Source organism: Podarcis cretensis (genome assembly GCF_951804945.1).
Source record: "Podarcis cretensis genome assembly, chromosome: 13".
Taxonomy (NCBI): domain Eukaryota; kingdom Metazoa; phylum Chordata; class Lepidosauria; order Squamata; family Lacertidae; genus Podarcis; species Podarcis cretensis.
The window spans coordinates 5440890-5585068 of record NC_137182.1 but is presented as its reverse complement, the minus strand read 5'-3'; the positions used below and the strand labels follow the sequence as shown (position 1 = coordinate 5585068).

The following is a 144179-nucleotide window of genomic DNA, read 5'->3' as shown; positions in this document are numbered from 1 at the left end:
TGCATTCCTAGCAACCTTTTAAATATTGTATCGCAAACTGTGTCCCTCACATAGCATCTCAAAGATTGGCAGCGCCAGTCGATTCCTTCCGCAGCTGCACTATGTAGGTTTTACAGACTCTTCATGAAACATTTGGGTGTTTTACGGTAGAGCAATGAAACTGAATGGCTGCTAGAGGGGGGAAACCCATGAAAAAAAGAGCCAAGTTACCGAGATGTAAAACCCAGCTGGGTGGCGAGTGAGGGGTCTATAAAAATGGAAATAGCTTTGAAGGGCCCACTGGACTGAATGCAGCTCATGAATCATTGTAGGGACCCTTCCATCAGTGACAGCCATGCTTGCTTTTCCCAGTAAAAAGAGGCCCATCTTCCCAGAAAGTTCTGCAGAAGCCCATTGCTGTAAATTGCAACTTGATGGCCTGTCACCGAATGTGACACCGAGGGCGCAAATACTATTACTTCAATGCAATCGCAGTGTGGCAAAAGTTAATAAAATGTATGTCACCCCCAAAAAGCAATTGCACCTGCAAGGTAACAAAGGGCTAACACATGAATGCACAAAGTGGAGCGCATAGCATAAATTCTCGCCTGAAATCCACTTCAGTCACATATGCGGGCAGGTTGAAAGTAAACAAGGCAGCGCTGAAGAAAAAGGTTGCTGTTTTTTAATTAATAAACTTTGGCTAAGTTCTTGTTCATTCTTATTCTGCTGGCATCGGTTCCAGCAGCCTGGCTGGTTTTTCAGACAGACTGGCTTTTTGCTTTGCTAGGCTGTGAATTAAAAGTGTTCTCTTGTTCTGTTAGTAGCCACATGGCTGTCCTGAGGCGAAATGGGGAGTGATGCCTCAGGGCCTCCCGACACCCGAAGCAGCTTTTTCACCTCACCTCTGGGTGGGCCGGACCTGAGCAGATGTTCATGTGACCACATCACAGGGTTGGAAGAAGTTTTTCTTTAAATATTTGGTTCCATACAATAATGTTTACAGTGGTACCTCGGGTTAAGAACTTAATTCGTTCCGGAGGTCCGTTCTTAACCTGAAACTGTTCTTTTAATATATATATATATATATATTATTGATTTTTCACAAAAATGTAAACAAATACACACATATAAACAAACAAACATAGATCATAGCTTTTATAAACCTTGATCTAATTAACATTGTTTAGTGACTTCCTCAAGTCCCCCTGGTTGGATTTCAATATATATCATTTTCACGGTTTTCCAAATCAGTGTTCTTATAAAATTAACTTTATCTCTTGACATCTTTCTTTCTTCCCAATTCAGTATTAAACATATTAACCCATCACATAATACATATTGTAATCCTAAGCCTGTCCGGTATTTGCAAGGTTTTTCCAACTAATTTAACTTAACATATTTAGCTAAATAGTCATTAAATTTCTTCCATTCTTCCTGGAACTCCTCCTCCTTCTGGTCGCGGACTCTTCCGGTCAGGTCAGCTAGCTCCAAAAATTCCATCATTTTCATCTGCCATTCTTCTACTGTTGGTATTCGAGCAGCAGTTGTGGCATACAAAAATAATTTAACATCTTTCTTGGGCAATTCCAAACCTGTTATTCCAAGAAGAAAGGCCTCTGGTTTCTTTATAAATGTATATTTCAACATTTTTTTCAATTCATTATAAATCTTTTCCCAGAAGTCTTTCACCTTGAGGCAGGTCCACCGCATATGATAGAAGGTACCTTCTCTTTCTTTACATTTCCAGCATTGATTATTATCAGAATTGTGATAACCTGAAACTGTTCTTAACCCATAGGCGCTGACTCCATGGGGCCTGAGGGGGCCCGAGCCCCCTCAAAAATTCGTTTGGGGGGGCTCCGCCCCCCAATAATTTAAGAAAATTATTACCGTAAATTTCGCTCTATAACACGCTGATTTTATCTCCTAAAAAGTAAGGGGAAATGTCTGTGCGTGTTATGGAGCGAATGTGTGGTCCCTGGAGCTGACTCGCCGGAGCGCAGGGGCAAAAATAGGCAAAAATCAGGCAAAAATAAGATCGGGCGGGCGGGCCGGCGGTTGGGCGGAGGGAAGGCGGAAGCTGCTGCTTTCCTGCATTCTGCCTCACCCGCTTCTGTTGCTGCGTTTGCTCAAACTCAACAAAGAGCAGGGAATCCCCTGCCCTCCTGGCAAGCAGAGGCTTAAGGAAAGGATCGAGTCCTTCCTTCTAATTCTTTCCTAGTCACACTGCGCGCAGGCTCCAGCCCACCACCTCCTCCTCTCCGTGCTCTAGGGACTCTTAGGTGGGAGAGAGAGAGAGAGAGAGGGCTGGCTTGGGGGGGGGGACACTTTTGCCTTCCTTTCCTCCCCCCACCCCGTTAAACTCCTCCCCTGCATTCTTAGCCAGCTGCTTCTCCGCACACCCCTCTTGGGCTTCTTGTCCCTTCTGTGTTTTTCCTTCCCTCCCCATTTAAAACGTGGTAACAAAGCACGGATCCACATGGATCCTCAGGATTTTTGCATTGGGTCACCCCAAATTCACCATCAGATCACATTACATGTCCATGGCTACAGTCTGTACCAAAAAAATCACGCACCCACTGTTGCCTGGGGCTGCAATGGTGCAAAAACGTGGTTACAAAGCATGGATCCACAGGATCTTTGCACTGGGTCACCCCAAATTCACCATCAGATCACATAGCATGTCCATGGCTACATCTTGCACCAAAAAAATCACCCACCCACTGTTGCCTAGGGTCACAGTGGTGCAAAAACGTGGTTACAAAGCATGGATCCACATGGATCCTCAGGATTTTTGCATTGGGCTACTCCAAACTCACTGTCAGATATTAAAAATCTTTATAAAATAGAGAATTAAATACATACAGAATGTTAAATTTTCAGTTTCGAAATATTAGTACTAGTTTAGTACTGTATTTCTATATTACTATAGTACTGTATTAGTTATTTTCAAATACTTAAATATTTTTAGGGCGTAAGACCCAATTAAAGCCCGTTATTTACATACAGTATTACAGTATTTACATACAGTATTAGGCATACTGTATTAACTTTATTAACTGTATTAAAGCATTAACTTTGAGATATTATTTTTATTTAATGAACCCTCAGCCTTATTCAAAGTAAGCTTAAATTAGCTATTTCACTTATTAATCAAAGTGCTATTACTGTGCGACAGCAATATTTTATGTTTTATTCTTTTAATGATAGTTTAGGATTTATTTAAATATCATTTCAGTCTTTTCAGAGCTATATATTCACTGCTCTGTAATAGTCTATAAGCATAATTGTTACTGTAAATTAAATTAGCTTTTTACGAAAATACCGTGCGTGTTTATGTTTTGTTTCTTTTTTCAAAGCCAAAAAGTGTTTCAGGCTTGTCGAGTTTCCCGGAGTGTGGAGTTATAGAGAGTCGAGTTTTCGGGGTTCTAATGTTGATCATGTGACTCTAAAATACTTTTAAAAAACTTTAAAACTCACTAATTTTCATCTAAAATTTAGAAAACTTCCCGGGGCAGGACCCCGGTATGGGCCCCCCCAATATTTTTTATAAGTCGGCGCCCCTGTCTTAACCTGAGGTACCACTTTAGCTAATGGGGCCTCCCGCTGCGCCACCGCCGCGTTATTTCTGTTCTCATCCTGAAGCAAAGTTCTTAACCCGAGATACTATTTATGGGTTAGTGGAGTCTGTAACCTGAAGCGTCTGTAACCCAAGGTACCACTGTATTCTCATTTCTGAGAAACTGACTTATAAATTAAGGGTATCTAGGGCCATCTTTAGCATATGCGGCACCAGAGTGCAAAAAATTGCCCAGCGCCCCCAATTGAGGGGCAGGTCTTAGTTGTTGAGCATTTTAGGGGGGCAGCAGCTCAGAGTTGTTGAGCTTTTTTGGGGGGGCACACAACTCTCTCCCACGCCATTGCGGATGGAGGGAGGAGAGCAATCCTTGCAGAGACTTGGGAGGGAAGCTGAGTGCCAATCCCAGGCGCGCAGGAGGCCAGTTGCCTCAGCACCCGCAGCAGAAAAGGCTGCGGCGCTCTGACGGGCTCGGCTCGGCAGCAGCTGTCGGCTGGCCTGGCTCTTCAATCCCCGGGCTCCAAATCTCGGCCCCGGACTCTCGGCCTGGTGCCCCTGAGAGCCTGGCGCCCGGGTGCCCTGCAACCCTAGCGCCTGTGGGTAAGACAGCCCTGAAGGTATCTGCAGTTAAACCTATGGATTTTGCCTCCATTTGGCAACCATTTGTTACTTACCTGATAGGCCAAGCACAGTGAGATATGGCATTATTTGGTATTCATAGTATTTGTTTTGTACTCTTTCTGTATCAGGTCGTATTTTGCTGTAACATCTAATTCATTGTGTAATTTCATGAGCATATACCTTATGGTTTGTTTGTTTGTTTTTGCTTTGGGCTTTCTGGTACCACTGTTCACTTGTTTCAGTTTTTTTGCTTTATTTTATTTCATATTTTCTACTGGATCATTTCAACTTCATAATACAGTCTTGGATTATTTTTTAAGTGTGCTCTTTTACACCTTTCTACCTTTTTAAAAGATGCAAGTAATAGAGAAGAGTAGTTTCCTAATTGTGAAATCTGAGAAGAATTTGACTCCCCATCTCTCCTATTTTAAAAAAACAAACGTTGCTTTAAAAAACAATCTTAATTGTATTTTCAAGAGAGGAATAACAAGCAAAAATTATTTTTCCTCATCCGACAACTTCCTACCTAATGTCTTCCCTGCTGAAGGATTCTGGAGCCCAAATGCTTGCCGTCAAAAATTTGTCAGGAAAAAGATCTCAGAATACTGTGAGATCTCATTTCCAGGTGGGTAAGAAAAGAAGATGAATGCCAGATATATTGCTATCCAGTACTGCTCAGGGAGGGGTATCTTTTCTGAACAACTTAAATGAGAACTGGTGTGCTGTTGTGCAGTGGCTGAACTGTGTGAACAAGGAGGTCTTAGTTCACGTTTTGCCCTTGCCATGAAACTAGGTGGCCCCAGGCTCAGCTTTTCCTCTGCAAGATGGAGATAATAATGTTCAGCAAGAAACTGAATCTGAATCCTCACAAGATGGAGGCACTTGGGGTGAGAGGTTTAGTGGCACAAATTCCTTTGCAGCATGCTGAGGCTCCATGGGACATGCCAAGGTGGAAAGGATTCCCCGAAGGTGGGCAATTTGAAACCAGAGTCATATGCTAAAATAATACAGTACAGCAAAAATCTTCTCTCATTTCATCCCTCTCTCTGTTTTTCTTAGTTTCCTGTTTTCTGAAATATTATATTCTAGATGCACTTGGGTTTTCTTCTTTGTTTTTATTAGTAACCTCTTCTGCTTTTACTGGCCTTTTACTGTTATCGCTGCTGCTAAGGAGAGTCACCTGTTGTAGCAGTTGCTACCAGAATTGTTGCTGCTATTACAATTATTACCTGAGCAATTTTTTGAAGAGAGCAGGAAGAGAGAAGATAAATATGGCAGCATATTTATATGGGAATGATTTTATAGTAATGGGCCTCTCAAAAACTTAAGAGCCCTGGATCACAAACCATTTTAATGTGAATAAAAGGGGGGGATAGAATTTATATATTTCCTAGATAGCATACAGAAGTGAAACCAATAAGGTTTTATAACACTTTTAAAGGCTTCTGCGGAGATTACTCTGAAGTCTTCATTAACAGGTTATTTCCTTTTTTGTAGGTACTCATGAATTGTTCTGCAAAAAATTTAATCAAATAATGCAGTATTTCAAAGTGCCAAAAGATTATCGCTTTACACTTTTACATTCACCCCAGATCCTTCACAGCTGCAGTAATTCATTAAAATGATTCAGGTATTCGTCACAAGGCAATAATTTACTTGCTATCTGTTAGTGAGGCTGGACGTGTGAGAGGAGGAAGAGGAGGAAAATTAATGCCATATATTATTTTCTGAGCTACTCGCTCAAGCTATAATTTCAGTAAGTTGCTAATTTTGGCAAAGTTTGTATTTTTACCTTTAGGGTAGTCATGCATAAAACGTGCAATGCAGATTTATTAGCCCTGATTCGGAAGCAGTGATCCACAGATAGTTTAACTGGAGCAGAGAGACAGCAGGCTGCCGAACAGAGAAAACCTCCATATCCAATAACCTGCCTATCAAATTGGCGTTATTTTCTGGGGGAATAACTCACAGTATCAGTCAGCTGTTTGGCAAGGTAGGAGGGGCACCATTCTCTCCCAGCCTGTCATCATATGTCAGGGAACTGACATCGGAGCGAGAGGTGGAGGCAAGGCTCCCGAGCGATGCAGGAGAGGGGACCAGCGGAGGGGAAGGAATTCAGCGCAACACCAGCAGAGAAGGGAGGGAGATGGAGAATTCGGAGAGGGGTCTCCAAGACTCTTCGCCCGAAACCAGTGGAGAGAGCATGGGCACACCTCTGCCCACCCCTTCCTTGCGCAGAAGAGTTCCGCGCAGGGAGAGTAGGCGGAGACTTGGCATCAAACAGCTTCTATGCTGGAAGAGGTTCAAGAAACGCCCACTGACGGATTCTGCAAGCGACTGAACGGCCACGGAGTGAAGGGCTGTCAGCCGAGGCATGGTTAGCCAGGCAATCTAGCCGAAAGTAACGGCAACTTACGCACAAGTAACCCCTTATAACCATTACATCATACGACATTTGATTTAAAGATTTAATATTGGCAGAATGGCAGATGAAGATGATCGACTATATGGGACTGGCAGAAATGACTGGCAGAATCTGAGACCAGGGAAAAGAGTCGGCGGAAGAAGATTGGAAGAAATTTAAAGACTATTTGCAGAAATATTGTAAAATTAATGAATGTTAGATTGATGTTGGACAGAAATTAAGTGGTTACCAGCTGTAATGTAAAGGTTGAGCAATAAGTTAAAATAAGTTATAACAAGTTACAATAAGGATTTGCTGAGTTAAGAACTTGAACTGGAATACAAAAGGGGGAGGTGAGAGGAGGTCTGGGAAATAAGTTAATGGAAATAAGTAATGAAAATTACATTTGTTCTGTTTTTCTGTATTTTTGTTATTTTTTTGTGCATTTTTTTTGTATTAACTTGGAAAAATCTAATAAATATTTATTTTTTTAAAAAAGATATTGGCGGTATTTAATAGCTGACATGTAATTATATTTGCTATCTGACAGATAATGGTATTTATTTAGTATTTGGTTGTTGACATGCACTGACAGCACTATATAGTGGCTGTGTGTGTGTGTGTGTGTGTGTGTGTATTCCTGAATCCAAAAGGATTCAAGTTTCTTGGTAATAGTCTAAATATGAGTCATTAAGGTAACAAAGGAAGTGGCTCTGTGCCAGATCGCAAATGGATGCCCCCCCCCAGAGGACGAGCTAACTGCTCCAGTACCCGGAGCAGTGCACATGCTATGCACCTGGGGCGGGGCTAGCTGTCCATGGGGGTGGGGCGAGTGTCCAGGGGGGCACCACCCACAGCAAGCGTCCGAGGGGGGCGTTGCAGCAATGACACCCAGGGCAGACTGCACACCCCACACACTCCTTCCTCCACCAGGGCCCCCCCCATCGAGTCTAGCAGTTAGAAAGACAAAGAGCAGAGTTGAGATGTGATTCAGGTAGGTAGCCGTGTTGGTCTGACGCAGTAGAAATATATAAAAAATATACCAGTATATAAAATTGTCCAGTAGCACCTTAGAGACCAACTAAGTTTGCTCTGGGTACGAGCTTTCGTGTGCATGCACACTTCTTCAGAGGCCCAGTGTTTCCCAACCAGGGGCCATATTCCAAGGGGGCCACAGGTGAACATCTCATAAATGGGGGGCCACAACACAAGGCTAGGGCCACAGAGTGAAGTCTGAAGTGAAGGGGGAAAACTTTTTAAAGAAAATCTGATTGGCTGCCTATCTGCTTGGCCCATCACAAGCGGGTAAGGGGGCAGCCCACCAGGGCCTAGCGCTGCTTTTTGCCATATGCATTTTCTTGGAGCAGTCTTGGTTTGTTTCCCGCGAGAGAGGGCAATCGCTGAGGCTCCCAGTTTGACCAGGAGAGCCCGCGATCCAGAACTGCCAGGTCAGGTAAATGGTGGTGGTGGGGTGGCAATGGGTAGGGCTGGGCGAACCAGAGCTGCTTGTTGTTGCTGCCAGTGCTGGTCCTGGGCCTGATTCTGCAAGGTGCAGGGTGCAATTCACCCCAGCGCCTAGTGGATCAGGGCCTTCAGATGTTGCCATCGGCAGCATCAACCTGGCTCTGCAAAGCATGGGGTGAAATCCACCCCAGCGCCTAGCTGAGGGAGGGGGATTGTCTGGTGCTGTTGACTTGCATCTAGTAAATAACTAAGTGTCTACTCAGAAGAAAGCCCATTGAGTTCAGTGGGCCTTACTCCCAGGGAAGGGTGTGGGGGGCTACAGTGTTTTATCAAGGCAGCCAGGGCTCCTTCGGATGACAAGATATTTTTGCACCAGGTCAGTGAAGATCACTTGCTTTTTAAAATTCTCCCACATTACAGAACTCCCTGTGCACCTTTTGGACTGTATCTGTAGGTTTCCCCCTCCATGTGAAATAATTGGGGTCAAATAAGTGTTGTTTGTGGGGACACGGGTGGCACTGTGGTCTAAACCACAGAGCCTAGGGCATGAGTAGGCAAACTAAGGCCTGGGGGCCAGATCCGGCCCAATCGCCTTTTCAATCTGGACTGCGGATGGTCCGGGAATCAGCATGTTTTTACATGAGTAGAATGTGTCCTTTTATTTAAAATGCATCTCTGGCTTATTTGTGGGGCATAGGAATTCATTCATTTCCCCCCATGAAATATAGTCTGGCCTCCCACAAGGTCTGAGTGACAGTGGACCGGCCCCCTGTTGAAAAAGTTTGCTGACCCCTGGCCTAGGGCTTGCTGATCAGAAGGTTGGCGGTTCGAATCCCCACCATGGGGTGAGCTCCCGTTGCTCTGTCCCTGCTCCTGCCAACCTAGCAGTTCAAAAGCACATCAAAGTGCAAGTAGATAAATAGGTACCGCTGCGGCGGGAAGGTAAACGGTGTTTCTGTGCACTGCTCTGGTTTGCCAGAAGCGGCTTAGTCATGCTGGCCACATGACCTGGAAAGACTGTCTGCGGACAAACGTCGGCTCCCTCAGCCAGTAAAGCAAGATGAGCGCTGCAAGAGTTGTCCACGACTGGACCTAACGGTCAGGGGTCCCTTTACTTGTTATAATACATGGAAGATGGATCTCCCTCGGGAGGTTCTGGACTCTCCTTCCTTGGAGGTTTCTCAGCAGAGATCGGACGGCCATCGGTCATGGATGCTTTGGCTGAGATTCCTGCATTGATAGAGGTTGCACTAGAAAGATGACCCTCTGAGTCCCTTCCAGCTCCAGAATTCTATGTTTTTCTGCTTCAACAATATTTCATTATGTTCCTATCATTTTATGGAATTGTATTTTTTACACATTATAAAAATATAAATAAAACATGTTCTATTTACAAAGAAAACATTTAAATAGCTACCTTCCTACCGGTTGGAATGGGGAAATGGGAATAGCCAGGATTTTTGTTCGGGGGCAGGCTTTTGTTGGGGAGCAGAACCTCAGATTTGTATTCATTTTTACTTATTGGGGGGCAGCTGCCCCCCATGGACTATGCCCATAGGGGGCGACAGGAAGGAAACAATTTTTTGGTCCCAGTTGCTGCTGAGGCGCACCTGGCGTGGCAGTCGCTGTCCAGCTGCCACTGAAGGAGCCAGAAAGCGCGTTAATAAGGTGGCAATGAAAACAGTCATTGCTCATGGTGGTTCCGTGATTGCGCACCCCAATATCACCTTCAAGGAGGCCGTCCTTTTCAGGGACGATGGTGTGCATCTTTCCCCATTGGGAAATGACACATGGTTAAATTCTGTTGTGTTGGGTTTGAAGGTGGGGTTGCTTTTGTGAGTGGTTGGCGGCGAGCTTGAGTGCTCGGTGGCGGTTAGGCATTGGTTTATGGTTTGGTTGGTTGAGGGGCATGGATTGGCTGTGCCTGCCCCTCTAATGCTGCTGCTGCAAGGGATTCCGTTAAAGGAATCGGGGGCTAACTATTGCTTGTCCACTCTGTCAAGGGGGCTCGGGCCATAGCAATGAGCTCCTGGTTGCATTTGGGGTGAGGGCAGGTTCCCTGCTCCGCGTAACCCCCAAGTGTATTCCCCCATTCTGACTTTTGCATCGTGCGGAATGTCAGTCTGTCCCCCATGGTGGGGGCAGATAGTCGCAACCAGTGCCTAAGCAACCACTCACAAATTTGTATTTTAATAAAGTTGTGGCCAAAATTATGCCAAAAATCTTAAACAAAAATTTCTGTGTGATGTGTGAGTTATTGGGGTGGCCCTGGGGACCTCGACACGCAATTTGAGTCCCTTCCAGCTCCAGAATTCTATGTTTTTCTGCTTCAACAATATTTCATTATGTTCCTATCATTTTATGGAATTGTATTTTGTACACATTATAAAAATATAAATAAAACATGTTCTATTTACAAAGAAAACATTTAAATAGCTACCTTCCTACCGGTTGGAATGGGGAAATGGGAATAGCTAGGATTTTTGTTAGGGGGCAGGCTTTTGTTGGGGAGCAGAACCTCAGATTTGTATTGATTTTTACTTATTGGGGGGGCAGCTGACCCCCCTTGACTATGCCCATGGGGGGGCCACAGGAAGGAAACAAGGTTGGAAGAGGGCCACAATCACAAAATGGTCGGGAAACACCGAGCTAGAAGCTAGAAGCAGGAAGGAGTAACCTGGGAAGCCAGAGAGATAGAACCATGCCTAATCTCTGTTTGAATCCAAAGCTTGGCTTTGGGAGAAGCAAGACCCCTTTCGGGTGTTAATGCTGTGAGCCTGTCCATCAGGTTGTATATATGTGTAAATAAACCGAATATCACAAAGTCACTACAGTCTTCAAAGTCTCCCATTCCAAAGAAACAAAACCTTGGAACAAACCCCTGGAACCCCTGGACTCTTGCACCACTGAAGAGATTGGGGTGGCGTGCAGCGATATTGGTGACTATGACTGGCACAACAGTTTTCCTATTTGACTGTACGTGTAAGTTGACAAGTATTTAGTGTCTGAGAATGCTCTGCATCAGGTATTTAGCATTTGACAGGAGGTGACGCTGACAGCTTACGAAGGCTCATATTTGATGCCCACCAAGACTATCAAGAGAAGCCAACACATCTAAAATAACTGAATTTAACAGTAAAATTTCATGTTCAGAGTATAAATGTTGAAATTTAAATTTCTGAATATTTATTTCCATTCCAGAAGCGAGCAGGGAGCAGGAGCCCGTGTTGATAACCCTTCTTCCCTAGTATATGGGTTTCTGCACTGGAGCAATTTGCAGCATGGGTGAAGGGCAGTTAGGATTGTACGCAAAGCCCTGTTCCTCCAAAAGCTAAGTTTCTGCCAATCAGCTGTTTGGTGGGAAAAGGGGAGCATGTCCCACCCCCTTTCTGGAATAACTGAAAAGGGGTTCCATGAATCCAGCCCCAGCTGGGGAACAGCTAGGAATGGAAATGCAAAAGCCTGCTTCCATACGTCACTTGTACAGTACTGCATCTGCCAGTACTTTGACATCCCACCAGATGTCAAAGAGAAAAACAACTACCAGACTTTTCGAAGACATCTGTTTAGGGAAGCTTTTAATGTTTGACAGACTATTGTATTTTAATATTTTGTTGGAAGCCACCCAGAGTGACTGGGGAAACCCAGCCAGATGGGCGGGGTAGAAATAAATTATTATTATTATTATTATTATTATTATTATTATTATTATTATTATTATTCCTGTAGCACAGACAGACAACATGTAAACATGTTTGACCTTTAGCACATTCTGACTGGTATAGCTTCACTGGGTTTTTCTTTTAGTGAGGGTTGGGAAATGTGTGCACATGAATAAATGAGGTTTGGTGCAAAGTGAGAAAAGTGACTGGGGAACGCAATCAAATAGAACAGGAAGGAGAAGGGGAAAAACCCTCCATTAAAGGCAGCAGTAAGATTCAATGACCTGTGCATACAGCAGTCAATACGCTGACGGAGGAAGCACTTGGCCTGAAAAGCATGAGAAATAACCTCAGCTACATCGGTACTAAACAAAGACGGTGCGGTGCCATCTGGAGAATCTTCAGAAAACTGCCAGCAATATTTCCCTTCATATTTCAGCCGTTCTGAAAAGTTACACTGTCTGTTTGGGACATTCATCTACAAAAACCTGATAGTTACTTCTTCCAAGGGGGGAATTTTCCAAATGGCTGGTTTGCACTCTGGTTTACATTCTAGGGGAAAAAAAATTAAGTCCAGAGCAGATTGCTATTACTTAACATTTTTCTCACTGAAGTGCTGACCAGCTTGCTAGTACACAACACAAAACTTTTTTTTTTTAACGAGACCAGATGATTATGACCTTCCGCAGTCCTGTGAAATTGGCTTAATGTCCCGCCATATGTGCAAAAAGCCGCTGGCTCTTCCTTTTTTTCCTGTGTATTTGCAATAAACTGTTACTTTATTCAGGACACTCGTCCGTAGCTATGAATATGGAAAGTTTGCTTTAGAAATCCGATCTACAAATATTCATTATATATCTTTAGCTTTGAGTTCTTTCAAGTTTACTCTGCAGATACCTCGTCTGCAGAAGCAAACTGCTTTCAAAAGTTCATAGTTTTTAAAATGGGGGTAGGCAGGAAGATCTCATTCTAAACCTCTAAGAGATGGCTTTAAAAATGTATTATTGTCTTGCAGCTTTCCAGGCAAGTGGATAAGTGGGGGGTAAAGTTTAGCACAGGCTTCCTCAAACTCGGCCCTCCAGATGTTTTTTGGCCTACAATTCCCATGACCCCTAGCTAGCAGGACCAGTGGTCAGGGATGGTGGGAATTGTAGTCTCAAAACATCTGGAGGGCCGAGTTTGAGGAGGTTTGGTTTAGCACAGCGGTTCTCAACCTGTGGGTCCCCAGATGTTGTTGGACTACAACTCCCGTCATCCCTGAGCTCTGGCCTTGCTAGCTAGGGGTGATGGGAGTTGTAGTTCAACAGTATCTGGGGACCCACAGGTTAAGAAAGGCTAGTTTAGCATATCCTTTTGGCCTCTCTGGGGGTAGTCTAAGTCCACTGAAATGTCTGGGCTTTTTGTTGAGGGTGCTGCATGGTGGAAGAAAGAAGGAAAGTTTTCTCTTTAATATTTTAGCTTATGATCTTCTGCCTCAGGAGAATTTGTGTGTCTGGTGCTCTTTGGGGAGGGGGAGTTATTGATTAGTTATTGATTAGCCTAGTTTTTGTTTTTGTATTTTTATGTTGTTAACCGCCCTGTGATCTTTGGCTGAAGGGTGGTATGCAAATTTATTATTTATTATTTGTGTATTATTAAAAGACATTAAAAATGGAGTTGTCCAGTGCAGCCCAGAGCTGAGAGTCAGAACCCAGGAACAAAATCAGGATTAGAGGGGAAACCTAGAGGGGAGACAAGAGAGGAGTCAGGATGGAAGAGTAAAGCTGGGAAATGTAAGCCCCCTTTTGAAGAGGTCAGAAAGGGGGGGGGGATTCCTCAACAAAGTCAGTTACATAATTGGAAAGTGTGAAATTATGTAGGTGATTCCCAACAGCCACAGCTTGTTTCATCCATGTAACTTACAATATAATGATTGGTCCTTGGGGTTGGGGGTACTGCTCCTACACGTGAACAATAAGATGAGGGAGATGTAGATTTGTTGTTGTTGTTGTTTAGTCATTTAGTCATGTCCGACTCTTCGTGACCCCCTGGACCAGAGCACGCCAGGCCCTCCTGTCTTCCACTGCCTCCCGCAGTTTGGTCAAACTCATGCTGGTAGCTTCGAGAACACTGTCCAACCATCTCGTCCTCTGTCGTCCCCTTCTCCTTGTGCCCTCCATCTTTCCCAACATCAGGGTCTTTTCCAGGGAGTCTTCTCTTCTCATGCGGTGGCCAAAGTCTTGGAGCCTCAGCTTCAGGATCTGTCCTTCCAGTGAGCACTTAGGGCTGATTTCCTTCAGAATGGAGAGGTTTGATCTTCTTGCAGTCCATGGGACTCTCAAGAGTCTCCTCCAGCACCAGAATTCAAAAGCATCAATTCTTCGGCGATCAGCCTTCTTTATGGTCCAGCTTTCATTTCCATACATCACTACTGGGAAAACCATAGCTTTTACTATACGGACCTTTGTTGGCAAGGTGATGTAGATATATAGATATATAAATATATGGAGGGGCTTGGAGAGCTGCAAGAAATCTTGTGGCATTACTGTGTCATAACAGGAAACCCATCGGAGCAGTAGGTTAGCAAAAATTGCTACGGATCCTGTGTAGGAGCTCTGTGTGATCACTACACTTGCGCAGCACCGTTCCCCAATACAAGGGCAGCTGGCTTTGCATTGGAACTTCTCTGTAGGCAACTGGACACAACATTCGGTTCTTGCAGGAAAAGGTTGTGCTGTCTGGTGCTGGACTAAAAGCGTCGCCCTGCTCCACTTGCAACATAACTGCTGTGCATGGACAGGGCTACAGTCTGCCTCACTTCTGGTTCCTTTGAATGCCTTCCTCCCTCTCTGTGGATTCAGCTGCTATCAGCATTGTGGAAGCCCATAGTTTTCTGTCAGGCAGTTTGGGAGTTTTCTAAAAAATGTCATTTTCTTTCCATTTGTGAACCATTGTGCTTATTGTACCCAGGGGCACCCTCTCAATTATGGATAAGCCACTATCTTGTTTTTGGTTGGCCTTGTGTCCTTTCCCAGTGGAGGACGTCCTGGCCACTAGAAAATAATGGTGGTGGGGTTGTCTTTATTTTGGGGGCTGCTCCCTGCTTCTCCTACTTCTCCTTTTTCCTTCCAGCTTGTTGTTGTTTAGTCGTTTAGTCGTGTCCGACTCTTCGTGACCCCATGAACCAGAGCACGCCAGGCACTCCTGTCTTCCACTGCCTCCCGCAGTTTGGTCAAACTCATGCTGGTAGCTCCGAGAACACTGTCCAACCATCTGGTCCTCTGACGTCCCCTTCTCCTTGTGCCCTCCATCTTTCCCAACATCAGGGTCTTTTCCAGGGAGTCTTTTCTTCTCACGAGGTGGCCAAAGTATTGGAGCCTCAGCTTCAGGATCTGTCCTTCCAGTGAGCACTCAGGGCTGATTTCCTTAAGAATGGATAGGTTTGATCTTCTTGCAGTCCATGGGACTCTCAGGACTCTCCTCCAGCACCATAATTCAAAAGCATCAATTCTTCGGCGATCAGCCTTCTTTATGGTCCAGCTCTCACTTCCATACATCACTACTGGGCAAACCATGGCTTTAACTATACAGACCTTTGTTGGCAGGGTGATGTCTCTGCTTTTTAAGATGCTGTCTAGGTTTGCCATCGCCTTTCTCCCAAGGAGCAGGCGTCTTTTAATTTCCTTCCCGCTACCTCCATATATTTTACTCAGTGTTTTCTACAAACTGTTTTTAATCCTTTGTGCCGCTGAGTGTTCTCTCTCTTTGCCTGCCTTTCTCAAGCAACTCCCCAAATCCCACAACAGTTGAGTTCATGTTGCTCATTCGAGGCCGCTGTGTTTGTCTCTTTCCTCTGAACATATTCCGTCCTCTGCTGTGCCCAGATTTCCAATAGCTATTTGCCTAATGAGGAGATCGGCTGGAAGCTCTCTTCCTTTTGGGACTGCTGTAAAAGCATGCCTGGTTGTGTAGAGTCCCTGAGACAGGAATTACTCTGATACAGTCCCCAAGTTTCTCCGGCCAGATACAGTTAAGCCCAGGGAACAAAAGCCGATCTATACAAGCCTCTCAGTGTCAGCACTGGCAGGTTTAAGACAATTAGACCAAATTCTCGGTTAAATCAAATGTTGTTACTAATCCCTCTTCCCAAGTAGGTAATATAATTTTATTTATTTATTTATTTATTTATTTATTTATTTATACCCCGCCCATCTGGCTGAGTTTCGCCAGCCACTCTGGGCGGCTTCCAATCGAATATTAAAAACAATACAGCATTAAATATTAAAAACTTCCCTAAACAGGGCTGCCTTCAGATGTCTTTTAAAGATAAGATAGCTACTTATTTCCTTCACATCCGAAGGGAGGGCTTTCCACAGGGTAGGCGCCACTACCAAGAAGGCCCTCATAAAAACTAAGGTGTAAAATATGTAGAGGGGGTGGTGCTGTTGAACAATGAGGAAGTGGGAGAGAAAGGTAGGGGAGATTTGCTCGGGACAATGCCATTATTACAAGAGGCTGCATTCTCAAACCTCTCTCTATAAATATTGAATAAAAAGCAGATGGTAAGAGCATGCCATTGGAGTCCCCAGTAAAGATTGTCCCCAGTAAATCTCCACACCCCCTTGTCTCCCACTTCTTCATTCATCAATAGCACCACCCCCTCTATGGTTGCCGCTTAGGGCCCTCTGTCTCTGAGCTCTTTGCTCTCCTACTTTTAAGGCTTGCCGGGTTCTGGGAGATGGTGGGTCTGGAATGCTCTCTAGTGATGACGTGTCAGCCAGGTGTTGTTCTGGCTCTCCTTTGATTTCCCAGCTTTCCCCCTCATCTGCCTCTGAGCAGATGACCTCCTTTAAACCCCTGTTGAAATTCTGAACTGACGTCTTCTTCTCTGGAAGGTCGGGCTGGGGAGGCGGTTTCCACCGTTCCTCCTCTGCCCGGTCCTTGACACTCCTCCTTTTTTCTTTTTGGCAGAGTTTAAACTTTCATTCGTTTTAAAATAAACCACCACATTATTAGCATACTCTACTGAGTCAGCAAACCTTATGCAAAGATTCCGACCTCTCCTCTGTTGAAGCGGGAAATAGTCTGTCAAGTTACGAGTCCCTTTGCTACCCAGTGTTAGTGTACTTTTGGCAGTTTGAGGGAGACAATATGTGAAATTAGAAATTAAAAGCAGGCAAGGTAAGCCTGCCTGGAGGAGAGGTCTGTGAAGCATGAAAGTTGGTGCTCCAGCCAGCATTGTTTTCTCATTTTCTCCTATGTTGTGCATCCCGTTCAAAATCTGATCATTCCAATTCTCCTCCACGCTCCTGCTTTGCAAAAAGCAAACCAATTTCCTTACTTTATCCACACATGTGGCTTAGCCCTTTTCAATTTCAGTCTTCTCAAATGTCTTTAAAAAAAACAAAACCAGGCATAAAGCATTTTGAGAGGAAGTGATTTTCCCCTTCCTCTCGAATTATTGTATGGTGTGTTAGGAATGGAGATGGATGGAACTACCCAGTTTTGCTCCGCAGAATTTTGGTAGAAGGAGTGGAATGAAATCTGTACAGTGGTGCCCCGCAAGACGAATGCCTCGCAAGACGAAAAACTCGCTAGACGAAAGAGTTTTCCGTCTTTTGAGGTGCTTCGCAAGACAAATTTCCCTATGGGCTTGCTTTGCAAGACGAAACGTCTTGCGAGTTCTTGCGAGTTTTTTTCCCTCCCCCCCCCCAGCTGAGGAGTGAGCCAAGTAGAAGAGGAGAGACGGAGAGACCGGCCTTCAGCCATTGAGGAGCAGTGATCTTCGGCAAGTGCACATCAACATGTTGAAGGCAACATGACCATGGGCACCTGCAAGGCTGGCTTTCCTGATGTTGTGGCAGAGTACATGCTTACGTAACTAGCATCAGAAAACAGGTCTGCTTAACCTGGTAAGAGTTGGTCTACTCAGTTCAGTTAGACTTGGCCCTCGAGAAATTTGCAAACCTTTTGCAAAAGTTTAAAAGGTGCAAGGAGATAGGATAATAATATATTAAGGATGGAATAACAAATAAAGTGAATAACACAACAATAACAAAAATAATAGGTAAAGAAGATTGAACACGGGTGGAGGCTGTACTGGGCCATGGGGGGGGGAGGTGAAGGGATTAATTGAAATTGTTAAAGATTGGTACAGTATAGGATTTAAGATTTTTATAAATTTTTAAATTTATAAAATTTTTATAAAGATTCTATAAGGAAAGCAGAAAGCAGCAAGAAATATCAAGTAAGGGTATCGGAGAGGAGATCAGTGTAAATAATAATAATAATAATAATAATAATAATAATAATAATTTATTTATATCCCGCCCTCCCTCGCCGAAGCCAGGCTCAGAGCAGCTAACAACAGTAAAATGATACAACATTCTAAAATCATTTCATTCTAAAATCAGTTCAAATCAGATTAATAGCAACCATTGGGCTAGAGTTCTGTGAGGATTACCAAAGGAGGGGGTCAGGCTGTGCCTTGGCCAAAGGCCTGGTGGAACAGCTCTGTCTTGCAGGCCCTGCGGAAAGATGTCAAGTCCCACAGGGCCCTAGTCTCTTGTGACAGAGTGTTCCACCAGATCAGAGCCACAGCCGAAAAAGCCCTGGCTCTGGCTGAGGCCAGCCTAAACTTTCTGTGGCCCGGGACCTCCAAGATGTTTTTGTTTGAAAACCGTAAGGTCCTCCGTGGGACATACCAGGAGAGGCGGCCCCATAGGTATGAGGGTCCTAAGCCGTATAGGGCTTTGAAGGTTAAAACCAGCACCTTAAACCTGATCCTGTACTCCATCGGGAGCCAGTGAAAGCATGAGACTTATGGTTTTGTTACGTATTATTTTATTTTGGAGTTGTCTGTTTATTTTGGAGTTGTTTGTTGTAAAAAATGTATATTATGTGAATAAAATAATAAAGGATTTGCAAACTTAGAAAAAAATAATTTAAAAAACCCCATTTTGTTACAACCAAACGGCCTATAATTTTTTGTAAACTAAAATAAAAACTCTCCATTTGCTATACAGAATACAAAAAAAGAAAAAGAAATTTGCAAACCAGGTGTACCATTTCCTTTTCTCTCTCAATGTCACACACAGAGAGAGCTGCATGTCCCTGCTATTCAGATGACGCTAAAGGTGTGTTCAGGCAAATCCTTTTCTGGGGAGATGAACCAGCACTTGTCCAGTCCCTTTTGATGCTGTGGAGTTGTGTTTTGAGGTGACGCTCCCACACTTCTCCCTGGTATTGCTGGATCCTCTAGTCCTAACAGCATTTCTGTCCCACGTCACTGTCCTGTTCAGTCTTTACCGCAGTCACTGCAAGAACCTGAGCACCAGTCTCCCTTTTACTCCTCTTTGAACGCTACTCCCTTCCTTCTTTCCCCAGCTGCCTTAGCTGCCCTTTACTGTTGCTGGAAACCATGGGAGATGACCTTGGAATAGCTGTCAGTAGAGCATGAGACTCTTAATCTCAGGGTTGGGGGTCGAACCCGCACCTTGAGCAAAAGATTCCTGCAATGCAGGGGGTTGGGTTAGAGGACTCTGGTGGTCTCTTCCCTCTCAACGATTCTATAATTCCATGAGTCAGTGCTCTTGGGTTCATGTTCTGCTCCCTGGTTTCCCACAGGCTGGCCACAGTGAGGACAGGATTCTACACTAGATGGGCCATTGGCCTGGTCCAGGAGATGACATACTTATGACTCTCCCAGTGTTCCAGTTCTCTTGGCAACAGTCACCAAGGCTGGCTGAGAATTCTCACCCTCCCTTGTTATGATTCAGCTTATGTTCTGTTTTTCCCAGGCAACTGACCTTATGAAATGACAACAGCAAGGGCATACAACGATGTAACACAACCACATGAGGACAGGGAGGGCGGAGACCCTTGGCTGCTCCACTGCCCTTGGAAGTTCAGGCGATGATGGCTTGGAAGAGGACCTTCTTAGTGGCAGCCCCTAAGTTTGGGAACTCATTCCTCACAGAGGTGTGCATGGCATCTTCATTATACTGTTTTCTGTGAATGCAGAAGACACACCTCTTTGCCCCGACTTTTGACTCCATGAGGTGTATATTTTTAGAACCCACCGTAATTTGTGAGCGTAAGTTGATTTAAATATTTTTAACATTGTGCTTTAAGTGCTGTGATCCACCTTGGGACCTTAGGGTAATGAATTAAATCCTTGGCATCATCTGGCACAGCTGTATCCATATAGGGCAGGTAGGGGGTACAAACACAAGACCTGTCCCAGTGCCTCCATGTGCATTGCCCCATGGTCTCAGGGCAGCCCTACATAGAGCACAGGGTAGCACTCTATCCTGGAGATTACCAGCACATGGAAGACAGAGGACAGACAGTCCTGGTCCAGAAACAGCCGCTGCAACCAGCCCAAACTGATAAAAGGCACTCCAAGTCATAAATATGGATTCATGAATCTGCCCAGACTATGAACCTGCTTCCAGGAGGAGGCAGGTAATGGAGGAATGATCTGGACTCAGGCTTGTTTGTGATGGTTAACAAGGAAAGGAACTAAGCGCAGCATATTTTGACTGTGGTATCTTTGGGATATGTGGAGGGGCTCACACCATTGGCATCCCAACAGATCTTGCTTCCCCATTACGTTTCCAGAGAAGCCACCAAGTCTCAGCTTTGGATTCAGCAACGAGCAGACATGCCTCTCTCTGTCTCCAGCTTTAGCCCCCCCCCCTCACCCCCCCCCGGGCTATATATAGGTCATCTACCTTGGATGCATCAAGACAGCTGAGGGGTGTGAGGAAAATTCCTGTCCATTATTCCTGGAGAACACCATCACTTAGTAGTAGCTATTGCAACCTAGCTCATTCTGGTGTGAGCACTTAACTGGTTAGCCAAAGCCATTACCTTAACAAATGAACTGATTTGGGAGGTTTCCCTTTCTAGATTCTGCCCAACATATACGAGATCACAGGTTTGGAAGGGGGGCACACAGGTATCATCTAGACTGATCCCCTGGCCAAAAGAGAAAAAAACCCTCTCATAACATTACTTAATCAGAGAGCAATTCCCATGGAATTTGGTGTGGTTTCCTTCCAAGTAATATAAGTCATTGTTGCATGAACCCACTATAGATGTTGTGACAGCAAGGGCCCCTTCTGAACCACAGCAAGACACTTAAGTGCTAAGTATTAATAAAACTCCAATCTTTAAGTGTCTACTATTTGTTTGTTTTTTGCAAAGGAGGAGAATGGAGAGACACTCAGAATAGATGGAAGCTACACAACTTTTCTCCAAGCAGTGAAGAAACTGACAATAGGGACTCCTGAACCAAGGTAAGACACATTTCAGTTTAGTTAGCTGTTAGCTTAGTACAACTTCAGTGCTTAATGTCTCTCGCTTATTGTTGCAAGAGAACGCCAGAAAAACTTGGCCACACCTCCCTGACCCCCTTGGCCACTAAGCAGCCCCACCAAGTCCAGTGTCCGTGAGGCACCACTGAGCAGACCTAAATGTTCGGTTTCCTGAATCCATTGTGAAGCACCCGCATCCGGAAATTATTTGCATCAAGCCCTGCTTTGTAATTTCTAGTGAAGCAACAGGGATGTGATTGTCACTGGAGGGCCTGGGAGCTGTTAGAAAAATGTCTTCACCCATTGTATTTCTCCATGCATTTTCATTATGCAGCAAGTAGTGAGGGATGTTTCACAGGCTGTGACTAATGTGCTGAATCAAAGAGGTACCTGGACAGGTAAAGAGGCAAAGTTCAGTCTTATGAGTGACACTAATTGCGCAACACACATTTCAGCAATGAGCTTCAGATCAGATCAGTAACTGTAAAAACTGCAGAGGCAAAAGAGGCATGAATCATAGAGGCATTGTGTCTCCACTGGGAGCCCAGTCAGCGCAGCCAGGATACATATATATAGAATACATAAATGCATACATTCATACATAATTTTATTTGTATGCTGCCTTTCCATACTTCAAACCATTCTCAAGGTGGCTTACAAGATGAAAAAATTACTGTTACAAACATAACTAAAGTAGCTGTAAACAATAAATAAAACATAAATAGTACAAAACCAAATTGAACAATTTCCACATAAATTATAAGTTCTAAGAATAAAAAGACAAAAAATAATAATATCAGTAACAGCAACAATGCCCCCTCAACAGAAACCCCTAAACCAGTGTTTCCCAACCTTGGGCCTCCAGCTGTTTTTGAACTACAATTCCCATCATCCCTGACCACTGGTCTTGCTAGCTAGGGATGATGGGAGTTGTAGTCCAAAAACAGCTGGAGGCCCAAGGTTGGGAAACACTGCCCTAAACAGTACCCCACCCCAAGTGTCTGTTCAGCAGCATCAGCTTTTGTAGCTGGAGTCCGTCCAGGTCCCGCCCTCCCAAACCAGTTGGGAAAAGGCCTGAAAGTCAGCAAAGGCGTAGCAGTCTCAGTCTCAGTCAGTTTTATTGCACATAGCCAAAGGCTGCCGCAATGTACACAGAATTATTTGACAATTAAAAGAAAATATACTGAATTGGTTAAAAAAAAAAAGACTTAAAACAAAGGCGTAGCTAGCCACTGAAGTGCCTGGGCAGCGCATGCGCCCTGCACCTGGGGGCGGGTTGAGCCAGGGTAGGGTGCACTGCACAAAGTCTCTCCACCGCCTCCCCCTCAGCTGTAAGACGGCTGAGGGAGAGGCAGTGCGCAGACGCAAGCCCCAGCTGCCATTTCAGGCAGCGCTGAGCCTGCAGGCGCCCAAGCCACCACGTCACTCCCAGGAGAGACGCATGGCTCTGGCGCACTGCAGACCCCATGGTAAGTGCCGGCCCCTGTTGTGTGGCGCCCAGTGCCAGCCGTATTTCATTGTGTTTGTTGACTGAACTAAAAAGTTTTGTGACCCCCCCCCTTCTTTTATTATCTCATATTTTTGCCATTATGTCACCCCCTCAATGATGACACCCAGGGCGGCCCGCACCCGCCACACACCCCTTCCTACGCCACTGCAAGCCAGGGAGCAGGTCTTCCAGGACTCACAGGCAAGGCTAGCGGAGACAGGAGAAAGTCAGGTCACCAAAGACAGACCAGATTAAGATCCTAACAAAATGCACTAAGCCTCAGCCTGTTCTGCCACCCATCTCCACTAGGTGATGTCTGCAAGACAATCAACAGCGCCATCTTGAAGACCCTGATTAGGTTTGCCAGGTCTCCTGAGAGTCAATGTCAGGCTTCCCTAACCTCAGCCCTCCAGATGTTTTTGGCTTACAACTCCCATGATCCCTAGCTAGCAGGACCAGTGGTCAGGGATGATGGGAATTGTAGTCTCAAAACATCTGGAGGGCCGAGGTTGAGGAAGCCTGGTCTATGTCATGGGCCAAATAATGGGCTTTACCTGCTGAGCAGCAGCCTGAAGGAGCAGAAGGCAGAGTGACTCCACCTGCTGCTGATCAGGCTTCTCGCTCCTGATGAGAACCAGCTGGCTTCAGCTTTCTTAAGCAGGGTTTCCAGCCTCAGTCAGTTGCTGGAAACAACATTTGTGATTCCTGGCGGCTTTTTGCTTCTCTTGACCTTGGACTCCCGGCTTTCTTGACTCTCGGACCATCTGACTGCGTAAACTGAGATACTCCTGACTTTAGGACTGGACTGAACCTTGCATATGGACTCTGCCTCCAGGCAAGTAGCCCCCTGAGATTTGACTTGACCTTCTGCCCCTGAGCTCTGCTATGGCTGGGCAGCATGGGACTCCTACAGCAGTCTACTCCTGAGTCATGGGTGGCAATGCTTGAGATAACAAGGGCAGCGCCTGTTGAAGCAGGAAATAGATCCTAGTTGGTATTTTTAAAACAGAGGTAATGTAAGATGCCCCCTCTCCCAATTCTTACAGGTTTTCAAAATGTATTTTATAATGCTTACATCGATGTCCACTTGCTATTCTCTCACTCCCACAGAAAAAGAGGTGTTTGTCATTAATCATGCTGAGCTGTGCCTCTCTATGCAATGCCCGCTCCATCTCACCTCCAGCTCCCTGATATTTAGACTTGATTTACACTGTGATGTCCAGTTCCCGATGTTCTATGTAACTTCGGCTCCTCCATATGCTGCCTTCCTCTCCTTACATGCCCATACCCATACTGTGCAGACTGAATGGGGCAGCAAGTTGGCTCTTGCTCTGTAAAGCATAAAGTATACTGGTAGCCCTGTATAAAATAGGGGAGGAAAACCTGGTCCTCTCCAAATGTTGTAGGGCTTCAGGGATGATGGGAGATGTAGTCCAAGCACATCTAGGGAGGGCCACAGGCTCCCCCCCATCTCTGATACAAAATACCGTATTTTTTGCTCTATAAGACTCACGTTTTCCCTCCTGGAAAGTAAGGGGAAATGTGTGTGCGTCTTATGGAGCGAATGCAGGCTGTGCAGCTATCCCAGAAGCTAGAAAAGCAAGAGGGATTGCTGTTTTCACTGTGCAGCGATCCCTCTTGCTGTTGTGGCTTCTGAGATTCAGATTTTTTTTTTTCTTGTTTTCCTCCAAAAACTAGGTGCATCTTGTGGTCTGGTGCATCTTATAGAGCGAAAAATACGGTAATTAATATTATATACCACTGGAAACCAGCTCTTTTTGCATTAAATATTCTTCGATGTATATCTGCTTCATCATGCTCGTTTCTCCATCTTTTAGATTTGACTCTTCAGCTACGAATCTTACTATGAACTGGCTTCGAACAGCTCTAAGGAGAGCAATAATTTTGCTTGAAAATGCAGACTTGCTATAAAGGATGCTTCGCTAGTGGCAATTCAAGGAAGCAAAATGTAAAGGTAAAGGATATAGGGACCCCTGACCATTAGGTCCAGTTGCAAATGACTCTGGGGTTGCAGCGCTCATCTTGCTCTATAGGATGAGGAAGCCAGCGTTTGTCTGCAGACAGCTTCCGGGTCATGTGGCCAGCAGGACTAAGCCGCTTCTGGCGAACCAGAGCAGCACATGGAAACTCGGTTTACCTTCCCACCGGAGAGGTACCTATTTATCTACTTGCAATTTGAGGTGCTTTCAAACTGCTAGGTTGGCAGGAGCAGGGACCGAGCAATGGGAGCTCACCCCATCACGGGGATTCGAACCACTGACCTTCTGATTGGCAAACCCTAGGCTCTGTGGTTTAGACCACAGCGCCACCCTGATAGGAAGCAAAATAGTCACACACAAAGCCCCACCCCAAAAAACCCCCAAACCCTTGTCTGAGAATGTGGCAGACTAGAGAAGTTGAAAAAAGGGTCAACCTTTAGTAAAAATCTATTTTATGTCTTCTGTCATGCTTCAAAGGTACGCTGGCTATTCCTGTCTGCTGTTCTCAGCAGTCCTGGAAGATTCCTGCACTTAAAACCAATTCCTTTGTCAGAAATGGGTGGTTGTTGTTTGAAAGGCATGTTTCCTCCAGTTATGAAACACCCATAACGTTCTAAGTACTTCTGATTTGCACTCAGAGAATCACTCAGTCCAGCAGAGCAGACACTTTGGCTCCATCTCAAAGGGTTCATGCAAGGAATTAGCAGCCACTCATCTCCCAAGTTGAGCTTCAGAGGGAGAACTCTCTCCCTGTGTGATTATTAGCAATGATGGGCCACATTCACCTAGGATCTCCAAGCAGGGGTTCAGCAAGAGCTGAAAGTTGCCCCCCCACACACACACACACACCTTTTTTCAAAGCAGGTGCAATTATGTCATTGATGTGACAAGACAGCTTTCAGGTTTTATTACAATAGCTTCTCAGAGAAGGTGAAAAAGAATCAAACAGAGTCTGGATACTTCTTTCCTTTGGTGGGGTTCCTACTTCACTGCAGCAGTTTAAATGGTAACAATCCTTTGCGAGAATTGTCTGCATTTCTGATTGAAAGCTAAAGAGTGTGCTCCGGTTGACTGAAGATCTTTGGTTAAAACCTGGTGTGTTTTAAACACTGAATGTACGCAGTCTGAAGTAAGCACCTACAATGGTTAGAATTGGTTGTAAGGTTGTTTTTTATAAGAAAGCTTCAGCATTTGCGTGTTCAGACCCAGAAACCTCCCCCCTAAATAAATTCACACTTGACTCAAATTTTAGGTTCGGTTTTTGGCAGAATTTAGGCCAAAACTTTATTCATTACAGAAAGTGACTGGTTGCACAGGCTCTTGTTCGACTAGCTCCCTGCCATGCAGGTAGCGCTGTCCCAGGGTTCCAGCATAGGTCAGCCAAGGGTGAACACCTGGATAAGCGGAAAGCCAGGAACGGGCTATCTCTGCTACCCAAATGTCCCCCTGGACTCAGACACAGGCACAACCCCCTCACGGGGGTTGACCAAACCAACCAGTCTCTGGATTCCTTTAACAGAATGCCCTTCATATAGGGACGGCGAGAGCCTTCTCCCATCCCTATCACCTGAACCAGAGCCTATCCACAACCTTACAAGTTGTGACGATTTGCTATGCGGCAGGCAAAACCCAAATGACAACAACCAATCAGCCAAGTGGGGAAAATTCCTGCCGTGACCCTGTCCCAACGACCGACAACACACGACGGCATAGCAAGGTCAATAGCACGAAGCCCTAAAATTAGGGAGAGGTGGGCGGGTGTTCCGAATGCACGTGCCGAAAGAGGAAGCTCTGGGTCACGTCCATGGGCATAAATAGGTCCCTCAAACTGTTTGGACTGCGTCCCATTGGCCAGATTGCACCCAGCTACGAGGGACCTACCAATCGGGCGTTGTGGCTGACCAAATGACCCACAACACAGGGTCTCACCGCAATACGTGCCCTCTTTAAGGGAGGACCCGATTTTCCAGCACTTCTTATGTCCCTGTATTGCAGACCAACCTTGTTACCCCTGATATCACAAATGTGGGGTGGGGGGGAGCGGAGACTGGTGGAATCGCTCGAACTTAGCGACTTTCCTCTAGGCCAGGCATGTCCAAAGTCCCTTCCAGGGGCCTAATTTGGCCCGCCAGTCGGATTAATCCGGCCCCTGTGGCACTTTATTTCCTGGGGTAAAATCCTAAAGAAACCTCAACCCTAAAAAAAGGTCAACAACTCTGGTTGGCTCTTTGGTTGACCCTTTGACCCTCACAGCCCTTCGCTTCATCAAATCTGGCCCTCTTTGAAAAAAGTTTTGACACCACTGCTCTAGGCAAATGCTGAAACTCCGCATGGTGACCCGCTCAGGGAAGCTATTCCTCTCTGTTTAAATAGACAGGCCTTGGTTGAGCCAAAACATGTTGCTGCCTGAGAAAGAACAGTGGTATAGAAAGCTGTCCTTCTTCCCAGAGGGAATTGTATATCTGGGAGAGGAACAGGTGGTCTCCAAACAAACTAGGGTTCTTTGGGAGACTCCATGCCTGTTAAGCTGGTTTAAGAGTGCTTTAAATGATGCTCTAGTTAAAATTCCTGCATCGCTCAGGGCCCCTTCCAACTCTACAAATCTGATTCTATGAGTGCCTATAGATAACAGATGATTTTTTTAAGAATGCCTCAAATATGTGAGAAGATTTAACCCTTGTGGTTATATGAACTTGTCTGTGATTCATTAGCAGCTATATGGAAAGGGATGTTGGAGGCAAAGCTGTGTTAGGACAAGAAACAGAATTTGTTGCCATCTCCACCTCTTTCTTTGGCTGAGTTTCTACATTTACCATTCTTCTGACAGGCAGAAATTTAGCAGGTGGGGAGGATGTGAGCCATTGATATTCAATGTGCATTGCTAACTTAGAACCATAAATTTCACTGGGTCAGGTGGCGCTGTGGGTTAAAGCCTCAGCGCCTAGGACTTGCCGATCGAAAGGTCGGCGGTTCGAATCCCTGTAGCGGGGTGCGCTCCCGCTGCTCGGTCCCAGCGCCTGCCAACCTAGCAGTTCGAAAGCACCTCCGGGTGCAAGTAGATAAATAGGGACCGCTTACCAGTGGGAAGGTAAACGGCGTTTCCGTGTGCGGCTCTGGCTCGCCAGAGCAGCGATGTCACGCTGGCCACGTGACCCGGAAGTGTCTCCGGACAGCACTGGCCCCTGGCCTCTTAAGTGAGATGGGCGCACAACCCCAGAGTCTGTCAAGACTGGCCCGTACAGGCAGGGGTACCTTTACCTTTACCTTTACTCTGAGTATGATCAGCACTGGAAGCAACCCATTGTAATGGATTGCTTTGAAGTCATTTCATTCTGTACCAGGTAAAGTACCGTATTTTTTGCACCATAACACTCACTTTTTTCCTCCTAGAAAGTAAGGGGAAATGTCTGTGCGTGTTATGGAGGGAATGCCTACGGGTGGCATGCCTACGGATTTTTCTCCTCTAAAAACTACGTGCGTGTTATGGTCGGGTGCGTGTTATAGAGCGAAAAATACGGTAATTTTTAGCCACCCCAAGTCCCTCTTGCAAATGTCCCAAATTTTGCCTGACGAAAGGTGGCAACCCTAGCTGTATCTGATATTCTGCAACAAGTATTCTGAGTGAGTAAGTGTTATTTTTACCTTTTACAATGTAGTTTGTGATTAGTGTTTTAAGGGAGAAATACCAGGAGAATCCTGTCTGCCTTAAAGCATCCTGGGTTACTTAAGATAAAACTAGCCTACCTAAGCTTCCCTTTAAAACTGCAAAGAGATACACTCTGCTGAACTCACAGATGTGAGGAAGGAAAGACAATATCTAGTAAATCTATCCTCTCCTAGCACCTATTGTTTGTTTGTTTGTTTGTTTGTTTGTTTGTTTTCTATAGTGCCCTATACCCGAGGGTCTCAGGGTGGTTCACATAAAATATCGAATACATAAAATATAAAGAAAAACAATAACCCAAATTAAAAAAAAACCCCAAAAGCGACAGCTAAAAAAGAACTATGGCCAAACTATCACAGGAAAGCCTTTTTAAATATCCATTTGTTTTGTATTGGGGTGGCCTGGACTTCATCCAGTAGGCCATAGCAATATGTAGTAGTAATACTGGGCTCATGTGTTTTAGGTAAAGGTAAAGGGAGCCCTGACCATTCGGTCCAGTCGTGGCCGACTCTGGGGTTGTGGTGCTCATCTCGCTTTATTGGCTGAGGGAGCCGGCATACAGCTTCCGGGTCATGTGACCAGCATGACTAAGCCGCTTCTGGCGAACCAGAGCAGCGCACAGAAACAGCGTTTACCTTCCCGCCGGAGCGGTACCTATTTATCTACTTGCACTTTGACGTGCTTTTGAACTGCTAGGTTGGCAGGAGCTGGGACTGAGCAACGGGAGCTTACCCCATCGCAGGGATTCAAACCGCCGACCTTCTGATTGGCAAGCCCTAAGCTCTGTGGTTTAACCCACAGTACTACCCACATCCCTGTGTTTTACCTGTAAATAAATGGACTAGAAAAGCAGGGATGTTTTAATGAAAATGTTCTGGGAGAGGGCCTGGTGTGGTGCAGCCTAGGAAGCCCCTGTGTTCAAATGTTGCCACCTCCATTAGGTCACTAGGTGATCTTAGTCAAGTTCCTTAGCATCAGCCTGCCCCCATCTGCAACACAGAGATACTATACAGGGTTATTGTAAGAATCACAAGAAATTATAGCACACTTTAAAAAGGTAAAGGTACCCCTGCCCGTACGGGCCAGTCTTGACAGACTCTGGGGTTGTGCGCCCATCTCACTCAAGAGGCCAGGGGCCAGCGCTGTCCGGAGACACTTCCGGGTCACGTGGCCAGCGTGACATCGCTGCTCTGGCCAGAGCCAGAGCCGCACACGGAAACGCCGTTTACCTTCCCGCTGGTAAGCGGTCCCTATTTATCTACTTGCACCCGGAGGTGCTTCCGAACTGCTAGGTTGGCAGGCGCTGGGACCGAGCAGCGGGAGCGCACCCCGCCGCAGGGATTCGAACCGCCGACCTTTCGATCGGCAAGTCCTAGGCGCTGAGGCTTTAACCCACAGTGCCACCTGCGTCCCATAGCACACTTTAAACACTATATAAATGCTAGATATTATTAACCGTGTACTTTGTAGCAGGTTACACTCTTTAATGAATTGGTCACCATGTGCAAACTCTGGAATTAATCTCTGCAACACAAAGGCGTAGGGGTTTTACTGAAACTATTTCGATCGTTTTGGAAAGAGATGAGGGAATCAGCGGTGTTGTGCAGTAGGCACGGCTGTTCCTTGTAGTTGAGTCTTGTTTCGATAAACCCAAGAGGGTTACCATTTTTATGCCACCTATCTGACATCCCATCTATGTCTCTACATTCATCAGTCTGGCAAAACTTAACCACCTCATTAGAATTATTAATTATTAATTATTAATAGATAAAAGAGCCATCAAGTTGCCGTCCAGTCAGCATTGAAAGGATGGAAATATGAGCCACTCTTGATTGAGCTGACTGCCATTAGGACTGGGTTTTCAATGACTCTGTATTCTTGGAACACACACAGGAAGAAAACAAAACTTCCTGACTCAGCATAGTTTTCACTCTTGAGTCACTGGCTCCCCATCAGCCACTGCCACTACCCCTCCTGGTCACCATGGCAACACAATAGGATTCTATGTGCAACCCTACGTGAATTTCACAGCATTTTTGTAGACAGTCCTTTCACATTCCTTCTGATACTGGTTCATTCTGAAGGTTAAGAGGAAGTTAAATTTCCTGAGGTCAGCGACATGGGAAACGGGTGTAACACTCACTGCCATTGGGGTTGACGATGGTTTTGCTGACAGCAAGGTTTTCTGGTTCTTGTGGAGAGACAGCTTTGTCTTGGTGTTCCATTGAAGGATGCCTTGGTGATCTCAACTGTCCATTGTTTTTCCTGGGCTCTCCTTTTCTCTGCCACCTTGTTCCGTTCCGTTTTCTTCTCTTTCGGTGACCCTGTTGCTTCCCTCCCTCCCTCTGCCCGATACACACATCCTTACATGTTGGGGATCTCAAGGTGATCTCCTGGGCTTCAGAAATTACCACTGCCTCCCAGGCTCTGGTATATTGCCACTTCTAAATTAATAAGCTCTAACCACACATAGCTTTCCCAGTGGCTATAGTGGCCTGAACAGGAAAGATAAATGCCTAGAGAAATGCTGAACTGCAGAGAAAAGCAGGTCTGGTTTTTATTTATATTTTTTTGCTATGCATATTGAATACCTCACTTGGAAATCAATTATTTCCATTTCTTTCCTTGCCTGAGTTCCACTCGTACCTATTCCACTTGCTTGTTTGACTCGTAAAGATATTGCAGGAGGGGTTGGGGGGCAGGATTTATAAGGGGAGAACAGGACTTTCCCCCTGTTCACTTACACTTTTCTGAAAATGCCCCCAACCTGATCATATTAACCCACTTTTCCTTCCAATAACTGAAGGAAGCCAGTTATTGGCAAACTGTTTTTGTTTAGTCGTTTAGTCGTATCCGACTCTTCGTGACCCCCTGGACCAGAGCACACCAGGCACTTCTGTCTTCCACTGCCTCCCACAGTTTGGTCAAACTCATATTTGTAGCTTCGAGAACACTGTCCAACCATCTCGTCCCCTGTCGTCCCCTTCTCCTTGTGCCATCCATCTTTCCCAGCATCAGGGTCTTTTCCAAGGAGTCTTCTCTTCTCATGAGGTGGCCAAAGTATTGGAGCATCAGCTTCAGGATCTGTCCTTCCAGTGAGCACTCATATTGGCAAACAGATTTTGCCATATGTGTGGCTCCAGTCAGGTTGCTTCAGTGACATGTATCTTCCTGCAATGCATGTTTTTCGCCATGCCTGGCTGGCCTGTTTGTTTCCTTTGCCAGTATGGCAGGGGCAGGGGTGGAGGGACATCAACAAACATACATTGCTAGTTATCACTCCATGAAACTTACATTGGCATCCTATGGTCTCTGGTGATAATGGAGAAGTGCACCTTTGGAGGTGAAGTCAAGGTTGCAGTGCGCTCCCAGCACTAGTTTTTGAAACTTCATTTCAAACTTCATGTTAGCCACAATCCATACTGACACTGTAGTTTCTTGACAAAAACATTGTGGTTCGAGGACCCGACCCCTGCAATGTGAAATGAATACACAAGGGCACGTGATATAAGTTTAATGGGAAAGGAAAGGCCACAATTTTATTGATTACAGCAGTGAAAAGGTATTGGCTTAGGCATTGGATCTCTAAAACAAGTGGGTTTATTCATCAGTAGGTGGAGCCTGTTGATGCTAATCCAACTATAGGCTCACCCCTGCTGTCACCGAGGGTCGTGCCATGGCCTCCCGCCAAGCAGGCATCGGACAGAATACACGACCGCCAGATTCATTTAACAGAATACCCAAAAATTGAAGGCATAGGCGATGGCCACACCTAGCACTTCGACACACCACAACACATTATTCCAATGCCTAACCTACCCACCAATACCACAAAAGTTGTGACGATTGCTACGAGGTAGGCAAAAAAACCAAAAAGCCTAATGCCAAATGGAAAAACTCCTACCAGGCAACCAGGGCGACCAACCTAAGGTCTATAGCAAGGCCAATGACCTAGGCCCTAACTCAAAGGGAGTGTGGAGGGTGCGTGACTCGCGACTCGCGACGGCAAAGAATGAGGCCGGGGAGAGGCTGGCGCTGCAGCAAAAGGCTGCCGGACACGCCCCCTCTGTGGCACCTGGTTGGATGCCTACCGGGGGGGCGTGGGCGCCAGCCAGGTGAGGTGGAGGCAGCGGACTAATGCCCCCTGCTAGGGGCGGTGCTCGGGCTCCCGCCCACAACCACTCCCCTCTCTTCCAGGGAGGAGAGTCTTTGTTGGGTGTCTTCTTCCCTCGAACCAGTTTTGGTCCAACTGGAAAGCTGGATGCCGAGCAAGCGGTAATGCAAACATTTGAGGCAGCCGCCGTGCATGCGCAGATAAGTGTGCATGTTCAGACGACAGCTTCAAATGCAGCAGGGGGAAATGGCCTTGTGTTTTAAGCAGTGGCGGAGGAGCAGCGAGCGTCGGCAGCCAGTGGTGACGTGGGCATGGGCAGCATGGCAGGGGTGCTCGTTCTGCCTCCCTCCTTCCCTGGGTCAGCTGGCCAGGCACCCTCACCAGCAGTCAGGCTGTCCCTGCAGAAGTTTGGGGGCCAGCCCCCCAGGAGGCCCTATGTCTCCACCGCAGGAGGGCCCTGCCTCCACTGGCTTGCCTGCTGCCAGGCTGCTCTGTGCCAGCAGGAAAAGGCAGGATGTGGAAGAGTGAGGAAGAGAGGGAGCTGGGAAGGCAGACAGGAGGGGGGAGTGAGAGAAAATATTGAGGGTGATGTACCCCAGAAGAACATTATTGGGGAGGGCCCACGGGACCCCTGTGCCCTAGAGTGGATTCATATGCCAGGATAATACAATGTCCTTCTTCCTTCGCAGGGCTGTGGTTTGGGAAAGGCTCCGGCCAAGCAGCAGCCCAGCGGCACCATGGGGAAACCCCAAATGTGCAGGTATGCTGGGACCTTCTGTGGCAGAGGAAGTGTTTCACGGTCACCTTGCCATCTGGAGGAGGAAGGCCTGATTTAGATATTCCTATAGTTTTATGGGGAGGGTTTCTCTGTGGTCCACCTGGGTAGGACATGGGGGGTGATTCTCTCCCATGCCAACCCCACATCCCAAGGCTGGGCCGGGGCAGTTTTAGGATGGCACAACCGGTGCGCTCACACTGGGTACCATGCTGCAGAGAGTGCCAAAACAATGCTGAAAAAGAAGAGGGAGGGATGCCAAATTTTATGGTCGTACAGGCAGGGTCGTAGCTAGGCGTCTCCCCCGACTCTGGCTGCAGGACACGCCCCCACACCAGGCACCCAAGCAGCTGGCTACGCCACTGGTTTTAAGCTGCTAATGTGAACATGCCCCATGTTTCCTGCATTGCAAACTCAGGACTGAAGCAAATGTCAACATGCTTTAGATCTTGTCTTACTATTGTAAGCTTATTTTTGTGCCACCTATCATAGTTACTGATTTCTTTTTCAAAGTCTAGCAAAGGCCACATTTTTCTGCTACATACAAATAGGTAGATGCTGGAAAAATGGTTTTCTTAGATGTTCTTCCTTCATCCCTGTTTGTCTATGTATGTGGCAGTGTTTGTGTCACTAATGTAGCTTTCATCTATCTGTCAAGTGTGCACCAAATCCCATTCTTGCAGGTATCAGCTCCCTAGTTTAATGGCATGAGATCATGGATTAATTTAGAGTACTTAGATCCTGTATTTCTTTTGTAAACTCAGGAGATAAAGCTAGACTGAATGAAAAGTTAGTTGTGGAACATTCTGAGGTGAAAATCCAGCAGTTTACGTGGGAGAACCCAGCGGCGTAGCGTGGGTTGTCAGCACCCGGGGCAAGGCAAGTAATTTGCGCCCCCTAACCCGGGGCAAGACAAGTAATTTGCGCCCCTAACCCCTAACCTGCCGCCGCTGCCAGCTTCTTGCTGCTGCCTGGGCTGGTCGGGTGTGGTTCTCTCCCGCGCTCAGCGCTGCGCAGGGCGGCCGCTGCACTGCCCCTCCCCCAGATAGTCCCTCCCTCGCTCTCTCTCCGCTCCGCACCGCACCGCACGCCTGGCACCCTCCCCCTCCACAGTGGGCGGCAACCCGGCAGCTCGGATCGGATTCGCACAGCCAGCACTGCAGTGAGAGAGAGTGAGTAAGCCAGGTAGGGGCAGAGAGCTGCGAGTGCGAGTGTGCCCCCCCCAAATGTTGCGCCCGGTGCGGCTGACCCCCCCTGCACCCCCCACGCTACGCCACTGGGAGAACCAATGGGAGTAGGCCCCACCTTGTGATATTTTTGAGGAGGAAATCTAGTAACATGTAGGAGCAGAGAATAAGGTCTCATCCACACTTGCCATTTGCCATGAGCTTTGTAGGTACAGGTCTGTGTTTTCCCGGGCCGTCACTTTTTCTTTCTTTCTGTTTTGCCCCCTTGCTTTTGCTGGGAAAACCCAGAACTGGAACAAGTGTTTTCATGGGGAACCGGGGGGGGGGGGGCGGCACTTGGACACAGACCAGAAAACCACAGAGGAAAACTAGTGTGGATGAGCCCTAAGAAACCTGAAGGGATTTTGATGGTTATGCTAATTTTGGTTTTACATCTTGGGCTGGCGAAGGAGAAATGAAATTCTGTGCTTTGATTTCACTCATTCTCACTAATCAGCCAGAAGTGCGACCTAGGCAAGTGTCCCCATTCCAGCACCCAGTGCTATGGACCTATATCCTTTGCTGCTTAGCCACATTAATCGGGGGAAGGAAAAGCTTTAGCAGTATCTTTCCATGGCCGTCTGAATGTGAAATGACTTTTCCTTACAGTAAGGGGTGGGGTTGGGGATGCTAACTCGATAAAGTAAATCGGTTATCCCCACACGTTATACCTGTTCGTAGTAGACTTTAAGTACTGGAAAAGCCACATTTCAGTCAGCCAAGCATTACGCTAATTTTCCTGCATCTAATGGAGGTGCTCAATTAACCTCCCTAAGACAGTCTTTGCTTTTGCTGTCACACTATAATTGAATGAGCCAACGTGTGCTTGAGAATGAACAATCCGTTTTCTTGTGAATCTGCCAGGTTTCAACATTTAATGCATCAGGTGTTCAACATCCCTACCTCCCCGGTAAATGCGCTTTCCACCAGTTCATCAATAAGGCTCTGGTTCAGGGTACAAAATGACTGTGAAGTTCTTATTCTTCTGCTCAGTGACAAACTGTTGCCTAAGGAAGCCCTGCCAGAGAGCTGAAAATAATTTTTTCCTGAGTGATTGCACTCCTTCATCCTTAGCACTATAATAATGGAATATTACCAAGCTGCCTACATGCTTCTGTCATCACAGGTGTTTTGAAACCGGGAGCTCAGTGAAGTAACCATGATGTACTCTGTCAGGGAACTGCCATCGGAGCCAGAGGCGGAGGGAAGGCTCCAGAGCGATGCCGGAGAGGGTCCCAGCAGGGAGAGAGGCAGCCCATCTGCTGGGGAAGGAAATCAGCGTAACACCAGGGGTGAAGGGGGGCAGATGGGGGAATCGGAGAAAAGGCTCCAGGACTCTTCAATGGAGACTAGTGGGGAGAGCACGGGTACTCCGCTGCCCACACCCTCCCTGCGCAGAAGGCTTCCGTGCAGGGAGAGTAGGAGGAGACTTGGCGTCAAAGAACTTCTTTGCTGGAAGAAGTTTAAGAAACACCCACTGACGGATTCTGCCAGCGACTGAGACAGCCACGAGTGCAAGGCTGTCCAGAGAGAAGGGGTTCAACCAGGCAACCTAGCCAGGAGTGGCGGCAACTTACGCACGAGCAACCCCCTTAGAACCATTACATACTCATATGCTTATTGGTGTAGCAGTATTGTCATGACAGCAGACGCACCCTGGGAGACTGCTTCAAATGGCCGATTAAACCAGGTGAGGGTACCCAATAGGTCTCAAACCCTCGACGAGTTAGGGACTTTCCCTGCATGCAGACACGGGCTCCAGCAGATTGAGCAGATGAGACCAATAGTGGGTCCAATGGTCGAGAAGGCAGTTTCTGCACATGCTGTAGAGCAGGCATGTCCAACAGGTAGATCGTGATCTACCGGTAGATCACTGGACGTCTGCGGTAGATCACTGGTACTCATTGGTTCCCCCCAAAGAAGCTGAACAACTGTGGCTCCCCTAAAAAAAAGCTCAACATTTTACCTCCTCCCTGAAAAAGCTCAACAACTTTGACCTGAACCCCCAAAAAGGGGGTAGATCACCGCCAGTTTTTAACTCTGTGAGCAGATCACAGTCTCTTGGGATTTGGCCACCCCTGCTGTAGAGCATGGTTAGGCAAACTAAGGCCCGGGGCCTGGATCCGGCCCAATCGCCTTCTAAATCTGGCCTGTGGATGGTCCGGGAATCAGCGTGTTTTTACAAGAATAGAATGTGTCCTTTTATTTAAAATGCATCTCTGGGTTATTTGTGGGGCATAGGAATTCATTCATTCCCCCCCCCCCCAAAAAAAAAAAATTATTATTGGCATCCACCTGTCTCAAAAGACAGTGGAAAAGTGAGCCTTTGAGGCTGACGTCAAAGAGTTGGAGAGTTACAGCGCCTGCTGTGGCTGTAGAGACTGATAGGGGAGAGACATGTTTTGTTGCACCTGGGGCAGAGGAGGGTGTCTGGCTGTGCTGCTGCAAAAGTACCAGCGTGCTTCTTCTCTCTGCCTTCCTCCCAGCTGTTATTTCTCCTCTGGTCACTGGCTATGGATGCTAAGCCTATCTGCTGCCAGGCACTGCGGTTGTCTGCGAGGGATTCACACATGATGGAGTTGATGTTCCCAATCGTCATGTCATGTTTGCAGACATCTTTGTAACTCGGAGTTACAAAGTGCTTGAAGCCAGTTCCCCTTGGGGATCCTGCCATCTTCCATTCTGTATACATGACCAAGCCATGTTCCTTAAAAGCTTTAGAATGGAAGGTTGTTGTTGCTGTTGTTGTTTTTTTAAAAAAGAGCCAAAAAGCCATTTTTTGCTTTTTTTTTTTTTTAATCTCTTGCAAAACAAAGTTCCTTAAGAGCAGAGAATTTCAAGGAGCAACAAAAATGGGAGCAATAGATAGAAGTCAGGATGGCTGCATAAGGGCATGCGCAGGAAATAGGGGGGACAAATGTCCAAGGGTGAAGATTGGTTTACAAGAGCTGTTAAAATTACAAAAAGGGTGGGGGGGGTTAGGGTGGAAGAAAAAGGAAATATTAGGTCTGCTGTGTGAGAAGATAGAGAAGTCTTACTGGGTGACATGCTAGTATTTTTATACAGTTATATGCACTGTTGTTGTATGTATCTGTTTAGGGAACTTGGAGTAAATAACATGTACATAATATGTCTGTGATAATGCATATAATATGTAGGAATTGTCTGCATTTTTGGCAGAGCTGGTGGGAGGAAATAACTTTTGTGGAGATCAAGAAGCAAGACGGTGATGGGAAGTCTTGCTTCTACACATGACTCTGGCTAAACCATTTTAAGCTGAGACATTCCTTCATCACCCTAGAATGTTCAGTCCACATTGAGTTCATGAGACATTGCATCCTGACCTGTTCTTAGTGCTTGGTTGACCACATCTACGGATGAATGCTATATATTAATCACTAGTAATAGTTTAAGTCTTGCTATATCAATAGAGGAGGGAGAAAGGTTGTTTTCTGCTGCTCCAGAGAAGCGGACACGGAGCAATGGTTCCAAACTACAAGAAAGAAGATTCCACCTAAACATTAGGAAGAACTTCCTGACAGTAAGAGCTGTTTGACAGTGGAATTTGCTGCCAAGGAGTGTGGTGGAGTCTCCTTCTTTGGAGGTCTTTAAGCAGAGGCTTGACAACCATATGTCAGGAGTGCTCTGATGGTGTTTCCTGCTTGGCAGGGGGTTGGACTCGATGGCCCTTGTGGTCTCTTCCAACTCTATGATTCTATGAATCACTAGTAATAGTTTAACAAGGAGGTTTTCACGCCTGTCCAATTCTGTGTTCCCTTTCCCAGCCTTTGGTCTATTGATGATTGATGCCTGTGTGCAACCCTTGTATTGTATTTGTGTTAACCAATCAGCAACAAGCACATATGTGGCAATGCTGTAATATTCAATAAAAGGGACTCCCCGAGACATGCTCGGCAGATGCCTCCCATATGACACCCACCACTCGTCTGTCGTTCATTTCAACCCAACAAGACGGGAATTAGGAATAATTTGTGAGGATTAGTTGGATGGTGAGATTCTCAGAAGAGTCCATCCCGACTTGAGATTCTTAATCTGGGGGTTATGGGTTCAAGCCCAACCTGGGGCAAAATATTCCTGCACTGCAGGGGGCTGGACTAGATGACCCTTGTGGCCCCTTCCACTTCTACAACTCTGATTCTACTAGGGACACTCTTTTGTGCCTTCCGGATATATCAGATTGCTGCCAAAGCACAAAGAACAGTACGTTGTTGATTTTCTGCACTCCAGCCTCTCTGGTTTTGATTAACATGAGTGTTGCTATTTTTTCATTTTATGGATTTAACCTAATGACACACAGTTATTGACCAAAAATTGTTGTTGTTTCTAGCTGCTGAATTTTTGGGAGGTCAGGATAATAATTATTTTAATACTATGATTTTTGCTCCTTCAGCAGCAGCAGTATTTATGAAACAATATTTCTTGTTGCTGCAGTGATTTCCTTACAGCTCATCTCCTTTTTGCTCTCCTAAGCATATTTAAGTTGAAGGTGAATAGATTATTCCTTTGTCAAAACGGATCATTCTTTTTCAGTTGTCTTTCGCAGCACATTGCTACAGAACATGAAGAAAACTTCTTCCAACTCAGGTGACAGGTAGAAATTGGATATAGGCAATGGTTTGTGGTTGAAGTCAATCATAGGTGTGATTCTCGCATTAGAGATGCCAAGTCTCTTGGAAGAGGTATAATTCAAGAGTTGACTTTTCCACTGTAAACAGTCTTATATTATAGCTCCGTGGGAGAGCATATGCTTTGTATATTCGAGCATGCAAAATAAAAGAACATGATTGAGAATGAAGGCAATTTTAGAAAGTCAAAACACACGTTGCTACCATTATTTTAAGTGTATGAGATTACTTTAAGGCAGGCATACAAATTCAGCTCAAAGGCTTAACAGAATAAAAATGTGCTGTGTGTAATGGGGGTTGCCAACCTAGCACTCGCTGGTACCATTGGTGCTACTGGCCAGGGGCCCTAATGTCTGAGCTTTCATTTGCATGTTCAGACCCAGAAACCTCCCCCCTAAGTAGTCACACTTGACTCAAAATTTTAGTTTTGGTTTTTGGCAGAATTTAGGCCACACCTTTATTGATTACAGAAAGTGACGGGTTGCTCTGGTTGGACTAGCTCCCTGCCATGCAGGTAGCGCTGATCCAGGGGTCCAGCATAGGTCAGCCATGGGTGAACACCTGGATAAGCGGAAAGCCGGGCATGGGCTCACTCTGCCACCCAAATGCCCCCCCTGGACTCAGGCACGGGCACAACTCCCTCTCAGGGGTTGATCAAACCATCGAGTCCCTGGATTCCTTTAACGGAATACCCTTCATATAGGGATGGCGAGAGCGTTCTCCCATCCCTATCACCTGAACCAGAGCCTATCCACAACCTTACAAGTTGTGACAATTTGCTATGCGGCAGGCGAAACCCAAATGGCAACAGCCAATCAGCCAAGTGGGGAAAATTCCTGCCGTGCCCCTGTCCCAACGACAGACAACACACGACAGCAAAACAAGGTCAAGCGCAAAGCCCTAAAATTAGGGAGAGGTGGGCGGATGTTCCGATTGCACAAGCCGAAAGAGGAAGCTCTGGGTCACATGCATGGGCATAAATAGGTCCCTTGAACCATTTGGACTGCGTCCCATTGGTCAAATTGCACCCAACTTCGAGGGACTTACCAATCAGGTGTTGAGGCTGACCAATTGAACCCACCCACAACACAGGGTGTGGTTGTCCAGGTCTCACCGCAATACGTGCCCTCTTTCAGGGAGGACCCAATTTTTTTTAAAAAGCTCCCCCTCTCCTCTTTCTCCCTCCTAGAAATAAGGCCATGAAGCAAAATGTTCAGGTACTCTTCTAACATTTATGCTGGTGTGGCTTCTTGGAGGAAGCTTGGCTTGGAGAAAGCTTGGTTGTAAAGCCCGGCTTCTTAGTGCTATGGTACTGAGAAATTTGTGGCATTGGAGCTCAAAAAGCAGAGAGAAGATGGTTTAGTTATTGTCCTTGTGAAGCCCAAAGATGTCCTAAAACAGCCCGAGTTTCTCCTGGTTTGGGTTGGCAAACTAGCAGAAGTGGCAGTACTAATTGGCAGGGGCGGTCTCTACCCTCTTTATTCAACATCCTGTTATGACCCAGGAGGTTGATACTCAGGGTTTGGATTAGTCATCCTCCCTCTTGCCTGTCCTTTCCCCTTTCTTTAGACCCAGCATAGGAATCCCTGGGATCCTGAGGAGCTGCTAATTTCCCCCTCCCTTTTAGTGAATTTTCCTGCCTGTCTTACTTTATAGTTACCGTATTTTTCGCTCTATAAGACGCACCAGACCACAAGACACACCTAGTTTTTGGAGGAGGAAAACAAGAAAAAAAATATTCTGAATCTCAGAAGCCAGAACAGCAAGAGGAATCGCTACGCAGTGAAAGCAGTGATCCCTCTTGCTGTTCTGGCTTCTGGGATAGCTGCGCAGCCTGCATTCGCTCCATAAGATGCACACACATTTCCCCTTACTTTTTAGGAGGGAAAAAGTGAGTCTTATAGAGCAAAAAATACGGTAAGTTTGTCCTTCCTTCCCCCCTAGCAACCAGGATGCATCTTTCATGGAGTGATTCATCTGATATTGGGCAGTCCCTAAAAGCTACCGTACTTTTCCATGTATAAGACGAGGTTTTTTTCTGTTAAAATAATGTAAAAAATTTGGGGTCGTCTTATACATGGGTACTTCAGAGTGGGGACGGGTGATACATTGCTGCCACAAGTAGGAGATTGTCAGCAGCGATTGTTCGGGTGACTGGTGGCTGCGGCAAGGGCTGCTGTTGATTGGCTGTTGTTGCGGCAATTGGGCGGGCGATTGGCGGCTGCTGGCGGTGAGCAGGCAGATTGTTGGCTTCTGTGACGTGTGTTATTGGCAGCGGTGGGGGCAGGTGAGTGAGTGATCCCCCCCCCAAAAAAAATAGCTCAACTCTGGGCAATCCCCACCCCCATTTTCTTAATTTTGAGTCCCCAGAATAGGGGGCATCTTATACACAGGGGCATATTATACACAGAAAAGTATGGTATTTCCTGCAAACACTACTGCACAAAAAATATGGGTGACAGTGGGGCCAACTTGAATAAAATGTTGGCAGGTAAGCTATGCCCAGCATAATTGATCCCGGGACACGGCACGGGCACTTCATTTGAATGGAAATGCCTCTCAGCTTTGTCAGGGGGGCGGCCCCCTCAAATATATTATGGGGGGGGGCTGAAGGGACCTCAGTCCCTAGGAGTTGGCTCCTATGATGGGTGAGTCAAAAACAGTCCCCCTCCCACAAAAGGCAAATGTGAAAACTTTGCAAAGAGGTTTAGGCAGGTCTCCTCCTGATCAAGCACTCAGTTAAGCATTTACTGTACAATTATCTTTCAGTACAATGGTATACATTTCTACTTAAGAGTAAGTCTCTTTGTGTTTAATAGGGCAGCCTATGCTTTGGTTTAGGGTTGGCATTTCAGGGAAATGGGTATCTTGTGCCTTTAACAGCTGTACAGCATGCAGAAATTCAACTGTCTTTTCTAGAATGAAAAAGCAGTTATGGGGAAACCTCCACCATGACGGTATGATGTTATGTTGTGCCACACCCCCATGGCAGCCATTTTGTGACTTGAACCCAGAATATCTCTCCTGTTGGTTGTTGCTGTTTCTGACTAGCTGTTAATTTGGTTTAATTTTATGTTCTAGCAATGCATTTGCAATTACATGGCTTACTTGCAGGAGGAACGGAGGAAGCTACCTTGTACTGAGTCAGACCATTGGTCCATCCATTGTTCTCATAGACGGGTGTTGGCTTTCCAGGGTTTGAGGCAAAGGACAGTCGCATCCTGACCAAGAGATGGCAAGGAACGAACCTGGCATGCTTGACCACTGAGCTGTTGCACTGTATGTAACTCAGCCTGGAACTCCCTGGTGAAGGACAGGCTATAAGTGTCTATTAATCAGATAAGAAGTGAGCTCCAGCCTTCTTCATTTGCTCTACTGTATGTTAACCTTTTAGGAGTACAGTGGTGCCTCGCAAGATGAAAAGAATCCGTTCCGCGATTCTCTTCGTCTAGCGGTTTTTTTGTCTTGCGAAGCAAGCCCATTGACGGCTTAGCGGATTAGCGCTATTAGCGGTTTAGCGGCTTTTAGCGGATAAGCGGATAAGCGGCTTAGCGGCTTAGAAAAGGGGGGGGGGAGGGAAAAAAACCTGCAGGAACTCGCAAGACATTTTTGTCTTGCGAAGCAAGCCCATAGGAAATTCGTTTTGCGAAGCACCTCCAAACGGAAAACTCTTTCGTCTAGCGAGTTTTCCGTCTTGCGAGGCATTCGTCTTGCGGGGCACCACTGTATTTATGAATGATTCTGACTCGGAATCTACTCCAGTTCTCTTGCAGGTCTGTGCTGGTAATATTTAGTCTATGATGAATGAGGAGGGAGGAATGGCTAGGGTGGAGATACTAATATACTCTTTTCAGATACTTCAAGTACTGTATAGTACTCTACAACATATTGGCCTTACATGTCTTTTCCAGTTACTCATAAGCTCAGGTTGAGCCACCAGCAGATCCTTTGGGATCTGATACTTTTCTCTCCGGTTTAATTTCATTTGCCAAAGCTGGGGGGATTGCAGCACTTCACAGATTACAGTTGCTCCCAGCAGGAAGTAGAGATTTATTGCTCCCTAACTGTTGCCCAAGAAGAGAATGGCTGGGGTTTGCCACGCTGAAGAGGTTCGTAAAATGTGGTTCATTAAGTATTTGGCAGCCTTGACATGATGGATGTCTCACTTCCATGGCAAAACTATAATGAGCAGAAACAACAAAAAATGCAAGAGAATAAATCACTCCAAGTTGGTGGCTTCCAGAATTGCTGTAATACATGTATCTGCTGAAAAAATAGGAACAACTGGAATTCGTTAGCAAATATTTTATTAAAATACAACAGGACCAGTCTGAAATAACTGGTCAATATTTAAGTGTTAAGGGACTATTTGGAAATAGTCATAGAATTGTAAAGTTAGAAGGAACTAGAGGGTCACCTAGTTCATAATTTGCTGAGATCTTGTTGTGCTTGCCTGTCTTCTTCCTCTGTATGAGAGAGTGTGGGTTGGCCAAGGTAGGGCCAAAAAAGTTAGTCATCCCCCCCATGTAAATGCTTAATATGATAAAAGTGTGTAGAGATGTCACCATGGGTTCGCAACACAGTATTATTTTCCCTTATTACATTCCAGTGTATGTGCTTGCTTGCTTGATATTAATTATATGCCACTTTTTGGGAGTGAGTGGTGCCCAAAGCAGCCTACGGAAAATATTCCGTTATTATCAAAATAGAAAGCATTGGGTTTCACACCCTACCCACTTTCCCTGAAATGACCCATCTAGTCTCCACTCAAGTTAAAATGAAACTAAATACTGAACACCTCTTGCATCAACCCCTTGGTTCCATTTCTATAATTTATGTCATTGTACTGGAAGAAGCGGGGGACGCAGGTGGCGCTGTGGGTTAAAGCCTCAGCGCCTAGGACTTGCCGATCGAAAGGTCGGCGGTTCGAATCCCTGCGGCGGGGTGCGCTCCCGCTGCTCGGTCCCAGCGCCTGCCAACCTAGCAGTTTGAAAGCACCTCCGGGTGCAAATAGATAAATAGGGACCGCTTACCAGCGGGAAGGTAAACGGCGTTTCCGTGTGCGGCTCTGGCTCGCCAGAGCAGCGATGTCACGCTGGCCACGTGACCCGGAAGTGTCTCTGGACAGCGCTGGCCCCTGGCCTCTTAAGTGAGATGGGCGCACAACCCCAGAGTCTGTCAAGACTGGCCCGTACGGGCAGGGGTACCTTTACCTTTACCTTTACTGGAAGAAGCAAAGATCACCAGTGTCAAAGCAATGATTCTTCAACTTCAACTTCGTTGGACTGGCCATGTTGTGCGGATACCTGGTGATCATCTTCCAAAGCAACTACTCTATTCCGAACTTAAAAATGGAAAGCATAATGCTGGTGGTCAACAAAAGAGGTTTAAAGACTGTCTCAAGGCAAATCTGAAAAAATGTAGTATAAACACTGACAACTGGGAAACACTGGCCTGCAGTGGGAGAACAGCCTTTACCAAAGGTGTCATGGACTTTGAAGACGCTCGAACTCAGGACGCAAGGGAGAAACGTTCTAAGAGGAAGGCACGCTTGGCAAACCCTCACCATGATCAACTCCCACACGGAAACCAATGTCTCCATTGTGGAAGGAAGTGTGGATCCAGAATTGGCCTCCACAGTGACTTATGGACTCATTGTTAAAACCGTGTTGTAATGGTTATAAGGGGTTGCTCGTGCGTAAGTTACCGCCACTCCTGGTTAGGTAGCCTGGTTAAACCTGTTCTGGCTGGACAGCCCTTCACTTCGTGGCTGTTCAGTCGCTAGCAGAATCTGTCAGTGGGCGTTTCTTGAACTTCTTCCAGCAAATAAGTTCTTTGACGCCAAATCTACGCCTACTTTCCCTGCGCAGAAGTCTTCTGCGCAGGGTGGGTGTGGGTAGCGGAGGACCCGTGCTCTCCCCGCTGGTCTCCAGCGAAGAGTCTTGGAGCCCCCTCGCTGATTCTCCCATCTGCCCTCCTCTATCCCTGGTGTTACGCTGATTTCCTTCCCCAGCCGATGAGCTCCCTCTCTCCCTGCTGGGCCCCTCTCCAGCATCGCTTGAGACCCTTGCCTCCACCTCTGGCTCCGATGTCAGTTCCCTGACACATGTTTATGGAAGACAATCTTACTCAGCTACGAGGGATCGCCGAAGAAGATGACGACGAAGTCCGGGGGCTACCCTTTACTCTCCTTGGACTCTGGAATCAATGCCTGCCTTCTAGGCATCTGTCTGGTCATCCTTCCCCAGATGCTGTTTCACTGTGGCAAATTTTGGATGCATGATCTGTTCTTCCCAACCCCAGATGCATTGTCAGCCAGAGCCTGAGTCTGTGTGAGCCTAACAAATATTCATATTTTGACTGGCTTCTAACAATGGAGGTTATCTTATCACATCAGAAAAGTGGAAATAGCCCAAGGGCTACATGCTTCCATACTGATGGCTGCCACTCCAAAGCCACATTCTATAATTAATAAAGGTACTATATAAACAACTTCTGCTAAATAAGGAGAATCTATTCTTTTGTGTATGCTGCCATCAGTGATCAGATCAGAAGCAGGTTTGTGGTTTCCACAATATAGATCGAGATAATTCTTCTTCCCATATTTGGTTTAATTACACACAATGCTTTCCATTCAAAAGCGAAGAAAACTCTGTAAACAGTATCATTCAGGACTCAATCATTATTGTGAACCCTGGAAATATTGCTATTTGCAAAAGCAGCATTCAGATGCTGCCTTTTTGTCTGTGGACTCAATAACAGTCTCAAATCCACTGCCTATTGGGGCAAATATGGAGGTATTGCATTCAGAGCAGAAAATTACGCATATTCACAACATCCCTATTATCAGAAGCCAACTCTCCAATGAAATTGCTGCCAACACCTTAAACTATAATAAAGCTTAAGTATGTTTTACTGCATTTGCTGATACTCAGTTTCTGCCATCTTTGCCATCCACTCCTTCCCTTTTATTATTTTTTGTAGCGTTGGGAGGGATTCCAAGGGTCATCTAGTCCACCCCTCTGCCAGGCAGGCATCTCAGCTCAAGCATCACTAACAGATGGCCATCTAACCTCTACATGAAAACTTCCAAGGAAGGAGAGTCCATCATTTCCCTTTTTTTAAAAAAATAGTATTTATTCAAATTTTGAAAATACAAAGATAAATAATAAAAGGACAAAAAAAAATTTAAAAAACAGAAAAAACACAAACAATTGACAAAAAAAGAAAAACAAATCAAACCTTTACATAACTTTCTTTTGCTTATTTCCTTGACCTCCTCACACCTCCCTTTTTTGTATTCTAGTTCAATTAGATGTTTCAGCAAATCCTTTCCAACTTTGTTTTTATCCTAATAATTTATCTTAATATACTGTAATTCTCGTCTTTCACCAATTAAAAAATCAATTTTTACCTAATCCTTTATATCATTTCTGCTAAAACCACATTACTTCATTCCAACAACCTTCTAACATTCCTTAGAGAGTCCATCAATTCCCGAGGTGCCATTCCACTGTCAAACAGAACTTACCATCCGAAAACTCTTCCCGATGGTTTAGTCGGAATCTCCTTTAAGCAACTACCCTCCAGAGCAGAAGGAAACAAGCGTCCTGGTTTCAGATGGAAATTGTGGGTGAATGTCCATCTGAAATGGCCAAATAGGGAGTCTGGCCATTTTCTAATCGGTAGTGAAACTGGCCAATTGTTCTGGGATTCTCAGAAGCATGAGCATTGGCTCTGACTGGTTAGGACTTGTTAGGCTGCATGAATTTCCTAGCAAGAAAAGCAAGTCTACCGTTGGGCAGATTTTCAACTGTATCATAAGACACATACAAGGCTAAAATAACTCATTGAGTGCAGATGTGCCTCATGTTGTGGAGCCAGAGACTTTAGAGGATGCTTGCTTCAATAAACACACACTTTTTGACACAAAAATCCACATTGGTGCCAAGATGAATAGGAAGAGCAGTTCCAAACTGGCATGAGGATGCAAAGCTGAGGATATACACCAGTATTCTAAAATACCCTCTTCTTTTCATTTTTTTGCAAGCCATAGTTTTCATGCTACAGAGTAAAAAAAATACTGCTTCAACGAAAGCTATTAAGATGAACTGGGTGGAGAGTAAGGGAACTTTGGCTGCCAGGGAGGGGAAAAAATGGTGTTAATTGGAAATTGGAATGGAGCAGCGACGTTTTGTGCTTAGTGAGTTAGTTCACACTTTGATTGAAGTCCAGAGCCGAGGAAGATATGCTGAAAGCCAAATGCTGCAGTGCAAGACACAAACAAGAAGATCATCTCTGTTCTTCGTGGCTTTATTATTTCTGCAAAAAGCCAGAAACGAGGATTGGACAAGATGCTGGAACGGGTATTTGGAAAAGGAAACCTTTCAAATAGATCTGTGCACTGGATTTGCTTGAAACCTGAACTGATTCGAGCTGATTCAAGGGGATCTGGGATAACACATAAGGGAAACACTCAGGTGCAGTCAAAGTGAGCAGGATTGTATCCTCCATTCAGTGGAGGGTTTAATCCTGCTGTCTGCAGGATGCTGCCTTGCAAGCATGTTTCCCAGTGGGAATGAGCCGATGAAGCAGCAACCAGTAGGATTGAACCCTCCCGCTCTCTGCATACAGTCAGAGGGGGAAGACACAGCCTAATGAAACATTATCCATGTCCCCAAATTGATGCAGGACCAGATCTGGGTGAGGTGCTCCCTGGGTTGGCTTGAGGTGGCCCCGATTCGAAGCTCCGGAACAGGAGCCCAGGTCAGGTCAAGGGTAACAGTATGCCCAGCTCTACTTTTAAATATTAACATAATCATTTATGTATAAAAATCTAAAAGATATCGATAGTGACTCACAAAACACACAAGAAGTAAAAAGGAAGCTTTGAAATATAATGCTTGCTGTAATAACTATGTACTAATCATTACATCAGATAAACTTGTTGATTTGGTTTCTTGATTTTAGTAGAGCTAAAACAGATTCGCTCCTACATATTATCTCAAAAAAAGTGCCTCTGCAAGTGCTCCAGATATGTCTCAAATACTCAGTTAAACATTTGACACTTGTGGGTTACAAAAGTTTCATATATGTACTTTATATCCTCTGTTTGATTTCATAATTTGATAGTGTTTGATGGCATACATGAAATTGTACCTTTTATTTGATAGATGACATGCAATAGTATTAAGCATCTGCCTGCTAATAACTTTTTGTGTTTACATTTTACATAGTTGCCAACACAATCGTGAGAAAGTCCTTGAATTTTGCATACACTTCCAAAATGCAAAGAAATATATATACCCATCTTCTATAAAGATTATAGGTGCCCTTTAAACTCAAAGCCTTCATTTCACAAGCTGTTTCTATAGAATGAAATTAAATTACAGCATGTGGGAAGAAAACTGAAGATACAGAAATTCTGCAATTGCAATATAACCTAAGAGTCGCAGAATTTTTTCATAGGAAGACTTTAAGACAAGGTGCTGAAATTGTGGCCACCTAGTGGTTAATTTGGTGGTATTAGTTTTCTCTCTTGCTTTGGTTTTTTAAGGAAAAAAACTTTGGAGTACCATGAAAATGAGGGGGGGGGGAATGGATAGTCAGAAATATTGAATTATTAAAGCAAATGGATAGAGAGGCTGACGACAACATTTGGCCTGTATACTGAAGGTTCACTACCCTGATCAAAAGAGGATACAGTTATCTCTGGTATGCAGAGAAAATAAAATATTTCCTAAAGATGTAAACAACAACGGAAACTCTGTCGACAGGAAACTTATTAGAAGAGTCCAGTTGACTTTTTGGACTCAAGTTTAAGAAAGAAAGAAAGGAACAGAAGGCAAAGTCTGTTAGGGTGCAGTCCTATATGCGCTTATTTGAAAGTAATTCCCATTAAACTTAAGATGACTGACTTCTGTGTAAACTTGCCAGGGATTCTGCTATATAATTGTGGCAAACCTACTGCTGTTTACCTGGGAGCAAGCACCACTGAACTCAGTGAAGCCTTCTCTTAGATTTGATGCACAAGATTGCACTGTGAATTAACCAATTTAATTTCTGCAGCAAGAAGCACATCTGCTTTGTCCTAGCATAAATCCAAGAGAAAGGCGAACATTACTTTTAAGATGGTGCTTGACATCTACAATAATTGGGGGCACTTTTGTAGTTCAATTTCAAAATTGGTTAATCTATTTAATTAACTAACTTTGTGCTGTATATTGATTAGGGCTGCAGTTTGAGTGTTGTGAGTTGAAAAGGAAAGATTACATTCCAGTGATATGTCTTCGGGTTGTGTTACAAACGAAAAGGATTATCATAGCTGAAAATTGCTCTATTGAAATAAGTGCTTCGGTCTAACTGATTAGTATGTTTCATGTCAGGGCAGATTCTTCCCAACAGGTATATCGTTTGATTTTCTTTTCCCCACCTTCCTCCGTAGTTATTCAGATGTGCTTACTGAGCAGATTCCTTATTCTGCACCTATAGCTCGGTGTCTGCTTGTTGTGGAGTAAGACTGGCACACAGTGGCCAAAAATCCCGTGCCTGCCGTTTCCCAACAAAAATGCAGTCACACAGGAAAATTGTGTGTGTGTGATTGACTGGTGTTTGTAAGTCATTTTGTACAAAGGAATAAAGGTAAAGGGACCCCTGACTATTAGGTCCAGTCGTGGCTGACTCTGGGGTTGCGGCGCTCATCTCACTTTACTGGCCAAGGGAGCTGGCGTACAGCTTCTGGGTCATGTGGCCAGCATGACTAAGCCGCTTCTGGCGAACCAGAAATGCCATTTACCTTCCCGCCAGAGCGGTACCTATTTATCTACTTGCACTTTGACGTGCTTTTGAACTGCTAGGTTGGCAGGAGCAGGGGCTGAGCAACAGGAGCTCACCCCGTTGCGGGGATTCGAACCGCCGACCTTCTGATCGGCAAGTCCTAGGCTCTGTGGTTTAACCCACAGTGCCACCCGCGTCCCTGTACAAAGGAATATAAGGCAGGAATTAGGCCAACCTCTCGGACCTTGTGCTCTCCAGGTATTTTGGACCACAGCATAGATGGGGAAGGCTGAGCTACGTACTATGGCAAACCAGTGGCTGCAAATCAGAGCCGCACATCACTGCCTTCTCCCATTTCCCCCATATTGTTTCATAAGGAAAACATACCAGCTGCTGTGTTGCAAGTTTCCCCAGCCCTTTCTGCATTGGTTGCCCCCACTGAGGACAGCGAACACAGAGCATCATGGGAGTATGCAAAGATGGGTTTCTGTGGTGTGCAGTGCCGGATTTACGTATAAGGTAAACAAGCTATAGCTTAGGGCCCCGCTCTCTTGGGCCCCCCAAAAAATTGAAAGGGAAAGAGGCCTGGATGTACATTTCCAAAATATAAGATAAAAAATAAAATAAAACCTACATACAGCAACAGGGTTTTGTGTTGTGTAGTCTCCTATGATGTAAGCAATGGGCCCCACCTGCTAGCCTGCTCCCTAAAATATCACTGGTTTGCTCATTTCTATATATAGAGTTGTATTTCAGCATTAATACACTTCTTAATTGTATTTCAGTTCAACAATTACTTTGATAAATACATACAGTGGTACTTCGGGTTACATATGCTTCAGGTTACATACGCTTCAGGTTACAGACTCTGCTAACCCAGAAATAGTACCTCGGGTTAAGAACTTTGCTTCAGGATGAGAATAGAAATCGCGCGGTGGCTGCGTAGCGGAGGCAGGAGGCCCCATTAGCTAAAGTGGTGCTTCAGGTTAAGAACGGACCTCCAGAACAAATTAAGTTCTTAATCCGAGGTACCACTGTATTTTGTTATGTGCAAATGGCTTTAGATACCTATTAGGTCCACAAATTACCATATAGCATATATTCAACACAAAAAGCAGTGACAATTTGTTGTTGACAAAGAACAGCTGGGACATATAAAGGGCCCCATTACCTTCAGGAGCTGAGGGCCTCATCAAACCTGAATCCGGCCCTGATGGTGTGGCTGGAATACTTGCACCAGGGCCCTTGCCTGGTGGCAGGGAGGGTTGGTTGTGACCCTAGAAGGGCTTTTGAACAAAGGCAGAGGGACAAAATGACAGCAAAGGTGTAAGCAAGGACATGCAGTAAGGAAGGGCGGGGGTGGTGGCAGCAAGGGAGTCAGGGGGCAGGGGGCTGGTTGGGGAAAGCCCCCAATTTACCCTCCCAAAATGTTGGGGGGGGGTATGCAGTAACACAGTGTAGTGTGGGGTGGCAATATTCATTTGGATGTGTATCTGAATGTACATGCCACTGTCTGATTATGTATACTCCATATTTGTGCTGCGAACAGAATGCAAAGCAAAGCATGCTGGTCAGCTGTGAAAAGCACATTGCAGAGTTCTCCAATTTCTTTTTTAAAATGCATTTTATGCTCAATTTACATTTTCATTATCGATAGTCTTTTTCAGTAATCCCTCCCGCTAGGAGGAAGGTGGCCAGTGTTCTGTAGTTGCTTTACCTGTGCTTCTGGCTCAGAAAACAAAAAAGATGGATTTATTCTGCTCCAGTGAGAACATGATTTTCTAAAATAGCAGCACAATACTCTGGCAACGTGACTGTGCCCTATTCCATGGAAAGTGTAATTTCTTTTCTCTTTCTACTTTAATTTTGACTTCAGCTTATTTTACACAATTAGACAAGGTATGTGCAAATAGGACTAGCAAATTTTGAGTTCCTGGGAGGTTGATGGGCTAAGGAGTGGAGAAAGGATAGGCTAGGGAAGATCCTGGCAAAGTCTTTCTCCAGATGGCTTTTCAGCTATGAGGTTACCCGCCAGAATGTGGTTTTACTGGTCAGAGTAATAAAATTATGACCATCTGTTGACTGAAACTCAGATAAAAGTAAGACTTCAGGGATCTTACTCCTCATGTGTAAATGAGAGGGCAACTGTTCGAGAAAGAGCTTTGGGAGAGAGATCTCTTACTCTCTTGTATCAGAGTTAGCACAATGGTGACTGTTCACATTAAAACTTGGTTAGATTTACATCCGCCTTCATACAAATGTCCCCCATGAAAATACAGTGGTACCTTAGAATGGCTTTGTTGTCGAACAAATTGGCTCCCAACATTTTTTGGAAGCTGAACGTCAGATGTGGCTTCCGCTTGAGTGAAGGAAGCTCCTGTAGCCAATCCAATCGGAAGCCGCGCCTTGGTTTTCAAACAGTTTCAGGAGTTGAACAGACTCCCAGAACGGATTAAGTTCGAGAACCAGGGTATCACATGCACTTCAGCTGTCCAAATAAATGAAGCTTTTTATGCACAGAGTTTTCAGAAATCACAGCAAACAAGTCTCCATCTGCTGGCAGTAAAACAAAGATGAAATAAGTTTCCAGATGTCTTAAAAAAAAAAAAGAACTCGGGTTCCTTACAAAAAGGATCGTGCAATCTTTGAGTTAGCAATAAAATCTCATTTTAGAGAGATTCAGTTCACTTGTAGGAAACCACGGTCGCATGGAAGTAGCTTAAGTTTGCTGGTGGTGTATGGGTCAAAGGGCCTTGGTTTTCATCTGTGTTCTAAGGAATTTTGTGGTTCCTTGAAATCTTAGGAGGGTTTTTCTCTATGAGAACTTCCAGAGCAGGAGCCATGTTAGCCTTCAAAGTGCCACAAGACCTAGTTGTGTTTTACTGCAACAGACTAACCAATTTATTATGACATAGGTTTCTAGGTCTAGCAGTCTGCTAAAGCTTTTTTTGCGTGTTGAGATCCACAGTGCCACCCCCCAAATAATACACACTCCACACATCAATTTTGTTTAAGGTTTTTGGCATAGTTTTTGGCCACAACTTTTTATTCAAAATACAAAAATTGTGAGTGGTTGCTTAGGCATTGGTTATGACTATCTGTCCTGGCCCTCAAGGACAGAGCTGGTCCTTCCAGACTCCACCGGAAGCCAGCGTGGGAAACAAGTATTGGATGAGAAGTGAGGCTGGGAAACAGACCCTCGCTTCACACCCTCATGTTCCGGTGGGGCTTGCACGGCCCAAGTCCGGCTCCACGGACAAGGACGAAAGAATGGCAAGCCCCTGGATTCCTTTAACGGAATTCCCTTTCCGCATCATTTGGAGGGATAGGCACTTACCCCTCCAAGCACCAATTAACCAATGCCTAACCGCCAACCTTACAAGTTGTGACGATTTGCTACGCAGTAGGCAAAAACCAAATGGCACCAGCCAATCTGCCAAATGGCCAAATTCCTACCGGGCCCCCGCTCCAAGGCGAACGACCCCATGACAGGCATAGCAAGGTCAAGCAATCAACTTAAATAAAAAACCCCCTATTAAAGGGAGGGAGGGCGGGTGATCCGATGCAAAAAAACGGCCAAGAAGGACGTCCCCACGTCCGGCACATCTATTTATAGCTTCTGACTCCTCCTCCAAATTGGTAACAATCAAATTCCCCCAGCAACCCAATTAACCCTTAAAGCCAGGGTTGCTGACAATTTGCCTAGTCATGGGAGGTCGGCCTGTTCTCCAACCGCAACACGTGCTCTCTGCTAGGGAGAACATGCTTTATCTTTAAGGTTCCTCAGTGAGTTCAGGAACTGTGTACAATCTTTCTTGAAGGACAGATCTTTCCTTGTCATCTGCAGTCTGAGTGTACATTGTGTATGGCTTCAATGATGACCAAAGGTCTTTGGAACCTCTCACTGCGTATGTTTTACATACATAAACTTTTAAATACATTCTACTCATGTAAAAACACCAGGCAGGCCCCCAAAATAACCCAGAGATGCGTTTTAAATAAAAGGACACATTCTACTCATGTAAAAACATGCTGATTCCCAGACCATCCGCGGGCCGGATTTAGAAGGTGATTGGGCCTTAGGTTGCCTACCCCTGGATTACAGCATGGGATTACTAAGTGGGGATGGGTGTTAACGTCATGCAACTCCTGTACTCGTAGCTCCTAGCCTCTCTCTGAGCAAGTCCAAACCGCCAATTTTAACCTTTAAAACACTTCAAAGGACCATGGCCTGAGAGGCAGCAGCAGTAGTTAAACTGGAAATGCTAAATAATAGCCCCACTTATCAAACATTGAAGGATGTGGTTTCAGACCCTCTTAAGTGTCCCTGTTTCCCAGGGACAGTCCTGGATTTACAGAAGCCATCTTGGTTTCCGATTTGATCCCGTGGCGTCCTGCTTTTCCTTAAAGGGTAAAGGGACCCCTGACCATTAGGTCCAGTCGTGGCCGACTCTGGGGTTGCAGTGCTCATCTCGCTTTACTGGCCAAGGGAGCCGGCGTACAGCTTCCGGGTCATGTGACCAGCATGACTAGGCCGCTTCTGGTGAACCAGAGCAGTGCACGGAAACACCGTTTACCTTCCCGCCAGAGCGGTACCTATTTATCTACTTGCACTTTGAGGTGCTTTCAAACTGCTAGGTTGGCAGGAGCAGGAACTGAGCAACGGGAGCTCACCCCGTCGTGGGGATTTGAACCGCTGACCTTCTGATGCTTTTCCTTAGGACATTCCTATTTTCGTCGGAGCAACATTGGAGGGTTTGTTGTTTCGCAAGGAAGCATAGGAGCCAACTCCTAGGGGCCGAGGTCTCTTCACAAACACCCCAATAAAATATTTGAGGGTGACAGCCTCCCCTCGCAGTTGATGGGGGTTGCCATTCAAATGGTGTGCATGCACTGCATTTTGTGTTCAGTTATGTGGGGCAGGGCTTACCCCTTATTTTATTCAAGTTGGCACCCCTGCAAGAAAGCATCGTTTACGACTGTGGCTCCTCAGCCCAAAGTGCAATGCCTGACTCCCAGTCATGTCTGTGATGATGATCACATAATAATTGGTGGTTTTTAAAAAATAAGGAAATGGGAGTTAAACAGATTTAAAGCCAAGGCTGCATGGAATAGCAATTACTAACTCTTGAAAAGACTTTTGCCAATTAATTGCAATCTTTACTGAAACCACTAGATGGTAGTGAAGTATAGTGGCTAAAAAACAAAACGGCAAATGGTTGTTGGAGGGAGAAAAAAATGATGCGATACATAATTTTTTTTGTTCCATCCTACCAACTCAAATCTACCTTCCGAGACATTAGAGGATGCAGTTAAAGTGTAGTATCACTTCACTGTTACAACAATAATTAAATACTGTACTTATATTCTCTTCCCAGGGATCAAAGTTCTACATTAGGGCTTAAGAAGTGGTACTTGGGCTCTGCGTTTTAAACAGGGGAGTTTGGAATCAGTATTTGGGGAAATTGTATGGATGGCTTTGGTATATTTGAACTTGTAAATGCAGCTGGCTTGCTAAGTGTTGAGATTGTGTGTGCATATGCACTTAAGCCTCTACTTGCACATTTTGGTAAAAGGTTTTCTAGCCTTCTGCACGGACCTTGTTAAGAGCAGCAAACACAGCAACAGAATTTCCTCTACCGTTCCCTAGCTGCCGCTTTAGAGATCCCAGAATTAACTTACAGGTTGTGGTGATTGCTACTGATTTACACATCCTTATGAGCTTGGCCAATATATGTAGGACATAGGATGATCTATCGGCTGCTACTGGCCATAGCACCTCAGTGGAGCCTCCAAGTTCAGGGACAGTGTACCTCTAAATATCAGCTGATTTAGGAAAACAGCAGGGGAGGGCTGTTCATGCCCTCTTTCTGGACTTGTCAGAAGTATCTAGCTGACCAGTGGATTGTCCCTTGGCCTGGATTCCTTTTTGTGTTCTTAGATATGAAGAATCTCTCTCTCTCTCTCTCTCATTCTCACTCTCTCTCACACACACACATATGCCGGACTGAGAGCATGCAGCCCTGGTTAGACATTCTGGACAGTGCGAATGAGCAGCATGGAGACTAGAGGGTTGGAGTTCGTTCCCCTGGTTCTTTCATCTGGAAATGGGTGTTTGGTGCTACTCAGAATATCTAAATCTGTGGTGAGAACTGGGTCTGCCCCACCTCTTGCAGAGCAAGGTTGACAGGTTGGCAGAGCCGGCCACCTGTCAGTTGCTTGGCAGAACATTCACCCAGTTTTGCAGGAGCTTTGCAAGATAAGACTTTGCAAAGGGCTCTGAGAATGTCTTGCTTACAAAGCCCCTTTCAAAGTACTGTGCAAGATTTTGCTTTGCGAGGGGTTTTTGAAGATTCATCAATCATCTGTTGCTATGTAGAAATGCAATCTAAACTTGCATGCATGTTGGCTTGATTAGGCCATCTATGCCCCCCCCCCATTTTATTACAGTGGTACCTCGGGTTAAGAACTTAATTCATTCTGGAGGTCCGTTCTTAACCTGAAACTGTTCTTAACCTGAAGCACCACTTTAGCTAATGGGGCGTCCCGCTGCTGCCACACGATTTCTGTTCTCATCCTGGAGCAAAGTTCTAAACCCGAGGTACTATTTCTGGGTTAGCGGAGTCTGTAACCTGAAGCATCTGTAACCTGAAGCGTTTGTAACCCGAGGTACCACTGTGTTCAAAATAAAAATGTAAGCTGTGAAAAGACCCAATATGGAGGTCAAATGGCCGAAGTACGGGGAAATATTAGAAAGAGATGGAGACAATTGGAGATTGCAGAGTATGGAGAAACTAAAAGATAAAGTGCGAGATTGGTTACATTATGCTCAGATTAAAGAGGCTTTTAAATTGGATAAAAAGTTAGGATTCCAGGTGGAAAAATCGAAACTGGAAACAGAACTGTTAGAACCTAAGACTAAGGTACTTTCAAGAATGTATAACTTGTTGCTGAGGTGGAATACACAGGATGAAACGGTTAAATCAGCTATGATAAAGTGGGCGCAGGACATTGGGTATAACATCATGTTTGCTGACTGGGAAAAGTTATGGACCACCGTGACAGCAGCCACGAAATTAAAAGACGCCTGCTTCTTGGGAGAAGGGCAATGACAGGCCTAGACAGCATCTTGAGAAGTAGAGACATCACCTTGCCAACAAATGTCCGTATAGTTAAAGCTATGGTTTTCCCAGTAGTGATGTATGGAAGTGAGAGCTGGACCATAAAGAAGGCTGATCGCCGAAGAATTGATGCTTTTGAATTATGGTGCTGGAGGAGACTCTTGAGAGTCCCATGGACTGCAAGAAGATCAAACCTCTCCATTCTGAAGGAAATCAGCCCTGAGTGCTCACTGGAAGGACAGATTGTGAAGCTGAGGCTCCAGTACTTTGGCCACCTCATGAGAAGAGAAGACTCCCTGGAGAAGACCCTGATGTTGGGAAAGATGGAGGGCACAAGGAGAAGGGGGCGACAGAGGACGAGATGGTTGGATAGTGTTTTCGAGGTTACCAGCATGAGTCTGACCAAGCTGCAGGGGGCAGTGGAGGACAGGAGTGCCTGGCGTTCTCTGGTCCATGGGGTCACGAAGAGTCGGACACGACTAAACGACTAAACAACAACAACAACAACAATGCCTTGAAAGAAAATGTTATGAAAATGATATATAGGTGGTACATGACCCCAGTCAAGCTTGCAAAAATATATCACCTGTCAGACAATAAGTGCTGGAAATGTAAGGAAACTGAAGGAACGTTCTTTCACCTCTGGTGGACTTGCCCTAAGGTTAAGGCCTTCTGGGAAATGATATATAATGAGCTGAAAAAGGTATTCAAGTATACCTTCCCCAAGAAACCAGAGGCCTTCCTTTTGGGCATTGTTGGCCAGAGGGTGTTAAAGAATGATCGAACATTTTTTATGTATGCAACAACAGCAGCAAGGATACTCGTCGCTAAATACTGGAAAACTCAAGATTTGCCCACACTGGAAGAATGGCAGATGCAACTGATGGACTATATGGAGCTAGCAGAAATGACTGGCAGAATCCAAGACCTGGGAGAGGAAGCAGTGGAAGAGGATTGGAAGAAATTCAAGGATTACTTACAAAAACATTGTAAATTATATGAGTGTTAAGAAGGATGAGGGATTAGAAAATAACAGGGCACCATAAAGATTGGTTAAAAGACTATGAGACTGAGTGAAGTTTATGAGAAAAATAAATTTTGAATAAAGATTATGGTAAAATTAGATATCTAAGATTTAAATAAAAATATTCAAAGTTTGGGACAAAACACTGGAAATGTGTACAATAAGAATGGAAATAAGGAGATAAATTGCTGATCAAAGTTTTATAAATTTGGAAAGTAGGAGTGAAAGGCGTGAGGAAGTCCAAAAAATGAAGGAAAGTTGGCTATTATATGATGATAAATTTTATGTTTGTTCTTTTTTTTTCTTTGATTATGCTGTTTTTCTCTGTTTATTGTATTAAAAAAACTCTTAATAAAAAAATTTTTAAAAAATGTAAACACAGAGAAAATATTTTATTAGGTTAGGTAGGTTGTATTTCCAGCTGGGATATACTAGCCAGAGAACTGAGAGGAACCATTACTTTATTTGGTTAGTTAAAACCCAGCATATGCAACTTTCCTGCGTGACTGAAAATCATCAGAATGTTTAAAGCATGTATTAGCAAGCTGACCTTTCCCAAAAAACAGCATTTCTTTTTGTAATCAAATAGAAAGCCTGAGGTCTTTTCATTTTAACCAAAGGCACACAAATTCAGGAAAGGGCAGATAAATATGACTTAAATTACCGTATTTTTCGCTCTATAGGATGCACTTTTTCCCCTCCAAAAATGAAGGGGAAATGTGTATGTGTCCTATGGAGCGACTGCAGGCTTTCGCTGAAGCCTGGAGAGCGAGAGGGGTCGGTGCGCATGTTAAACTTTTCAGGGCTGGAGCTGTGCTTCTGTTTTGCTTTGATGAATAGAGGTAATAAAAGCCACTGTTTCCAAAAGTATATCCTCGTAAAGGAGGTTCATGTTACCCATAATTATTATTATTTTTTAATTATAAGCTGCTTAATCCAAGAAATCTCTAAGCAGTAGAATTGTAGAGTTGGAAGGGATCCATAGGATCATCTAGTTCAACCCCTCGAAATGCAAGAATCTCAGCTAGATCATACATGACAGATGGCCACCCAATCTCTGCTTAAAAACCTCCAAGGAGAGTCCACAACCTTCCCTAGTGTCAGGAGTGCGTGCAGGAGCCGGCCCTGGGACCAGTAGGGCTTCGCAAGACTGGGGCCTCCCTAAGTTTGTTCTGGAGAGGCAAGGTTCAGCCACACAGGTGAGGCCACTTGGTAACTCACTGCACCTGGTGGCAGGAACTGGGAAGCGATATAAGGTCAGCATTTCCCTTCAGCTCTTTGCCACAGCAACTCGTTTCCTGCCTTACTGCGTTTGGCTTCTTGCTTCCCGATACTTGCACCTCAGCTTCTTGACTCCTTGCATCTCGACACTCAGACCCTTGACTTCGTGACTCCCTGCTTCCTGACCCCCGGACCCCCGGCTTCTGGACTCTCATTCCTGCTCCCATCCCGCCATCTTTCCCCCGGTCCTGACGTCCTCAGCCGGGACTTCGATCGCCCGTGACACAGAGGGAGTCCGTTCCACTGCCGAACAGCTCTTACTGGCAGAAAGTTCTTCCTGGTGTTTAGTTGGAATCGCCTTTCTTGTCACTTGAATCCATTGGTTCAGGTCGTAGCCTCCAGAACAGGAGAAAACAAGCCTCCTCCATCTTCCACCCTTAAGAGATTTGAAGGTGAGCTATTGTATGGCCTCAGTGTGTCATTTCCAGGCCAAACATACCCAACAGCCTGATCCCTTTCTCATCAGGCTTGGTTTCAAGACCCTTGATCATCTTGGTTTCCCTGGACTCGGATAGCCTGGTGTCAGTTGTAATATGATGGTGATGATAATAATAATTTATTACTTATACCCTATCTATCTGGCGAGGCCTCTCCAGCCACTCTGGGCAGTTTCCAACAGGATATTAAGAACACAATAAAAGATCAAACATTAAAAAGTTCCCTAAACAGGGCTGCCTTCAGATGTCTTTTAAAAGTTAGATAGTTGCTTATTGCCTTGACATCTGGTGGGAGGGTGTTCCACAGGGCGGACGCCACCACCGAGAAGGCCCTCTGCCTGGTTCCCTGTAACTTTGCTCCTCACAGCGAGGGAACTGCTAGAAGGCCCTCGGCACTGGACCTCAGTGTCTGGGCTGAACGATGGGGATGGAGACGCTCCTTCAGGTATACTGGGCTGAGGCTGTTAGGGCTTTAGAGGTAAGCACCAATATTGGAGGGGGCGGTCCTTGAAGATAACCCAGAGGCTCCAGCCAGTGTAGATTGTAGCTGTTTGGCTGGTACAGTGGTGCCCCGCAAGACGAACGCCTCGCAAGACAGAAAACCCGCTAGACGAAAGGGTTTTCCATTTTGGAGGCGCTTCGCAAAACGAATTTCCCTATGGGCTTGCTTCGCAAGACGAAAATGTCTTGCGAGTTCCTGCGGGGTCCCCCCCCCTTTTCTAAGCCGCTAAGCCGCTTATCAGCTGATCCGCTAAGCCGCTAAAAGCCGCTAATAGCACTAATCCGCTAAGCCGTCAATGGGCTTGCTTCGCAAGACGAAAAAACCGCTAGACGAAGAGAATCGCGGAACGGATTCTTTTCGTCTTGCGAGGCACCACTGTACGTTGAGAAGCCTGATGGGACCAGGGTGCCACTGGCTGTGAATGTGCTGCACTGGCTACCCGTGCGCTACCAATTCATGGTGTTGGTGCAAGCATACAAAGTACTAAAATGGCTTGTGCGACCCAGTACTTAAATGTGCTAGCAGTTTTATTCCTGCACCTTGAGGATTAGCAATTTTTCTAAATTACAAAATGCCACTTGAGAAGGAACCTACTGTATTTGGTTAAATATTGGGCTGGCAGAAGCATCCAAGGTTGTCAGGCGATAATGCTGATGTTTTCCGCAGTCTTTGTCTACCTGAAAAGAAAGTTCAAGCTGCTTGCTACGTGCAGTTGAATGGGTAAATGACTGCGCATTGTGCCCTGGATGGAAAACAGGACACAGGTAAATAAAGAAACCAGAGAGGAGCAAACCTGATGCACTGGGAAGTGTGTTGTTCTACTGTTGAATTGGTTTATTCAGTGCCTGCAGCGGACAGGAAAACACTGGCTGACAACTCAGGTTTGTCTACTTTTAACGCTGCTCTATTCTGCTTTAAGTAGCCAGCTTCATTTCAATATATCCTGACGTGTTGTCATAAAAGTTGACAAATCCAGCCTTCAGAAGACAAGGTGCTTAACAGTGTAACTTTATTAATGAGGTGTCTCAATTTACAGAAAGTGTTGGTACTGCTATTGGCTTCCCCACTTCCCCCTCACCCCAGTGGACTGATCTCTCTTAGAGCTTTGGGATGGGCTCTACCTCAGCGATGGCAGCCAAAACAAAGCAGACCACCTTCAGTTGAGGAAAGAAATGAGAAAATAAGTTAACTGTTTCATTCAAATAGTGGGCTGAAAGCGAGGTAATTTTCTCAGCCAGATTTTTAAGTTATTGTTGCCACCAAGCATATAATGTATAGGTAAAGGTACCCCTGACCATTAGGTCCAGTCGTGACTGACTTTGGGGTTGCGGCGCTCATCTCGCTCTATGGGCCGAGGGAGCCGGCGTTTGTCCGCAGACAGCTTCCGGGTCATGTGGCCAGGATGACTAAGCCGCTTCTGGTGAATCAGAGCAGCGCACGGAAACGCCGTTTACTTTCCTGCCGGAGCGGTTCCTATTTATCTACTAGCACTTTGACGTGCTTTCGAAATGCTAGGTTGGCAGGAGCAGGGACTGAGCAACGGGAGCTCACCCCGTCGCAGGGATTCAAACCGCCGACCTTCTGATCGGCAAGTCCTAGTCTCTGTGATTTAACCCACAGCGCCACCCGCATCCCACCAAGCACATAGAAAAGGAATTAATTGCTCATGCCTCGTTATTTTATTTTATTATGTTCATGGTATGTGTACAAGTGACTTACATTAGTGACAATTGGGGATTCTTTCTCGCACTCACCACACTGGGAACTAAACCTGAACCTATATGGTACTCTAAAGCTGGGGTACAAAATTGTACAGACCAGCTATTAAGAGTCATAAAATAAATCAGTATATTCTCTAAAAGGTAGATTTCTAATAGACAATATTGAAAACTGTGACCTAATTTCAAGCTGTTTCAGTCTGCATGTTAGTGTATCATTAGCTGCTGCAAAAATAGATGTGCTTCACATATCTAGGTAGGAAAAAAGTAAGGCCTGAAGAGGGAAAAGGTTTGTGGGTGAGACAGAAGCTTCAAATCCCTCTTTTCTTGGAAGGGCAAGAGTGTATGAACAGGCCTCTTGGCTGGTATCTTTATGGCCAGGCTGCCAGCTCAGCTCCCATCCAGCTGCACAATGAGCAAGGAAGAATGGTCAGGCGAAGCTCAGAGGCTCTTTCTCCTACCTACCTGCCTTGAAAGGTGCTATGAGCGGTCTCCTCTCCTGCTGTTTTTTGAGGGAGGAGAGGGAAAGAAGCAGGAAACTTGGTGGGTAGCAGCTGAAGCTCAAATAAACCAGGAGGAGGATCTGGGGAGCACCCACTTTCTCCTTTTCTGAGTCCTGCACAAAAGCCATTTTTAGATTGTGCTTCTTTCTGTTCTTCAGGGTTTCAGGGAAAGCAAAGAACTGATAGTTTTGAATGCACTTTAATTAAATGGATCTTGTCCTCAATGACGAGACCAAGAAGCAAGTTAAGTTATTCAAAATAACATTGCGACCTTTCGAGTTCTCAGACTTTGGGACATTTGAAGTGACAGCTATGAGATACACTTTAATAAGTGGCAGGGCCCTGGTGAACAGCTAACGTCTGCTAGCCTAGAGGGTAGATGTTGCACCGAGTCCTCTAGCAAAGCCCCTCAAAATAGAGGTACCAAAGAAGATCAAAGTGGCATACATTCCTTAAAATGGACACACTTTCTGTGACTATTTTGGCTTGTGTGCAGAAAGCTGTCACTTCATTAGCACTGAACTAGTGTATAGACATTTTGGCTTTAAAATCTATTTAATGTAATTAAAACATCCAATCACACAGCCGTGGTATTTTGATATTTTACAGCTCAGAGCCAAGTGCAATAGCAATGAAATGGAGTCTGCAGCAAACACCAAAATAGTACCGAGTACTCATTTAGAGAGAAGAGAATGAACTTTTAACCAACGGTATGATGTAGGTGGCGCTGTGGGTTAAAGCCTCAGCGCCTAGGGCTTGCCGATCAAAAGGTCGGCGGTTCGAATCCCTGCGGCGGGGTGCGCTCCCGCTGCTCGGTCCCAGCGCCTGCCAACCTAGCAGTTCGAAAGCACCTCCGGGTGCAAGTAGATAAATAGGGACCGCTTACCAGCGGGAAGGTAAACAGCGTTTCCGTGTGCGGCTCTGGCTCTGGCTCTGGCCAGAGCAGCGATGTCACGCTGGCCACGTGACCCGGAAGTGTCTCCGGACAGCGCTGGCCCCTGGCCTCTTAAGTGAGATGGGCGCACAACCCCAGAGTCTGTCAAGACTGGCCCGTACGGGCAGGGGTACCTTTACCTTTTACCTTTATGATGTAGGAGAAGGTTGCTCGAAGAGCTCGTTGAGAAACCAATAAAAAATAGCTTAAACCATCTGCATTAATAAGGGGGAAAACCAAACAGCTGATCAAACACCACCAGTTTCACTGAATGGCAGTATAAACAGCTTGCTGTGGCTGGTGTTTGTAGCCAGTATTAACTCCAGCAAAAGCCATCCCTGTACTCAATTCATAATGATGTACTTACTACTTTGTATAGTCCTATTGTAAGTCGCCTTCCCTTTGTGCAAAATTCAATTGGGATTTTTTCATTTAGTAGGAGGCAGACAATTCCAGAACTCCAGTTTTTGTTATATAATTCATCTTTATTATATCAAAATCTATTCGTTTTCGGTCTTGCTAAGGGACAGAGCTTATGCAGATTGATGGCTGTTGAAAACCAAGCTATCCTCTTTCGTCCTATAGGTTAAACAGTTCCGGATCAATAAAACAAAATGGTAGAACCTGTTCCCTCTCTTAAGAAGTTAGGATCCTAATTACTTATTTGGTTATAAAAATTGTATACCACTGTTCACTGAGAATCAAAGCAGTAAAAATATTAGAATTTAAAATCGGTCCTCAGGCTGCGTTAGCTGGAACTGATCCCACAACACTGGAGTCAATGTTGCATTGGACAACTCATCTGGTGCTGCCGTGGCAGCAGCATCTCAATCACTGCAGATGTTGAGAGAATGTGTTCTCTACCGTCCGTCGTGGAAGCGAATGGGTAACACTAGTGAGAAAAGCAAAATGCCTTTGGGGCCATGTGTGCTGGGTCACTTATCCTTTACGGAGGAGTTGCAGCATGTGCCCTTAATGGGTGAATCCATCCAACACCAAATGATTAATTGGCAAAGTGGTCTTTCATCAAATACAGTGGTGCCCCGCAAGACGAATGCCTCGCAAGACGAAAAACCCACTAGACGAAAGGGTTTTCCGTTTTTCGAGGCACTGCGCAAGACGAATTTCCCTATGGGCTTGCTTCGCAAGACGAAAACGTCTTGCGAGTTTTTCCCCTTCCCCCCCCTTTTCTAAGCCGCTAATAGCGCTAATCCGCTAACAGGGATGCTTCGCAAGACGAAAAAACCGCTAGACGAAGAGACTCGCGGAACGGATTATTTTCGTCTTGCGAGGCACCACTGTAAATGCCCTACTTCTGCACAAAACATAATAAGCACTGACTTCCTACTGCTTAATTGAAGGCCTTGCTATCAACTGCTTTATGGCTTGTGTTACTTGGATCACATTCTTCTCAAGGCAGCTACTCATCTTACAGGTTCAGCCATACCTAAACCTGAAGAGTAAGTTCACACTTTATGGAGTACATGCAACTTCACCCTCTTGACAGCATGGCTTACAGTAAACTCATACATGTGCCTATTGGCTGTTTGCAGGTATGGATTTCCCTTTCATACATGAATGGTGCTTAGTATGTTATTGTGGGATCTTTGTTTCTCTCCCCCCCCCTCCCCTAGGGGTACAGGCTCTAAGTCTTTATCTGCCTCATCTCTTGGGCACCCCACCCTTTCTTTTTTAAAGAACTCCTTCTCCACCTCCAGCTATTACTTGCACCCATGCAGCTACAGACCAGTGTTGCTGAATTGGGGCAGTTAAAACAGGGATTATGCAGATAGGCCAGTTATTTCTGAAACATGCATCACAGAATGAAATGAAACTTTCCATTCTTTGTAACGGCAAGTGCCCTCTTGCCTTAATTATAGAGCATGGTAGATGCCACCCATAACAAAGGGTCATAGAAACGAAACCAAAAAAATGGCAGGTATTTATTCCGTGCATTCTGCCCTGCCCTGAAGCAACTGAGTGCAGTTTTAACCTCACAAGAACACAACAAAGTAGGTTAGGCTCCTTATGTGGCCCAAGGCCACCCACAGTGAACTTTACAACTTGGTGGCCCTTAGAACCTAGGGTTTTCCCAAGGAAACATCAACTCATACTGTATACACCATCTACCATGGAGGAAATGCCTTTCCCATTAGCCCATCCAATCTTAGGTCAGTCTAAGGAAACGTGCCCTTTTAAAAATAGTAGTAAAGGTAAAGGTAAAGGTACCCCTGCCCGTACGGGCCAGTCTTGACAGACTCTGGGGTTGTGCGCCCATCTCACTTAAGAGGCCAGGGGCCAGCGCTGTCCGGAGACACTTCCGGGTCACGTGGCCAGCGTGACATCGCTGCTCTGGCGAGCCAGAGCCGCACACGGAAACGCCGTTTACCTTCCCGCTGGTAAGCGGTCCCTATTTATCTACTTGCACCCGGAGGTGCTTTCGAACTGCTAGGTTGGCAGGCGCTGGGACCGAGCAGCGGGAGCGCACCCCGCCGCAGGGATTCGAACCGCCGACCTTTCGATCGGCAAGTCCTAGGCGCTGAGGCTTTAACCCACAGCGCCACCTGCGTCCCTAAAAATAGTAGTAGTTCTACTAATAAAGAATAGTTAGTAATAAATGATTATGTGCAGTGGTGCTCACGGCACTGCCACTTGGATTCTGCCACTTTTCATGGGTACCTGCCCATATAATCTGAGATGGGACCACCGGTCCAATTTAGTGAGCTGGTTTTTACAGTGGAGGAAAAATGCTTATTGCTCTCCTGCTGATCCTGATCCTTGTTTTCAGTCAGCTTGGAAAATATATTTGACTGAAGTTGCAGTGTTAGGGGTTTTCCATGGTTTTCCTAGTAGCATAGCTAGGGGAGGCGGGGAGACTGGGCACCCCCAGCAGCACTTACCTTTGCAGGCGCACAAGCCTTGGCACACCAGAGCCCAGTGCACCACTCCCAAAAGCAGCGTGGGCTGGGCTCATAGTGTGCCAATCTACAGCGTCCGTCCCCCCCCCCACACTACCAGAGGACGGCTGACATGGACACAACCAGCATGTGCTGGCCTCCAGGTGGGTGCAGTGGGTGAACGCCTGTCACCTCCACCTCAGCCACCCTCCACCTGGAGGGCACCTGAGAGACACTGTGGCTTGGGTGCTGGCCCTGTGTTGCTTTTGCAGGGAATGCAGGGCCAGCACACCCATGCCCCGTTCCCCTCAGCTGCCCTCCAGGTGGAGGGACGCTGCTCCAACAGCGCAGCATGCCCCGCTCCCATGGTGCAGCAGATAACACCAAGGCTCCACTGGGTTAACCATATCCCTATGGGGTATGAATCTGCCAGAGCAATACCCACAGAGCATATTGCAAGCATTGAATGCCAATAGACTATAGGCTTAACCTCAAATAGCATGCTAACTAACTTCAGTCCTGTAAACGGGGGGAACTACCTTTATGTGCTCTCTGCTCAAAAACATTGCTAAACCTTTACATTTGAATGTTCTTCCATCAGCAGTTCTGCAGGGGAGGTTCCAAAAAAACCCTGTCAACATAAATACTCATTTTAATCTGGAGGGGCAGAATCAATAACTCATGTTCCTATGCATCACTCTTTCTATTACATCTTCTTTACACAATTTCTCAGTACGATCAGATGCATTTTATGCTTCTGCACTGCTTTCAGATTGGAATGCATCCATCTCTGGTTAGATATTTGCTGCCGCGTGAAAAAAAACTCAATAGCAACTAATTTTAGCAGACTTACAACTTTGTTTTCTGTGCCTGGTGTTCTATAGTATGGTACAGTTATTAGTAATTTTATTTCTATGGTTTTCTATTTTGTTTTGCTTGTACAAATATATAAAATACCAAAGTTTCAGAATATTGGTCATTGTCCATAATAAAGAGGGTGAACTGATCCAATTGTGGTGTTTCAGACTCATCTAAAAAAAGGAGCATGGGAACTAACAACGAAGTCCCACTTTTCCAATGGTCCCCATTTCCTGGGCTTCACTTAACATGAGCTATTCAGTGCCTCTGCTACACATTTCAAAATCAGGAAGTGACCAGCTTGAGGCATACACAAACTTTAAGGAAAACGCTTATCAGAATGGAGGAAGGTATATAGGATCCAAGATTAGTTGGTTTTGTTTGTTCATAACTCATATTCCAGTCTTCAGATCTGTATGTTACATGGAGCTGGGAGAAAGCTAAAATCCATCAGGAGTAACAGAAGGGAAGCCAGGAATAAACAGACAAGGAAGAACAAATGAAAAATCCCTTCTCAGATGGCATGCCACCTCTTCTCTTTTGCTGTGCCTGGAGCAGCCGGCAGGAAGTGAAACTGAAGGGGGTTGTCTCAGCCCCCAAGTTGTATTCTCTAGAACATTTAATTTCCTGCCAATGGAGAGATGGACGGAGCAAGGGTTTTATTTTGTTCTCACTCAAGGAGAACAAAAGGGTTTTATTTTGTTCTCACTCAAGGACATTCCTCGACTAGCCACTGCCCCCAATTGCAGTTAACTGCTTTAGCAACATTAAGACTGCTATCAAGTACATGTCATCAAATTGAGTTATCAATTGAGGATTAGGACAGATAGTGTCTGGCAGTAGCTAAAACGTTGTCAAGATGCAAGAAACCCAGCTGGCAAACTTCTTTCAAACCTACTGGGTTCCTAGAAGGACAGGATGCAGAAATAAGAAAACAAGAAACATTCTAGAGCAACTGCAGATTATTCCTGGCCCAGTAGCCCCCGGCTTGCTTTTTATGTGCACGTCTTTAATGTAGAACACATGCAGTTCTTACTGCTAGAAGTATGCTTTAGTTTAGAAGAACTTTTTCTTGTCTCTGTTATATTACCAAACAAATTACACATCTGAAAGGCACATAGTAGATATGAACAACTCAGGCAAATATCATGGAAAAGCTCTGCAGCATATATGAAGGTTCCTTAGTTCCGACTATTTAGCTAACATTTAACTGAAGAGAACATTACTAGGACAGTTGATTCACATTTATATAAAACATTTAGCACTCAAACTCATATAACAGTGATATGATGGAGAGAACTGTGAGGGGACAGCTTCCCCATTTTGTTTTGAAAAGCATTCTGGTTCTGTTTTATAGATGTGTCACATCATGGGTTCAAAATGAGAGAATGGCTGATCAAAGCAGCATATAACCAACTGGAATGGAAACTTGACTCCACATTCTTTTCAAAATTATCCTAGTCATTTCCATGTTTCTTTCTTTAAAAGACAGCTCAATTTGAATGTTAGGAACCATAATATTACCCACTCCCCACTGCTCTGATTTTTCAGAGATTGCTGAAAGAAGCTATTCAAGTTCAAAATGCTGGACTAATGTAGCAGCATATCATAGGGCCTTCAGCTACATCAATTTTTAAAAGGCCATTTCTACAGGTTTCTTTAGATTTTATTAGGGGGGGAAAAGCAGATCAACATTACAATTCAAAAAATGCAATCTAAATATGAATGCAATCAAAGTATGGAGTGGAAAAATGTTTTCAAGAAACATTCAGTTGTCAACTACTTATTACCTGAATAAGCAATATTTGTAGGCTCTGACTGGAGTCAAAAAATGAAAGATTTATTGCTGTGAAAACAAAACCTGTAGTACAGTAGTAAGAGAGTTGGCCATTAAGCATTATCAGTCAAGTTAACAGATTTTACTAAAAAATTCTTAAGTTGGTGATGGAAGGTCAAAAGCTGATTGACCCAAATACAACTGAAATAGCAAGTCACATCAAAGGATGCATCTCCAGTTTTCAGATCATTAAAAAAAAGATGTATTAACAGTTCCAACAGCCTGCAAGCCAAAATTAAAGTTTAAAAATGTTGAACTGACATTCAAAGAGCCAATTTTATTTATATTCAATTTTACTTTTGCTCCTAATAAGCTCAAGACCCCTCAGGGGAGGAAGAAAGGATATTAATGGACTACCACACAATTGAACAGAAATTGTGTCTCACTTGGTTATTCCCCCCCCCCCACCGAAGTAAAAAATCTACATATAAATCTGATATTTAGTATTACAAATTGTACTTCTTATATAGTTCTGATTTGTTTTTTTGCCTCTGAACCCTGATTCTTGCTTCAGTGATTTCCCCCCCTCTTGTGATATTAAAACTTCTCCATTTATATTTGCATTTATGTTTGATACCTTGGTTAACATTAAACCTTGTAAAAGAATCTTTGTAACAGCACCTTTGGTCAAGGCTGCTGATGTACAAGAGAACTCGGTTGTGCCACTCTCCAGAGTGCATATTTCCTTGATTGTTTCCACGGTCCAAATGTTCTATTAAATGATTCTTTGATGAACTATTTTCAATCTTGTAAACATCAGTGTGCGCAGGTTCACAAGTACTCATGTAGTCCCACTCCCTTAACACCAGGGTGGCTGGCTCTTCAAGATTTAGAAATCTGCTCCAGTGGCCAATAGACCTTGCAGCCTTTGCTTGCTACATAAAAACGTAGCCCACGTACTTGCTGAGGTAGTCCAGTCTATCCTCCTCTTTGACTCCTTTCAGAATATTTCTGGAAGGGTGACATTACGAAGAAGCCACTGCTGAGAGCGGCCACCACTGCAGTCTTTGATGCTGGGTACCTGGCTGTCGTCTTCAGTGGCTTTATCCAGGCACTGGTTACTGTTCACATGCAAAAGGGTTAATTTCTTTTTTGGCAGGGGAGAGAGGAAAGAAGAAGAAGAAGAAAAAAAGAGTATATTTTAATTAGAAGAGGAAGAGATAATCCACACCAGCCAGTAGGTTCATTTAGGACCACTGCTAGGAAAAGGATAGTTTTGTTTTCCTCTCTCCACATCCTTTGAGAGCATATATGGAACTCAGTACCTCTTAGGTATCTTGGAAATGCCACTAAAGATTCTTAAGGGCTTGTGGGAGGGTGTCTAGGATTTTTATTTTTATTTAACATGAGCAGCCTCCCTTGCAGTACACACTGCTTTTGAAACTCTAAAGTTTTAAAAGAAACTTGCAATGTAGTGCAAGGGGGCTTTTTTAAAGTAATGACTTAGCATAGACTTAAATCATGATTTAAATCAACAAGAAAAAGGGCCAACTTAAAACACTAGGTAATATCTAACAGAAATCATACTCAGAGCAGATGCACTGTAATAAATGGACCACGGGCCCACAGATTTAAAAACATACTACTAGAAATTGACTATCAAATCTTTTATACAAATTGACATTTTAATCCAACCCATAACCATGTTCTAACAGCAATTTCTAGCTTTGCCTTGATGCTGCTGTAACAGAAATTTAAATGCACCACTGCAGAATGAGAAATGGGGAAGAGTTGGAAAGGGTTTGCATTCAAGTGGCCAGCAAAAAGGTCATTGGTACCTTTTGTTCAGGCCCTTTGGAAAACAAAACAGGATGTGACTGCAAGCTCCAAGGCCGCCAGCGCTTCCTTTAATCATGCAAGGAATTACTGTAGTTTGAGAAAAGCAGGTAAAACTAGCATTGCAGTTTGTGGGGGGAAATAGGGAGTGTTATTTGTTACGGTACAGCTGTAATTTGTGTGTGTGTCCTTTGTAATCCATGGGACACAGGAATGAATTATCTCCTTAGATGAGTTCCCTCCCATTGCTTACAAAACTGCAATACTAAAGAACAAGCTTTAATTCCAACACAGTTTAAAAATTGCAACACATCATGTTACTCATCTTAAATTATTACTCCCATCTCCTAGTTCCAACCAGCATTCTCCACAATAACTATAATTATACCAACATCTGTAGTCACTGAATTTTATAATCACTTGAGCTTCAGTCATAAGACAACTTACCACTGGATCATATTCCCAAAGTTGATTGCCTTTTAAGTGATGGCACTTGAGCATGGTGACAGGACCATTAAGTTTGGAGACATCTAAGCACAAATCATCTGTTCGAATTTCTTTGTTGGCTGTATATGAGAAAACCTTGATGGAAAGCAATAGCCTGTTATTACCATGCTATATACCACTTTATATGTTTTTTTTCTGAACATTAAACCTGTCCTCAATGTATGCATATGGAAAACAGCTTTAGAATAATTAATCTCTTTGCATAAAAGAGTTTCTTAAACTAGTGGTAGATATAGTTACTGGGTGCTTGGGTAGAGGGCAGGGCTGCTGCAGAACTTTCGTTCCAGGGCAATCGTTTTTTGAGGAGGAATCACAACTTTCCCCGCCATATTGCCCAACAGCACCCATCCATGTCCTAAAACAAACAGGTCTACAGCATGAAACACGATGATCTCCCTCTAGCTGCACAAGCTTGCAACCTCACAACAGTCAAATTAATATTATTCCAAGCAAGACCTACAGGAATCAAAGCATACTATAAAGAAGTAGTACAGTGCAATCCTATTTCCATTTTGAAGTGGGTCCCACTGAATTTAACAAGGCTTACTTCCCAGTAACTGTGGAACCTTTTTTTGAGGTCAAGGGGCACATTGTCTCCAGGAGATAGTGACTGGAGCCACATACCACTGGCAGAAGGAGTGGCCAAAGCACAAATAAGTGGGGACACTCCTCTTTCTCCTCCATTCTCTCATTCCCCCACATATCTCACCCCCACCCCCGTCTCTCACACACAGATCTGTGTGCACACATATATGCACAAATACAATCACACATGTACACAGAGTCCTACAGATGCATACATTCTTGCATGACACTGTACACTCAAACATGCACACACACAGAGAAGCATACTGTCATGCAGACATATGCACGCTCACTCCCCAAAACATTAATTTCCTCTGCACTCTCTGGCACATATGTGCACATATGTACACACAGTGCTCATGCATGCACACACAGAGACATATGCACTCTCACATTCACATACACAATGACTTGTCTAATTATATACAGTTTAAAAATCTAATATTTTTCTAATATCTAATTCAGTTTTCAGAATTTTATATTGTTACCTGATTGCCACCCATCCCGTGACAATTAAAAATGCCAACTTTTTCATTTTCTTTCCTTGCCATGTTATCCAGACACTGATTTGTTTCCATGTTTCTTATCTGAAGACAAAAACAAAAAATCAGCACACCCCGTTTGCTATACGTATTTACATTAGAAAGACAATCTGCATGCGAGCCTTGGAAATCACAAGCAAGAAAGCCTCTGCATATGTGCCCTGTTCAGTTACCCTGTCCATCCTATATTTCTCCATATGAGACCTGTGGGTATACGGTGGTATATAAATTGAATAAATAATAATAATAATATGAGCCGACCTGAGGCCATTCTTTGCAGGCCTCCTCCACAAGAGGTCAAGAGGGTGGCAACACAAGAAGGGGCCTTTTCTGCAGTGGCTCGCCATCTGTGGAATTCTCTCCCCAGGAGGCTTGCCTGGCACCTTCATTATACATCTTTAGGCCAAGTGAAAACACTCCTCTTCAACCAGGCCTTGGCTGGTAACATTTTATGTCATGTTAAATGTGCTTCCAGAGCGTGGTGGTTATTGGTTTGTTTTCTTGTTTTTATTATGCATTTTGTGTTTTTAATTTGTATTTTTATGCTGTGAACTGGCCTGAGATCTTTGGGTGAAGGGTGGTATACGAATTCAACAAACAAGCAAATAAATAAAGAGATCAGGAGCAGTCTTGAGGCTCTTTCCACACACCTTCTTTATGCCCTTCACTGTACACAACAAAGAACCAGAATGGAAGAGCCGAGAAATAGGGAATAAGCTGTGGAATGGGGGCCAAGTGGGAATGCAGGGCAATACCAGGCAATACCAGTACCTTGCAGCAGTATGCTTCCAAATCAAATTATCAAGGCAGCACACACAATTTTAAAAACCACCAATAGAATGAAAGGCATAAAATAGCAGCATGGTGTTCAAGAGCTATTTAGATCCTTAGACTCCTAAAGAGCAATTAATCAGTGATTGCCCCTTGAAACATAATAGTCTTCAGTGTCTTATTATAGCTCACTTTTCCCCACTGCTTGAACTTTGGACCACTTGCCTCTCTCTCCGTTTCTCTAGTCCACTGCTTTCTCTTATCTTTCTCTTCAGCTGCTCTACTCTACTACTTCTCCCCAACTGTCACCTAACTGACTTTTCCCTCCCCACATTCCAATGCTCTCCTTTCAGTAAACCAGTATTCTACAGTGTTGTAGTGTTGCACTAGTGGAAGCCATGTTCTGAATCAGTTGAATTTTCCAGTCTTCCAAGGGAACCCCACATGGAATGCATTACAGTACTGTAAACTTAACTTTAGTTAGGACATGGATAATATGGCCAGATTACACTTTCCCCAAGAATGGTTATAGCTTGCAAACCAGCTAAGTTACCCATGCCTGTCCAACATCTGAGATTTTAATAACACTAAGACTTATAACTTAAACTCATTGAACCCCTTATAAAAGCAAGGATATTCTTGTATAGTCCAACAGATGTTTCAGAGTCAATGTGATTTTTAAAATGTGGAAAGTTTTATCTAAAGCTTGGGATGCGGGTGGCGCTGTGGGTAAAACCTCAGTGCCTAGGACTTGCCGATCGCATGGTCGGCGGTTCGAATCCCCGTGGCGGGGTGAGCTCCCGTCGTTCGGTCCCAGCTCCTGCCCACCTAGCAGTTCGAAAGCACCCCAAAGTGCAAGTAGATAAATAGGTACCGCTTTATAGCGGGAAGGTAAACGGCGTTTCCGTGTGCTGCGCTGGTGCTGGCTCGCCAGAGCAGCTTCGTCACGCTGGCCATGTGACCCGGAAGTGTCTCCGGACAGCGCTGGCTCCCGGCCTCTTAAGTGAGATGGGCACACAACCCTAGAGTCGGAGACGACTGGCCTGTACGGGCAGGGGTACCTTTACCAACAGATGTTTCAGAGTCAATGTGATTTTTAAAATGTGGAAAGTTTTATCTAAAGCTTAGTGAAAATCAGTACAATTATTTAGACAACAACATGTGATCATGAGAATCACAGAGTGGCAACTACGGCATTCATTCTAAATTATCAAATTAGTTTACCCTTAAGATGGGCAAGAGAGAGGAAGGGTAGGAGTGAGATTACCTGTCCAACCTGAAATGGGATAGGATGATTAATCAGATCAAGCTAAACATTATAATAGCATTACTTAGCTCTGTTAATACAAGATCAGATTCTAATCATCATTTTGGGTATGACTCTTAAAGCCCTGTCTATATTCTTCCTTGGCTTCATTTTAGAGGCAAGCAACAGTCCTTTTATTCCACAAGGCAGTTGGGCTTGATTGACCAGAGAGTGGGTATCTTTACTGTTGGTTCTGCCTTTTAAATTAGTTAATTATAATATAGCATATAATGTAGAGCTGCTATTTTTACGGAAAATCGCCAGTAACAACAATGCCGACATGGGTTGCCATAAAGTCCAGATTTTCCCGGACATTTTAGCAATTTCTGCCCAGACACTGCTTCTGACTATGGTATTCAGGATATATCTGGGAAATTCTGGACATATAATGCATATAAAATTAATAAAATTCATCCCCAGGGAAATGCTTTTGATGTCCATTGGGAGCATCATTTTTATTGTTTCTTATTTTAATAATTGGGAATTCTAATGTTTATTATATATGTTGCAAACTGCATTGTGAGGGTAGATACTCTGTATGATAGGTTAAAGATTTATTAAATAAAATACAGGAGTTTTAAGCTGTTTATGTTAATCACTTTGGGAATATTTGTATTAAGAGGCAGGTTTCTCCCTACCAGATTTAAAGATATATTATGAAGCATCCTGTATCTGTTGGATTCGGGACTGGATTAAATTAGAAAACACAGATCTTTTAGATTTATAAGGACATGAAAGTAAATTTGGTTGGCATGCGTATTTATGGTATAATAAAGCCAAAGTGCACAAAGGATTCCAGAACCACATAATAAGAAATGCAATTTTAAAAGTATGGGAGAGATGTAAGGATTTACAGTGGTACCTCGGGTTAAGTACTTAATTCGTTCTGGAGGTCCATTCTTAACCTAAAACTGTTCTTAACCTGAAGCACCACTTTAGCTAATGGGGCCTCCCGCGGCCACCGTGCCGCTGCTGCGCGATTTCTGTTCTCATCCTGAAGCAAAGTTCTTAACCCGAGGTACTATTTCTGGGTTAGCGGAGTCTGTAACCTGAAGTGTGTGTATCCTGAAGCGTATGTAAACCACTGTATTAGAACAAAAGACACCATGGTGGATCTCACCGACAGAAGTAATATCAGTAAAAAAGGTTAGCATAAGGACTAAACGGCCAATGTACAAAGAGCTGTTAACAGAAGTGGATAATCAATTAAAGTTGAAAGATTTGAGGAAATCGGCGAGAAAGTAATAGATTGGTTACAACACTTTCAACTAAATGAAACTTTTAAAAATGACAAAAAGGATTTAATTACACCATATCAAGATTTCAAAGAGAAATGGTGGAGGATAATATGAAATTACTGTCGAAAATGTATAATTTGCTGTTGGAATGGAAAAATAAAGACGAAGAGGTTAAGTGTGTAATGAAGTCGGCAAAGGATCTGGGACATAATATACAAGTGAATGATTGGGAAAAACTGTGGCTCTCAAATTTACTGCATGTACCACACTTAAAGAGAACTATATGAAATGATGTATGTGGTATATTAAACTTGCTAAAATGTATGAAACAAGTTCTAATAAGTGCTGGAAATGCAGAGAAAAAGAGGGTACATTCTATCATATGTGATGGGAATGTAAGGTTATTAAAAGCTACTGGGAAATGATATATAATGAATTGAAGAGAATGTTTAAACTAACTTAAAAAAAAAAAAAACCAGAAGCATTTTTATTAGGTGTAACAGGAACAGAAATTCCCAAAGAACAGAAGAAAATATTTATGTACGCCACAACAGCAGCCCGGATCCTGTTATCCCAAAGATGGGAAGAAGAACAGTTGCAAATCAAACTTATGGAATATGCAGAAATGGCAAAACTGACGGCAAAACTCAGAGACTCTGACAATGAGAAGTTTAAAAACAATGGAAAAAACCTTATCGTATATGTGCAGAAATATTGTAAACAAGTTGGTACATTGGCAGGGTTCGATTAAGCACTTGTAAGAAGTAAGGAACTAGAAAATGTTAAGGAGTAACAACTGGATAAAAATGCTAACAAAATGCAGAGAATGATGTAAGATGTAAAGAATCAGTAGAAGGGGGTGGAAAGAAGTCTTGAGGTTTAAAGAACCTCAAAAGAAGGCTTGTAAATAGTAGGAATCCTTATTAGAAGTTCAAATGTTAGATTGGGTTTGATTTTTGTATCCTTTTTTGTTGTTTACTATCTGTGAAAATTAATAAAAATTTATTTACAAAAAAGGCAGTATAGAAACATGCCTAACATAATAAGAGGAAAAGAACTTGTTCTGATAAAACAAGCTTTTCCTCTTTAGAATCCCTGCTACATCACTAGCCTGTGGTTACTTAAGTTTAGAAGCTGTTAGCACAGTGCACATTAGAAGCAGCATGTAAATTCCCTGTTTCTGGAAAAGAATTTCCTTCCAAGTATTAATTTAGATTTTATATGACCTAAGGATTTGAATTCTTCTATTACAGCATTACAGAAAGACTTACACATGGGAGAAATAAATCTGCTTTAATCTTATTACCCAAACTTTAAAGCACAGGTGTGCCGTTCACACACGTTTTTTTATTTCAACGCTTGAGGCATATTAAAGAATTCTACAGTTAATTAAGAGTTCTCAAAACTGTATGGGTCTTAAAATTGTTACCTCTCCCAAAGAGAAATAGTGTCGTGGTATTTGGGAATCAGGATAAACAGTCTCTAGGTACCAGGAAAAAGGTTTGCACTGCAGCTTGTGTCTAAGTCCAAGTCGTGATGATATGTCTCCATAATCTACCTTTGTAACCCCTGCAGAGAGTTGCATCTCAGTTAGTTACAGTTTTAATTGAATAAATACAGTAATAGATTACCTGCACAAAAATTAGACTGGGTGAGAAGAGTAATCTTTACACAGATCTTTGAGGACAAGTTCTAGGTATCTTACTATCACAAGGAAGTCGTACAACCAGTTTTATCTGAAACTGTGAAGCCGCATCAATTTCTTATCAACAGACCAATTTCCATGAAAATTGCTTACAGAGCTACAAATGAACATTTAATATAAGGTAGCAGGAGTCTGAACATTCCAAGGAAATTGCAACCAAACAGGGTAGTTTTGCTACAGTCTTTGAATTATGCCTAAAGATGCTACTTTATTTGAGCCCCGTAACAGCACAAGTATCTTGAAGAGTACAGTACAGAAATGTTTACAGAATCTAGTCCAACCTTCTGCTTAATGTAGGAAATATAGAGCTAAAGCATCTGCAATACATGGCTGTCTAGCCTCTACCTGGAGTCTTCCAGTGAGAGAGCCCGCCATCCCTAGGTACATGGCTCTATTGCTGGATTACTCTTACTGAAGTTTCTCCTAATGTTCAACTGAAATCTCTACTTCTGCAGATCTATTCCTGCCGCCTGGGAGTAGCAGAGATTCCTTTCTATTGTGTGACAGCCCTTCGGTCCCTTCTGCTCTCATGGCTAAACATACACAGTTCATATAACCTTTTCTCATATGATGTCTCATCAATCCCACAGACCACCTTGGTTGCCCTCTAATTTTTCTACATCCTTCTCACAGTCCTCCTCCACAACTGGACACAATACTCCAAAGATGAGGTCTGTAATTCTAACTATTATTTCTCATGAGATGGAAACTATGGCTTCTATTCATGCAGCCTAAAACTGCATTAGCATCACATTTCAGAGCCAGGTGAATCAATAGTCCGAGCAGGAGATGGCTTTATACATTCACCGTATCAGTTTAAGACACTATATTACGCTGAAGATTCCTTGCTTACCTGGGGAAATTATGTAGAAGAAATTCTTGAATCCATCCATCCAAACTTCTGCAAGTCGTCTATTATTTTTATTAATAATCTGTCCTGTCCCTCCTGGGAAAGTGTAAGGAGTGGCTTTTCGAAAAACGTGCCCAACGTGCGAACATGTTACAATTTCCAAAGTTCCCCCACACTGCCAAATCTGAAAATGTCAAGAGTTCACCATAAACATATCTCTATTGTCTTTTAGGGAAAGAAAGGTTCTGATTACTATGCAAACTATAACTGCATGAGTAATAATTCTGCATTATAATTTTACTAATTATATTTACACATCACTCTTGACCAGTGGATATCACCCTTCACCATTTCATGGAGAACTCATCACAAATGTCCCACTTCCAGCCCATGTGAAATCATATCCAGATTACATAGCAAGACCATTCTGTTGCAGCAAGGACATTGGGCACTTACCAGTATTACTGAAACATCATAGATGGTAGCATGACAGCTCTACCCAAGTTTAACTATTCTTCAGTCAAATGCACATGCAGATACTGGGATGTCCTAGAGCTTTTGATCAGAGCTGTGAACCATGTGCTTTGCAGTACTGCACCAGAGCACTCTGGCAAAGCAGCTGTTCTCTCTCTTCCCTGAATTTGTTTTTAATTTAAAAAATAGTCTATTGTTGAAAGATAGCATTTGCATCTTCTCTCTGGTAACATTCAAAATATGTCTGCCTACCATAACTAAGTTGCAGTACCTGGGAATAAAAATGAAGTTTACTTACTCTGAATGAAATTTCTAGGTTTTCTCCTCCCCATATATCCATTCCTGCGTCGTATGCCCCAATTTCTTGAAAATAGTCCCTATCTATAGAAAAAAGGCCTCCTGCCATTGTAGGCGTCCTAAAGAAATATGGAAATGTTTTAAATCCAACTCTGACATTTATTATTACATTTATTACTCTTAGCAGTGAACTCTATCCTAACAAAAATATAGCTAAAATTGGGCCAGAGGGTGAAAAAGAGGGAGGCATTTGCCAGTCTGGGAGTACAGGAAGGCAGCACAGATTTGAAGGATAAGGTATGTTGCAGCATCCTGAACTGCATCTAATGCCAGTCCAACTCAGAACATTAATATCAAAAAAATTAATACATGATTAACTTAGGTCCATTAATTTCCATAGGCAGTATCCAGTTAAGCAATTATGTTTGCACAAGCACTTCCTCTCCTTGTGCACCCCATAACCATGCTCTGGAGGGTTGGGGAAAACCCCCAGAGCATGTTTAAGGAAGAAGTTCTGTTGTGCCCAAACAGCGTTGTTTCACTGCCAAAGGTTTAGAAAAGGTGACATACTAATCACTAACTTGGAATGGACCTCCCTGTCCAAACTATAGTGTTACCTTGGGTTACAGATGCTTCCGGTTACAGACTCCGCTAACCCAGAAATAGTACCTCGGGTTAAGAACTTTGCTTCAGGATGAGAACAGAAATCGCGCAGCAGCGGCACAGTGGCAGTGGGAGGCCCCATTAGCTAAAGCGGTGCTTCAGGTTAAGAACAGTTTTAGGTTAAGAACGGACCTCCAGAATGAATTAAGTTCTTAACCCGAGGTACCACAGTAGATGCTCACAGTTAAGGGAGAACACACTTCCTAGTGTTCCACCTGCAATTACTTATTACTAAGAGTTGTATGATCTACCTGTTTCAGCAGGCTTTCTAAGATGTGTCTTAATTTACTGGTCTTTTTAAAATCAAGTTAATGGTTGCTGATTACATACCATATTTCCATCACAGTTCCTTGCACCTTCATAGTTCTTTTTAATGTAGAAATGGACTTGGGAACTGAGTAAACCTGGATTGTATTATTAGACACATGCATGAAGGGATATCCCAATAATGCTCATCAGCTCCCTTTACCTGACTGGAAGGGTTCTGTCACCTTTCCTTCGGTCCATTTCTCTCTGTGGAACAGGATACCACCGGAAATTCAACTTCCAGTTGAATCCACCATAAGTCATATCAGAACCTGCCATATATTCAAATGTATCATCGCTGATTACATCAATAATTGGACAAACTACGGTTCTCCTAAAGAAAGAAATGGCATAGACCATTAGAAAAGGCAAGAATACAGGAACAAAATACAGCCTTTGTTACATACAATATCAGCCCTATACCACATATTGAGCATCTCATTTCCCGTTCATCTCTGAAAAAGTTTCAGTTTTAGTACATGGTAGGCATGATCCAGCTCATGTTAAGTATCTACAAGTGTCTTTGAATGAACTTCAGTTATTTTAATGGGGCTTAAAAGGTTCGTTTTTGTCTGGCTCATGCTCACTTTATACCACAGCAACATAGAATACAAGAAACTATGCTATGTTATTAAACAAAGTAATGATCAAACACTTGAAATAGTCCTTTATCTGCAAGAGCTGTCACTTCTATTCTACGTGGGGTGAAGGGTAGATAAGAAATCTTATAAATAATAGATGGAAAGAAGATGCAGTTCCAACCAAGGATGAATGGCAGGCAAAATTAATGGGCTACGCAGAAATGGCTAAGCTTACTGGACCAATAAGGAACCAAGATGAGGGAACTTTTAAAAAAGAATGGGGAAAGTATCTGGAGTAGTTTAAAAATCATTGCAAATAGTTAACTGCATTAGCAGGATCAACTGAAGATGAGCAGTTAAACTATTAACCTTTTCAAGGTTGAGAGTAACAATTATAAGGAGTTATAGGGGAGGTGCATAAATCAAAAGTGAAAATAGAAGAAACCACAAAAAGGGGGGGAGGGAAATCAAACTATGATGTATGTATGTGTGATGAGGTATTGATTATTGTAAAATTGGAAATTGGAAAAAAATTAAAAGAAGAAATCTTAGAAATTAAATAATGGATAATTAAATAAGGATAGTAGACTGAAGCTCAAATTAACCACATTCAAAAGTGTTACCTCTCTAAACAAAGTATTTGTATTCAGAGCCAGATGGGGTCATAGCCCCTAGCAGTTAGGGCAGGAAAATCCTTAAATGAAACAAAGGTTTAACTTGGTAGAATGGTAGGTTCCTATGTACCTCAGAGAACAGGTTGCTAGATTTCCGGAGAAACATGCTGCAAGGCATGAGCATAACACAGAAAACAATAGTAACAGGCTATGGCAGGATATCTGAGATGTCACAGTTATTAATTATACATATACAGTGGTACCTTGATTTAAGAACAGTCCAGTTTAAGAACGATTTGGTTTACAAACTCCGCAAAACCGGAAAAAGTGTCTTGGTTTGATACCTTTCCCTCGGTCTAAGAACAGAATCCAAATGGTGGAAGGGCACCGGTGGTGGGAGGCCTCATTAGGGAAAGCGTGCCTCAGATTAAGAACAGTTTTTGTTTAAGAACGGACTTCTGGAATGGATTACGTTCGTAGACTGAGGTACCACTGTATCTGCAATACATCCATACTGCATTTGAAGATTACCAAGGTCTGCCGCTGCTCTTTAATTAATCCTTTGTGCAAATATTCTTCTACTACAAATTTCTCATATTCTCATAATGAAGTTTACCCACTATGTCCATGGATGAGTCACACTTAAAAAAGCAGATTAGCTGCATTAGTCAGTATTAACCTTTAACAGGTTTTATAAAATAACCACCTGTCTAATTTTATCCGTGCTAGCAGTGGCTCCAGCCATCCTACTGTACATTCACAATGAGCATCTAAAAAGGTGATGACTTGGCCTTTAGAAGCAGCAGCTCCTTTCAATCTGGCCCTGATCAGTCCAGAACGCTGCTCCATTCGAATCACATAAACTGGTACTCGTAATTTCTTCACATAGTTCTCCAAGGGTCTCTTCAAGAACTCTAAAAAGTATGGCAAACAAAAGATAAAATAAATGTAGCATTCAAGCTATATGTACACTCATAATTTTAGTAAGAACTCTTAAAATGGCTTATGTCTAAATGAACTCTCAACAAGAATAGTCAAAAGGGGGCAGAACAATCCAGATATCAACACTAAATTTAAGACTGAATATCCTATGAATACTGTGCAATAACAGAACCAGGACACACACATTATGCTCCAAATTGCAGATTTTAATGGAAAATTAAAACTCTCTTTTTCTCTTTCTGGTTCAGGATGGTGACTTTTTCCACATGTAAGCAAAACAACTAATCGGTATTTATCCACTATTTTTCTTCTAAATGAAAAATTAGCACTTCTAAATTATGCGAAGAGTAAGTCTTATATTCTTGATGTTTCTTTTTCCAGTGCTAAAGTGAAATATTATGCAAATCAACTTTACTGGGAATATGGCAGCAGCAGATACAAAGGTAAAGCTGAATGTTTGCTTTATTCAGTTCAGCCAACTGATGCTAAAATTTGAAACCCACTCTCTCCAGATTAGGAAATTTTTGTAGAAGCCTAATTTCCTACTTACAGAGTATTTAACCAGCATGTAAACAGAGATTGCATTTTCTGCCTGCATCCTTCAGTTTGATAAACTTCAAACCCAATTTATTTTAAACAAAGTTGCATGTGAGTCAGAGAAGCACCATCAAGGAAAACATTAATATAGTACTATGCAGCTATGTACAACTTGAAGAGTCAGGTATACATGGTTTCAGAGTACTATACTATACACAGTACTATACACAGTTTACTTAAGTACTATAAAACTCTTAGGGACACGGGTGGCACTGTGGTCTAAACCACAGAGCTGATCAGAAGGTCGGCGGTTCAAATCCCCGTGACGGGGTGAGCTCCTGTTGCTCGGTCCCAGCTCCTGCCAACCTAGCAGTTCAAAAGCACGTCAAAGTGCAAGTAGATTAATAGGTACTGCTCCAGTGGGAAGGTAAACGGCATTTCCATGTGCTGCTCTGGTTTCACCAGAAGCAGCTTAGTCATGCTCGCCACATGACCCGGAAAAACTGTCTTTGGACAAACGTCAGCTCCCTCGGCCAGTAAAGCGAGAAGAGCGCCGCAACCCCAGAGTCGTTCGCAACTGGACTTAACTGTCAGGGGTCCTTTACTTTTACCTTTATAAAACTCTTAAAAGCAAAGCTCATATAACAGCTTTTTATTAAAACATTGTTTCAATGAAGAAATCCATAATAATAATAATAATAATAATAATAATAATAATAATAATTCTAAATAAGGCAAAAGAATTCTCTTAAGAAGCAGGTTCAGCACAATTCCAAAGGAAAAACAGAATGTGGATGCACTGTACTTATCAATACAGCAAAACCCAACTAAAAAGTGATTTAGAGATTAAACAGGCACTATTTAATGAATATTCATTTCATGCATGTTTGAGCATTAAGGGCACCCTAGGTTATTTGAAGACTGTGATTTACTTTACCCTGGCATAGAGTAATCTCTATTTCAACATATGCAGTCTGTGAAGTGTTCAAAGGACTGCTTCCAGTGGGTAGCTTTAATGAATTCATTAAATTCAAAAAAGTGAATGTTATGTACCTGTATGGATAATGCTTTTAGCACAGAGAAGCATGGATTATATATTATGTTATATACTTGCTATACAAGTTTATATAAGGGCTATGGTAAGTAAAAAATTGATGATTACAATCAGGGTTCAAAAATTTTGTGCCTAAAAATTCTCCATTTGTCAGCACCTCAAAAAGTCTAGCTGCCACTTTTTGTGCCTGGCTGACTCTCAAGGATTACTGAAATGTATGTGCTTTGAAGCTTCAAAGTATATGTTAAGGATAGACAATATGTTAAGGAGTTTACCAATAAAGAGTAGAGTGTTTTGAACATTCTATACAAGATCTCAAAGTAGCTGTTCTATTACAAAGGAATTTCAGAAATAGACTGGAAAGAGAAGCTGCTGAATTGCAACTTATTACCAAACTTAAAACCATGGAGAGACCTGGTCTGAACAAAGACATTGGATTCTTATCTCATTATACATGACAATGCCATTTTTCACCTTCTCACCCATTGCTCTTTCCTGTAAGACCTATTGCAGTCGTTAAGAGTCGTCAACAGGCTCATCACAGCTATCTGCCAATCACCCAATCCCACCACCCTTCTGAGTAATACCCCTCCCCACCTTCTCACTATATAGAAGGGTCTGGTGACTTCTGTTTCAGTGTATCTGAAGAAGTGTGCATGCACACGAAAGCTCATACCAAGAACTAACTTAGTTGGTCTTTAAGGTGCTACTGGAAGGAATTTTTTTATTTTGTTTTGAAAAATGAAGTATGGTACCAATATTTTTATGGTAAACACCAAATTAAACATGTATTAACAATTTCTGTTAAAAATGTGATATTAACAATATCTCACTTATGAGAATTGTGTATTAGTTCATGCTTATTAAAATAATAAATAGAAAGTGTTGCTGCCCCACCCCAAAATGGCAACTAGACATTCTTGTTTTGGCGCCCACAACCCAAGTTCCAGGAGCCATTTCGCTCCTAGCTTTTCTATCCCAGTTTCTAATACCGATTACAAAACCACCTAAAAGAATCAGGTTGCTTTTTAAAATTGATTTTTTTTAAAGTGTGAATACTGCATTTCTCTTAAATAATAATGAATTCCATATTAAACAACCTGTATACAAGCACATTAGTGCTATGATTACTCTAAAACAGGTGCGGGGAACCAATGATCTATGGATCTATTTAGATCTTCCAGGCTGCTTTGGTCAAGCACTGTGGACCTGCCATCATATATGATGTCAGATTTAGGGAAAGTAAAAAAGACCTGGCCCAGCCAAAATGGGGTTTGCAGACCTGCAAAGTTATGCACAAAGTGTTTTGCAACACCGCACTTCCCCACTACTATCTATAACTTGAATCAATTCCTCTACCAGATGGATCTGACTTAAAGAAGGCTTTCTCAAATATAAATATTTACACTCCACCTATCAAAACAGGCATTTCATTTTCACCTGATGAAAACTGCTCTAATCTGTCTTAGTACAGTCATATCAGCAACCGGCATTTCATTTTTGTTTGCTACTCAGTTTTTTGAATTCATCCAATATGCCCATACTGCACCTTACGCAATCTTACCTCTTTCACTAGCATCATCTACCAGAATAATTTCTTCCAGCATGTGTCGCGGTGACCGGTTGATGACACTATGTACAGTTCGCAAGAGAGTACTCCAAGCTTCATTGTGAAAGACAATTACAACACTGGTTGTAGGAAGGTTATCTGGATATACTTTTGTCTTACACCTAAGACAAAACACAAATAAAGCAAAGCAGTAATAAATGAACCCTTTATTATTACATTTGAATAGAAAATAATATTCTCTAATATTCTCTTTATATTAAAAAATATAAGGTAGGGACAAGGAGAACTTCCCTGGGGACGGTGTTTCATCAATGGATTGTCATCACTGAAAAGGCCCTTTCCCCAAGCTTTTAGCAATAGGCCCTTGTTCACTGATGCATTCAGAACTCACCTGTAAAAATGCCCTTTGACCCATGCTACACTAGCCATTTCAATTGACTACTTCAACTGAAACACTGAAGCAAGAAGGCTGGTAATAGCATTACCTTTCATAGGTCATCAATGATTGCACAAGAAAATTATGGGCACAATTAGCTGTGTGAAACATGCTTCATGCAGAATAGAATGTCCGGATGCAGAATGAATTTCCTGACAGGTCTATTGCTCAATTAAAATAGTTCTTACACATGAAGAGGATTTCCAGGTTATGCCTAAAGATTGCAAAGAGTGATCCTTTATAATTAATCAGAGACTAGCTGAAGATGCCAGAGGTGACCTCGCCACCATCAATGCTCCAAGTACTGAGTGAACCACCGTATCAGAAACTCTGGCCCAATAACAGCTAATCAGAACAGAACTACAACTTGCAAAGTACTGGATCAAGCTCTACATACACAAGAGGCAGAAACAGTCTTGAAGGAGGCAGACCAGTATCTCAAATGTTATTCTAACAATGGGGTTTCCCAATATCTGTAATGCTACCCATCCTAGAGAAGTGCTTTCAGGATGCTGGTATTTCTAAAGAACTGTATTCATCTGCCACACTAAGTACGTTCTTAGTGCCTTGATCCAAAAGGTTCTCCTTTTTCTCTATGAAAGTATATTAAGCTGAGTTTTAGATACCCCACACAAGAAAGCCGGAAATGCACCTCAGGTCTTCTCCATTAGCATGGAATATAGCCGCTCCTATTACTCCTATGAAAACGGTGTAAGACCCCAAGAATATGCAAACAGCTTCCTTCCTGTCCAGTTTCAAATGTACTACTTATCCTAGAAGCCTATTCTCCCAGTCTCATGAGACAACAGTTCCCCCTGGTAGGGAGGTGCACCTCAAAAACCCCAGTATCCATCAAATGCAAAAGAGGATCACAATTTGTTTGCTAACAAGAAAGTCTTTTTGTTAGTGAGCCTGGAAGCTCCTTACAAGGAAAATTAAACTGTTTGGCTTTTAACCAGTTAAACTAACTTAACATGTCACAAAACATCAAGTAGCTTTGACAACTCTGAAAGGAGAGGACGTTCTCATTCAAGTGGAAAAAAACTTACAATCTAATAAAGAGAAGCTATCACTGACAGTTAGAATGTAATCTTTACAGTATATTTAGGAATATGGAATATTCTGTTAAAGTAGCATACTAGTAACAAAATGGTTTAAAGTTAAATGAATTGAGTACTACACTAGTTGCCCTGGTTTAAGACATACTGACACATATTTCAAAGTTCTGTTACTTACAGTTATTATTAAAAAGAAAGCCACAATAATTTCAGTAGGAAAGGTAAGCAGCCTTCAAATTTGGATAGAAACTCAAAGGAAAGGGTATTTTCAAACTCCCCACAAGAAAAGGAAATTGGTGAACCTGTGCATCAAGCAGAGTGTTTTTTCCTGTTTTTTCTTCTAGAAGTGAAGAACTGATTGAGTCAGGATTGAGAACTGGTAAAGCAGAATAGATTACCATATGTCAAGGCATGAAAGGCAGTCCTTGATATTTTGATTCTTTGCCTATTGTTTCTACTGACTGAGGTAAATGTGGGAATGCATCCTATTAGCCAAAAATATTGAATTGTTTAAAATATACAATGCATGTATATTTGCAAGACAAGACAAATGAAGCTGCTACCTGGCTGACCAAGACAGACCTTTACAAAAACAGATTTGATAGGATGATCATGAGAACCATTTAAATTCCAAGTCACAATATAGTCTGGAAAGGGGCTTCCATACAGCAGGCTCTTTTGGCTGTATGAGAAAACTTCTGAAGCTCCTTTAGTGCCTGCAGCAACACTAACATGCTTTATTATTCTAGTTATAACATATATTTAAAGCCACCTAGTTGTGAAGCAGAGGTACAGTCAAACCTTGATTCCTGAACGGCTTAGTTGCTGAACAAATCGGATCCTGAACGCTGCAAACCCGGAAGTAAGTGTTCCGGTTTGCAAATGTTTTTGGGAAGCTGAACGTCCAACGCAGCTTCCGCTTGGGTGCAGGAAGGTCCTGCAGCCAATCAGAAGCCGCACCTTGGTTTTCAAAGGGTTCCAGGAGTTGAACAGACTCCCGGAATGGATTCATTTCGAGAACCAAGGTACCACTGTATAAGATTCTTAATCTAGGAGGAAATGTCTATGTAGATCACCTAAAACGCAATAAAATATTCTACAGCAGTCTTCAAAGACCCAGTGTCTTGAGCTGGCTCTATGTTAACAGCAGAATAAGGTTAACTAAGGACCACTGGCATCCAATTAGACAGTCCAATAAGACATTTCAAGTCTAAAGATACCCTATTGGCTAATCAATCAATACTCAACTGATTACATTCTACGTACCCACAAACAGGTAAAGTTCATCAATTGTGATTACCACGGATTATCGGAAGCGGAACTGGTCAAAACTGCTAATCATTCTAGGCAACTCTCAGACAAGGCCAAGCATGTCACTGGTTCAAAATAGTTCAAAAATGCCACAAATGGGAAAAGTACTGCAGGAAACACACAACACACACACACTCCCCAAGGTATATTTTATAGATGTACAGCACAATCTTATATACATCATAGGAGCCAACTCCTAGGGGCCAAGGGGGCTTTCGCCCACCAATAAAATATTTGAAGGGGCCAGGGCCCCCCAAGGTTGATGGGCATTGCTATTCAAATGTTGTGAGTGTGTCATGTCATGTGATCGATTGTGGGGTAGGGCTAACCTGGGCCCCCACAATATTTCATTCAAGTTGGCACCCTTGTTAATACATATCTACTCAAAATAAGTCACAATGAAGTACCGTAAGTGGGACATTATCCCATATAAATGGGCACAGGACTGCATCTAAAAGACATGAAGTGTTCACTGAGATTTTGTTCCATACAGGATATATCAAGCTTGAACGCCTGTTTTGTAATCCAACCCAACAGGCAGTATGATAACAATGAACTTAATTGCCAATAGTTCGGAAAACAGGCACAAGACAAATGCATAGTGGAACATTTCCTGAAGAAACAGCAGGGCTAAATAGCAATACTTTTACATAAATCGATAGGAATTTGTGTGTTAAGTCTCCAAGAGACACTACTCCATCTAGTAGCCTATGTATACTAAATCTTTTCAGCATCCACACACTGGTTTGTAGTCAAGTTCAAGTCTGACCTTAACAGTTATTTCATAATTTACCTGACATCAAGAGAATGAAATTTTCCTCTCTTCTGATATAAGAAAGTTGCAATATCTCATGATTCAAGTAGAAATCTTCTTTAGACCCTAGAAACAAAATCCAAAATGGTCCTTAAAACCATTGTGGTTAGAGATTCAAGCAGAATTCATATAAAGAAAGTTCTGAAGGTTTTCCGGTGCTTATGGCATAAGCCACCTGCCCCCCAAGAGAGCTTTCTGGTGAAAAACTTAAAAATCTGTTCTTTGCCGTATAAAATTATTTTACATGTTAACTAGATGAAGGCTGAAATACCAGACTGTATGTATTAGTAAAAGATGTTACAAATCTAGGATATGTAAAGTTAGTTACTTTTGAGAAGAAAAATAAAAAAGATTTAGACTTCTGGTTTTTTTCTAGAAAAATCCACTTTTAAAATGTAGGTGCCTAAAGAAAATCCTAGGTCAATTCTGTCATGGGCTCCAAACATGGAGTATTGCTGTGTATTTAAGAGAAGCAACTCTTAAGAGTCTCCACTTCTCCTCTAGGATGGAAGTTCCTAGAAAGAACAAGAAGCACAGTGGACTGATGTATTAGCATCTCCTTTGCTTGCGATCAACTAGGAATGTTGGAGGCTGCTATCATCAGTTTACTTTATTGTCAGGGCTTTTTTTCCAGCCAGAACTCACTGGAACTCAGTTCCGACACCTCTCAGGTAGGCGCCATTGTCATTGTAAGAGAACAAGGCAGGCATTCATGGTGAGTTCCTGCACCTCTTTTTCTAGAAAAATAGCACTCCTTATTGTGAAACCTACTTAAAATCTAGTTCAAAGCCGAACCTTGTGTGGGTCTTGAGCAACCATAACTCTAAACATTGGAGGTGATGTTCTCATCATCTTTCTTACTAATACATTACCTCCACAGAGGTTATCAAAGTACACACTTTAAGATATTTTGGTTGGTCTCATAAAGCTATTGCCCTAATGAGGATTTTTGAATTTTTATTGCGGGCCAAAATGGATACTTTCGGTGTTAAAGCTGCTTTACCTTTCCCAGAATTACCTGAAATATTATCTAAAGGAATACAGTAGTCATGGAAAAGAGAGCACACAAGAGAAATAAGCACAAATTTTTGAATGAATGCACATCAAGACTGGGGAGAGGATAACGCCCTACCAATGGAATAAACCTCAAGCCACAGATGCATTCAACTTTGGGGTTGTGGGCAAGACAAAATCTGGCATTCAAAGATCAAAATCATCCATCAAAACCTTTTCCACTGTTAAGACTTCAGAAAACTTCCAAAAGATCACCCAATTCATACAACTGAAAATATATTACATAATCACTAGTGGGATAATATTCTTCATTTTTTACATGGAATTCCAAATTAAATTAAATGGCTCTAAATGCAAGAAATCAAGATTTAAAGTTAAGGACTTGATGTGCACATTAGACCAGAAAAAAATAATTCGTCAAAGTATTTTCAAAACATTACTTTTACTAGATCAGATCAACGTGCTTAATAATTATGCTAATTACAAAAAAATAGTTCATTCCATTGTTTTACAATAGCAATTAACTTTCTAAAGGCACATATGCTCAGTAGGTAGACCGTCTTAGAAACATAATGGGTATTAACCAAGATGCAAGACCTTGTTCATACATCTAAATAAAAACACAATCCATACATAACTAATTTAATGTATGTGAAAAGTCCAAAATAGAGTTGTATATCCACGCACAAGTTAAAAACAAGATGTGACTCCAAGCAAGTTTTACATGCCCTGATCTAAGACTATGGGCAGCACTCAAGTGGCAGTGTTGCTGAGCAGGTGATTTTGATAACTTTTTGTACTGCTTTTCAACTTTAAAATGAAAATATAAACCAAAGAACGAAAAAAACTATCAGATATGAACAGCAGAATCAAACAATTCAACTACCAAAGGAGGAACAGAAAAGAAAAGCTTTTAACCTGCCTCAAGAAAGAAAAGATAGTCATACAAATCTAAGGGTGGATATAAAAACATATCAGGTCTGCAACAGAGAAGGCACCATTTCTTGCAAAGACTAATCAAGCCTTCACATGTGATCTTTAGCATAGCTTTGTTAGTAGATGATGGTGATTTATTTTGTACCCTGTCCATCTGACTAGGTCACCACAGCTACTCTAGGTGGCTTCCAACAGAATTTACAAATACAAACACACATCAGATATTAAAAACTTCCTGATACAGGGCTGCCTTCAGATGTCTCCAGAAGATGCTCCTTCAGGTATGCAGGGCCAAAGCCATTTAGGGCTTTAAAGGTCAGCACCAACACTTTAAATAGTGCTCGGAAACATACTAGGAGCAAGTGTAGATATTTTATGACCAGTGTAGATATTTTATGACCAGCAGCCACTCCCAGTCACCTGTCTGGCAGCAGCATTCTGGATTAGTTGTAGATTCCAATTCACTTTCAAAGGTAGAGCACATTGCAGTAGCTCAAGTGGGAGATAACTAGAGCATATGCCACTCTGGAGAGACAGGGCACCGGCAGATAGGGCCTCAGACAACATGCTAGATGGGGCTGGTAGACACCTGCCCTGGATACAGAATTGACCTGTGCCTCCATGGGCAGCTGTGAGCCCAAAATGACTCCCAGGCTGCTCTCTTGGTCCTTCAATGCCACAGTTACCCCATTCAGGACCATGGAGTCCCCCACACCACCCACTGAACATAGGGGGAGATAGTTAGAATTTTTGTATCTTTTAAAAAGATGCTTGAATCTCTCCCTTCACCTGAATCATCTTTCATCTATTGGTAGATTCTGCCCCTTTTGTAGGTGAGATGATCCTTTTTACCTAGATTCAGTCTGAGTTGAGATTGGAAAGGCTTGCAGATCAGAGAAAAACATCATGCAGAACAAAGCTGCCCGCTCCCTGTCCCTCAGAAACAGTACTTCTGTCTTGTCGAGGTGCAGCCTCAATCCACTGACTGCCATCCATCCTACAACTACCTCCAGACACTCACACAGGATGTTCACTGCCTTCACTTATGAGAGGTAGAGCTGAGTATCATTCACATACTGGTGAACACCCAGCCCAAATGCACTGATGATCTCTCCCAGTAGTTTCATACAGATGTTGAAAAGCATTGGGAGGTGAGTGCCCAGGGGTCTGAACACTCATCTCCCAACATCACTTTTTGGATATGGCCCAGAAGGAACAGTACCACTGGACCTATATGGTCCAGAAGGATACCATGGCCAATGGTGTCAAAAGCCGCTGAGAGATCCAACAGAACCAGGAAAGTTTTCACCTCTGTCCCTGGCCTGCAAGAGATCATCGACCAGTGTGACCAGGGCAATTTCAGTCCCAGGGTGGGGTCCAAATGGTCTTCATCCTCCAGACATGCTTGGAATTATTCCACAACCACTCGCTCAATCACCTTGCCCAGGAATGGAAGATTTGAGACTGGGTGATAACTGGCTATAGTGGCCAGGTCCATAAATGGCTTTTTAAAAGAAGCGTTTTAATAACCGTCTCTTTAAGGGGTTCTGGGAAGACTCTCTTATAGAGGGAGGAATTCACTCCCCCCACACACACACATCCCATTGTCCAGCCCTGTCTTGCTCACTATTATGAACCAGGACAGGCAAGTGTCAAGAAGACAAGAGGCATGTTTCACTGGTTACACTGGCAAGCAGCCTGTCCCCATCTTTGGGGGCAACAGGTCAGAGGGAGCAGTTATTCTGAGATAATAAAGACCCAAACAATTAGAGTTTATAAAAGATGAAAACCAGCACTAGAATTGGGCTCAGAAATACCTTGCTTGCCACGATTTGTGAGAAAAGGGAGTGGAGGGTTGCCTCCTGGAATAGTTCATTTCATTGACTGCCACTTATTTGACAGCCCCAGCTGTTAAATTAGGCTGACAAAATTCCATTCACAGTGCTTTGTATGCATCTGATCCAGCAATACTGGAATCGGAAAAGTTGAACTTACCATGAAGTTCCTTACTGTTTGTGTTTATAGACCAGGCAGCATTTATCCTGCCTTTCTAATTGGTTCCTATTACTCACATAAGTTTACATCAAATAAACTCCTGCAATTCATAACACAAAATATGTAACAGCCAAACAATATAAAAATACTTTAAAAGACAGAATAAAAGACTTTGTGACCTATGTAGAAAAAACACTCTCAGAGTCAAGGCTTTTACTTCAGTATCCTCCAGCAACATGAGGCACAAAACAGTGCCATTTTTCTAGAAAAAGAGGTGATGGAAGTCACCATAACATCCCTTGTTCTCTTATAATGGCAACGGCACCCACTGGAGAGATGCCAGAGCTAAGTTATGGTAATGTTCCAGCTGAAAAAAGCCCTGGACACAAAGGACAATTACTAAAGCAGGGGCAAACAGCCAATCAGGGAATAAAGTGAGGTGTCAGAAGGCTGAACAGAGGGGTTTCTTATGGAAACCTTGATCTACTCTGGCTATGAACCTTGTACTCACTGGAACTGAACTCAAGGGTGGTCTGCCTGCCCTCCTACAATAGGGGTTGCCAATTTTTTTGAGCCAAGCATATATGGAATGTTGAGCAACTGCCATGAGTGCTGCTTATAAAGATGTTTGACATGCCTTTTAAGACTTGGGTCAGAGCCCTTGATCTAAGACACCCTAGATAAAAGCCATCTATGATAGAAGCAAAGGAGGGAATAACTGGTTGACATTTGTGCCAGTGTTGGAGAACCTTACTTGTGGATGCACAAAGTAAGGCCAACATATCTGTATCACTGCAGAGGAGCAAACCTCTTTCCAGCTCTGCAAGATCTGAACACCATGGTCTCTGTGGCTATCGTGAAGCCAACAGAATCACCTCCATCCCCAGTGTTCTCACCTTAAGAAGGACACTTGGAAAAACCAGGGGAAAGAAAACAAGCAGCCCTTTTGACCACAGAACCAATAAAGCATCAGGCATTTCTGCTTCTTAAAATCTGGTTGTTTACTCAAGCACCCCATCTGTTCATGATCACCCTGAAAACCTCTTGGTGGAGTCCATTCTTCCAATCTTTCTTCTGGCAGTTGAGCCAGTCTGTCTGAGTATTAAATATATTCTCATTCTCCACTGCAGTAGAAAGCTGATTCTTTTAAAACTGTGTAGTAGTCAAAACATGAAGCAGTGAATTTTTTTACTTGATGAGGAAACCATGGCAGACTAGACAATTGAAAGCAGTTTCCTAGATTCCCTTGCCCTTCACTGGAGCTCTAACCAGGAAAATGCCCAACTATGAATATGCATGGAGCCTCTTGGTTCCTAGGCACGCAACTAGGGCTGCAGTCAGCTTTGTAAAAGCCCCAGAAGCAGAGGGCAAGGCAAAGAGATGAAGCCTTGAATTGCTTTATATCACACACAAAATGGGGAAAGCAGCTGAAACTGAAGCATAGAAATGTGCAAATTGGCTTCTGCCTGGTCTACAAATGGTATGAAGTCCCTTGGGCAGATTTCTGTGAGAAACTGAGGCTGAATCATGACAGGATGGTGTTGCTGTGGGTGAGAAATTTGGGGTGTAAGAATTGGGTAGACAGCCAGTTTTGGAAAGTGTCGCAATCTCCTTGAAGGAACATGTACATAACATGGGTACAGTGGTACCCCGGGTTACATACACTTCAGGTTAAATACGCTTCAGGTTATAGACTCCGCTAACCCAGAAATATTACCTTGGGTTAAGAACTTTGCTTCAGGATGAGAACAGAAATCGTGCAGTGGCAGCAGGAGGTCCCATTAGCTAAAGTTCCTTACTGTTAAAGTTCCTTCAGGTTAAGAACAGACCTCCAGAACAAATTAAGTTCTTAACCCGAGGTACCACTGTACTTGATTCAATATTGTCACTGATTCCCCAAGTAGTATTAGTGACATATTTCCAACTTTGGCTAGTTTGCTAGCTACAGCTGTACCTGGGCAAGGGTAGCAATGCCACAGTAATCCATGAAGGTAGGGGGGGAAATACAAGTTTTTAAAAATAAATCTTACCTTTCTTGCTGTACCCTTTACTTCAAAGATACACCAAGAATATCACACACATAGTGTAAAAGGAAAGATAAAAATAGAATATACATAAAAATACACCATCATGGATATACAATTTTTAGTCTTGTACCTTATTATACTACTAACCAATAAATACATTCAATTTTTCCACAAAGAGATCTGATTGTCTTCCTTCTTTGACTCTTCCAATATTTATCAATTTAACCGTATTCACAATATCCCATACTTTTTCCTCCAGTGCTCACTTTTTCCCAAATACAACAGATGATCAGTCTAGCAGCTGTCAATAAACTTTGAATTCCCTACTTCCAATAATAAATGATGCTTTGTTAGTCCAAATAATTAAAGGATCTGTTGGCAGACACCATTATCACTTCAATAACTTTTACTATGCCAGCCGAAGATTTCACAATCTTAGGGCAAGTCCAAAATACACCATATTTGTCCGTGTATAAGACGATGCTTTTTGCTTTAAAAATAGGCAAAAATTGGGTGTCGTCTTATACACGGGTAGTGAATGCAGAGGGGGGATGTGTGATTAATTGCAGCAGCAACTGGGCGGGTGATTAGTGGCTGCAACAAGACCTGCTGGCGATTAGCTGTGGCTGTGGTAATTGGGCAGGTGACTGGCGGCTGTGGCAAGGTGGGCAGGCAATTGGCGGCTGCAGCAAGTGGGTGGGTGGGCTGTTGGTGGCAATGAGCGGGCAGACAACTGGCAGCTGTGGCGAGATGTGCGATCGGCAGTGGCTGTGGCAAGCGATCAGCAGTGGCGGGCAAGTGAGTGAGCGATTGGCGGAAGTGACCTCCCCCACCCCCCAAAAAAGCTAAACAACTTAATTCCTTAATTTTGAGTTTTTTTAAAAATAGGGGTCTTCTTATACATGGGAGCATCTTATACACAGAAAAATACAGTACTTAACATTCCAGCATCAGCTGCCTTACATCTCCAATATAAATTACTTGTATCATAGATATGACTCAGTCATAATGGTATTAAATAAACAAAAGACGAATGTATAAAAACTTGCTTTAGATCTTGAGCTGATTGTATAAGGGACATTTTGCCAAATCCAACTCCACTGACTCAGTAACATCTCATGTCCCATGTCTCCCTACCATTTACTTTGAGAAGTACAGGTAGAGACCATTTAGTGTGTGTTCAATTAAAACGCGACAGCCAACACATAGGTCATTTTGGACACAGAAAAGGACAGAACAAAGTGGGCTTATGCGTGCTCTCCTGATGCACGGGAAGTGCCAGGAACGCAACACCCAGGCAAATTGGGGATTGCCTGTATTAAGTGTTATATAAATAATCTTAATGATTTTGTATAATTTGCTTAGTAAATTTTATGAGTTTCCTCTCATCAAATTTACAAATTCTATCCTTTCTCTAAACTGCCCATGTCTTACCAATAAGATATTGGCTATATTTCTAAACTGCAAGTATTGATAAAAGAGAGGATAATTTTGTTGTATATCATTAACAATCTGATTGCAAGTTTTAACAGTACCCTCTTTAAATAACTATGATCAAAATGTCCATGAATCTTTCATAAATTAATATTATACCCCCCCAAAAAAAACCTCTTCCTATATTTCTTCATTATGTTAAAGTTCTGTGAGGTGATAGTTCTGGACTTGATTTATGTTTATATATACTTCAAAGATCTCATAAAGATTTGGTACATGGATTTAATTTAATACCCTTATCAAATTTTGTGTAGTGTCAGTCATTTTTAAAAATTCTGCTGAAACAATGAATTGTTCTAATATGATAGATCTGTCTGGGTGTCCCCACTGCGGTAAATGTGTAAGCACAACTGCATCATATTATTTACTTAAAGAAGGGAAGGCTAGTCTACCATTCTTAAAATTTGATCATTTTTTGCAACAACTTTTGAGCTTTTTCTTAACCCAAACATAATACTGCCAGCTAGTAATTATTTTATAATTTATTCCTAATGGAAGATTTAAAAGAAAGCATCTCTGGAAGCACCAACATTTTAATAGCCTCTATTTTGCCCATCCATGAAATTTCCATTTGGGTCCAATGGACTATTTCTTTCTTACCTCCCTCCGCCACTAATCTGTGATGAATATACTTTGCACGCCCAAGAAGTAAAGCAATCCAGAAGCGGGGCAGGGCCTATGACTTACATCAAATAGGAATGCCGCCCCCCCCCCACGGGATTGGAGTGCTACGGCACTAGCCCCCACCTGGTAATCTGGACCAAAGCAGCTCCACCCAGCTTCCTTTAACAGGATATCCCTTTCCTTCAGAGGGGCATGCAAAGGCTACAACCCCCCCTCTGACCAAGACTTACCCAATGTCTAAACCGCCAAAGTTGTAAAGATTGCTATGAGGGAGGCAAAACCACAAGGATAGAGCCAATTTGCTGCATGGGAAATTCCTGCCCGGCCTCAAATACAATGACCAATGATGTCCATAACAAGGTCAAGCACAGAGCAGAATACAAGGAGAGGAGGGGTGGGAGATCTGGCAGCAAGTGGACAAGGGGCAGGGGCAACCCTTCTTATATACCCCAGGAACAGATCCAAGCAAAGCCTGCAGGCTCAGCTGGGTCTGTCCCTTGGTCTCGGACAGCCCCCTAGCCTGCCTGCAATAGGCCAATTTGCGGGCAGCCTTGTATCCACAGCCAAGACTGTCAAGGTAGGCTGCAAGCCTCCAAAGGCCAGCAGCTGCTGCCAAAAGGCACCCTGTCATTGGATTGTGTTGGGAGGGTGGCAATGGCCCCCAACACTGCTGCGGCTGGAAAGGGCAAGCATACTTACTACATCTCCTAAATTTTGCATTTTTAATATATTCCCAGATATGCTATTCTAACCTGTTAACTCCGACATAAATGGAAAATTAATAACCAACCTATTGAGCAAGTAACATCTTTTAGATACCTTGGAATAATCTTTGATGAGAAGGGATCTTGGTGCCATCAGATTAAGAATTCCATTGTAAATGCGCAAAGATCTTCTAGAGCTATCATAAGATTCTTCTACAGAAAAGGAGGTCAATATGTTCCTGCTGCCTCCCAGGTCTTTGTCGCAAAAATACTTCCACAACTGATGTATGGCACCCAGATATTTAATTGTCAAAAACTTAAGTCCCTGGAATCTGTACAAACTAAATTTTACCGCTCCCTACTAGGGTTACCTACCTGCGTTTCCAACGCAGCCATTAGGCTGGAGGTAGGTCAACTCTCTATTAATGCCAGGATATGGATCTTGAAGATTCACCTCTGGCTAAAACTTATATTTTTTCCAGTGGGAGTGGCTCCATTGACTCTATTAGACCCGTTTCAGTCTAAATGGAGAGTGTCGCTTTATGAAAAATTGAAGGGCCTGGGGCTTTCCTCACAAGAACTTATAGCCTCAGGTTTTGAAAAGGCTAAAAGGATGGTGAGCCAGCGAATAGGAGATGCAGAGCTTCAGGATCATATGAGCAAGATAGATAAATATCCAGCTATCCAAGATTATGGAAAAGGGTTTAATCTAACACCATATTTGCTGGATCTACAAATCGCAAAATACAGGCGGGCGTTTACCCTTACCAGATTTGATGTACTGCCATCTGCCTTACTAAAGGGCAGATACGAGGGCAAACCCTATGCTGAACGAGTTTGCCCATGTGGTCTGAAAGAGGTGGAAACGGCTTCACATGTGTTGCTACACTGCGACCTTTACGGGGATATTAGGTCACTGTTTATCTCCCCCATCGTTCAGAAATTTCCAGGTCGATCTGAACTTCAGCGGCTGAAAATCCTACTAGGAGATAAAAACCCAGAAGTAACACTGAAAGTGGCCAAATTTTCTGCGGCTGCGATCAAGCGGAGGGCATTAGCTGTAAAAAAGTAAAAGACTTGACCCCTGGATAAGCCCCCTTATCTTTTAAGCCTATACATATATTGCAGTGCATAAATGTGTATATGTGTGTGTGTGTGTGTGTGTGTGTGCATGTGTGTTGCTTTTTATGTATAATTTTACAATTTTTTTTTTTTTTTTTTTTTTTTTTAGATTGACACCATTGCTCCCTTTGTAAACTATTGTTGTTCCATGTCTCTCTGGTCTATGACCGTAATAAACTCATTCATTCATTCATTCATTCTAACCTGTTTATTCATATTCAAGCCCTCACTAATTCAATGTTCAGTTTTTTTTTAATTAGTCTTATATCCATATGCCATGCTAAATTCATTAATTAACATAAGTACATTCTCAAATGATTTTTTCTGGATCTCTTACAATCAATCACTGCTACATTATTTGAATAAAATTAATGCTGAATTCTTCTCTCCCTATTGTTACTCTCTTAATTGTTCTATCCAGTCTAAAAGCTTCCGCTAATGAGTCTACAGACAATGCAAAAACTAATCATGACAAAGTGCATCCTTATTGGGTTCCTGTATTCATTTGGAATGGGTCAAAGCTTGTTCCATTCATGAAGATGAAAGCATTTGGGTCAGCATATATTAGCTCAATCCAGGCAGTAAAATCTCCATTCAATCTGATATGATCTTACAGCGTGATAAAGAAACTCCCACTGCAAACAGCTGAAGACTGGATTTATTGATTATACCTAGGAATGAGGTACAAGGTAATGCCCAACCACATAGCTTTTGGCATCTTGCAAAGGTAGATCACTACAAATTAGCTATATGGTCTACCACTGTCTTCCTTTTCTTTTTCTACTGCTTATTGTTTAGTAGATATTAAAAATGCTTTGCTTGTCTTTTTCCTGAAAGGATGATGATGCTACAGCTTTACTACAGGGTCCCCCCCCCCCCCGCAAACAACTTGCAGAGACATCACTTTTATACAACTGTTTTGTTTTCCACAATACAGAAAACAGAGGAACTCCATGTTCTTGAGGACTAAGCTGAAGTGATTACCTTGCATTGTATCCAACACTGCAGCTCTGCTAACACAAGGGACTTCCATGTGCCAAGTGGAACTTTCTCTTCCTCTCAAGCTTCCCAAACACCCTCAGAATCAGTTTCAGGATTGGAGGGTGCTCTGGAACAAATTTTGATTTCCTCTCCTTCTCTGTGCCCCCAAAGTCACATTGCATCAACACAACCCACTGGGACAGCACTGGATATAATCCCTTACTTTTTTGTTAAAAGCATCATGGAAAGTATAAAAATAATTTAGCTATGAAACTAATGAGAAATTGGTACCTAAAAACAAAACCTTGAAAACTTATTTACTGAAACAAAAGGTTGAGGTACTACAGCTATTGCGGAAAATAATTAAAGATCTAGAACTCTTCTGAATACGCAACGTATATGTTCTCTGCTACTACTAAAACAAACTCAGGAAAACACACACTAGATATCATTTCACTAACATTAACTCTCATGCAGTATCAAAGTTTTTAATATAAGATTTATTATGACTAGAGCTTTGGCAAGTGCATAATTATTATTTGTGGAGTTCTAGATCAGTGGTTCCCAAACTTTCCCCCACAGATTTAAAAATTGTTCATGGACTTAGCAGACCACTTTATTATTTCTCTGCCTGCTGCAGCAATTGTAGTATGCTGTGCTATATATCCTGCATGATATTTCAAAAACGCCAAATGCAGTTTGTGGACCACAGGTGGTCCAAGGACCACAATTTGGGAACCCATGTACTTGATTGCAATTTTCAAGTTACTATAAAATATGCATATGCTGCTATTAAGCTAACAGCAAGTAATTCTACTCGTCTAGTTTCTAAGGTCTAAAATTTTCCATCATCAATTACACTCAGCATATGTAAGCAAGTTCCATGTGTTGGATTCCTGAAAAAGCAAGCAAGGACTGTGTACCATCTGTTCTAATGAGCAGGGAGGGCTGGACAGTTCCTGCTTGTTCTCGCCTCTTCCCTGGTTGCAGGGTATTGCTGAGGCACACTGACTCTGGCAACAGATCAAGATCATTCCCTCCAGAGATGATGAAGTCACAAATACACATATTTTATAAATTGTATTTATGTAGGAAAACAGTTTTTGTTTAGCCATTATTAACCTGCATGGCTAAATAGCTGAAAATATTTGTTGTATCACCAGCATGGCAGAGATCGTGGAGGTGTGATTCAATACCACACATTAACTAGCAGCAGGACCAATAATTCATAGGCTATCAATATAGCTCTCTCCATGAGTAGACACAACTGATGAAGTCTCAGCACATGTGAGTTGTCTTTCCTACTACAAATAGTCCTTCAGACACAAACTGTGGTACTTGCAACATTCATGGGCAAGGCAGGAACACATCACAAGATACTTTTCTAGACTTCTAGAATTATAAGCAAAACAATCTGGGATTCTGCTCAGGCTTGACTCCACCTAATTTCACGATACATCTAGTTAAAACACTCTTGGCATAAAAGTTCATAGAAGCTTCCAACAGGGTTGGGCTGTGCCACACAATAGAGTTGATGTGGAAATTCATTCAGTTCGCATTTTAATGCAAACCAACCAAATTTGCACTTATCAAAACAATCCGCAAAATGAAACATACTTTGGAATCTGTACTTTTCAATTTTGCAATGCAAAAAATGTAATGTAAAAATGTGTACAAAAAACACAGAGGAAAATGCACAAAAATACAGAGATTAGGGAAAACAATGTATAAAATTGCATTAGTGAAAACTGCTTGCAAAAATGTATATTGGGGGAAATGCACACAAAAAGGTGTACAGGTTTTCAATAGAAATGTTTGTAAAAAGTTTGCAAACTGATATAGAAATAAACTGAAGTTTTGGGAAATGAGAAACAGAAACAAAAATTACCATTTGATCATCTGTAGTTCCTTCCACCTATGATTCTTCAATACAGGAAGAGCTATAGGACATGCTTATGGGTAAGATTTTTTAAAATGTAAGTTACTGGAACCTTATTCCACTAAATAAGATTTAAATCAAGAAGTGAGTAAGTCTCAATTCTGCAGGAAAATTAGAAAGCATTATCTGAATAGCACCTGGAGATAGAGGAAATGAATATTTGAACTTAAGTGGTATGCTAGCATGCTTGTGGTTAGCTTTCAGTAACTCATGATTCCTATATAGTAAGAAATTAGTATGACACTGAAAATAATGGTTAATTTTAGGATGTCAGCTCTTGATTTCAGATGTCAGAGTAAGCAGATGAATTTCTATTATTTTAGACAAAGGAGATACATATATTCTAGAGAAAGGAGAGAGATTTGTCTTGAAAATGTGTATATATGTAGGGGGCCACTAGGTGGCGCATCGGAAGATGGCTGACAATAACATCTCTCCGACCCACACGAGGTAATTTGGAGGCTATGATGGGGGTAATTAGCCTCCTTAACCCCCCCCCCAGGATTATGGGGGGGACGGCCCTTGCCTGCTGTGCCCTATACCACCCCCGAATTTGTGGGGGTGGGGGCACTAGGCACAAAGCCCTCCCGTGGGATTTTCGGCACTCCTCGACGCCGTCCCCGATTCGCGCCGCTGATTGCAATGATCTTTAAAAGAAATAATTTGGACATGATTAATTGCACATACATCAAGGAAAAAGGGGAGTAAATACTGCTGACAGAAGAGATCTCTGATAACAAGACAACAATAAAATACGAGAAGAACGTCAAAATACGGTAATGACTGAGGGGGGAGGGGGGAAAAAACCTGCCTCTACCTTTTTATGTGATTTAACAAGAATCCCCCTCCCCTAATGAGTCAGAAATTAAGGACTTAAGCTGTGGATTTAAGGCTGTGTGGAGATAAACTTTCGATCCAAAGCAATGTTTCAAGATGAAGCTGGAAAGCTAAGAGTTTTGGAGTGACGCAGTCAGGAAAAAATGCCGTTCGCCATTTTGTGAGGCATTGTGGGAGCTCTTGGGTCTGGGAGGAGAAAGAGAGAAATAGAGTTGTTTACATATCGTGAATCAACTCCTCGGTGGGACTTAAGAGCGACAAATGCCAAAATTTACGATGGATAAAGTGATGTTATCTACGAAGGAGATATATGGAAACCATCTGGACTTAGTGGAGGAACGGGAAATCCACACAGGATTATTACACTTGCTATCGGCTTAAGGGGACTAACAGAAGAGATCGTAAAGGAAAAAGAGAAATTATACGAACAAGATATGATGTGGCAACACCAAGATAAGACTGGATAGAATTATGAACTTTGTTTGGACTGATTGGGACTGATTTGGACATTAACGCAGTAATAAGAAGATGATCTGAATTCCCCTTTGGATCTTGAAGTATGGGTTCCCCCAACAAAATTTAAAAATTTGGCTTTGTAATTCGGAATTTATATGATGTGATTTAATTTGATGTGATTGGCCAGTTAATAAAAATTATTTTAAAAAAAAAAAGAAAATGTGTATATATGTAGAGAAGAATCATAACTTTAAATTATGCCAGCCCCTGTGGGAAACTTTCTGTTTAATGGGGACAGAGTTTCAACTTGTGGGGGGTTGTTTTAAAGTGTTCTAACCTGGGAATTAACTGTTTTAACTGTTAATTGTTTTTTCAGTTTACCTTTTTACATTAGTTAGGTATATACGTTATTTTGTTTTAAGGGGGAAAGGACCGGGCTGCCCTGGAGTGGGCCCCCAGTCAACAGAATGGCTGGGGCAGGTTCTACGAGAGGGAATGCATTCAGACACCCGATCTCAGTGATCACAGGTAGGAGGAGTTACACTAGGACCAGACCATGTAACTACCAGGGCGGCAGGTTTAATCGTTGTTTGAAGACCATCCCTGCCTCTGGGTCTGGTCCTGACCAGAAGGATACAGGTGTCAACAAGGGTGACCCCCATGACCTTAAGCTGCTGCTGTGCAATGCCATGTCAATGTGCAATAGTCTCCATGGTATCCTTCTGGACCATATAGGGGGGCTGGGAATTAGGAGCACTGTTATGCAGTGGTACTGCTCCTTCTGGGCATATCCAGAAAGTGGTGTTGAGAGATGAGTGTTCGGACCCTTGGGCACTCACCTCCCCATGCTTTTCAACATCTGTATGAAACTACTGGGAGAGATCATCAGGGGATTTGGGCTGGGTGTTCACCAGTATGTGAATGATACCCAGCTCTACCTCTCATATAAATTGGAACCAGTGAACATCCTGTGTGAGTGTCTGGAGGTAGTTGTAGGATGGGTGGCAGTCAATGTATTGAGGCTGCATCTCGACAAGACAGAAGTACTGTTTCTGAGGGACAGGGAGCGGGCAGGTGTAGGGGACCCCCTGGTCCTGAATGGGGTAACTGTGCCCCTAAAGGACCAGGTACGTAGCCTTGGGGTCATCTTGGACTCACAGTTGTCCATGCAGACGCAGGTTAATTCTTTGTCCAGGACAGCTATCCACCAGCTCCTTCTGGTTTGTTGGCTGAGACCCTATCTGCCTGCGCCCTGTCTTGCCAGAGTGGTATATGCTCTAGTTATCTCCCACTTGGACTAATGTAATGTGCTCTACCTTTAAAGTTGACTCAGAAACTACAACTAATCCAGAATGCTGCTGCCAGACAGGTGACTGGGAGTGGCTGATGGGACCATGTAACGCCAGTCATAAAAGATCCATACTGGCTCCCAGTATGTTTTCGCGCACTATTCAAAGTGTTGGTGCTTACCTTTAAAGCCCTAAATGGCTTTGGCCCAGATACTTAGGTACAGCCTTTAGGGTATTCTGGTGGTTCCCTCAATGCGAGAATTTACAGGGAACCAGACAGAGGGCCTTCTCGGCAGTTGTGCCCTACCTGTGGAACGTGCTCCCATCAGATGTCAATGAGATAAAGAATTACACATCTTTTAGAAGATATCTGAAGGCAGCCCTGTATCAGGAATTTATTAACATTTGATGTTTTATTATGTTTTTATATGTGCTAGAAGTTACCCACAGTGGTTGGGGGTATTGTTGCTGTTATTATTATTAAACCATGCTCTAGTGGCATAAGCAGGAAGGTACAAAGTACAATTCAGGCTCTTCTCTTTCTCCTATTCCATTCACATATCCAGGACTATGACTAGTGTGAAGTTTAGTTTCACTTACCAAAAAACATACTATGTTGTTACATGCAAATCTGAGATAGTTTAAACCTCAAACTCTAATCAGCTTCACAAACCAGCTTCATAAACTTTAATCTAACTTTTTAGAAACTAATCTATTTGTTTTCAAACACGATCTCTGGTCTGCCTGCAAAAACAAGTCAGGTTTGTGGAAAGCTAATCTAAATTCTTCTAGTCCTCCTCCTGACTGACTGAGAGAAGGAAAAGTTTATTTTCCCTCAAAAATTTCATATTTGGAAAATACTCCAGTGTTAAAATACTTCATATACTGATTTGGTGCTAAACTGTCATTCACACTGAAGAATACAGAAAGTGCAATATATAAATAAATTCCGAGACTCTTTTTCAATGCTGCTCTTTCCAACACTAATGATTATATAAGATAATTCAAAGAGTCCGTTTTAAACTAAATATACCTTTACAGCACTGTAAATGCACTTACCCTTCCAATCTGACATCAGGTAAAGATCTATTGAGTGCAATCCTTTCACTTGCCATTAAATTAAACTGGTTTATTTTAAACATTTCCTTCATTTTTTCTTGGTCCTCTTTAGGAATGACAACAGGTTTCCCCATTTCTCCAGGGCCTTCATGAGGTTTTTGTACAAGTTCTGGAACTAAAAAAATATGTTTGTATTAAAAAAAGAATTTAAAAGGAACTTAACATCTGTATGTACACTGGTATAACCCCCGTTACAGTAACCCCATTAAAAAAAATCCACTAAATGGAAAGACATTTTAGAAGAGAATAGAAAATAGGGTTTAAAATTGTATGAGATAGAAAATAAAAACATCAATTCTCTAGAGCAGGCTTATATAACTCACTCTGATTTTGCATACAGGCTATTCTGTAACAATTGTTGTAAAATAACATACTGATTATGACACGTATATGACTGGAGAAGATGAAAAGATGAGCCAAAGCAAATTAACAAAATGGAAACATAATAGATACACAAGTAGTTTGCCTGCCAATATATAAATGTTAAGAAGCTCTTCTTCTTTGGCAATCACTCGTAGCCAAGTAAGATTGTCTTCCATGAAAACGCTTTTAACGATGTGTGTCCGTAGGTGACTGTGGAGGCCAACTCTGGATCCACACGTCCTTCCACAGTGGGGATATAGGTTTCCAGGCGGGAGTTGATCATGGTGAGCATTTGGCAAATGTGCCTTCCTAATAACACATTTCTCCCTTTCGTCCTGAGTTCGAGCGTCTTCAAAGTCTACAACACCTTTGGTAAAGGCTGTTCTCCATCAAGCGCTTGCAGGCCTGTGTTTCCCAACTGTCAGTGTTTATACTACATTTCTTTTAGATTTGCCTTGAGAGAGTCTTTAAACCCCTTTTGTTGACCACGAGCATTATGCTTTCCATTTTTAAGTTCAGAATAAAATAGTTGCTTTGGAAAACAATAATCAGGCATCCAAACATGACCAGTCCAAAGAAGTTGATGTTGAAGAATCATTGCTTTGACACTGGTGATCTTTGCTTCTTCTGGTACACTGGCATTTGTTCACCTGCTTTCCCAAGTGATATGTAAAAATTTTCAGAGACACCTTTGATGGAATCATTCAAGCAGTTGGAGATGGCATTTATAAGTGGTCCATATTTCTCAAGCATACAGTAAGGTTGGTAGTAGAGTAGCTTTGTAAACAAGCATATTGGTTTCCCTTCGAATGTCCCCGTCTGCACTTCAGTCAGGAGAAAGCTGCACTCACAGTGATGCTGGATTTCAGCATAATAACTGTCCAGGTAAGAGAAGTGATCCACACTTTCCAACACTGCACGACTGAGTTGGATTTGTTGCACTGCAGAGGGGTTGTTTTGTGTTTGTTGGTGCAGCACTTTGGTTTTTGGGATGCTGAACAATAGGCCAAGCTTTTCGTAAGCTTCTGCGAAGATATTTAGGATAGTTTGGAGGTCATCCTCTGAGTGTGCACGCACTACATTGTCATCAGCATACTGAAGTTGTACAGTCGTACCTTGCAAGTCGAACCAAAGCATGGAAACCAAAGCACAGCTTCTGATTGGCTGCAGGAAGCTCAGGAAGCTGCGGAAGCCCCGTCAGAGTTCGGCTTCCAAAAATAGCTCGCAAACTGAAACAGTCACTTCCGGGTTGGCGGTGTTCAGGAGCCAAAACATTCAAGAACTAAGCTGTTCAAAAACCAAGGTACGACTGTATGACGGAAGTTACAGTAACCTTACTCTTTGTTTTCAGCCTACTCAGATTAAAGAGCTTTCCATCTGTTCAATATATGATTTCTACTCCGGTGGGGAGTTTCCCCTTCGACAAAGTGTAGGATCATAGCAATGAAAATAATGAATAGCTTTGGGGCGATAACACAACCCTGTTTAACACCTGATCCCATTGTGAATGGTTCACTTTGAGAGCCACTGTTATCTGCGATTGTTGCCATTATATTATCATGGAGGAGCCGAAGAATGTTCACAAATTTTCAGGACAGTCTACAGGGCATTACGGTTTACAGCGTCAATGGCCTTAGCCAGGTCAAAAAACAACATATTCAGAGGTTGGTTTTGCTCTCTGCATTTTTCTTGAAGCTGTCGAGCAATGAAAATCATGTGCCCTAGGTCAAAAACCATTTTTGGATTCAGGACGGGCAGCCTCAGATATAGTTTGCTAAGAGACTTACAAGAATTTTGCTGGCCACAGCCTTAATAGTTTCCGCAATCCATTCTATCACCCTTTTTTAAATGGTTGAGAATTTTGGCATCCATATAGTCTGCTGAGATCTCCTCTCTCTCCCAGATTTTTTTGATGAGCTGTGAAGTTGTTGTGCAAGTTCAATTCTGCCCACTTTGAAGACTTCAGCAGGTATCCCATCAGGTCTGCTGGTTTTGTTGTTTTTCATTTGGCTAATAGCTGTGCACATCTCTCCCAGATTTGGAGATACTGCAAGCTCATCTCCAATTTGTTTTTGCAGAATTTGGTATGGGGACCTCAGCAGCTACTGGGAAGTTGCAGTTAAGGAGATGCTGGTAATGTTCTTTCCAGCGGAGTGCGATAGCTTCTATATCTTTTAGAAGTGTGGTACCATCTGTTGAGTGTAGGAGGCACATGCCATGATTTATTGGCCCTTAGATGGTCTTTGTGGCTTTAAAGAAGCTCTGCATTCATGAGTGTCGGCTAAGTGCTGGCTCTCTTTAGCTTTTTTAAATCCACCAGGTGTTCTTTAGTTCTCTGGTTCTTCTTTGAACCTCAGCCTTAGCGTTGGCATAGGTTTTTTTCTTAGTGGCACAGTTTCTATCTCTTTGCCAGATCTGAAAGGGCTTCCTTTTCTTGTCAATAACGTGTTCAATCTCACTATCATTCTCATCCAATCAGTCTTGGTGTTTCTTAGTTTGGTATCCAATAGTTTGTTTACAGGCTGCAATAATGGATGTTTTTAGCTTGGTTCAGTGTTCCTCAATGTTATCAGGGAATTCTGAAAACAGATGGTCCTTAAGAGTCGTTTGGAAGCAATCCCACTTAATAGATGTTGAATGGTTTGAGTGTTCATTTAGCACCTTGGTTTCCTTCCTTGAAGCCTGCGTTGAGGCTTAGCCATTGTGGAACGTATTAATCAGTGATCTGTCTAGCAGTCGTCAGCACTCGTCATAGCTCTGCTAAGGAACACATCACAGCAATCTTCAGCTCAGACAATTACATAGTCTAAAGAGGTGTCAGTGGTTAGACCAAGGATGCCTCCATGATGTTTTAAATTTATTTTTTTGTCGAAACAACAATATAGCGCATATAGTCAAAAGTAAAAGTACAATTCTGTTTTGGTTACTGTTGCCAATTCCTGCTTTCCCAATAGTCCCAGGCCACAGATCGAAATCTCGCCCAACTCTTGAATTAAAATCACCCAGGATAATTTTATCCTCCTTAGGCATCTCTGATAGGATGGTATCCAGCTGAGAATAATTTTTTTCTTTAATGTCTTCATCGGCATCCAGTGTTGATGCATACGTGCTTAAAATAGTAGCCTGATGGTTTTTGGCAAGTTTTATTCAAAGGGTTGAAAGTCGCTCATTACTGCCCGTAGGGGCTTCTGACAAGAGCTTCACAAGATTGTTTTTGATAGCAAAGCCTATTCCATATATTTGACGTTTTTGTTCAGGTAGACCTTTCCAAAAGAATATGTAGCCTCCTTTTTCTTCCTTGTCCCTCTCCTGCTCTTCAAGTTTCTTGAAGCACTGCACTATCCATGTTAAAACGTCGCAAATCTCTTGCAATGATGGCAATATGATGGCAGTACTGCATTCAAGACACTCATTATCTGTTATCCAACAAAGTCCGTATATTCCGTGATCAAATTTCGATTGTCTTTTACGACTGCTGGGTGGTGACCCCACTGGGCATGGTAATCCAGTCAGGGGAAAATGGGAGGCAGACTATGTTTAGGGCATCTTTTCTAGTCCCTCCCCCTTTTCGGGTGAACAGAGTGGATCCTAAATAGGACTGTTCAGTCATGAATACAGCTGCTGAGCTACTCAACTTGAGTCAGAGCGACTGAATCTGTATCCACCGCCCATGAGCTGGTTCATGATTAGGAGCTTCCAGATTTCACAGTCCTGCCCCTGATACCATTTGCCAATCACAATGGGACTTTTGGGGGGTTGGGTTGGGTTTTTGGAAGACGCCTGCACCTGAGTTTGTTTTATGTTTGTAAATCAGTGCACGGTGACCAACACACAGCCTTCGCAGTAAGGCTCTATTCCGATGGCATGAGAATCATGATGACCAGTAGATTCTTATCTGCTGCAGCCTTCATCTACCGTATTTTTCGTCCCACAGGACGCTCCGTCCCATAGGACGCACCTAGGTTTTTTTTTTGGGGGGGAGGGAAAAAAATTTCCCTTTATTTCCCCCCCAAAAGCAGGTCGGGGAAACCGAACCAGGTCGTGGAACAGCGGGATGGTGGCGCTGTGCCTCCCTGCTGTCCCCCGAGCTTGTGGGGCTGGCCGATGTCTGCCCGGTGCGAGGGGCGCTCTGCGTCAGGGCACCCCGCCCACCGGGCGGCAGGCTGCTATCCGCAGCGTGGGGAGCCCTGTGGGGAACTCCTGCAGGGCTCCCCACGCTGCGGATGTCTGTCTGGTGGGCGGGGCGCTCTGCTTCAGGGCGCCCCACGCGCCGGGCCACAGGCTGCTATCCGCAGCGTGGGGAGACCTGCGGGGAATTCCTGCAGGGCTCCCCACGCTGTGGATGTTTGTCCGGCGCGCGGGGCGCTCTGCTTCAGGGTGACTCGCGCGCCGGGCGGCAGGCTGCTATCCGCAGCGTGGGGAGCCCTGCGGGGAACACCTGCAGGGCTCCCAACGCTGCGGATGTCTGTCCGGCGCGCGGGGTGCTCTGCTTCAGGGTGCCTCGCGCGCCGGGCGGCAGGCTGCTATCCGCAGCGTGGGGAGCCCTGCGGGGAACTCCGCAGGGCTGCCTAGGATGCGGAGGTGTTCCCGAAGCGCCGGGCGCTCTGCTTTCAGGGCGCCCGACGCTCCGGGAAGCAGGCTGCTATCCGCAGCCTAGACAGCCCTGCGGGAACTCCCGCAGGGCTGCCTAGACTGCGGATGTCTTCCTGAAGCCTGGAGAGCGAGAGAGGTGCGCACCGACACCTCTCGCTCTCCAAGCTTCAGCGAAAGCCTGCATTCGCCCCATAGGACGCACCCAGATTTCCCCTTCATTTTTGGAGGGGGAAAAGTGCATCCTATAGGGCGAAAAATACGGTATCTTCACAGCCGTTGTAACATACTTCTTGTTATCATCTGCCTGTTCTACCACTGAGGACTTCTTGGATCATTCTTTGTCTAGCTCCTCCCCTTTGACCTTACCACCTTGGGTGACCCTGCTGGGAGTAGAGACTCCTGAAGGCTTCACTCACAAGGGTCATAGGAACGTTAAGCCCACTCACCACAACAAGGTGATACTCCAGCTGCGTTGATCAGCGTGCACTGATCTACAGACCTAAAACAAATTCCCACACAGGCGTCTTCCAAAAACCCATCCCGTTAAGAAGGAATTGTCTACTGGCCTGAAGGGTCTGATTCTGTGTTCAGATTACTCTCAAAGCTATTAATCTCCAGTCATCTCAATTAGCATCAAGCCATTGTGCAATGACACTGCTGTGTGACACCTTTGTCATGTTTCAGGTTTTCCTTACCAACCTATTAATTTCCAGTCATCTCATTAATGTCTGCAACACTTGTCTAGTTCAGACAGTAACCATACTGGTGAACTGGGCCAGTGTCTTAACCATGAAAGCTGCTTTTTTACAGTAAGTAAGTGAGGGTTTACACCTGAAGTTTAGTGTCTAGAAGAGAGCAAAGCAGTTTAGATGAAATGTAGGAAACACAAGGGAGGGCAGAAGATGGAGTGGGAGGGCGGTGGTGCCATAGGGGAAAGAATGAGATGATGGTGTTTACTGGGGAAGAAAGAGCCATATGGGGCCAAAGTAGAGTTGAACAGGCCCCAAGGTTCTGCACCACCTACATAAAATTATAGGGCTGGATGGGACCATAGCTTATTCTGCCCTCCTCTCCCTCCCACTATTATTCCACAGAAGAAATCGTTTTTTGAGAGCCAGCAATCAAATGTTAGTTCAGTGTATCCAAGAAAATTTTGTGCATGCGTTTCTCAACCAGATGTTAAAATGCTTTTGAAATGAAAGAAATGCAAACAGTCCCTGATACCACATAAAACGTCTACTGTTCAGTGGGCGGGGGGAACCACACTAATTCTGGTCCAGATAATTTGAGAAGAAAACAAACACACATTCCTCCTATCTGTTGTAGTCTTAAACTGGCCATTACTTCACTTATTTTATGTGGTATTTGAAAACTTAATCTCTGGTCACTAAATACTATTAATACTTACCATCTCCAGGCGGTAGGCCTCTCTCTTTTTTCTCATCACATTTGTTGCATTCGCTGAAGTAAAGTAACAAAAACATATCCAGAAGGACCCAAACCAGTGAGGTGGCAAGGACCACCTTACAATACGCAAATTTTCTCATGGCACTTTTAAGTCAAAAACAAAAATGAAGTGTATATTGAAGTCAGTGACGCTGCTTTAATCCCATTTCAGAGATCATGTTCCACATCTATGGAGAAAAAAAAGAACAGAGTTACAAAGGATCTGAGGAATAAAGTATCCTTCTCAAAATATAACAGACAAGTTTAATGCACTCAAGTATGATTATTAAATAGATGCTTAGGCAATGTGAAGTGCCTCAAGCATAGGCACTCTAGTGAGCCAGTTCTTACCAAAAATGACAATTCCATTCTCAATAGAACTCCTCCCCAAAGCAAAATAGGCTGTAATTGAAATCTGGTGTCTCGTTATCCTAAAACTATCCAGAGTATCATAGTTCCAAATAAAAATGTAGGGAAAAAATACTTGATCTTATGTACTCCAAGATGGGCATCAAATAGTATTGTTTTCATTACTGCATGAGCCAGCTCTTCCATTTCCCAACACCTAAGAAAATGGTTTAAAAATGCCTTCTCTGCATCACACTTACAAAAACGTGGGAGAACGGCCTAACTTCCCCATCAATTTCTGAAGCTCAGAAGAACTATTAAAGATGTTCTGAAGCAAACTACTTCTCCAAGCAAACTATTCTAATTAAGTAATTTACCCAGCAACCCTGTGTGCAAGCTATACACACAAATCCATCCTGAAAGCAGTGATCTCTACCAAACAGAGAACTGGTGCTTGAGCAAATAACCCCTGGAACTAACAAAATATATAGTGGTACCTCGGGTTAAGAACTTAATTCGTTCTGGAGGTCCGTTCTTAACCTGAAACTGTTCTTAACCTGAAGCACCACTTTAGCTAATGGGGCCTCCTGCTGCCACCGCGCTGCTGCTGCGTGATTTCTGTTCTCATCCTGAAGCAAAGTTCTTAACCCGAGGTACTATTTCTGGGTTAGCGGAGTCTGTAACCTGAAGCGTCTGTAACCCGAGGTACCACTGTATCTGTTTTCATATTTAAAGCATTTTGTAAGGTTGTTCCATCATATGGTGTTCAGTTAGCATTTAAAACAAAGTGTTAGACATATGTAGGCTGGGTGAAATGCCTGTATGGAAGATTAAGGTCAGATCCCAGATTATATAGAGACAGGGTCTGAAACTTTTCTGGGACTCTTGGCACTTTTGGAATTTTCAGCATGTGTTGTGGGCGCTGTCACAAAATAACTGCCAGGTGCTATGCCTGTTTACATAATGACAACTACAGTGCATATGGCAAATCACAAAACACCCATTTCATACAAGGCAAACTGGTTACAAGGGAAGAAAAGTTGGGTTTAAACCCCCAAACAGAAAACCACTCATTTTAATCTAGAGTACTCTGCTCCATCACATCACCAAATTCCATAAAGGCAACTCAACTCCACCAACCTCCTTTATCCAAGGACACCTAGACACGTACCCAGAGAGAAGTGGGGGGAGACACAAACTCCCTTCCTTGGTTACCTTTTCCAAGGATGACAACTACCTTAATGTAGCTGTGTGACCCTGTGTCACCAACAAAAGATACTGTCAGGGCTGCCTCTAGGTCCCAGCTCACAGAGGACCAACGCTAGGCTGTCGTTATGTACAAAAGTCTTTATTGAAGATTAGTTTCCATTTCCAAGCCGTAGCGCGCAGCTCTACGTCTTAAAGCCTAGACCGGCAAAGTCCCGTCTGAGTCGCCTCCCCCTCCACACCAGTTTAAGACTCTCGCCTTGCTCCACCTCTTCCTGAGTTCCTTTCTCCTCTGGGCCCTCCTGCCCGCTGGGGTTTCATCCTTTCTGGACTCTTCTGACGCTGACCCCCCTGATTCTTCCCCCTCCTTCCGGCGGGCTTTAGGACCTGGTTTCCTATCCGGGCTACCTGCTGTGCCGCTCGCCTGTACATTTGAACTTGGCGCGCGCGCCCAGCCGGCTACCTTCCTCTTGACCTTTCCCTCGCTCTCCGATGGGGGCGTGGCCAACCCTGCCTCATCTTTTCTCGCTGGTGGTGAATACGTTGGCCCTGATACCTGAGACTCCTCCCCCCCACTACGCTCTGGTGGGGAAGCTGGTCCTGATTTCCAACTGCTGCTCTGGGAGTCCCCGCTGGCCCCTTGCTTCTGGGGTGTCCCCCTTGGGTCCCCCCTTGCCCTGACCATAGGCGCCCCCTTCTGTGAATCTTCCGATTCGCTGGAGAGGCTCATGGAATCTCTCGGGCTGCTGTCATCTTCTCCTACGCTGCCCTCGGATTGCTCCCCCTCGCTCTCCATCTCCTCCCCTCCCTGCGCTCCCGCTGAGTCCCTGACAGATACCTTATCTGGAAATATTGAAACCATGAGGGTGGCCATTATTCTGCTTTGATAGTTCATACACTGAGACACGAGTAGTAAACATTAACTACTGTTTAATATGATATACAAACACAACTACTACAAATAAGTTTGAATTTTTGGTTCTGAATCATCACCAACCCTTCAGAATAAAAAGCTACTAATCACTGTATTAAAAGTGACAGCAACATAAGTCTCAACTCTGTGTCCACAGTAATTCCCGAAACTGAATAGTTATAAGAACTGAGGTTTCACAAGAATTGACTTTTGCAAGATTATTAACATATAATTCATAAAACAGAAATTAAGGGGAAGTATGACTAAGCATAACTGAACAATATGTACCATGACAAAATAAATGAGTTTCATTAATTTTTCCCCCTTGACATTTTCATATTCTCTTAATGATCAGTTCCTACTGTCACTTATGGTCAAACACCAGTTGCTTCAAAGAGCTGAAGCTTTAGTGTTTAGTGTATTGTTCAAAATTACTGCAAGCAGTATTAACTTTTTTAATAACCTTAGGAAGTTTACATAAATTTGTAGAACAGTTTTAGAAAATCCTTAGTAAAAAATTCATCAAGTACAGCAGGAGTTGCCACCATTCTGGACCAATGAGCACATTTTGAACTTTGAGTGTGCGCTGTGGGGGGCATCGCATAACACAAAATCGAGACTACAGTCCTTGTTTTTCTCCACCATCCCTCACCCTGCAACAACCTCATGCTTCCCAAGAGAAGTCCTGCTGGTCTTAACTGTGGAGATAATAGATTTTAAAGGCACAAGAACCCCCTTTCCCCAATGCCAACCCTAAACCAAAGCCTATGCTGCCATCATATACCCACTTCTTTAAGATCAACTGTGTAGTAGCATTAGCAGAAAGTAACTAATAAGAGTGCTCTTGTGTTGCCACTCTCCGGACCTCTCGTGGAGGAAGTAAGATGATAATCGCAGAGTCCCAGATGGTTTATGTGGTCCTGAGATGTTTAAGTCTTTGTTTATTCTGTTAAATACTATTGTATATTGATAATGCAAAGCAGTGCAAAACTGATTTCAAATACATGTGTTTGCATCTTATTTCAAGGCAAGGCTGAGATAAGTCTAGTCAAATTACAAGCTCATTTTGAGTAGCATTAACATGAAAGATTATCTCCTTCTGTGAGACACAATATGGAACAGCAAAGAGGTACTGACATGGGCTGTGGTGATAAGAGATCAAAACTCCACTCAGCAATGAAGCTCACTGCGAGACCTTGAGCCTGTTCCTCTCACATGCTTATGATGACAGGACAGAGTAGGGAGAACTATGTACACTTTCCACAGCCATTTGAGGAAGGGTAAGAAAAATAAGACATTTTAAAGTGACTCAATTAATATTTTTCAAAACTAGTAACTATGAAATTAGCTGCTGCCGTGGCCAATTAAAATTTATTGAGGCACCATATTATTAAAACAAGCCATAGTTGCTAGCGCTACTATGGGAGAGATTGTTGGTACCATCAAGGGGCAAGCTTCTTCAACTGCCTGGGACCCTTATCAGAAAGAGATATTGCCTAAGTATTTACGCTTGCTCTCTGACATTTTTTGGGGACTGCCCAAAAGGAGGGCTTTACGTCAATGCCAATCAGTGGTGACTTCAAGCCCTGCTTGGATCAACTGTACTCATCTTTTGCAATGTGACTTGAGTTCAAGGTATGTTAAAAAAATAAATTGTCATCTGCCCATCTTTCAAAGTGATCTGCTGGGAGTGAGGGTAGGGAGAATGCAGGATCTGGTCCTCCAACTGGATCTTGTTCCCCACTGCTGTACTATGAGATATATATCATCCACCACAATTCAAGTCCTTATTTTGTGAGCTTCTAAAAATTCAGCTCTCTGAAATTCATTTTCTTTGATTAAGATAGTGGGCAACTTCTCTACTACACCTTGAATAAAGCTAGGCAGGACTGCCAAAAGCCAAATAAAATTACTCCAGGGTACAGATTCTGGTTGGAATCCACTATGTACCTATTAGCAATACATCATTGTTCATATCGTATTTAACAAAGCCACTAGTCTTTTACCTAAATCCAAATTATAGACAATTGAAGTAGTTTTTTTCACATAATTCCATGCTCAAAGTTGTTTACAGTACAGTAACAGTAGATTTTCTGGTCTTTATGTACTATAGTGCAAACAAAAGCGCATTGAACTGAGTTTACAGTTTACTGAAGCAGCTTCAATTACTTTTAAGTTCCTCAGAACTGTTTCAGGTTTTCTATTGATGACTAACTGGAAGGAAACAGTCTTGGTAAAAGATCAGATATTACAAGAAAAATTAACCCAAACTGCATGTCACTCAAATACAGTGGCAATAAAGGGTTTAAAACTACAACAGTACAGTATAAACAAATAGAATAGAATACCAGAACATCACTTTTCAATATTCTTTCTCCAAAATATCAGAGACAGCAGAAAACAGTTAAGTAGCCCCTTTCACTTACTGAAGTCTTCAAGCATTTTATTGCATTCAAAAAGCATTCCTGACACAAAACTAGCAGTCTAGAAAAAATAGGCACAGCACCCTCATATTAGCTTGCATTCCTCCTTATAGGAAAAATTCTGCCGGGGAAAACTATTTAGACAGTTTTTCTGGATATGAATCCTGATGCACATTGTACTCAAACTACGCATGCAAAGGTATTGACTGGAAGGCCGAAAAACTGTCTATGGGCAACAAAACATGTTTCCTTTAACCACACCAGCAGAAGGGGAATAGGAAAGCTTTATCTGTCCTTAAGAATCAATCATGTAGCAAAATCTAACAGAATATTGAACCTTAACACTGTATCTTTAACATCATCTTCACTACAGAACATGAAAATAAATATTCTAAAAATGTGAATGAAACATCAGCCCATTAACCCATAAATGGCCATATAGGTACTGAACACATGAACCTGTCTTATGCAAAGTCAAATCACTTATCTATCCTCATGGGCAGCCTTCTAGAGATCGCATGCCAGCAATGGGCAGAGCAACAGATGCAATTCTTACCAATGAATAGTAAGCTATGCTCAGTCAGAGGCTTCAATGAGTACTTAAACACCTATTCATCCAGGCATGCCAGAAGTATCATCACAGTTCAAGAACATGCAAGTGCACTCAAGGAGGGTGTGAAGCAGGCATGGTTAGAAAGACCTGGAGAATCGCATTTTGCCCCTGGATTTAAGGTTCCCTATCCCTGGTCTGCACTGTTTTACTGTTAATCTCAGTGTTGTGGGTTTGAGTCCCACATTAGGCAAATGTTTCCTGCATTACAGAGAGTTGGACTAAATTACCTTCACCATGTCCCTTCCAACTCTACAATTCTGATTCCTGTCTCTACCTGACCAAATAGCAAATAATGTATTACTTTTCATCACAAAAACTGTGACTGCAGAAGGATTGACTTGTGCTTCAAAGAGGGCAAGAAGTCAGTCAAAATAGGCATCTCAGAATGGGTAGACACATCCACAAAATCACTGCAGATGGCAATACAAGGCCCCACAGACAACCTCAAAATAAGAAACACTTCAAAAACCAATGTGACTGGTAAGAAGAAAGCTGAAAGGGAAAGTGAAGAGGGTCAGAGTTCTTCAGAACCCTTGGGGGTTATTCAAATTCAAAATAATAGCAGCTCAATTCAAATGTGCATTTCTACAGTAAAGGATGTAAAAAACAAACTTGGGGAAAATATCTATAAGAATAAAAGAACTCCTTAAAAATTGGAATTAAAAATCAGCACAAGAAATCAGCTAAGATTTAGGGGGCTGGAGCAACTCCCATATGTGCAAATGCCACACTTAGGTTTTGTTAGTACAGTACAGGGAGAAAATACAAGGAGGGGAGGCATGACCAGTGTATAAAATATGCATGTGCAGGGGGTTAGACTAGATGATCCTCGGGGTCCCTTCCAACATAGAGTTGGATTCTATGTGGCAAAAGTGAAAGAAAAAGAGCTTTTTTCTTCTCCAAAACCAGAACCTGGGATCATCCAATGAAGCTGATCAATAAGTATATCAGGAAAGAGAAACTGATTATTTTCTTCACACAGCAATATCAAATTTGTTACAAGAAATAGTGATGGTCACCAGCTTGGATGGTATTAGACAAATTCATAGAAGATATGACCACTAGCCATAATGGAAATATTACCACAAGTCATAGGTATTATGGTGCAGGGGTCGGCAAGGCTTACCGGGCATGGACCGGATCACTCCTGCGGAGATCCTCCATGGGCCAGACTGACACAGCACAACGCCGGAAGTCACATCTGCACATGTCCGCGGCACCGGAAATCGCTTCTGTGCATGCCCAGACACTGAAAATCCTGCCTGCACAGAAGCGACTCTGGGTGTCTGGGCATGTGCAGAAGCGATTTCCAGTGCCGCGGAAGAGAGTCCCCGGGCTGCGCTGGTTCAGGGCAGCTCAGGGGGCCGGTTAAATGGACTCTGTGGGCCGCTTCCGGCCCATGGGCCTTAGGTTGCCGACCCCTGGCTCAGAGTAACATTGTTATGGATGGCAAACAATTGAGTGCTAGGTTGGCCAGTGGGAGAACAAAATGCAGGACTCTGGGGTGCAGCAGGGGTGTTCTTATATTAATTCAGAAGGGCGCTGCTAGCAGATGCAAGAAGACAGAGGTGTATGAATACATGCATGGTGCAGAGAAAATGTACAGGAATGAATTCTCTCTTCTCTCACAATACTCCAACCTGGATTCTTTCCAAGAAATAGAATGGGGGGGGGGGGATTCAGGACAGAAAAAAAGAAAACCTTTCCACAGAGAACCCAGTTAAAACTAAGAAATTCATTATCACAAGATAGGGTGATGACCAGTAACTAACACAGGCTTAGAATGGGGGACGGAACAAATTTATGAAGGATAAGGCTTTCAATGGCTACGAGTCATGATAACCATAGACAACCCCCAGGATCAGATGTATCATGTCTTTTGTGGTTGCTGAGGAATAAGTGAGAGAAGGCTGTTGCATTCCTATCTTGATTGTTCACTTCTGGGATGCATCCACTTAGCCACTGTAAAAACAGAGTACTCAACTAAATATAACTTTAACTGATCCAGGAGGTTTGAGTTTATATTCCTACAGTACAGTGACAAAAGAAGAGGATTCTCTTCTAACTTTTAATCACAAATGACCTATGAAATGTTCTGATTTCAGACACAAAAACCTCTCATGGAGACAGGGCAACTTTGTACCATGCAAACTTACAGAAGTTAAAGCCAGAAGGCTTTATGTATTCCATTTGATACTGATGTGAGAGACACAGCTGACAGTTCTGCAGTAATATGAGTTGCAATAAATGCAAAGCAATTCAGATGAGAGAGGTAAAGGCACCAGAGAGATGCTGCCTTTTATAGTGCCACTATACTAAATACTATGCATTCAGAGATACCTTCTGCTGGTTTGCTCCCACCCTGTCAATTATCCCATTATAATAGTATAAATGAACTCTAATTCATTAGGAAAAAGTTCAAAGCTAGCATACTTTATTAGAAAGAAACATAACCCTTATTATATAATCTGTTCTATTTGTCTAGGGAAAGAGAGAATCAAGCCCCTCCATCAGCAATACTGTACTGAAAGACCAGCAACTTTTGGCTCCTCCTCTTCAAATTACAGTATTCTATTCCTGTTACAGGTAGGTAGCTGTGTTGGTCTGCCGTAGTAGAAACAAAATAAAAAAAAAATCCTTCCAGTAGCACCTTAAAAAGATAAAAGGACCCCTGACCGTTAGGTCCAATCACGGACGACTCTGGGGTTGCGGTGCTAATCTCGCTTTACTGGCCAAGGGAGCTGTCGCACAGCTCCCGGGTGATGTGGCCAGCATGACCAAGCCGCTTCTGGCGAACCAGAGCAGCACACAGAAACGCCGTTTACCTTCCCACCAGAGCGGTACCTATTTATCTACTTGCACTTTGATGTGCTTTCGAACTGCTAGGCTGACAGGAGCAGGGACCGAGCAACGGGAGCTCACCCTGTCGCAGGGATTCGAACCGCCGACCTTCTGATCGGCAAGCCCTAGGCTCTGTGGTTTAGACCACAGTGCCACCCGCATCTCTAAGGTTAGTCTCTAAGGTGCTACTGGAAGGAATTTTTTTATTCTATTCCAGTTGACATTACAAGAACCTTATAACTAAGAATGCTGTCTGATTTCCTTCTCCGTTCCAAACCCTTTGTGCTGTGTCTTTTAGACTGTATGTGTTAGAACAAGGCTGCCTTATTTTCATTTGTAAGCTGCCTGGGAGCATATTTTTGGCTAAAGAGCAGGATAAAAAATTCTTTAAATTCATATATAACAGCTGAGAACAGTCTTTGGCCTCTCCTAAAAATCCACCCTGTAACTTACAATCAGATAAGAAACAAAACTAAAGATAAACTGAGGAAAAGGGGTGGAGGATGGAATTGAGAGTCATTATACTCTGGACCAAAGCCAGAGTATAAAAGCTCTATTTCATTGCAAACTGTTAATTGTTTTAGCAGCCATTTAATATGACTATATGAGTTATAACAGAGATGGACAAGCTGTGGCTCTCCACAAGTTGTGAGTTAATAGTTCAACAACATCAGAAAGTTGACAGGCTTTCCATCTCCAAGTCAGACATTTGTAAACTCCATTTTTCATCAGTGATTGAATGCTAGAGCTCTTTAAAGTATAATGAATTTTAAATCATGAATGTAAGTGCAGAATGTGGACATGCAAACCATGTGCACTCCCATTCTGCTCCTACAACCAACTGAAACAGGAAAAAAAGTCTTGCTGTGCAGGGAAGCAATGGCTCAGTTGCCTGGGTAACAAGGATGCATTTTCTCCTTTAGAGTGAAGGGTTCGTTTGCCCTCTGTGACATTGACACAATTGTCTGGGATCTTGGATTGAAAAACATTTTCAACTTTAAAAAAGCACTGAAGCAGTAGCAGCAGACCGGGGGGGGGGGGGGGTGGCAACAGCTGAAAATAGATGTGAAAATGCAGAGTGGAAGATGGGAGCTTTTTTATAGAACTTCTTTCTCCCTTCCTGTGCCCACCTGCTGCACCAAAACCCAAACCTTGAGAAAATCTAGAAAAGCAATATGCTGTGAGAATGAGCCCCTTCTGCATGAGAAAAGCGAGAGGCCAAACAGTGGTTCAAGCCCAATATAAATTTTGGAGTCACCTGGGGATTTTTTGAGGACTGGTGGCAGACAAGCTGGATTTTCTTAAAAATGGGAAACTGAAAGTTAATGCAATGACAGGTAGTGTGTATATATCTCAGAAAACCTTCATCTAATCAACAGCCACTTAATTTAATTTTAATCTCTAGGAAGTAGGGGTGGCATTTGATGTTAGGAATCGGGATTCTGTAATTAATGATACTAAGCAAAGTAGAACTTAAACAAAACATTAAAAAAAACTAAAATTATAGATAAAGATATTAATTCCATGATCCCAGATTAGAAAAAACTTATTGACTTTATCTCATAAAGATCATATTATTGATTTTAACATTACCACTATCAAATCTGATGTTCTTAATTCTAATGATTATGACGGGGCTTGGTCTAGGCAAATTTAAATAAAATCCAAAAAGCTGAGTACTAGCTAGCCTTCTAATAATAATTTAATGGCTGAGCAGCATTCTGTACAGCTCCTCATTTAGCAATATCAATGCAACTATAGTCGTACCTTGGATCCCGAACACCTTGCAAGTTGAACATTTTGGCTCCCAAACGCTGCAAACCTGGAAGTGAGTGTTCCAGTTTGTGAATGTTCTTTGGAACCTGAACATCCGACACTGCTTCCGATAGGCTGTAGGAGATTCCTGCAACCAACTGGAACCCACGCCTTGGTTCCCAAAAATTTTGAAAGTCGAACAGACTTCCGAAACAGATTCTGCTCAATTTCCGAGGTACGACTATACAAATTCCTGTCAAACTGGATACATTGTAACTTCTGTCTAGATAAATTAAGCAGTTTCCTCAGGAAGCTATGCCTCTTTTTCCTTTATCTACTGATGCAGATCCCCATAGAGTCAACTAAAATCCTAATAGTATTTAAAGTAAAAGGGTAAAAAAAGGTTTGAATCCATGCAATGGGGTGAATTTCTGCTGCTTTGTCCCAGCTCCTGCCAACCTAGTAGTTCAAAAGCATACCAGCGTGAGTAGATACACTGCTGCAAATATGCTGTAGATATACCTGTGGCAGGCAGGTAAACGGCACTTCAATGCGCTCTGGCACTCGTCAGTGTTCCGTGCCCCGGAAGTGGTTTAGACATGCTGCCCACATGCCCCGGAAAAACTGTCTGCAGACAAATGCCGGCTCCCTCAGCTTGAAAGCAGAGATGAATGCCACACCCCATAATCGAATTTGACCATAATCGAATTTGATCCAGGGGTTTTTTACCTTTAGTATTTACAATCTAAGGTTTCAGTCCCAATCCATAATTTTAACAATTTTCTCTTAAAGATGTTATCTCCACAGCCATCCATCATTTGAAAGCCCTTTTAGGATGTCAAATTAAGTATATAAATGTATTAACAAGGACCTCAGTTCCTAAAAGACGACTTCTAACATGCAAGATTTCTTCTTGGGTAATGACCCTTAAGATTATAGAGGAATGGGAGTTATCCCTAGAGAGTTCTTTGAATACTTGATAGTCAGCCTCCCACCCCTCCTTAAGAACCTTCTGCCTTAAACTGGGAATACACAGCATTTTAAAAATTTGTTCAGAAAGCCTTCTGAGTAACTGGGATGATCCACTGGCTATGACTTCCAAATTTCCAGCCTTAAGCACTCTTATTCAACTAACCCCTCCCTGTCATTCATCACTTTGCTAGTCTAATTTCTGGCATTTGGAAGCCAGGAGCGTGTGAGAGTCTGGCATCTTTACATTTGTACAGGTGGAGCTGTGAAACATTGCTGAGAGATGACAAAAGATACGCTGAAACATCTAAGTTTCCCTGCGGGCTAACTTCATTAAATCTGCTGAGGCAGCTTTGCCTCATCTATCAGGTCTAAATGTTCTCTGCCTCATATGCAAAATTAAGAAATCTGAATATAATGGGGTGTGTTTAACACTACTAACTCTCCAGAACCTATTGTTTTTTCACTGGCTTTTAACTTTGTCAAAGTGACAGATGCTTCATGCTGCAAGTACTAGTCAAGTTCTGGTTCCTCATGAATTAGGTTCCCCTGGCCCTACTTTTAAAACTTGCTAACCAACGAACGCTGCCAGAAACAATTCTGCTGTGCAAAAGCAGGGATCCAATTTGGCCACAATGCCATCTCTCCTAAACCATGCCAACCTAGTCAAACAGCTGGTGTCACTTGTTACATCAGCCACTACATGAGAGGCTGGGCCAACAGGGTGACGCGGCAGCTAAAAAAGCCAATGCAATTCTGGGCTGCATCAATAGGAGTATTGCATCTAGATCAAGGGAAGTAATAGTGCCACTGTATTCTGCTCTGGTCAGACCTCACCTGGAGTACTGTGTCCAGTTCTGGGCACCACAGTTCAAGAAGGGCACTGACAAACTGGAACGTGTCCAGAGGAGGGCAACCAAAATGGTCAAAGGCCTGGAAACGATGCCTTATGAGGAACGGCTAAGGGAGCTGGGCATGTTTAGCCTGGAGAAGAGGAGGTTAAGGGGTGATATGATAGCCATGTTCAAATATATAAAAGGATGTCACATAGAGGAGGGAGAAAGGTTGTTTTCTGCTGCTCCAGAGAAGCGGACACGGAGCAATGGTTCCAAACTACAAGAAAGAAGATTCCACCTAAACATTAGGAAGAACTTCCTGACAGTAAGAGCTGTTTGACAGTGGAATTTGCTGCCAAGGAGTGTGGTGGAGTCTCCTTCTTTGGAGATCTTTAAGCAGAGGCTTGACAACCATATGTCAGGAGTGCTCTGATGGTGTTTCCTGCTTGGCAGGGGGTTGGACTCGGTGGCCCTTGTGGTCTCTTCCAAGTCTATGATTCTATGATTCTATGATTCTATGAATTCTACATTGGTTGTGGGTGCCTGTTCCCAGTAGGGAAAGATGCCTGCTCTACCACTTCACAGCAAGGACACAGATTAGCACCAGCATTAGAAATCAGCCAGGCATCAGTCGCAAAATGCAATTGGCCTTTCATGACTGGAAATGTCTGGGCACCACCCTTGGCACCTAGCATTGCCACCTGCCTGGCTGCATTCAGCTGGTTTGCCAGGCACAGCAGCAGCAAAAAAGATGCGTCTTTTACTGCCACGCTACCTTGCAGACCCTGATTGCTACCACACCGCCAGGTGAATCAGGTGTTTTGCAGGGTAGAACGGTAGCAAAAGACACATCTTTTGCTGCCACACTTCCCTGCAGACTACTTGATTGCCCAGCAGTATTCCCCCCCCCCGCCCCAGTCTGCCTGGCAGCAGGGCAGCAAAAGAGAAAGGAACCTTGACATTTTTTTTTGGCGCCCACAACCTAGGTCCAAGGAGACTCATGGCTCCTAGCATTCCTCTCCCAGTTTCTAACACTGATTGGCATTATGGGGAGAGCATTCCAAATTGGGCACTACGTATGAAATAGAAGACATGTTCTATTGTTGCCACCCTCCAAATTTATTTTGTAAGAGGCACACAAAAGGGCCTTGGATGTTGATCTCTAGGTCCAGGAGAGTTCACATGGGAACCATGCAAGGCTTCCTATGTCAAAACTCTAAACTGCTCTCAAAAATGAATTGGCAGTCCATGTGATTGGCTCAAAACTGGATACATGTTCAGATATGGAGCTTCTGAGCAGTTCCCCAGAGGTAGTCCAATGTAGAACAGGTTGCAGTAATCTGACCCAGAAGCTACCACGGTACATGCCTTCTGAAGTTCTAAATGGCAAATCTGAAGTAGGAATTGCATTGAAGAAATTGAAAATATTCAGCTCTGTTCTGCAAGCCTTTCCAAACTCAACTCAGACTGAATCTAGGTAAAAAGGATCATCCCACCTACAAAAGGGGTAGAATCTACCAATAGATGAAAGATGATTCAGGTGAAGGGAGAGATTCAAGCATCTTTTTAAAAGATACAAAAGTTCTAACTATCTCCCCCTATGTTCAATGGGTGGTGTGGGGGACTCCATGGTCCTGAATGGGGTAACTGTGGCATTGAAGGACCAAGAGAGCAGCCTGGGAGTCATTTTGGACTCACAGCTGCCCATGGAGGCACAGGTCAATTCTGCGTCCAGGGCAGGTATCTACCAGCCCCATCTGGCATGTTGGCTGAGACCCTATCTGCCCTGTCTCAGCAGAGTGGTATATGCTCTAGTTATCTCCCACTTGAACTACTGCAATGTGCTCTACCTTTGAAAGTGACTCGGAATCTACAACTAATCCAGAATGCGGCAGGTACACTGTTGACCGAAAGTGGCTGTCAAGACCATATAACATCAGTCCTAAAGCATCTAGACTGGCTCCCAGTATGTTTCCAAGCACAATTCAGAGTGACACTTAAAGCCCTAAATGGCCTTGACCCTGTATACCTGAAGGTATACCCCCATCATTCAGCCCAGACACCGAGTCCACTTCCCAAGGGATTTCTGATGGCTTCCTCACAGTGAGAAGTGAAGTTACAGGGAACCAGATAGAGGGCCTTCTCGGCAGCAACGCCCTCCCATCAGATGATAAAGAACTACACAATTTTTAAAAGACATCTGAAGGCAGCCCTGTATCAGGAAGTTTTTGTTATTTTTATTATGCTTTTATATTCTTCTGGAAGCCACCAAGAGTGGCTGGGGAAACCCAGCCAGATGGGCAGGGTATAAATTATGATTACGATTACGATATCTTTATTGTCATTATCCCTTGCGGAACAATGAAATTGAAAAACTACATAAAACTACATAAAAACTACATAAAACTACACAAAAACTGCATAAAACTACTACAAAACTACATTATTATTATTATAACTATATAACTATAAATATAACTATATAATATAACTATATAATTATAAATAATAATTACATTATTATTACTATAACTAATTTCATTATCAGAGTAATTATTAACAATGTATTCAGAGACTCTCACAAAAGATAGATCATAATAAATGAATAGTCAAAATGTAATCTGAACAAACAAGAGTTTTTTGGGGGAGGGGGAAGGTAATGTGTGCCTAATTTATACCATATGGAACAAGCATGCATTATACAATATGCAACATGCATCAAGCATTCACTTTCTTTATGAAAGTACAAACAACTACTATTGAGACCAACTAAGTTAGTTCTTGGATATTCTTCAGATATCTGAAGAAGTGTGCATGCACACGAAAGCTCATACCAAGAACTAACTTAGTTGGTCTTTAAGGTGCTACTGGAAGGAATTTTTTTATTTTGTTTTGACTATGGCAGACCAACACGGCTACCTATCTGTAACTGGAACTACTATTGAGTCACCTATTGTAGTAAAGTGCTTGGATGGAAATTCCTAGTCCACATCTTTATTATAACCTTGGTAACATGAACACTTAAGTACATACACTGTTCTACTTCTCAAATATATATAAGCTCAGATATGGCATTTGACAAAATTAACACATGGTATTTGAGCTTAGCAGACATTGTTAACAAACTAATTTTATAAAAGTTAACCTGCAGTATGTTATCATTCACATGTTTGTTGCCAGGTGCAGCAGACATATGTCTGCCAATGTCACTCAATTTAAGAATAATCTTTCCAGGATTCTTGGGGATATGCTGCCACCATTTTGCAAAATGGGAATGATTTATTAAAATACTGCAGAAGTTGCTTGCAACAAGCCTTTTTCCAGTTATTTATTCATTTAATTTCACATGTCACAAAGGAAACAAAAGACTAAACAAACCTTTCAGTATACAGCTACTGTACTGCTACTAGTACACACAGACGCACACACCGAGCAAAGCATACTCTTGCACACAAAACTGAATAAAAGTATCCCAAGGCTGTACTTTTGAGATCACTATTAATGAGAAACTGTACTCCTTCAGGAAATGACTGGAGTACAGTACTCAACACTGAATGTATTAATATCCTTAAAATACCAAACATAACAGCATAACTATGAAAAGCACCCATTTTTTTGAAAGTCAACACTCATGGGTCCCCGATGGGCAGAGATGATGGGAGTTGTAGTCCAACAACATATGGAGGCACAATGCTACCTACCACTGACCTGAAGCAAAACAGAGTTCTCCATCTTTCTCTTCTCCCCCACTAAAAAATCATGGGCACACAAGCATCAAACTTTTGCAGGGAACCTAATTTCATGAGCACCTGGTATCTCCCCTGAGCTAGCCATCTAGCTCCCACCTTTCCACTTGACCAAAGAAAACAAGCTTTGTCACATTTACTGTCTAGTACCTGCATGAAGAGACACCCAGGTCCTAGAAAGGAAAATGGGACGCACATCACTTACCAAAACAAAGACCAGAAATCCACTCTCTATATCCTCTTTACAGGTTTATCTATGATGTACCAATTAAAGACACATGTGCCTTCAATCATCAAAACACACTTAAAGCAGCACTGAAAGACTGAATAAACCAGCACTGGTGAATGAAAGTATTCTCTCCCCCAAATAAGGAACATTTTATGAAAATATCACTTTAATATTAGAAGAACAAACCATTTCCTAAATTTACATGTATATATAAACAGAAAAATTATTAAGGTCTGTCAAGTCTGTTACCAAGATTGCAAAATTGTACAAAAATTCTCAAAAACTAGTTGCAAACATAATGCTAGCAGCATGATGGTATTGTTTCCCCAAATATGTCCATTTATGTCCCTCCCTAAAAAAAAGAAAGTCCTTCTACTTGCTGTAAACAAAGGGCATTATACTCTTTGGTCATGGAAACATTTCTAATTATCTGAAGTTCCTTAGATACATTATCTTACTATCCCCAGCACAGGCTAGAGAAGCTTTTCTGGGTCACCTTTTTCCTACCTCAAAAGAGTTTTGAAGAGGGCTTGCTGTTTAGGCAGCTGCCTTTATGTGTTTCACTCAAACTTTTAATATGTTTGAAATGGAGGGGTAATCAAGCCAGCAAGAAGAAATTGGGCATATTTAGTAGTCAATCTTACAGTGAAAGAGGAACTTGTTTCTTTTTAAAGAGAACAGGAACACACCATTTTAAAATAGCCAGCGGCACAGCCTGCTTCAGGATCATTAATTTCCTCCACAGCTATGTAAAACAAGCAAACTTTGAGACAGCAGTGCCAAGTGGTACAATTATAGGATGAATAGTGGCAATTATTATGCCATATTTTGTATCAAACTGTCCAAGCAAAGATAGTCAAATTCACTTGCTTCAAACACTTGCACAGAGGACTGACTGCACAGCACAGCAGGACAGCTAAAACGTATAACGTTTAGTAAAGGAAAGAAGAAAGGAGCGTATGGGTGGCCCACACTCTCACACAGGGCCAGCCCTGCAGCAGTGGGACCATTATGGGGTGATGGATAGATAGCAGATGAAGGCAGGAACTGATGCCTTAATGCTGAAGCAAGAATTTTTAAACCGTGTTTGTGGGTTTACAATTTTGACTCAGTTTCAGGCAACAAAATAACCCTTACACTTGGGAAAAGGGCAGAAGGAAAATTATGCAAAAAATAATAATTAGGGGGGCTGGCTGGGGGTTGGGGTGCAACAACAGCCAGAAAGCCAAACCCCCGTTTTGTGGGCAGGGGAGAGAGACCCTATTGCTGGAGGAGAGTAAGGCCGTGACCCTACACATGCTTTCCTCTAAGTAAGCACCGCTGCATACTGCCATACTTGTTTCAGGTGCACGGGATCGGAGCAACTTGGGCAAATCCACCCATTCGCAGTCAATGCTGTAAAGGGCGATGCCCCAGCACTGGATCTCACCCTAGCCAATGTCGACTGTCCAGCCACCTCTCGCCCTGCCCGGTTAAACTCGCTCCGCCGGCGACAAAGGAGAGGGTAAGCCATTAAAAATGAAATGAAACAAACGCGTTAGGAGCCGCAACTACTCGACCAGCGCCGGTTAAAAATGCGCGAGGGGCGAAAAGTTTTCCGCCAGGCCGTGTGAAGGCGACGCGTGCAGACGACGCGTTTGGAACTCCTGCGAAGCCCGCAAGCGACGCGGGCACGCCGTACGTGTGAACCTGCCCTTTCCCAGGCTGGGTTTGGGTTCTCTATTTTCTACGGAGGGAGGGAAGGAGAGAGAGAGAGAGAAGAGACCCACCTCCATCGAGCTGGCCTCGGAGGGGGAGGGGAAGCAGCGGACGCCCCCCGTCTTCGAGTAGCCCTTGGCGGCCGGGAAGCGGGCTGAGGAATCGCCGCCGCCGCCGCCGCCGCCGCTCTCCCGCCAACGGAGCCCCCCTGGCGGCGGAGGGGAAGGCGCCGCCGCCAGCTCGGCACGGGCCGAGTCCGTCCCCTCAGGAAAGGCAAGCAGCCCCCTTCGCCGCCGAGACGAGGACGGCGCCGCCGCGACGGCGGGAGGCGGCCGCTGGGACTCCGCGCCTCGCCGGAGAAGGAGCTCGCTCCCTCGCTCGCTCGCTCCCTCAGCCGGCCACCGCCGACGCCCTCAGCCGCGCAGCCCCCTCGGCATCTCCCTCAGCCGCGCTGAGGCTTCACGGCCGGCGGCGGCGGCAGCGGCGACTTCCTCCTCCTCCTCGTCGTCGTCGTCGTCCTCCTCCCCTCGAGCGGGCTGAGGCGTTAAACGGTCCCACCTCAAAGCGCAAGCGCGCGCGCGCGCGGCCGGGCGTGCACCCCGACGCAGTCGCGGTCGGCGCGCGCGCACGTCAAGCTCGCTCGCCGGCCCCACCCAGTTAACACCTGACTCCTCCCACTCCCCCCCCGTCAAGGAAAAGGAGAAGGAAGCAACGGTTTGGCTATGGGTGGTCTTGTTTCCGCCTGCAGGTGACCCGGATGTCGGCGTCACGTGCCGCCGCCCTCCCTCGCTTTGGAGTGAAGGGAGGGCGAGGAGAGGGGATTGGGCGGCGGGGAGCGAGGGGGCGGGGCGCGCCACGCCAATCATTCCATCCACCCATCCATCCAAGAAGCTGCGCAGAAACCTGAGATTGCAGAGCTCGAAGTTCATTCTGCGCTTTTGTGGGTCGGGGCGGGGAGAGGGATGCTGTTGTAAAATGGATGATGGGACTTGCCTGTCTCCTTCCCCCGCGCTTCCCGTCATTTGTGTTTTTTCCCCGTTGTTCGCTGCACTTCGAAAACGTGCATAATGTGGGCACTGGGCGGGATCCACCAGGACTTTCCATCTGGAAGAAGGAGCCCCTTGCCCGCATTTGGCCAGCTCTCAGCACATAGCCCGCAGCAGTGGCGTAGCGTGGGTTGTCAGCACCCGGGGCAAGGCAAGTAATTTGCGCCCCCTAACTCGTGGATTTGCGCCCCCTAACCCTAACCCCCAGATGTTGCGGCCGGCCCCCCCCCTGCACCCCCCACGCTACGCCACTGGCCTGAAGCTCCGAAGAGACAGAGAGCTGGGCTGCCTTCCAGTGGCATAGCGTGGGTTGTCAGCACCCGGGGCAAGGCAAGTAATTTGCGCCCCCTAACCTGTGGATTTGCGCCCCCTAACCCTAACCCCCAGATGTTGCGCCCGGTGCGGCCGGCCCCCCCTGCACCCCCCACGCTACGCCACTGGCCTGAAGCTCCGAAGAGACAGAGAGCTGGGCTGCCTTCCAGTGGCATAGCGTGGGTTGTCAGCACCCGGGGCAAGGCAAGTAATTTGCGCCCCCTAACCCGTGGATTTGCGCCCCCAACCCTAACCCCCAGATGTTGCGCCCGGTGCAGCCGGCCCCCCCCCTGCACCCCCCACGCTACGCCACTGGCCTGAAGCTCCGAAGAGACAGCTGGGCTGCCTTCCAGTGGCATAGCGTGGGTTGTCAGCACCCGGGGCAAGGCAAGTAATTTGCGCCCCCTAACCCGTGGATTTGCACCCCCTAACCCTAACCCCCAGATGTTGCGCCCGGTGCGGCCGGCCCCCCCTGCACCCCCCACGCTACGCCACTGGCCTGAAGCTCCGAAGAGACAGAGAGCTGGGCTGCCTTCCAGTGGCATAGCGTGGGTTGTCAGCACCCGGGGCAAGGCAAGTAATTTGCGCCCCCTAACTCGTGGATTTGCTCCCCCAACCCTAACCCCCAGATGTTGCGCCCGGTGCGGCCGGCCCCCCCTGCACCCCCCACGCTACGCCACTGGCCTGAAGCTCCGAAGAGACAGAGAGCTGGGCTGCCTTCCAGTGGCATAGCGTGGGTTGTCAGCACCCGGGGCAAGGCAAGTAATTTGCGCCCCCTAACTCGTGGATTTGCGCCCCCAACCCTAACCCCCAGATGTTGCGCCCGGTGCGGCCGGCCCCCCCTGCACCCCCCACGCTACGCCACTGGCCTGAAGCTCCGAAGAGACAGAGAGCTGGGCTGCCTTCCAGTGGCATAGCGTGGGTTGTCAGCACCCGGGGCAAGGCAAGTAATTTGCGCCCCCTAACCCTAACCCCCAGATGTTGCGCCCGGTGCGGCCGGCCCCCCCTGCACCCCCCACGCTACGCCACTGGCCTGAAGCTCCGAAGAGACAGAGAGCTGGGCTGCCTTCCAGTGGCATAGCGTGGGTTGTCAGCACCCGGGGCAAGGCAAGTAATTTGCGCCCCCTAACTCGTGGATTTGCGCCCCCAACCCTAACCCCCAGATGTTGCGCCCGGTGCGCCCGGGCCCCCCTGCACCCCCCCCACGCTACGCCACTGGCCCGCAGCACCCATTACTTAAAAAAGGAGAGGAAATGACAAAGCACACATACACACCGGCGCAGCTCCAAGTTACACACCGCAAGCATCAATCAGGCGGAGCCCACAACTAAGTCTGTGTGCCACGTGGAGATAGGAAGCAGCCCGTGATGTTACGGGCGATCCAGGCAGGCACTCTGCCAGCATTGGACGGCACGCAGCCACGCCATAAGGCATGGCTCTGGAAAGCTGCAAAGAGGAGTTCCGGTCCTTCTGTAATAAGAATTTTAAGGTCTTATATATATAATAAATGTTCATAAATGTACCAAGCAAACACGTATATAAACCACATATCTGAAGCAGCACAGGAAGACAGTCCTGAAACCATTTTGACTCTCAAACTGACCAAATGTTTCTCTGCAAGGAGGGAGAGGGTGAGGGAACCTTCCCATTGTCTCAGGAATTGAGTAATTACCATCTCAAAGGAATGGCCAGACTACCAGGAAAGGCAATTAGATAAGGCATTATCAGATAACCTGGCAAACAGGAAAAACAACAACGTTCAGATTTCTGTTGTAGACCGCCTTTTCTGTGATGTAGGTATGATGTTTGTGGGGGGTGGTCTTGGGCTATACCCCCTTTGTGATTTATGTATGATGTATGGAGGGGTGGTCTTGAGCTCCAGGGCAGCGAATTTAAAAATGGCTATATAAGGGCAAGCACACATGGTTCGTAGTCGTCCTCCTCTCTTCTGTGTGTGGGGGGAGCACCCTGTTGCAACAGCTTTAATAAAGATCAGGCTTACTAGCTGTTTTGCTTCTCAATGTTCTCTGGTTGGCCTCTGTTATTTTCTCCTACCAATGGAGAACCTACAGGGGATTCTATAAGGGCTCTTGTGTACCCCATAAGGGAATAAGGGCAGATTTTGCTTACAACACTTCGCACCACACGCACACCTGCTGGAGCGGGGTGGGGGAATAAGTAAATGCAAACTGGGGCAATAAGGGAAAGGGTTGTGCCAAAACTGGAAGCCACGGTGCAAACTCCACCAGGCAACTCCACTACTGGCTAAGCCAAAGCGGCAGGCGTCAAGCACAATCAATGGTGGGTCATTTGTGACATAAGAAGAGCCTGCTGGATCAGGCCAGTGGACCCTCTAGTCCATCATCCTGTTCTCCGGGTGGCCAACTATATGTTTGCTGCAAGCCCACAAGCTGGATTCAAAAGAGCACTCCCTGCTCCTGTGGTTTACAGCAACTGGTATTCATAATAAATAATAATAATAATAATAATAATAATAATAATAATAATAATAATAATTTTTATCTATACCCCGCCCTCCCCAGCCAAGAGGTGGCTAACACCAGATATAAAACAATTGATTAAGATACAACATTAAAAACAAGATTAAAATACATTAAAATGCAGCCTCATTTCAATAGAAACTTTTGGGGGATGAAAACATCAAATCTTCACCAAGGCCAACTATTTAGACTGGTCCTACATGGGCCAGAAAAAGCCAGGGAAGTCCTCAAATAGGAGTTTCATCACAGAAGGAAAGAGGGGGAGGGGATCAAGTTGATTCCAAACAAATTGCTGCTTTCAACTCTGAAAATAGAGAGAATAGCCATCATGACTAGTAGCCACAGATAGCCCTCAACGAATTGGTCTAATCCTCTTTTAAGGCCGTCTAGCTTGGGGGCCATTTGGCTCCCTGCTCCCAGCCCCAACACCCAATCATTGACACAAGAGGAGCTATGGTCTGGTCGAACAGTGTGATTTCCACACCAGAGGCCTCTCTCATCCCTACAGTGCGCAAACGGTCCTATCTTCCAATAAGCAGCCCATGTCAAATCTTCTATTGAACAGTATCTGGGATAGAGATGTTCCCGAAGGAAACATATGAGGGCTTGCCACCTAGTCACGACTACTACAGGGCTCCTGTGCCTTGGACACTGACTTGACAGGAAGTAGTGCCGCTTGTAGCATGAGCCCCCAATTGAGAAACATCTGGACCCATTGTGTAACTGCCTTTAACAGATATTGCCAAGTGTAGAGGAACCCGCCTGGAGTAAGCAGGTTAATAATCCCATGGAAGAACAGCCAGGATCACTGCTACAGCCCTGGAGTGAGCCTTCTTCCTGATCTGCACTGAAAAGGGTGTGAGAAAATATATTCCTGGTATAAAGTCCTGCCTTTGCTGTGGGCATTTCATGGGAATAAAGGGGCTTTGGATGTGGCGTAACTATGCCACACCCACAACCCGCCCAATTTTTACCCATACAGCCAATGTGCATGCTGGTGGCATTCTGGGAGAGGGATCCTGGAGTTTTGCCAATGTATCTGACATCCCAAATCAGATCATTTAATATGGTCAGAGCCATTACAACTTCCATTGTACATAACCAATACATTAGCACCATGCAGGCATTTGTTAATTGTGTCCACAGAGGGACCATATGTGCCAGACCTGGCTGCTCCACCCCTAAACTTCCCACATTGACATCTGAAGGGATTTTAAACACAATTGTCTGAAAGTGGTTACAATTCTCCCCCCAAAACAGGAAGCCTGTGTAAATCGGTTCCTGATCACAAGAAGGTGGAAACTTTAGGAGGCAGCTCACCCTCCATGGATACAATTACTGAATGACTGAATAGGGCTATAATTGGCATTGATATTGCTTCTCCAGAAATGTATTGGAAATATTAATGTAACTGGAGGAGAGGGGAACCATTATATTTTAGAGCAGCACAAAACTGGAAGCAGCAGCACAGAAAGCAGTCATGACTCAGCATTTCTTCTTTATCGTGACATTCTGAAAGCTTCAAAGACACCTCCACAATTAAGTCTAAGTGTAAACCATGTAATATAGACACAAAAGTTTCTGAACTTTCGTTTGAGTTCTTCGCACATTTAATATACGGCTCACATCCAAAAGAAATCTTAGGAGGCTGTGATATTTTTTCCAAGGTGTTGTGTGTGCTGTAATGGGCACGTGAAGTCATCAAAACTTTTCCAATTTGGTGTTGCCATGAAAATTATCATTGGCAATAGAAAGGTACTTAATATCCATAATCCCGTCAGGCGCTGTGTCAGCTACAACTGTGTTGAAGAAGTGGAGAAGGAATGGGAATACGTATCACTTGATGGGCAGTGGGCAATCCCAGAAGTAATGAAATCACCACCAGTTAGTAATGGGAGTTGCCATAAATAATTATGGCGCATGTGCTGGAAAGGGATTCGCCATACAGTTGCTATCTGCTTTCAGAATGTTGCATGAGGAAATGCTCGAGACTTTGCCAAGGCCTTCAATAGCAAAAAAAGAAAAGAACAGAACCATATGGGAAGACCATATGGAACATCAAGGAATACATTTTCACCACATGATGACAGCAGAAGATCTGTGATTCTGGACAATTAAGAAGAATTAATTGTGCATAACACTGTGTGGATGATGTCACTGGCATTTATGAAAAAGGGAACTACAATGTGGGCAGACTGGAAATTCAAAGGGTTGTTAGATGAACTTCCCCAAAAGAAAGACAGATCAACAAGTCCCCAACATCACTACAAGTTGTGGCAGAAACTATTAAAAGATCCCTCACAAAAGCAGAGTGAAGAACATGGCAAAACATAAATCTGACATATGGTTTGGCCAGGGGCATAATGCCTGTCGCCAGTGCCCAGGGCAAGGAGTGAACTCTCCATCCTTTGCTGCTACCAGGTTGGCACTCATGCTTGTGCACCAGGCAAGAGCAGGGCACTGAGGGTGAAGGGTGTCCTCCACATGCCCCAGCCCTTGCTACCGCTGGGCGGGTTATTGCACACCAGGCAGGGGCAGGGCACAGAGGGTCTGGAGTTTATTGGTTTATTTTTGTTTTGATTGTGTATTTTTTTATCTTGTATTTTTATACTGTGAACCGCCCCGAGATCTACAGATGAAGGGCAGTATACCAATTTTATAATTTAAATAAATAAAGGCTACACTATCTTCTAACTGCAGCCATGGAAAACATATATTTCAATAAACTCTATAATAATTGTGACATTCCTTCTGATATAGTTAAGGAGCTTCAGGCATTCAACCTCCCAAAATGAAGATTTGACTGAGGAAATGAGGGACATAGTGAGGCATCTGATCAAGGCCTGTATTTTAAAATGAGCTTAAAGATTTGCAAATGTTTCATGCCAGGCAGAAAACCAGCTGGCTAAGTACTTTGGCAGTTGTTTATCCTCCTGGACAAGGGTCCCCCTGATTTATAGCAGAAGCAGGAGACAAGTTTCTCAAAGTTGTAAAAAGGGAAATACAGGCTGGGAGCAAAGGTTACACTGACCCTACATATTACAGAATACAATCAAGCTGCAAAAACACTAATTAAGAGTTGGTAAATAGTAAGATCTCTGTTTAGATAGAACTTAATACCACGAGCCATTTGTTTTAGCCATTTGTTTTGGAATGCAGGGGCAACAGGGGCAAAAGGTGATCTGGTAATTAAGGTGCCTTGTTGAGGCAAATGTAAGATATATGGCTACTTGTCTGCCATTTATGGATAGAAGGAAATATAGCTCTTTGTCTCCCATAAAAGGTAATAGGAAAAGGGTGTATCTTTTATGATTGGTTCTAGCAAACAGCCAATAGGAATTTCAACCAGGCTGATTGGACAGAGGCAGCCAAAGGAGGAGCACGGGGGCTGGGTTGAGAAATATAAGTGCTGGCCATCAGGGCTGGAGGGCAGGCAGAGCTTTGGTAACCATATACCACTGTGCCTATCATTTATTTGTCTGACAAATAAATTATTATTTTAATTTGTCTATTGCTGTGTTGAATATTTCATTCCAGCTAAGCGTTAACCACAAGCAGGGTGCTACAATAGGAACATGGCAAACTATGCAGAATCATACCATTGATTCATCTAGCTCACTACAGTGGTACCTCGGGTTACATACTGTCAGGGGCTCAGGAGCAGAGGCACAGGGAAGAGAGGAGATGGAGAGCGAAGGGGAAGAATCCAAGGGGAGCGTAGGAGAAGAGGACAGTGGACCGAGGGATTCCATGAGCCTCTCCAGCGAATCGGAAGATTCACAGAAGGGGGCGTCAGTGGCCAGGGGTAGGGGGTTCCCAAGGGGAATGCCCCAGGAGCAAGGGGGCAGCAGGGACTCCCAGAGCAGTAGCTGGAAATCAGGACCAGCTTCCCCACCAGAGCAGAGTGGGGGGGAAGAGTCCCAAGGATCAGGGCCAGTGCATTCCCCACCAGGGAGAGAAGATAAGGCAGGGCTGACCATGCCTCCATCAGAAAGTCGGACAACGGAGGAGAGGTCAGATCCGGCCAGTGTCCCGGAAGAGGGAAGCAGTGACCGAAGTAGTGTAACGGTTAGGAGAAAGGTCACTGGGCTGGCGCGAGAGGCAAGTTCAAATGTACAGGAGCGCGGGACAGCAGAGAATGAGGATTGGGAACCGGGTCCTAAAGCCCGCCGGAGGGAGGGGGAGGAGCTAAGCGACTCAGCGTCGGAAGAGTCCAGGGCAATGCCCCAGCGGGCAGGAGGACCCAGAGGAGGAGAGAGCAGCGTAAAAGGTGGAGCAGGGCTAGGATCTTAAACTGGTGTCATAGGGGAGGAGACTCAGACGGGACTTCGCCGATCTAGGGTTTAAGAGGTAGGGCTGCACGCTGTGGCTTTGAAATGGAAACTGAACTTCAATAAAGACTTTTGTACATTACTACAGCCTAGCGTTGGTCCTCTGTGAGCTGGGACCTAGAGGCAGCTCTGACACATACGCTTCAGGTTACAGACTCCGCTAACCCAGAAATAGTACTTCGGGTTAAGAACTTTGCTTCAGGATGAGAACAGAAATCGTGCTCCGACGCCGCTGCAGCAGCAGGAGGCCCCATTAGCTAAAGTGGTGCTCCAGGTTAAGAACAGTTTCAGGTTCAGAACGGACCTCCAGAACAAATCAAGTACGTAACCAGAGGTACCACTGTATAGTCTATTTTGACTGGCAGCAGCCTTCCAAGATTTCAGACAGGGCTCTTTCCCTACCTGGGAAATCCCAGGAAATGAATCTGGGACATTTTGCATGCAAAGCAGTTGTTTTACCACTGAGTTCCCCTATATAGTATCAATGCGTTTCTGGAATTTTTAAAGAAAACTGAATCAGGTGAGCTTGGGGAAATAGTGTTGGTTTACCTACATCCAGCTAATTTACCTGCTTAAGTTTTCTCACTGTATACACCTTGGCAACCACAACTTGCAGACAGATAGATGATAGATGTCAAGCTTGTGTTTTTGTCAGCTGAATCATGACTGATGGCTTTTTTGACTACAACACAGTTTCGAAAATGGAAGAGCCTCACCCTGGCATTACAATATATTTCATACAAGGGGCTCCTATCGAAGAACTTTCCTTATATTCCCAGAAAAATATTTTTAAACGAATCATAAGGGCAGTGGCAACTAATAACGAACTAAACTCTATGTACACGTCCACATGCGCCCCATTATATTTTAAACTTAGAGAGGCCCATGAACATACACCTTATTTCAATGAACTGACTTTTGTACAACTTCGGAAAGCTTTTACAGAGTCAGTGGCGTAGCGTGGGTTGTCAGCACCCGGGGCAAGGCAAGTAATTTGCGCCCTCAACCTGTGTATTTGCGCCCCCTAACCCGTGGATTTGCGCCCCCTAACCCTAACCCCCAGATGTTGTGCCCGGTGCGGCTGGCCCCCCCTGCACCCCCCACGCTACGCCACTGTACAGAGTTATGATTAAATACATTAAACTCTGCTTATAGAGATGGGAGACACAGAGGCATACCAAGAAACAAATGTGTTTGCATTAGGGGCTGTGCTGAAGTAAAGGACCTTATGCATTATATCTTGCGCTGCCCCTTATATAATGAAGCAAGAGAACGATTTTTAGCACCTATAATGACAAGGTCCCCTGGCCAGAACCCCTCTGACATGATTTTATATCTCCTCGCAGACATGGATAAGTATGTGACCTGGCATGTAGAACTCTTTGCAACTGCCGCTAGGAAAATTAGAGCAAATTATATAGCCAAGATAGCCACGAACTGTAAAGGAGATGAATTTATTTGACCCTATCTACATCAAGCTATATTCTATCTTTATCACCAAACTCCGAATATAATTGCACATTGTATTAACATTATTTTTTAATATATTAGTGGCCATGTGGTGATTTCAGCCTATAAATTTTATTGCTTAATGCTTTAATCTGTATATTAAGGTACGGTACTTTTATAGCTCTGTTTAGAGTAGGTAATGTCTTGATAATATAATTTTTTAAAGTTTTTTGCATTAATCCAGCATATTTTAATTGTTGAATGATTCTGTGTACATTGCAGCAGCCTTTACCTATGTGCAATAAAACTGACTGACTGACTGACAAGGGGCTCCATCCAAATGTCAAACGGAAAGGAATTTCTCAAGTTCTGCTGTTGACCTGACAGTCAACACTAATATTGCAAGTTGTCTAACAGGATTTTAACATTTACCAATTCATTTTCTGCTAGACAGAGCTGGGCATGAAGCCATTGCATGAGAACAAGCATCTTGAGCCATGTGCAAAAAGTTTCCACAAACAGGAAGGTGTTACTGCTGAACTTGGATTTGTGAATGTTAAGAAAATATCATGCAGAGTTGAACACCATCTTTGTAAAGACTGAAGAACGCTGTTAGCCATTCTAATAGCATCTAAACAACCCTTGTTTCACTATTGTACTTGAGTTTACAATCTTCTATAAGGATGCTGTTGATATAATAAGGGGGAAATACTCTCAGGCTGCAAACTTGTCCCCATTTACCTGGGAGCAAGTCCTACTGAAAGCAGTGGGACTTACTTCAGAGTAGATATGCATATAATTGCAGTCAGGGTTGTTTCTAAAGTGGTCTCAAGGCTTTTGGGGAATCCATTGCATCTACCATAGAGGTCCTGATCCAGGGGGAAACTACTACTACTACTACTACTACTACTACTAATAATAATAATAATAATTTATTGTTTTACATATGTTCAGAGGTGGTAACTATAAACTTACATATTCTAGGACTCAGCCCTGCTGCTAAAAAGAGATTCTAGGGCTGAGTATTCCTCCCTGCTTGCTTACTTGAAATATTGCAACCAGAAATGTCCACCAAATCGTGAGTCTGACATCAATACCAGGGAAGATTCTGGAGCAGATCATTAAGCAAACAGTCTGTGAGCACCTAGAAAGGAATGCTGTGATCGCCAATAGTCAGCATGGATTTCTGAAAAATAAGTCATGTCAGACTAACCTGATCTCGTTTTTTGACAGAATTACAAGCCTGGTAGATGAAGGGAACGCAGTGGATGTAGCCTACCTTGATTTCAGCAAGGCATTTGACAAGGTGCCCCATGATATTCTTGTAAAGAAGCTGGTAAAATGCGGACTTGACTATGCTGCCACTCAGTGGATTTGTAACTGGCTGACTGACAGAACCCAAAGGGTGCTCATCAATGGTTCCTCTTCATCCTGGAGAAGAGTGACTAGTGGGGTGCCACAGGGTTCTGTCTTGGGCCCGGTCTTATTCAACATCTTAATCAACGACTTGGATGATGGACTCAAGGGCATCCTGATCAAATTTGCAGATGACACCAAACTGGGAGGGGTGCTAACACCCCAGAGGGCAGGATCACACTTCAAAACGACCTTGACAGATTAGAGAACTGGGCCAAAACAAACAAGATGAATTTTAACAGGGAGAAATGTGAAGTATTGCACTTGGGCAAAAAAAATGAGAGGCACAAATACAAGATGGGTGACACCTGGCTTGAGAGCAGTACATGTGAAAAGGATCTAGGTGTCGTGGTTGACCACAAACTTGACATGAGCCAACAGTGTGACGCGGCAGCTAAAAAAGCCAATGCAATTCTGGGCTGTATCAATAGGAGTATAGCATCTAGATCAAGGGAAGTAATAGTGCCACTGTATTCTGCTCTGGTCAGACTTCACCTGGAGTATTGTGTCCAGTTCTGGGCACCACAGTTCAAGAAGGACACTGACAAACTGGAACGTGTCCAGAGGAGGGCAGCCAAAATGGTCAAAGGCCTGGAAACGATGCCTTATGAGGAACGGCTAAGGGAGCTGGGCATGTTTAGCCTGGAAAAGAGGTTAAGGGGTGATACGATAGCCATGTTCAAATATATAAAAGCATGTCACATAGAGGGAGAAAGGTTGTTTTCTGCTGCTCCAGAGAAGCGGACACAGAGCAATGGTTCCAAACTACAAGAAAGAAGATTCCACCTAAACATTAGGAAGAACTTCCTGACAGTAAGAGCTGTTCGACAGTGGAATTTGCTGCCAAGGAGTGTGGTGGAGTCTCCTTCTTTGGAGGTCTTTAAGCAGACTTGACAACCATATGTCAGGAGTGCTCTGATGCTTGGCAGGGGGTTGGACTCGATGGCCCTTGTAGTCTCTTCCAACTCTATGATTCTATGAGTTTATTAAAAGAAAACAAGGCCATAAAAATGGTCTGCAATTCCTTCAGTCTGTTGCCACTTCTTGGTCTGGTCCTATTAGAAGCTGGGACCTTATTAGCAGACATTGGTAGGTGACAAGGTGTAGGTGTATGGAAATGTTTGTCTGCTTATTTCTGCATATCAAGCTGTTGTTAAAGGAACAAGTCAGGTCAGGATTTTCCCTCCTGATCAGTTAGCAACCCTAGCTAGGACCCTCATTTAGACATGACCTGTAATATTGTTTTTAAATTTACTCACTCATGCACTGAACCTTTGTTTATCTCATTCTGTAATCCATGATATAGTTGGAAGTCAGGTTATTGTGCAATTTTTTTTCTGTCCACTTGTTGGGTTGTTAACATGCAGTCTGGCCCTATGCATGTTTTCTCTAATTTCAATGGAATTTGCTCATAAGTAATTGTGCAGAGAACTTGCAACCTCAGTGGAATTTCAGTCGTGAAACTTCTTTCTTCAGTTCATAGGTCTGTTGTGAAAAATAATTCCCTCCCCCCACATCAGTTTTCTAGAATTTTTTTTCGCAATTTCAATAAATGAAGAAAAAAATTACTCTACAATTCATCAAAGATTATGAAACAAGTCTAAATAATATATTGTTTTAAAAAGAAATCACCCCCTTGACAGTATTTCCAAAGAAAGCTGCAAACCACTTGCTTTATTTTCTTTTTTGATTAAGCTGTGCATAGTATTTGCTACGAGTCTGCCTGGCAAAAATCCTTACATAGCTCCTTTATCACGGAGTCTCTCAACAGTAATGCTTAAAAATGCTACTGTGGGATATCCACATTTGTAAAATCTGTTACAATTCAATATGATTTTATCATACTATAAATTGGCAATTGTTTATCCACAGCATGAATTCAATTGCTAGTTCCCTAGATTAGACGAGTACTTCAGCAGCGAAAGCAATTAAGCAGCAAATAGATTTTGAGCTTTGTGGGGGCAGGGGACATTACCTATTTTGTCTCTGTCAGCTCTGGAGAATTGCTTGGAAACTGCAGTTAGTGCAGAGCAGGATGCCTTGAACACTTTCATCAGCAATCCAGTCTGTGCCCTAGCTTCCTACAACCGTAGTCTTTAACACACATGCACACACATCTTACTTGAGAACTGTAGCCGTCCTGAGCATTCTCTGAAAGCAATTTAAAGAACTGTCTGCATCAGTATTTAGTGACTTGAATTCATGCCAGTAGGAAACAGAATTTTCACAATTCCCTGCATTTCCAACGCTCAGGCTATGTGTGCAATTTATAGCATTGTCCACAACCGAAGAGGGAGGTATCAGTAGGAACGGGAGATTGCAGAAGAATTTCAGGGAAATCTACATACGGTCTATCTAGAAATACATGTATTATCCATTATAGGCGCTGAGCTCCTGATGAATCATAAGTCCATATTCACTTCAGAGGAAGGGGTATTCCAGCTGAGGATTTAGGAATAACAGTACTGGTGTCGCACCCAAAGTCAAGCAGGAAGAAAGCCTTGAAACCTGTCTTTTCAACTTCTTCTTAAAGCTCTTCAGTGCCTGTACCTCAAGAGGCACCTTCCATGCCTCTGCCCTTGAATTACTATAATGAATTTCAAAATTGCATAAAATCACATACAAATCGCCCACCCTCAGTGTGTAGCATGGGTTGCCAGTGTCTGGGGAGAGCACAGGCCTGTCTTGCCCATAGAGGCTAGTGGCGCGGGACACCAGGGCACCAAATTCTGGAGGGCGCCAGGCAAGAGTCCGGGGAACACCGAACGAGCGCAGTGAGTGAGCGAGGGTGCCTGCGAGGGAATTCAGCGGGGCGCCAGAAGGCTAAAACCGAGCCGACGCTCTGCGGGAGCGGCGCACGCACCCTCGCTCGCTCAGCGCAGGCCTGCTCGCTCAGTGTGCTGCATGCCATGGCCACCGTGGCACAAAGCAGCCAGCTGAGCCGGGAGGCGCTGCGTCCAGTCTCCACCTCTTCCCCGCCAGAGGAGCCGCCCTCCAGTGCTGCCTGCCACCTCCAGCCCTAAATAAAGGTTGACAACTCTGGGAAAGCCGTGTGCCAGAGGGATCTCTGCACCACGACACCAGATGTGCTTAAGACGGCCCTGGGAGAGCAAATCACTGACACCGTCAAAGCACCCTGCCCCCCCCCAAGCCAGGTGGGGTCGCACTGTGCTGCCTGCCTGCCAATGCAGGGGGGAGCTCAGCCAGCCGACATGGCCCTTGGTGGGCAAATCCCCATGCTGGGCCAGGATGTGCTGGGGTCACCCCTTGCCCACCTCCCGCCGTCTGTGCCCGCTCACTGTGGACCTGGGCTGCTCTGCCATCTTCGCCAGGTCAGTACAGGGATCCCTGCAGAAGCCAGCACCTGGTTACGCCCCCTCAGAATTTTGCACCCAGGGCCACCACCACTTCTCCCGTGCTACACCGCTGCCCTAACCGCAGCATCAGAAAAACCTTGGAAAGGGATCTATACTACATTCACACCAAATGCCTACTGAAGTGTCCTTTGGAATATACATTGATGACTCTGTAATGTGAGCACTGCAAGATTTAATATTAAAATACCTTCCTCAAATGTCCTTTTGGAGTCATAATTGTTCCTTAAATTACTGGTAGGAATGTTAAACTACTTTCCAACAATCTGTTGCTAGTGGTCCTCAGTACCTTCTGGAATCAGGCGAGGTCACAAGAAAGACCTTCCAGGATCTTGCACCCAGTCAGGAACCCTGTTTTGAACCCCATTAATTGGGAGAGACAGGATGTCACCACAGATTAACAGTGTTTCTTTTGCATAGAGCACCTAAATTAAACTACATGGAGCTGACTAAAATTCAGTCTGACAGTTGTGAAATTATTACATA

At 43.8% G+C, this 144179-nt stretch overlaps 1 protein-coding gene and 2 long non-coding RNA genes across 5 annotated transcripts; 2 read left to right on the top strand and 1 right to left on the bottom strand.

Moving 5' to 3' along the window:
• The first annotated feature begins 19452 nt into the window (after positions 1-19452).
• On the top strand, positions 19453-24376 carry LOC307201101. The gene is made up of 3 exons (XR_013832536.1): positions 19453-19784; positions 20900-20991; positions 24337-24376. It is a non-coding gene; the product is annotated as an uncharacterized lncRNA (long non-coding RNA).
• An 8427-nt stretch (positions 24377-32803) lies between these two features.
• LOC307201136 lies at positions 32804-64246 on the top strand. 2 transcript variants are annotated; one of them, XR_013832574.1, is made up of 3 exons: positions 32804-33036; positions 62895-63006; positions 63380-64246. It is a non-coding gene; the product is annotated as an uncharacterized lncRNA (long non-coding RNA). The 2 variants fall into 2 exon arrangements; XR_013832575.1 differs by lacking the exon at positions 32804-33036 and adding an exon at positions 60524-61310 and having other exon boundaries at positions 61685-63006.
• Positions 64247-68793: 4547 nt separating this feature from the next.
• Positions 68794-129512, bottom strand: GALNT1 (polypeptide N-acetylgalactosaminyltransferase 1). Of its 2 annotated transcripts, XM_079949660.1 has the most exons (12): positions 129336-129512; positions 111650-111875; positions 105226-105400; positions 85124-85290; positions 81733-81940; positions 79995-80165; positions 78864-78981; positions 78095-78275; positions 76966-77105; positions 72168-72266; positions 71035-71169; positions 68794-69898 (listed from the first exon to the last, which is right to left on the bottom strand). In XM_079949660.1, the coding sequence occupies exons 2-12, from the start codon at positions 111786-111788 to the stop codon at positions 69752-69754; spliced, it is 1680 nt and encodes a 559-aa protein (XP_079805786.1). In that variant the 5' UTR covers positions 111789-111875; positions 129336-129512; the 3' UTR covers positions 68794-69751. The 2 variants fall into 2 exon arrangements, with proteins under 2 accessions (XP_079805786.1, XP_079805787.1); XM_079949661.1 differs by lacking the exons at positions 105226-105400; positions 111650-111875; positions 129336-129512 and adding an exon at positions 88728-88816.
• Positions 129513-144179: the final 14667 nt, after the last annotated feature.

What these genes read in the sequence shown, in the direction of transcription:
- GALNT1 (XM_079949660.1), bottom strand. Translation starts at nt 111,788, where the DNA reads ATGAGAAAATTTGCGTATTGTAAGGTGGTCCTTGCCACCTCACTGGTT. An exon ending in GACAGAACCCTTCCAGTCAG is followed by an intron (nt 78,982 to 79,994) that starts GTAAAGGGAGCT and finishes ATATTTCTTTAG; the next exon opens with GACGCCTACAATGGCAGGAG. An exon ending in ACCTAGAAATTTCATTCAGA is followed by an intron (nt 78,276 to 78,863) that starts GTAAGTAAACTT and finishes TGACATTTTCAG; the next exon opens with ATTTGGCAGTGTGGGGGAAC.